The sequence below is a fragment of the Pteronotus mesoamericanus genome, unplaced genomic scaffold (genome assembly GCF_021234165.1).
Source record: "Pteronotus mesoamericanus isolate MK-2021 breed Mesoamerican mustached bat unplaced genomic scaffold, CSHL_Meso_final scaffold_99, whole genome shotgun sequence".
Classification (NCBI taxonomy): domain Eukaryota; kingdom Metazoa; phylum Chordata; class Mammalia; order Chiroptera; family Mormoopidae; genus Pteronotus; species Pteronotus mesoamericanus.
The window spans coordinates 7,514,790-7,652,723 of record NW_026555330.1 but is presented as its reverse complement, the minus strand read 5'-3'; the positions used below and the strand labels follow the sequence as shown (position 1 = coordinate 7,652,723).

Here is a 137,934-nt window from a genome sequence, read left to right as displayed (position 1 = left end):
CCGACGGGGGAGACTTTGGAGGCAGGGGGTCCCCTCCCCCAGTCTGACCCGGGCAGTTGACAGAACAAGTATCTCTCATGCAATTCATTTCACTTGGCATTTGCTGGAAGGGGCACCGACCTGGGATCGCGCTGGGTGCGGGGGCAGGGGGAAGGGCAGGAACGGAGGAGACGGATGTCTGCCCTGGGGCGCTGTTGGTGCAGACCATCTAACACAGACTCTAAGGGGCGCCTCGCTCAGGGCTGCCTGGCAGGGGAAGGGTGGCCAAGCGGGCGGCGCCAGCGAGCACCTCGCCGCCGCAGCCAGAGCAGCTGTGCTTTTTTTGTGCTAGGTTTCACGTGAAATTTCCTCTGGAAGAAAAGGGGTGGGGGTGGGCTCTGCTGCTGAAGGAGCCAGGGAGCGAGGAAGGGAGGGAGGAAGAAAAAAAGGAAGAAAGCCTCCAGTTCATAGGTGCTTGTGCACCATGAAAAATGGTTACATGAAAAATGGACTGGAAGCATGAGAAGGTGTCAGGAACTAAAGCATATGATTAGATTGGTTCCTAACCGAACTCTGAGCACAGACTTTGGATTTGAAAAGATCCCAAGGCCCCTCCTGTGCCTCCCAGCTGGTGGCCGTGGACAGAGCACTGGGTCCCAGGCTGTCTTCCCATGTCCTGCTCTCCTCTCCCCCTCCCCCGCTGGTCAGGAGCGACTGGGTTTCAGCTGTTCCCACAACACTCAGGACCCCCATCCTAATGATACCCTAAGACCCGGTTCCAAATGTGTGGTGTCCGATGGCCTGAGCTCAGCCACAGTTAGAACCGCCCCCCACGCCCGCCCTCTTTTGCTGTCCTGTGAGTTGCAATACGGCTTACTGCCACCAGGGGGCAGGACAAACGTGGGGCTCTGCTCTCTGAGGGCCAAGCTTGAAGCTGGTGGTGTCCGTGAAAAGTGGGGAGCTCACTCTAAGGACTGCCCTGCCTGCTAGAGTGAGGATGAGGGCACACGGTCCCTGCCTGCAATGAGCTTACAGTCAGTCTCCTGGTGACTTAGACGATTCAGCTCCTTACTCCGTAAGCAGGCAGCGGAGTCTGCTGGCGTTGTACTGGAAGGAACCCCAGCATCTTCCAGCAACTTCCCCTCCCCTCCCAGCTGTCCCTGCTGTGCCCCAGCTGCCTGGCTTCCCTGTAGGGTCCCCACTGGCTTCTCCAGCTGCATCCTACCCTCAGTACCTCAGCTCCTCCATCACAGCATGTGAGCTCCTGCCCAGCTCCGGGGGCCTGTGCTGGGCTCAGTGGGAAGCAGAGCCAGCGGTAGACACAGGCCCCACCTTAGGGAACTGGAGGGACAGACAAAAAAGAGCTTTCCAGAAACGTGCCCGGCGGCCCTGAGCAGCGGGCTGGTCTGGCGGGCGCAGGGCAGCGAGGACCCCGGCGGCTTTGGAGGATGCAGTCTGCCCGCTGGCTGCCGAGCCCCCAGCGCCTGGCACCGAGCGGGCGTTTCGTTGCAGCGTGCTGAATAAAGGCGGTGGGAGCAGCCAGGAGGTTTCTGCACACGGAGCGGGGACCGTGGGGGACCGTGTCTGACAGTCCCTCAGCAAAGGCCACTTCTAGGCCCCGCCACCCTGGGTTTAAACCTGAAGTCCTGCCTCCTGCAAAGCCCTTCAGCCCCAGGCCCACCTGGCGGCTGGTGACCCTCTCTGCTGCTCTCCTGGGGAAGGGTCCTGCAGCTGGCTCGTCCTGGCCCTCCCTCCATCCTACCCTCCTTCTTCCCCCGCCCAGCAGGGTCTCCGCTCAGGTCCCCTGGGCCGAGCCCTGTCCCCGCCGTGACCCCCCAGCCTGACCTCCAGGGCTGCCCACTTCCCTTTCACTCGGCTGTCCCTGATAAGGAGACTGGAAACAGGTTTGCCCTTTCACCTCCGCATATCTAGAGCCCGCAGGTCCCCACATCCTGGGTCACATCCTGCCAGTCCCTGTGCCGCCCCCTAGGCTGCAGGCCACCAGCCCAAGGCCTGTGGGGATGAGGGGGCTGCAGAGGCCACAGGCCTTGGGAGACAGGCCTCCCCTGTCCTGGCCGAGGATGGTCCAAGTGCCTGCCCTCAGGACACAAGAGTGGCCGGATGGAATGGTTGGGCTGACCAAGTCCTCCCCTGCGTTTTGACTGACATTCTTGATGGAATTGGCCGGATGTTTCTCCTTCACAAGAGACACAGCCCTGGGCAAGACAGCTGTGCCTGGCTCAGCCGCGCAGCTGGAGGGGCTGGGAGCCGGACTGCCGGACGGACAGCGCTTCCTACTTTGGGGATGACATCGCTGGGGCAGAAGGTCTCCAGGGGAGGGTGCGGTCGCTTCTCTGAAGGCCCCAGGAGGTCGGAAGGACTGGCATTGGAACACCTTCTGTCCTCTTGCCCCTCCAGCTCCGTTCTGTGCCTGGGCCTGTGGACCCGCACAGCCGCTGTCGTCTGCCTCTGGCAGGCAGTGCTGGTTGAGGCCTGGTCGAGGTCAGGTGGTGCTCAGCGTCCTGAGTCATGCCCATGTCCAGCCTTTGGGGACATTATTGCCCAAAACTTTGAAAGTGTGATCGGACGCAGCTTTATAGGGCACGTTGTAATCTGTGCTGATTCGGATGACATTTCTTGAATTTGCAGCGTTTGGGGGGATATCCTTGGTAACAACATCCATTTGGGGACCTAGTGATGGTGAGGATTGTATGTTCAGAGGGTTTCCCCTGTTAGTGAAATCCAGTCGTGACAAATACCAAAGGTTAGCCACCTGCAGCCTGCAGGGGCCGCACAGGGAAAAGGAAGTGTTCCTGCCCTTGATCTTGGGGTGGTTTGGGTGATTATGAGCTTTGGGTATGAATATGAGGCTCAAGGCTCCTATTTTCATCCCTGCGTCTTTTATAGCCAAGGTTTTTTGTTGTGTTTTTTTCCCCCTCTGGATTTTAGTCACGTGAATAGCACCTTCACGATTTCGGCCACATCTGAGTGCCACTTGTACTATTAACATTTTTCTTTAAATTAACTCAGCACACACACACATATATCTTTTAAGAGGAAATTTTACATCCTTACCATAAATGGAAGACTAGTAGCACTTGTCATAAACAGAGTAGCTGTAAAAACAAATAAAATGAAATCATAGCGGCGTGATTACATTGTAGCTAGAGCAGCTCAGGGAAGGCTCCTAGGCGAAGGTTTGCTCTCTTTCCTTAAACGGGAACGTTAGCAAGTATTAGAGGGTGTGAAAGCCCCACTGGCCATGTTTTTAGTGACCAGGTGCAGCTGTTATTAAAAGGGCACATCGTAATCACATATGAAAGAGAATTGGAGAGGAACTGTTTTCTCACACTTCAGGGCGCTGCCTAAGACTGTCCAGGTCCGCCCAGGGGCACCGCGGGGCTGCCTAGGAGGAGCCCCTCCCGGGCCACTGGCCGGCAGCAGCCCCTCAGCTAATTCCAGGCCAACCGCACCCTCCCAGGACACTCTGCCCTCAGACCTGCCCCCGCCCCCGCCTGTTCTTCTGCCCCCAGGGAGAGAACTGACCTGGTGGAGTTGCTGGAGACAAGGTTGGGGAGGGCGGGGAGCAGTCTAGCTTTCTGGGCTGTTGCTCAGAATACTCCTTGATAAGACAGCCCTAGAAAGACCGTTCCCACTTTCCTGAGCCGAGCTATGAGGGATTCTCCATCCTGGTTACAAGAAAAGCCCCATCTCGGGAGCAAGCAGGGCATTCGAGCAACATCTCCTGCTGCGGACGACCGTCGGGGGACATTTTTAGCTCTGCCCACATCCCTGAGTTCTGGACGTGTCTGTCCAGCTGTCCATTTGTCCTTCCCACGTGCCGGCCTATCAGGCCTCACAAACCGAGCATGTCCAAACCAAGCAGAACTTTTGATCCCCCCCCCAAACCTGCTTCTCTCCCTGGGCCCCCTCACAGCTAAAGGCAGTCACATTCCCATGGCTCAAGCCAGAGCACCCACTTGGCCACTCTGTTGTCCTTACACCCAGATCCAACCCATCCATCATCCTCTTGGCTCCGCCTCCCCAAAGCCTCCCAAACTCAGTGACTTCCCTGAGCCTCCACCCCCCGTCCTGGTCTAGGCCCCACTGTCTCCTGGTCTAGGCCCCAGCCGGCCGCCTGGGACAATGTGTCTCCCCGCCCGGCCCTGCTCTCCGCGTGGGAGCCAGCAGAGCTCTGAAGGCATCATCAGATTGTACCGCCCCTCAGTTCCGATTCCTCCGGGGGCTTCCCACGGCTGCCAGAACAAAGTCCCAGCTCCCTCCAGGACTCGGGCCACGTGTGCCTTTCCTTCCTCACCTCACACCCCCTGCCCTGGCTCACTGTGCCCCGACACTCCACCCTACCCCGGGGCCTTTGCCCCCCCGCTGTCCCTCTGCCGGGGGCTCTCTCTGCCTAATCCCCGTGTGCCACGTTCAGGTCTTTGGTGCAATGGCCCCTCCTCCGCGAGGGGTCCCGAGCTTGCTGAGTGAGCACCTTCCCTGCTGTTCTCCAACTCCTCGACCTGCTATTTTTTCTGAGAACGACTTTATTTCTCTCTCACTTTTGAAAGACTGTTTCACTGGATACACAAATCTAGGTTGGGTTTTTTTTTTTTCTTCAATACTTTAAATGTTTCGTTCCACTTTCATCTTGCTAGTGTGGTGTCTGAAAAGCAGTCCCATGTGATTCTTATCCTTGTTCCTCTATGGGTGAAGCCTTTTTTTTCTTCTGCTGTCTTTCAAGGTTTGCTGTTCGTCTGGATTTTCTGCGGTTTGAAAGGGGTATGCCTAGGTGTAGATTTTGGGGTGCTCATCCTGCTTGGTGTTCTGTTGGCATTGGACTGCATACCTGTTGGCTCATTTCTGTGCACACCACGCCCGTGTAACCACCTCCCAGGTCTGGAACTAGACCTTCGCCAGTGCCACCGCCCCCTGGTGCCCCGGTCACGCAGTTCCCCGCGAGTAACCCCAAGTTTAACCTACTTTATCACTCATTGATATGAATAAGGATTATCTTTTATTTTATCCTCTTTATTTAAAAAAAAAAGTTAAAATAATTTTTGTCAGTTCTTTAATGTCCTTACTTGGTTAAATGAAAAATAACATTAAATTATAATCTCACAGTCTGTTAATAACAAATTTGGGGACCGGTAAGTTTGACTCCCCCTTGACCCATCCTACTCTGCAGCACCTCCCTGGGTCTCCTCAACTGAGGGAGAGGTGGGCTTTTAGGGAACAATTCTTTCTTTTTTCTTTTTTTGGTCAACATAGCTCTTAGATCTGCTTTAATTCATAAGAGTTCTTCCTCCTCCTCACAGCCCAATTTTTTTTGTTGTTGACACTATTATAGATATCCTCCTGCCTTGGCTGGTGTGGCTCAGTGGATTGAACGCCAGCCTGGGAACCAAAGGGTCGCCAGTTTGATTCCCAGTCAGGGCACAGGCCTGGCTTGCGGGCCATGTCCCCAGTAGGGGGCACGTGAGAGGCAACCACACATTGATGTTCCTCTCCCTCTCTTTCTCCCTCCTTTCCCCTCTGTCTAAAATAAATAAATAAACTCTAATAAAAAAGATATCCTTCTTCCCCCACTTTGCCTCCGTCTACCTAGCCCCCGCCCCACCCCCAGCCTCCGCCACACTGGGGTCTGCGTCTGTGGGCTGTGCATACATGCGTATATGTCCTTTGGCTGATCTCTTCCAGTCCCCCCACTCCGCTCCCCTCTGAGACCTGTCAGTCTGTCGCATGTACCCATGCCCCTGATTTATTGTGTTTGTCAGTTTATTTTGTTCATTGGATTCCCCATATGAGTGAGATCATAGGGTACTTGTCTGTCTCTGACTGGCTTATTTTGCTCAGCATAGTAATCTCCAGGTCCACCCATGCTGTCACAAAGGCTAAGAGCTCCTCCTTTTTTACAGCTACGTAGTATTCCATTGTGCAAAGGTACCACAGCTTCTTTATCCACTCATCCACGGATGGGCACGTGGGCTGTCTCCAGGTCTTGGCATTTGTAAATAACACTGCTATGAACATAGGGGTGCATATATTCTTTCTGATTGGTGTTTCGAGATTCTTAGACTATATCCCCAGAAGTGCAATCGCTGGATCAAAAAGCAGTTCCCTTTTAGTTTCTTTTAGGACCGTCCATACTGCTTTTCATGGTGGCTGCACCAGTCTGCATTCCCACCAGCAGGGCACCAGGGTTCCCTCTACTCCACGTCCTCGCCAGCACTTGTTTGTTGGTTTGTTGAGGGTGGCCATTCTGACAGGCGTGAGGTGACTGAGGGACAATTCTGAATGTCTGTCACAGCGCTGGGCTGGCAGCAGGTATTTAAAACGCCTGCTGACAGGTGGCCGGATGGATTGCTCTGCCGTGTAGATGATCATTCCTGCTTGAAGGGGCCTGCTTTTGTCTGGGCTGGAGGCTCCAAGGTGCTGGCCGGTGAGGCCAAAAGCCCAGGAAGCCAGCCTGGTGCCATGAATGACAGTCCCCATCACCTCCTGGGGACCCTGGCTGGACTCTGGGGACCCCACCCCATATCCACGCCCTCCACGGCCCCTCCCCATCATCACCTCCACCCTGCAGCTGGGCGCCGCTGCCCCGCCGCTTCCTCCCAGCAGGCCCCGCCCCTTCCTGCCCTTCCACTGGGCCTGCTCCCACCTCTGGCCTTCCATCCTTTTACACCTGCCTGGCATTGGGGGTGCAGTCCAGGATCAAAGCTGTGGGTGACGTCAGAGTCCTGGATGGAGAGCTCTCACTTCGGGGCGCCCTTCTGGATGGAAGCTCAGGGGCATATTTGATATTTGTATAACCTTGGGGGTAGAGTATGTGGTGGGGGGGGTCCTGGGACGCTCAGATACCGCTGCCCCTTCCCCTCCTGCTCCCCCCACGAGGCCAGGCTGACCACAGGCTCCAACCTTGCCTGGCCCCCTGGGGAAGCCGGAGGGGCAGGACCAGGACAGAGGCTCAGGGCTGCGCCCAGCATCTCCCTCGACCCACAGCTGCCTCCCGGGCTCCAGCCTGGGCTCAGAGCGCACCGACCTCACAGTCCCAGCCTCCCCACTCCCGGGGCCCGTCCCCGAGTGTCAGCCGCAATTTCCTGGCAGGCTGGGTGACAGTAGCCTGAGTCAGCTCAGGGGAAACCCAATGCGATGGTGTCAGCAGCGGGTGTCCCTCGGTATCTGGGGGATGGGGCTGAGACTGTACAGAGCTGGGCTGCCCCAGGGGGTGGGGGGCTGCCCCTGCCCCCCGCAGCTGCCCCAGCCCTTCCGCACTGAGCGGAGACATTCGCGCCTGCTCCCCCGGTATCCAACGACCCTGGCAGGGATACCTCCTTGCTGCTTCCAGGAAAGGCTGGAACACATCACCCACACCTGGAGACAGTGCCTGGGATGCCAGCGCCCTGCTGGACAGGCACAAGCCCCCGCCCCGCCGGGGTGTGGAGTCCCTGCCTCAGGGAGGGGCAGGGTGGCCGCTGCCGCTCCCTCTGCATTCTCAACCTCCTCCGCAGTCGTATTCCGAGAGGTGTCTCAGCGTGGGAGGGCCGGCCGCAGGCCACACCTTGCCTCTCGCTTGACCTTGTTGCAGGGTCCGTGCGTGACACCCACTTCTCTATTGGCCGAATGCTGCCCGGAGAGGACCGCGTCTCCCCTCTCCGCTGTGTCCCCTTCAGGTCAGTAGGGCTGTTTTCCAAGGATGGGTCCTTGAGGGCAGAGACTGGCCATATTTTATGTAGTCTAATTGCTTCTTACCAAGCTGGGACGCAGTAGATCCATGTGAATACATACATCCTAAACTTAAATGACTCTGCACTACCCCGTGGCCTGTCTTCCTGGATAATGTGTTGTGTCCCCACCCCCCTTTGGCACAGACAAGGCCCAAGTCACGTTTGCTGCATTGGATCAGGCCATCCTGACCTGCAGGCGGTGGGTGGCGGGACTCACGGTGGAAGGGAGGCTCGGAGTCTGGTCCCAGCCTGCGGGGACCAGGAGATACCTCCAGAGGCTTGGGACAGCGGGCAAGTGGCCGTTTGTTTGGTCTGGGCTTAAGTCCTGGCCGATGTCCAGAGAAGCTCTTTTCTCTTGGCCGGAGGACTTTTTGTTGTTGTTACCAGAACTTCTATCACGAGGGCCAGCTGAGCACGTGTCCCCAGCCTCCCCTCCTTAAGCCTTTTGCCGGAGGGCACAGCTGCCTGCTCAGAGCCTAAGATGGGCCAGGCTCCGCTCCCCGGGGACTCAGAGTCACCCCCCGTGAGCTGTGGACTGTGGCTGCGAGGGTCCCCTTAGAGGGTGCCTGAACGTCCTGTCCCCTCCTCTCTGCAGAAGAGGGAACTGAGGCTAACCGTGTAGTCCTGTGCTCAGGTTCTAGAACCCAGAGCCCGGCCCAGCCCCCACTAACCAGGCTGTCGCCTCAGGCCCCGCCCGAATGTCTCCAGATAAAACCACACGGCCGCTCCCAGCCTTGGGGGTTGTATGGACCCATTAAAAGTCGTTTTTCATGGAAGGAATGGACATAGATTTGACCATTTTAATTTGGCCAAGAATACTTTCTAGAAGCCCTGCTTGCAGTGCAGTTTGTGACAAGGAGGGTAGAGCATTTGAAATCAGAAAAGGGGTGAGTGACACTTCCAATTTACAAGCTGACTAAGTGTAACCACGTAAAGAATCCACTACTGAGTTTTCTCCTTCCCCTCAGGCTGGGAAAAGCGATGCCAACCCCTCTGGGGACCTGAATGAGGAGACCCCCGTGTGTCCTGAGGGGCCACGCCCCGCTCTCAGGGGGAGCGGGGACTGGCCCCGGCCTCCACCTTCGCCTCAGAGCCCCTCCGGCCGAGGGGGGGCCCAGAGTGTGGGAGTGTGGTTGGCGTGTGCCTGCCGGCGCCTGCTGGCAGGGGAGCAGGAGGCTTGTGGGACGGGAACGGCGCCTCTACCTGGGTGCTTTGGCCTGAGAACTAGCCCAGGGTTTGGCCCGAGAGGGTGGCGCGCAGACCCGATGGCCTGAGCGTAGGATACCAGCCTCTTCTCTGGTTGGCTGGCCTGTCCAGGCCCCTCTTGGGCCCCTTTCGCTGACTCACAGGCCTCATGCGAGTAGAACCGCTTACAGCCAGGGCACAGTTGTCTGGCAACAGGGGCTTCTTTTAAGTTGTCGCTGAATGTCCCGGGACCCCACAGCCCCCAGGTCTTCACTGAACTTGAAATCTGCACAGGGATGTCTGTCTTTCTCCCAGCCTCTTGCTCCATCAGGCCTTTGTTCCCTCAGCCGGACCCTTGCGCCTCCCATTTTCCACCGGGCTCGGCATGTCTGACTTAACGGGAGCACCTGTCCCTTCCGGTGCTGGCACAACTGGGCACACAGCTCGAGTCCGGACACTTTTGCGGAGGCTCTTCCTGGGGTGGGATGGTGGCGCCCATCACTGACCCTCCCTCACCTTCCCATCATCCCTCAACCCAAAGGCTGGGAGGAAGCCCCTCCTCTGGAAAAAATTACTCCCTGCTGGCGCCCCTAGGCCCGGGTCGGGGGGTGGGGGGCTCCCTCAGCCTCCCCGCCCTTCCCCCCGCCCCCCCCCGCTGCTCTCAGGGACAGCCTGTGTCTCTGCCCTCCTTGCCATCCTTTCCGCCCCCAGCCCTCGGCCCCCCGGCCCTCCCCCTGGCAGCCCTATCTGCCCGAGGATCTGACCTGCGGATGCACTCCCCGCTCTGCGTGCTGCTGACCCCGGGGTGGCACTGCTGCCCGGCCGCCTGCCCTGGGGCCAGCTCCGGCCTGCTCGCCTTCCCTTGAAAAGCCCCCGTGTCTTGAAGCTGATTAAAACAAACACAGCTCATATTTTTGTTCTTAATCCAATTCTGCGCTGGGCTGGGGTCGGGGAGGGAGGATAGGATGACAGGAGCGCATTCCTGGCTGTGCCCGCGGGGAGAGCCGGCCCAGGTAGGGGCCAGGAGCCCCCGGGGCTGCGGAGCCCCTGGGACCACGCGGGGTGCTGCCTGACCGTGGCGGCGGGCCCCTCCCTGAGACGCCTCGGCTGCTGCTCCAGCGGGGGGGAGGGCTCGCTCCCAGGGCCTCCTGGCTGGGGGCTCCCAATAAAGGCCTTTATCCTCTAGTCTGGAAGCGAGACAGGATCCCCTTGTCTCAGCTGACCCCTTCCTGTGACTTCTGTCCCCAGCGCTTGGCCTTGGAGTCCCTCAGGATACAGACCCAGATGCGCACCGTGGGTACCTCTCCTGTTGTGGGCGAGGCTCATGGGCCCAGGGAGCCCTGCCACTGTCTGAACCAGCAGCGGGATTTCCTGAGGGAGGGGCCTCCCGTCCCAGGGCTCAGAGGACAGGGAGGGTCCAGCGGTGGGGGTGCCCAGTCCGCGTGGGGGCCACGCGCTTGGATTTGCATCTTGTTCTGCTGCTCGTGAGTTATGAGCAAGTTACTTAATCTCTGTGTGCCCCAGTTTCAGCATCTGCACCATGGGGGCAGCAGGAGTTCCTACCCTGGGGTGGTTGGGGAGACGTGTGTGCTCAGGACACTCCGAGAACAGTGTCAGGCACCGTACGGGTGCTGCGCTGAGTACTCTGTGTGGGGCCCGCTGTATCCTATCCTGGCCCTACACTGAATACTGCGACCGGAGAAAGTCTTGATTATTCTTGTTTTCACTGAAGGCAGGTGGAGGTGATCCTGGACCGCCACCTAGTAGCTGTGTGGCTCTAAGCCAATGACGCCCGCTCGCTAGGCCTCAGTTTAGTGCCTGTGAAATGGGAGCAAACTCAGCCTCAGAGGGTGGGGCTGAGCTTTACCTGTTGGAACAAACACTGAAGGGCCCAATGCTGTGCGTGGCACGTGTCTATTGAATCTTAAATATTTGGCGATTTCATTGTTGAGTGAGCCCTTAGGTGACAGTCTGGTCCAGGAGAGGAGGGAGGGAGAGAAGTCCAGTAAAAAGACAGGAAGGGAAAGAGGAGAAGGCAAAAACAAAGTGGCGTGGCTCTGGTAATGGCTGCAGGAACGAGGCTGGAGGGTCTGAGGAGGAAAGTAGAGGAGGGAGAGGAAACACCGCCAAAAACAAAACCAAAAACAGGAGAAAGAGATAGACGGAAAAGAGTCACAATGGGAGGGGCCATGGAGAAGGGTGGGGAGGGGCCCAGAGAGAGGGGACAGCTGGGCAGCCCCAGGGAGGGGTCTTGGGGCTTCGGCCTCGGCAGCCCGTTGGGCGGGGGTTTCTCGCTGGCTGAGGTCTCTGGGCAGGAGAGGGCAGCAGCAGGCTGAGTCCCAGGCTGCTCCGTCCCCACCCCGACTAGCTTCGGGCAGCTCCCCGGCTGGGAGGCCGCCCCCCAACCCCCCTCACTTAGAGCCAGCGGGGGCCCTGGACCAGCTGGGGTCAGAGTCCTTCTGCGAGGCTATTGGCCTGGGGAAGCTCTAGCTCTGCACTGGAGAGATGCTTCATAATTCTTTCCCCCAAAACCTTAGAAGTCTTTGGGGCTAAACCAGGTCGTAAAGACCCGTTGTTTGAATCCCAGCCTGGACAGCTGGGCCACCCGAAGAATGACTTGGGCTGGGCTGGCCGGGCCCCTCCTAGGGCAGATCCCTCACTACGACTGGAGGTGTTTGCTGGGCCCGTCCCAGGGCTGATCTGCAGTTATTGTGGTGGAAAGTCAGTCAGTTGATAAATAACCACTTATGCTGTGCCCGCTCTGAAGGACAAGGGCCGGTCGGGGGACCGTAGAGGCTGGGTGGACGGCCTGCCCGGCCGCGGCGAGGCAGCCTTGCCCCCCAGGTTCAGGGGTCTCTCATCCCTCCCCCTGCCCCCCAGCCGCTGGGCTTGGGCTGTGCCAGTCCCCCACACCCCTCCTAGAAACCAAGTCGCATCAGCAGGTCACAGGGAAGGGGACTGGAAATGGCCCATAAAAGCCTCAGGCTCCCGTAAATGCAGAGTGGGCCTTTGAAAGGCCAAAGCACTTTTATGTGCTAGTTAAAGGGCCTTCCTGTTGTGTCGCCAGGATTTACAGGGAGGTGGGGGGCGGGACGGGGTGAGGTGAGGCCAAGTGCAGCCTCCACCCACCAGCCTCCACCCACCGACGCTCCTCCTCCGGGGCTTTTTGAAACATGGGGGGCTTAGCAGCCTCGGGCCGTCACACTTGGCTGCCCACGCAGGGACCGTGGGGCTCCGCCTTGGTCCTTTGAGATCCCGAACCAGCTCCCTGGGGCAGTGGTGGCGAGGCAGTGACATATTCCAGCAGCGCCCACAGCCGGGGCGGAACAGGGAAGGCACCCCCAGACAGAGGCGGAGCTCCCGGGAGGCGGAGGCCAGGCCCGGCGGTTTTTAGGCAGTTTTTAGGCGGTTTTTAAGCGGTTTTTAGGCGGTTTTTAAGCGTGAAGGGACTGGGCCGACCCCAGCCCCCAGCGGCTTCCTCTGGAGAGACTGCCCCGCGGCCAGCCTTGCCCACGCCCTGGTTCCTGTCCCAGCACCAGGGGGTCACAGGAGAGCCAGCATCTGTCCCATCTCAGCTCCCCAAGTTAGGAAAGCCCATCGGGGAACCTGCTTCGTATGGGGGCACCCGTGGGAATGAGATGTCCATGAATTGAGACGCCAAAAAATCCCCCCCAAATCAGTGCATTGTTGAGTTTCGTTTTCTCTCTGGGAGCGCTGAGAAGGACCCTCTCTGACCCCTGTGTGTGTGTGTGCCTGGGCGGGGGTGTGTGGCCCTCCCTGGTCTTCCACAGGATGCTGAGCCTCCCCACCCCGGCCTGCCACAGGGCCTGTCTGCACCCTTCAAAGGCCCGCTGGCGTCCCTGTCCCTCTGACCAGCCAGCTCGGTGCCTGCTGATCAGACTGAAGGAAAGAACCAGGGTCACTGGCCAGCCCTGAAGGCGGGCATTGTGTCCAGTGTGCACATGGGGAGGCTGAGGCCTACAGAACTGGTGCCTTGGAGGAGGTCCGGAGGGGCAGTGCCCACACCAGGGCAGAGCCACTTCCCTGTCCCTTGGGCCTCTGAGCTGCCGGCCTCCTGACCTCCTCGTGCCGGGACACTCGGCTGGAGCCCTGCTCCTCCGTGGCGTGGTTTCCTCTGGGCCTTCGGCTTCATCTTCCCGACTGTCCACCCCCGGACTGCTTGCTCTAGTGTCCTCTCCTCCATCCCTCCCTCCTGGGGGACGCAGGCCGAGTGCATTCAGGCTCCCAGGGCGGGGCCCTGGGTCCTGTACCCAGGCTGGGGGCCTGCTGCCTCGACCCCGCCATGACCCCGTCCCTGGGCTGCTGGCCCCAGGTGCCCGCCGCGCCTCGGGCCTCTGGCATTCTTCCCTGACGCCGCAACTCCCCTCTGCTCCTCTGTGACCCTATTGAGTTTCCCCAGGTCTGGTCAGCCAAACACTGCCATATGGGGGAGAGTTACACTTCCTGTACGTGTGTCAAAATATCGGAGCGGATGTGAAATAGATCAGACATGAATAAAAATAAACTTTTACAGAGTGACTGACTGGTCCCCTCCAGGGGGAACCAGTGATTCACTCTTCATCTGGGGCCCAGAAACTTGGCTGGGGCTTTGGGGGCCACTCCCCACACCCTGCTCCCCACGGCTGCCTTGGCTCACGGCCCCGGGCTTGGTGCCAGCCTCTCTCCTGGAAGGCATTGTCCCCAGGGCTCCGTGGGCATGGCAACCCCTCCCAAGAGGGCTGAAGTGAGCAAGTTCCCTCTCTGGGCCCCAGTTCCTTGATGGGATAGAGGACTTGCTGTTTCAGCCCCCTGTCCCCTCTGACAAGCTGCGATTCTGCAACCTGGGGTCCCCAGGCTAGGCTGCAGCAGGGCCATTTGGTCACCCTTTCTCTTGGGCAAAACATGGTGATGACATCTCTGCGGGCCTTCTCTCATTGCGCCAGTGGGAGGCCTGGTGGCCCAGAGTGCAGGGCTCTTCCGGTCCCGGCATGCCTGCCTGGGTTCCCCATGAAGGCTTGTCACGGTCACCTGCTGGTCAAGGTCGTCTTGCCCCTACCCCTGCTTCTGGCCAACGGGTTCACTGAGTCAGGGCTTGTTGTCTTTATTGCTAAAAGTTTACAGGAAGCAGCATCCCAGCCTCTCATCAGAAACGTCTCCCTACAGACGATCCTAAATCCTTCTGCAATGTATCTCCTCTCACCCGTCTGCCCAGCCTAGTCCTTACAGGGAGGGGGGCGGGGATCAGACATCCGTGGGAGCTCGGGAGGGTGGACTGTGGTTTGGACCCCAAGCATTCTGTGGCCCCGGAGGCATCGTGGAGAGAGAAGCTGGTCTACCAACCCATGGAATGCCCACCGGCCCCCATTTTGGGTCCATTGGTCCCTGTCTAGCGAAGAACCCAGCCTAGTCTCATCCAAGGACGGGGTCAGCACCCTCACACCAACAGCCAGACAGAAGGGATGGCACCAGCTGCCTTGTTGAAGGACCAGCCCTGGCCTTTCTCCAGGAGCAGCAAGGAGCTCCTCTGGAATCAGCGTGGCCACACCTTTCCAGTGGCCATGAGCTTCTCCACGCAGACCTGGCTGTGGACTTGCAGGACCAGCGAGAGCAGGAGGTGCTCAGGGCGGGGCTCTGCGGGCACCTCCTCTGTCCTCACGTTTCATGCATCATGTTTGATCTCTGCTGCGTGGTGGAGGGTTCCTGCCACTCTGATTGATGACTCAGATCTTCAAAGCAGCAGTCACCCCTGGAGGGAGGGGAGCATTCATCAAAGCCGTTCCGGAGGGGGGTACCCGTCAATGTCAGGCCTCCAGGATCCCCCTGGTCCTCAGCTGGGTCTCTGTAGCCGCCAGCGTTCCGTGTGACCCGGGAACCCCTTTGCTCCTCCACTGAATCTGGCCTAGATGTGAATAAATCTATTTTTCTTATTGTTGTGACTAAGACGAGACAATAGATTTTTTTAGGACGCGCTCTCTAAGGGGAAAAGAGCAGCCAGGACCTGGGGGACACAGGGTGAGCCAGAATCTCCCTCGTGAGGCCCTTCTGGTTGGCATGGCGGCCCCGCCTCAGCTCCCCCACCCCCCAGCCCCCAGGGCGGAAGGCACTTTCTGACATGGCGCCAAAGATCCCTCCCCCAGGTCGCTGTCACTGTCTGAGGGGGTGCTGCCTCGGCCTCCTGGGAACGGTCTCCTGCTGGCCTGGGAGGAGGCTGGAGGCTCTTCATAATGAGTCGCCCTGTCCTGCCCTGAGGGGCACCGATGGGCTGGGGAAGGCTGGCTCCGCCTCGGCTTCGCCCAGCCCTTCTCAGGCCTGTGCCTTTTCCCAGGACCAAAGAAACCTGCTTCTCCCCCTCTCACCGCCTCCCCTGCCAAGTTCAAGTCCAGCTGAGCCTCTTGCTCCTGCTTGATTTGCAGAGCAGAGACTGCGCCCCACACTGCAGTGGGAACACCTGGAGCACACTTAGCGAGCACACACTTAGCGAGAGCAGCGCTCTGTGAATCGCCGTTGGAGCAGGCGAGTGCAGCCCTGTGCCCACGCGGCAGAGCCTTCCCCTGCTTCCCAGCGCTCGCTGGTGGCCCTTCTCTGAGGACTCAAGGGAGGAGTCGTCTTGCTGAGTCCCAGCCCAGAGGTCCAGGGGACACGTAGTTTGTTAAGTGACTGTCACAGTACCTCAGCGACAGCCTGGAGCAGAGTTTTATTTTTATCAGCTGCAATCACACAGCCTGGGATGCAGATGGGCCGAGGGGATGCCCCTTGCGGGTCCTGGCCAAAGTGTCCCTCAACGAGGTGATGGGCCAGCAGCCACACCTGGGCAGCACGAGGGAGGAGGGAGGGCACGTTTGGCAGCGCAGTGCTGGGCGGGGTGCAGGAGGGGGAGCCTGGTGTCCCTAGAGCCCTGGCAGAGCTCAGAAGGAGGGCAGAAGGGAGCTCCTGCACTGGTCCCTGCTTAGGTGGGCAGTGTGTGCGCGCATGTGCGTGCATGGGTGTGTGTGTGTGTGTGTGCAGAAGAGGGAGGGAGCTGCAGTCGCGGGCTGCTCCTTTGGGACTCCTGTGTGCACTGCAAGGATTTAGGGTGTGACCTGTTTAACTCAGAGAAGTTTGGGCCCCCTAGTGCTGAACGCTTCTGTGGAGGTGGCCTGCCCTGCCTGGTCCCTTGTCCCCTGCCCATCCTGCCCGCCACCGATCCCCTGCGCGCCGATGTTGCCTTGCGTGTGCCAGGCCCTTGGCCAGGCCGCCCTTCTCGCCTTCTTCCCTGGGACAGCTCCTCTTGGAACTGCTCCGGGTCCCTTGTTGCTCCCTCCCTCCTCCTGGATCAGGAGCTCCTTCTCTGCATCGCCAAGTGTATGCCTAGGCTAAAATGAGGTGTATGTGTCCCCGACACAGGAGCATGTCCTGCTATTCTCTCTCCCTCTACGCCTGGCCTGGCGCCTAGCTCAGGGGGCACTGACGTCGGTGCCCGGAGCGAGACTGTGAGGGTGGGCAGGGGAGGGTGGGCCTTGCGCTGGAGGAGGGAGCTCATCTCTGAATGAGGCCCTGGCCCCGTTCCAGTCCTGGGTGCCCAGGCCTCAAGGGGTGGGAGCCCCAGGCACTCAATTGGCCTCAGACCCTGGAGCTGGCCTGGGAGGTCGCCAGTGACATCTAGTGGTCACAGCAGGATGCAGCCCCATGAGGTTTTCCAGAAGGTGAGCCTGAGTCCCGCGTGGTTCCTGGGCTGGCTTCCGAGCTGCACCAGCCTGCGTGTGGCGCCTCAGTTGTCTCGGGGCTGCAGGGCTGAGAGAGCCGGTGCAGCCAGTGGATGAGTGGCAGGCAGCGGGCCTCACTTGTCTACAGAGCACCTACTGTGTGCCAGGCACCATGCAGGGCAGCCTGGGTTGGGGTGCCTGAGGGGCTGCCTGTCCTCTCCTGGGCCAGGTCTGACAGGGTCCAGGGCAGCCCTGAGACCCCCCTCCAAGGGGCAGGGGTCCCTCGTGACAGCTATCGGAGGCGGCACAGGCTGAATGGGGTCTTGAGAAACAGGTGGGAGGCCTGAGGGCAGCCCTGGCCATGGGCTCTGTCTGGGGACCTGCTGGCGTCGCCCTGCCTCGGGGCGACATGGGTGCTCAGGAGGCGCTGGTGAGTGGTGGGCTCGGCATGGGTGGAAGAGGCCGGGGTGCTGGACCCACACGTCTGGCTTGCAACCCATCTATGGAAGAGCCGCTGCCTGGACCCCACTTTTTCTGCCAGTTTTTTCCCATGAACCATTTCCGAACAATCAGAGGGGGGACGAGGGACACTGTTCTCAGCGGAGGCCTGCAGAGATGTGGCACTGTTTTTTTTCCCCCAGGAATGATTCCTTTCTGCCCCTTCTTCCCTCCACCACCGCCCCGTCTTTTCTTTCCTGGCACGAGTGTCCTTTAGGCCTTCCTGCCCTGTCCCGTGCGCCGCTTCCGCCCTGTCCCTCTCTCCGCTCTCCTCCCCCTGCACTCATTCCCTGTCAAGCATCTCCTGGCCCATCTCCTCCCTGTTCTCCCCACCCCACCCCGTCCACTGCTCTTTCAGTGGAAGACCAGCCGGTGGTCGTTATTAAAGTGCAGTAACTTGGTAGCCAGCTCGGGGAGGGAGGTGGGAAGGGGTGTAACGGATCTTTCGGAGGAGCCTTTCATGCAGCCCCAAGGAGCTGTTGGAGACTCCTCCAAACCCAAGCTCCCCGTCGCCTCCTTGTGGCTGCCTGCGCTGCACAGGCTGCTCTGCCTGCTGACCTGGGCCCACCGATCTCACCCTGGCCTGGGGGCGTCACACCTTGGCCCGCGCGGGTCTCCCCGGACAGCTGGGAGTGACAGAGCTCACATTTACACGTCTGTACAAGTACACACCGAAGGTCTTTATGGGTCAGACGCTCTGCTGGGTCCTGGGGCCGTGACCTGCTCCTTTTGGCCCTCATAGTCGCCCTGCTGGGGGCACTGGGCAGTGGCCACACTCCCGTTAGACAGAGGCAGCCGGTGAGGCTCGAGGAGCAGGCTTGCTCAAGGCGGGCCCCAGGCTGGCAGCTGGACACCCGGCTTTGATCCGCTGAAATTCGTGCCCTCAGTGCGCCGATGTCCAGTCAGCGCCAGGAACACAGCCAAGGGTGGCCGGCAGCTGCGAGTTCACAGACCTGTCCCAAAGCACCCTCCCCTCCCCGCTCCCTCTCCCCACGGACATTGTATGTGATTCTGTGACACAATTGCACGTGCAGCTGTGGGTGGGGGGTCGGAGCCCGACACCTCCCAGCGTCCTCTCTGCGACATTTGTTGCCTTCCCTGAAGTCACAAAGGCCCCTCATTCCCGCTAATCTTCCCCCTAATTACGGCAATCATCGCCTGATTGCGTGGGCTGATTACACAATTACGTTTTCTCATGCTAATTCTATAATTAAGACAAGCAATAGTAACATGGGGAAAATTATGACATTTCGAGCTCCAAATAGGATCTGAGGTGCCCCCACTGTCCCCCTTGGGGAGGGCATGTGAGCTCCAGGCACAGAGGAGGGGCTGGGCGGGGACCACCTCTCCCCGCTTCCCTGGGCCCCCCACATGCTGGAGCTTCTGTCCCCCTGGCCCACTTGCACACTGGGGCTCTGCGGCCCGGGGCGCCTGACTTGTAAGACTCAGCAGCTGTGGCCCTCACAGCCCCGGTCACGGGGCAACCTGCCTGGAGATTCAGAACCCGAGTTGTGCTTCTCGAAGCCCAGGCCTGACGCATCGTCCCCATGGGCCGCCAGTGTCCTGGGCCCATGAGTCTGAGGAGGAGGGGCCGGGTCTCAGCTCCCCCCACACCCAGAGCTCTGGCTCCTGTTCCTTCCTGTTACTCCCATTTCGCCTTCCCTTTGTCTCTTTCAGATTACTCAAAACTCCCTCCTCCGGGAAGCCTTCCTGGATTAGCTCTGCTCTGGGTTCGCCCATGGCATGTCCCCAACATGTCCCTCCCGAGGTTTGTCTGCCACACGTCCTCTCCTCCAGAGGCTGGGAGCTCCCAGGTGGAAGCAGGGAAACCTCGTCCCGCTCCGCTCCTGCCATTGCAGAGTCTCAGGGCCCTACACACTGTACGCACATTTGCAAATTCTATCTCATTTCACATGCACCAAGGGAGTTGGCTATTTAAAGAATGCTATAGAAGATCCTTTGGTAAAGACTGGGATCACTTTGATTTATTTCTAATGTAATTTTGGATTTTCATCTCTAGGGGAGGAGGGGGGTTGGTGAGGGCGAGACGCAGGCAGCTCTGTATCTTTCCACAGCTGCCTTCTCCTGCAAGGCTCAGCATGTCTAAATTTCAATCTTTTTCACTCAACAGGCATGTTTTCGGGGCCCTCTGTGGGCCAGGCTCTGTGGGCTGGAGGTGGGGATACAAAGGCAGCTGAGACCCATTCCCTGAGTGCATCCACTTGTGCAGGGATGCGCAAGGGGACCTACGGTGGTACAGGGGGCTGGGGAAAGCAAGGAAGGCTTCTTGGAGGAAGCAGTTTTTAACGGGCGTTTTGCAGGATGAGTTGGAAGAGTTCAAATGGGACAAGAAGGCAGAGGAAATGGCGGGTGGGTGTGGCCGGAGTGGAGGCTGGGGAAGCGGGGCCAGGCCAGGGTGCCTTTGGAGGCCAGACTGAGAAGCTGGTTCAGACTCCAAAAGTGAAGAGGGTTTGAGTAGATGGTGCGCTCTTGGACGAGTGACTCGGCCTCCCGTTGGCTTAGGAAGCCCCTTTTGCTGTTGTAGGAATGGCCCCGGGGGGGTGGGGCTGGACGGAGGAGGGGATTAGTAGATGCTGACCCACAGGGCACAGTCTGGGATCGTGGGTTTTGGAGACGTTTGGAGGAAGAACGGAAATTAGAAGAGGACTTGCTGGTGGGGAGAGGGGAGCAGGGAGGTGAGAGGGGGGGCTGGGTTGGGCAGCTCACGGTTAGGGGAGGGGAAGGGCAGGGTGTCAGGGAATTCCTGGCGGGAGAGAGTATAGTTCTCTGGACTAGGCGTTGGGTCACCCGCTTAGAGTGAGGCTCTGTGGCAGGGGAGGGGGAGGACCAGCTGACTTCCTGGTGTCCCTGGTGTTCCCCCCCTAAATGCCATCCCCCGCCCCCCCGCCCCCCCACCCCCGCTATCCCAGGAGCCTGCCCGGGACGGAAGGGAGGGATGGAGGTTGGAACAACTCTGGCAGGGGGCAGGGAGGGGTCAGGGTGGGTGCTGTGGGCAGGCAAGATCTGGGAAGTCCCAGGTTGTTGGCAACAGGGTCATTCAAGAGTGGTTCAAGAGGGAGGGGAAAGAAGGAACGCAGGAGGGGAAGGGGGATGAGAGGAGAGGTGGGTGCTGGCCAAGGGGATCCCTGGCAAAATCGCCCCAGCCACTGTGGGACATCCGCAAGGTCTTCTCCACGCTCACTCCTTTCTAAAATGAGATAAAAACATCCTCCTCACAAACTTACCTGTGTCAGACTATATGAGGACCTGACCCAGGAGACCATCAACAGGTCGAACTGAAAACTGCCGATGCAGCAGAAGTTGCTGACGCAGAGTCCCCAGCAGCGTTCCTTCCCTCATTCACTGTGGACTGCTGGTGCCTGCTTAGTGCCTGGCGCCCCAAGGACACTGAGCAGCTGTTTCAGGGGGCAACGTGCGGCCGGGGGTCAGGGGGTAGGGGGCGGGGGGAGGCCAGCGCTGTGTTGCTTGCTTGCCTGATGGTTTGGCTGAGCCCCATCGTCTCGCTAGCAACTGGAGGTAGTGACTGTACCTGCCTCAGAGTCTGCAAGGATTAAATACAGCAAGGGACACGAAGCAGACACTGTTGGTAGCCCACCGTGTCCCCTTGGTGCCTGCGTTCTGGAAGACCTGATGGCCTCTAATGCCAGCCTCTGCATACCTCTGCCCCAGGGTTTCCCCTGGGCACAGGAGCGTGTCCTGCACATGTGCCGACCCCAGGCCGAGGAGCCAGTACCCCACCAACCACAGGCAGGACTTGGTGCCTGCAGGCCCAGCCTCCTTGCCCCCTGCCGCCACCCAGAGCGCCCAGCGGGACTGAAGGCTCCCAGTGCCCACAAAGGCAACCTGCTCATCAGTACGCTTGGGGGTTCGCCCTTCCTGGGCTCACTTCCACAACCCCTACTGGTGCTTCCTGGGGTCACCTCCCAACGAAATCCATGCCCTGGAATCTCTGTCGCAGGGTCGGCTTCTGGAAAAGTCCAAAAGAGCATGCAGAGCGCATGACAGAAAGAACAACACTTGAGTGCTAGGCAGCAGGCTTACAGGCAGAAAACCCCTGAGGACAGGAGTGTCTGCTGTGATAGGACCTCTCCGCAGGGCCGGCCCTGGCCGAGCAGACACGCGACGCAACGCGCTGAGCCAGTCCACGGGGCCGCGTTCCCTTCCGCCGCCCTGTGTCCTTTGGGCCCTCCCGTACCTGATCCTGCCTTTCTTTCTCCCTGTCCTCTACTTCCTTTCCTGAACCCCCTTTGTCCCTCTTCTCTCCTCCTTTCCCTTCTCACGGAGAAAGGACACTATGCCCCGAATGCTCCTCTAACGTCCCTGAAGTGAGAGCTCTGCTGTGGCATTGTGACATCGCTGTGCATTAGCCAATGGCTGCCCTCCTGGGCCGGGTTCTTGGCCTTCTGAGGCCACCGCCCTCCATTGACAGGGAGCAGCAGCCACCTCCTGCTGGCCCCTCCACCCTCAGGGCAGCCGCTGGAGCATGGGTCCCTCCTGATCCTGCTCCTCGCCCGATGTTCCTCACAGTCAAGCTCCTCCTGGGCCGGAGATGCAGCGTGAAGGTGTCGGGGCAGGAGAGCGTGGCCACGCTGAAGAAGCTGGTGTCGGAGAGGCTGCAGGTGCCGGAGGAGCAGCAGCACCTGCTCTTCCGTGGCCAGCTGCTGGCCGATGACAAGCGTCTCTCCGACTACTGCATCGGGCCCAATGCCTCCATCAACGTCATCATGCGGCCCCCGGAGAAGACCGCGCCTGCGGAGGCCCTGCAGCCCCAGCCGCTGTGGCACCAGCTGCGCCAGGTCCTGGCCAAACACTTCAGGCCCCAGGACGCCAAGGCAGTGCTGCAGCTGCTGAGGCAGGAGCACGAGGAGCGGCTGCGGAGGATAAGCCTGGGGCACCTGGAGCGCTTGGCACGGGACCTCCTGACTGAGGAGCCGCTGGCGGAGCCTGCAGGGGAGGAGGAGTCTGAGGCTGCAGCCTCTGCGCCGCCCAGAGACGAGGAGGATGAGGAGGAAGATGAGGAGGGGGAGGGGGAAAGGGAGGCTGATCAGTAAACCCACCGTCCTACTCATTTGCACGCTCACATCTGTCCAGCCTCGTCCTTGTGTTCCTTGGCGACTCCCCACTAGTCCCTCCAGGTGCCGATGCCTCCTTGCCCCTTTTTGAAACTTCGCAGCACCTGGGGGGCTCTCGGACCCCTCTGTCTTTCGTCGGGCCTGAGGTTCCTACTCTGAACCATGGAACAATTCCACCCATCGCCATCCCCTGGAAGGGGTTCTGCTGACCCTGGGGGCGGGCCGAGGGGGTGGTCAAAGGCTGCCTCCTTCTGTAGGCTGGGCGCCACCTCCCCAGCTAGGCGGTTTGTCAGGCGTGTACAGCACCCTCTTAGCAGCCTGTTAGCAAAGCTCTAGGGATCCAGACAGACCCTCCCTCTCCTTTGGAACAGATAGGTCATGGGAGTTCGCTCTCCGCCGTCCTTGGGCCATGGAGCCGACCCCCAGCCCCCCGTGGCCAAGAGAAGGGGAATGGCTGGAAGCTGCCCCATGCCCTCTGGGTCAGGCCGCCCCTGCTGCCCTCCTGCTTGTGCCTGCACAGCTTCAGGGACAGCCGAGGTAGGAGTGGAAGGACAGCACCTACTGTGTGCCAGACCTGGAGGTCCCAGGGAGACGCATACAGACCAGGAAGGGCAGGAAACTGAGACTCGGGCAGAAAGGGCGGTTGGCATAGCCCCCCACTCCCACGTCCAGCGTGAACAGAGCCATGTCCCACCTCTGTCCTGGGTCGCCCATCCACAGCTACCACAGAGCCCCCGGTGCCTGCCCAGCGCTGCCCAGGCTCCCGGGGGCCACATGGTAGCAGCCGGGGTCATTGCCCTCCCAGAGCGTGCAGCCCAGATGGAGGGGCAGGGCATCGATGACAAGTAAAGCAGCAGCGCGGAAGTAGAGGACGGCCTGTGTGGCTCAAGGCCCAGGCGCCGGCCACCACCTTGCCGGACCCTGGCCTCCGCAGGGAGGGGCCCGTCCTGCCGGCGACCGGAAGCTGGGCGCTTTTCTCTGTTCTTGGCGTGGGACAGTGGCCCTCGCCGAGGCTAAGGCGCCTCCCACCCTCTGTATGGGTGGGGTGGGGGCGGTTCGCTGAGAGCCCAGACCCCCTGTAAGTTTCCCCCAAGTGCTTTGACCGCGGTCACTCCACCCCGGGTGACGGGGACAGAGGGAAGGGGATGAAGATGCAGTATGGGAAGAAACGAGCGAGGCTCAGGGTCCCAGGAAGCATCCCGTGCAGGACGTGCAGGACGGGTGTTGGATCCCAGTCCTTGCTCCGCCCTTACTCTGCTGCGGGGCCTTTGTTCCCCGGTCTGAGGCTCACATCGCCCACCTGTTCATTCCATTCGGGCTCACTGTTAGAGGGCCTGCTCACCCCTAGGTGTTGGTGATGGTTAGATGAGACCACTGTACAACTGAATGGTGTCTTCCACGGGTGAGGTCAGCAACAGAGGCAGGGAGGGATCCCGGAAACCCTCCTCTGACTCTGCAGTCTCCCCCCGCCCAGAGCAAGAGACACCTTCATGCACCTAAGGACTATCTCCTGTTCCCATAAGCCAAAAGGAGAGGACAGTCGGGGCCTTCGGGGACAGAAATGGCCTTTCCTGGGGCACAAAGGCCTTGGTCCTGGGTGGCTGCCGCCAGCGCGTGCAGGTTGGGGCTTTGGAAGCCCCAGCCTGCCCCTGGGCTCCCCCACAGGCCCTGGTCCCGCGCCTGCTCCCGGGCCCTGTGTCCTGGGCAGACGAGGCCCCCTGCTGGCTCCGCGTGCCTGGCGCTGGGGCTGCGCTGTTTGCGAGGGGCATGAGCTCATTATCTCCATGTTAGGGGAACTAATGGCCCATTTCCCAGGGAATCTGTGAGCGATAAAAGTAAGTGGGCCGTTTCGTTTCTTTTGCTGAGAGGAGCTGGTCGGAAGGATGGAGGAACCTTTGTTTTCTCTCTAGTTAGCGGGAGTGTTGGTACTAGCTGAGAGCAGCCACGACCTCTGCTTCTGTCCCCAACGCTGCAGGGGAGGAGGCCTCCAGTCCCAAGCCAGGAGGCAGGAAAGTTGTCCTGTCCTTCTGTGTCTTGGCTGCCTCCCACCACTGACCCCTCCCTCCCAAGTCTCTTTCCCACCCCAGGTCCTGGCCCTTCCAGAAAAGCCGAGACAGGGGAGGACACTCTAGCCCTTGGAACTTAGCGAGACCTTGTCTCCTCTCCCAAGGATAGGCTTCTTCAATGCTGCGTTTCCCACTATGGGGTGACAGGCTTTGTCCCCTACTGGGTGGACTCGGAGGCCGGGGCGACGGGGAGGCTGCAGGCAGGGCCGCCCCTCACGCTCCAGGAACGGGTTCGAATCCCATTCTGTGTGGAGAACCCGGCTCCTGGGCTGCCTGCCACAGAGAACCTGCTCCGCGCTAGGTTCACCTTGTTCCAAAGGTGATTTCTAACCTGTGCCAACACACCAGCTGAAGGCTCCCTGTGCAGGACGGCAACCACATCCTGGGTTCCCAAGTTGTGCTCCTATCCACAGAGCAGCCTGGCTGCTTCTAGCTCCGTCCTGTGTCACCTGAAGGCCAACACCCTCAGTCCCCTGGTTCCCGGAAAAACTCTTTCTGGTTTGTGTGTTATTTCATCAGTGTTTTATTTTTATTTTTATTTTATTTTACTTTACTTTATATTTTATTTTATTTTATTTTATTTCTCACCCGAGGATATTTTTTAAAATTGATTTTAGGGAGAGAGGAAGGAAGAAAGAGAAACATTGATGCAAGAGAGAAGCATCAATCAGTTACCTTCCCCGACTCGGGATCGAACCCGCAACCTAAGTATGTGCCCTGAGTGGGACTCAAACCTGCAACCTTTTGGTTGTGGGACAACACTCCACCAACTGAGGCACACCGGCCAGGGCATCAGTCCTTTATTCGTTCACCAATGTACATGGATGGTTGTCCTAACGTGCTAGGGATTGAGGTTGGTAGGCCAGGCCAGAGCTTGTCTCCAGAGAACGCTGGTTTGGGAGAAGTGCGCCCCCTGCTGTCCCTGGCTGTGTGGTGCGCGGAGGGGCTGGGGAAGCCCTTGCCTTCCGCCTGCCACTCCCCAGGCTTCACACGCGATGATGATGTGCTGTTACCTAGCGATGTCCCTTTTGCCCATAGCCCCGAGTGATGGGGCTGGGAATTGTTCATCAGGATGAAAATTCTCGCAGATTTTGGAGAAGGAGGGGGTTTAAAATGCTCCAAGAGCTCCAGAGAGTCATAGGCCCTTCCCACACTCAGAGTGAGGGGCTCTTGCAAAGGCCCGGACGTCGATCGGGAGGTCTGTCTGCCGCAGTGGGTGGCGATTGTGTCATCTGTGTTGCGTGTATGAGTGAAATCATTGGTAAGAAGCCAACTGAAGTGTTAGGTTCAGTCCAGGAGCTGCGGGACCGCAGCTGTCTCAGGGAGGCTTCAAGGAGGAGGTGGCATTTGAGCCGGTGAAGGATGGGAAGGGCCCCTGAAGGACTTTTCTTGACACCCGAGGCTCCCATGTCATACCTGGAGTCCTGTCACTTGGCTCAGCACACCTGGCCTCTGAACTTGCTGGGTGCCTGCTGACACTAGAGACGCACAGATGGGAGACACTCCTTAGGTGCACAGCCACAGACACAGAGGCGCCCTGCCCCTCACCCCCGCCGAGCGGGGCGACCGTGGCAGGGCCGGGCGTGCAGAGAGGAGCGGGAGGCGCCGTTCCACTCCAGTGCCTGGGTCAGGCCTTGCCTTTCAGGGTTCTGGTAGCTGGCACCGAGCTGACCCACTTGGCCCGGGCAGCTCGGCCAGAAGATCCCACACAGCACGTTCAGGGGCAGAAAGGGCAGCTGCAGAGCGAAGCCCGGGAACCTTGAGAGCTGCTGCGACTTCGAGAGCCTGGACTGGCCTTGCTGTGTTCAAGTGGCGCCTCCTGTCTTCAGGACGGGGGTGTCTATAGGATACACAGGGACATGGGAAGGGACACATGGTAGGCGTATTTGTGTACTGGGTGGCTGCTGGGCTTTACAAGGGTGCCTGCCCCTGTAGTCAGCCCGTGTCTGTCTGAGGACAGAGATCCCTTCTCTGCGCATGCTGGCCTTCCGGTCCCTGTCTCAGACTGGTCCTTGTCTCACTCTACATGTGGCCTGAGCTGGGCCTGGGTGGCTGCCAGCCTGTGGCAGAGGGTGACCGGAGGGCCGGCCGCCCTGGGGGAGGGTCCTGCCCCACCAGCTGTCGCTCACGGACATGGCTGAGGTGAGAGCAACTGCAGAGCCCGGGCCCGGTGCCCTCGGGAGCAGATGGTGCTCCCTCCACTGCCTTGTCCCCTCCTTCCTTCTTGGGTCACCTTTCTCCTCTTCCAGTCTTCTCTGCTTTCCTTCCTGCACCTCTTCCTTACCCTTTCCCTCCCGTTCTCTCTGGCCTCGTTTGGGCCGAGCTGGCTGCATCGCGTGGACATCCGGGTGCTTCCTCTCAGTTCTTTCCCTGTCCCTACATCCCCTTCCGCCCAACCCCGCCCCCTCTCCTTCCTCCAGTTCCTTTCATTGGTAGTTGCCCTGGTATTTACACCACCAGCTTTTCTCCGGTCTTCTTGCATCTTTTTCTCTTGTTTTGACCCCGATTCACATGGTGGGCAGGCATGGGCAGGAGGGACCCAGATCCCACTACCTTTGGGTATGTCCCTGCCTCCACCTCCGAGCTCCCGGCCACACGGGAAGTACAGAGCCTTGAATGCCTTCACCCAGCCCAGGGCTCAGGTACCACGCACCATGTCCTCATTGCACACATGCACTTTTCTGCTGGTGTAAAACCTCAGAACAGACCGCACCCAGAGAAAAGGCCCAGACACCTGCCTGCGTGGGGTTGCTCACAGATGGATGTGGCTCCGGGAAGGTGGGACTGGCCAGGCACGGCTGGCCGTGGCCACAAGCTGCCTCGCACAGCCGCAGCAGCCAGCACTTCGGGTGCTGCGTCCCTGTCCTTCCCGGCGCGGCTCTGCCTGGGCCAGCCTAGCCGGCACCGGGCACCCTCATCCTCCTGGCTCTGCTCTTGCCGCCGTCCTGGCTCCTCCTGAGCAGCCACCAGGGAGCTACTCAGCTCGGGGCTATAAATCCCCTTCTGGAAAGGACTGTGACCCGAGGAGCTGCAGGAAGCCTCAGCCTCCAGCGTGGCTCCTGCCTCCCTGCCCCACGCCGCCTCCGACAGCGTTTCCCATGCCGTGATTTAAGGGCTCCCTGGCAGACTTTAGCGGCTCCCTCTGCCCTCGCGGACGGTGATAAATCTGAGGCAACTGCTGTCTGCTGACCGGCCTTAAACCTGTCACAGCCCACTGCGGGGAGACCTGGCCTGCCCGACGAGACGGCCTTGTCAGCCAGCTGCCCCCGGAGAAGTCCCAGCACCCCCACGCCGGGACATCATTTCTGAGCCACAGACCCCAGGATCAAAGCCCCTGTCCATCAGAGAGGGCAGGGGGAGGCCCCCGCAGACGCCCGCCGCCCGCCCGCGGGCCCCTCCTGTGGTGCAGACAACCTCAGGGCACTGCTGCTGCTTAAACTCGAGTGATGCTCCCTAACCCCCTCTGACTTTTCTTTCCCTGACCAAGTGCACCCCCCCTGCACACATGTGCACACATGCACACACATACACTTGAGGGGGGCTTTGGTGACAGAGTAGGGGCTGCAGAGAGGGCTCCAGCACCCGTGTGTCAGGTGCCTCCTCTGGGCGGGGCACCAGTGCCAGAGTTGGGGACCTAAGAGAGGGCAGTCAGACCCTCCCCTGCCCCCGTCGAGCTCAAGTCCACGGCTGGGGTGTCGGGCAGGGGGAGGGCTGATGCTGGAGCTCAGGGAGCTGCGGGCTCGAGCTGGCTTTCCTGGCTGGGCGTGGCTGCCCTGCGCAACACCCAGGCTTGCCAGCGTCAGGGAAGAAGTGGTGGCTCGGCCAGGTACCCGGGCCTGGGGGGAGAGTGGAGTGCTCTTGGCACCGGCAGGAGCCCCGGCGGCCGTCCCCAGGGAACCCCGTCTGCCTGCCAAGGTTCCATAACCATGACCCAAGCCCTGCTGCGGCCTGGGCTGGGCTGGACCCTGCCCGTTGTGGAGATGACCAAGGAGCCTATCTGTCTGGGGAGAGCCCTGCAGTAGGAGACAGACACGTGTGTGCCACCCTAAGGGGTGGTGGGAGGGGCCTGTCTGTGGAGGAGAAGCTGGGAGGAGAGAGCAGTGAATGGAGGAGAGCGGTCCTGCTGGGGCTGGGGAGTGAGGTGGGAGGAGCGGACCGTGGACAACGCCGTCTTTGGAGAAGGGTTAGAGGGGAGGCGGGGCCAGAGCAGGAAAGGCGCAGGGACAGGAAAGCGTCGTGCAGGAGGCACGCGTCTCGATCTTCAGCTCAGGGGTGAGCGAAGGCACATTTTCTTTATTTTTTTTTTTAAAGCAGCTTAGATGCTCTCTTGTCTTTATTGCAATGGAGTGGTAAAAAAAAACTTGGGAGGAATTTTCCAAAATTTCATTTTCCCTGGAACTGTTTCTCTTCTGAGGGGCTTACGGAGAGCCAGGAAGTGGAGAGGGGAGGGGAGGGCCGGGAGAGGCAGGGTGTGGGGTGGGTGGGGTTGGTAGGGACAGGGGTCCACGTGGCGCTATCCGCTGTTGACATCGCTGGCCCGAGGGCCCGCTGGTCGTCAGGAAGCCCCAGTCCCAGGGCTGGCCCTCACCACCTGGGGGTCCTCTGCTCCTTCCACACCCATCCAAGGTGGGGCACCTGGATGTCTGAGAGTAGCAAGAAGTCCCTCTCTGAGACCCACACGCCTCAGAAGATTCCGGGGCCCTGGTGACAGGGGCTGCCTGTAGGCACCAGGCCACTCAACAGCTTGAGACCTCAGCCTCTCCTGCAGGAAAGGGGCAACTCCTAAATACTTGTGGGGGTGAGCAGGTGGGGAAAGTGACATAGGAAGGCAGGCTCCCCGGGAGGCAAGGATGTCACAGCCTAGTGCCAGCAGGGACCTGGACCCCACACGGAGGCATTGGGCCTGGCTCTCTGGGCCCTCTGGGTGTGATTTAGGGTCATCTTCCCACCGTGCTGAGGCTGCCCAAGTCACCCTGGGAAGGAGTCAGGGTGGGGGAGGGGTGCCAGCCCACCCCCTAGACCTTTGTGCCTCACTGGCTGCTTTCTGGGGTGTGGGGTGTTGCGGATGCCCTGGCCCATGAAGGGGGCGTTGATGACCCGAGACTTCTCAGCAGGCATCCTAGGGGGTCACAGGGGCCAGCCCTGCCCTGGGCATTCGAAGGAGGCTGGCGGTTTGTGTCTCTTCCCCACTCTCCGCGCCTCTGGCGGGAGAGCGTCTCCTTTTTCATCAGGCCACGTGACTTTCTGGACTATATTTTCAGCCTCAGTTTGACGTCAGTCCCTTGCTTGGTCCCCAGGGACCGGCTTTGTGCATTGTGCGGCCTCTCCTGTTGTCCCTCCTGCCACCTCTGGCGGTTCCCTGGGCAACAGTGGGCGGGGCAGGGGGACCCCCCCTGGTTGGGAGGTGGGGGGCGGATGTGGAGGGAGGGGTGTCGACGGGGCGGGTCACCTGGAGAGAGGGCGGGCCGGCAGTCCGAGGTAGGGGCCGCCCTGTGTGTGAGACGGTGGAGAGGGGGCGGGGAGTGACGACAGATACCCCCGGGTCAGGCTCTGCCTAGGGCCTCCCGCGCGGGGCGAGGGGCGGAGGACGAGGCCACGGGAGGCCTAGTGGGGGAGGGGAGGTTGGAGCAGGGTGCGAGAGGTGATGGTTGGTGGCAGAGGCAGGAGAACCGGCTAATAGCACAGTCACAAATTACACGTACCCGGGGCATCGCCTTCCCATTTACTTCGCTCCTTTAATCCTCGGGAGAACATCGCTGTGGATGTCGCTCCCTCTTTTACAGGTGGACGAAAACCACTGCAGGCAGACTCTTGGCTTGCAGCGCCCAGCACGCAGCCCGCTCGACCCGTGCTTTTGCCGCGGGGTTTCGAGCTGAAGGGCAGGATCTGCTCCCGGAGCTCAGCGCGCAGCCTTGCCCGACCCTGCCGCAGACAGGGGCCCCGAATACGGACGGCCACCTGTGCTGGGGGGTGTCTCCATCCTCAGCCCACTTTTGAACCGAGACCAGGGTGCTGTCTGTCCCGGATACAGTTGAGAGACTTTAGTTCCAGTTCCTGCCATAACGTCTACCTTCTGTGCGACTCCAGGACAGTCACTTAACCTCTCTAGGCCTGATGGCCTCAGATGGCCTCACTGCCTTGGTCGAGATAAGTTTAGCATGACCTGGACTGAACCCGTGTCCTCCCCGACCCCGCACGGGGGGCGCAGGCCGCCAGCCATGCTGCTCATCCTCCCAAAGTCCCTCTGGTTAACGTGGCCCCCAGCCCCCTCCCCCTCCAACCAGAGCCCCGAGCCCTCCTTCACGCCACTCGCCCCGTTGATGGTGTCCCCTGGCGTTTGGTCGATGCTGAGATTGTTGGTTCTCTTCCTCACCAGCCCCTCTTCCTGCTCTGAAAGTCACCTGAACGCAGTGATTGCGTACAGCCGGATTCCCAAGCCTCCTGCTGCTGCTCTTTACTAGTCGCCGTATCCCAACCCCCACCCCCAGGACCAGGCCTTCAGAGCTGCTTCTTACTATCACCCAGCTCCCACTGCATGGTCTGGGGTCAGGTTCTCATGGCGCCTAGGGGTGGCACTATGTCTCAGTGGTGAAGCATGTGGGCTTGGGACTTCCATGTCAGTGCTGCTACGAACTAGCTGTGTGACCCAGGCGAGTTTCTTACCCTCTCTGTGCTGCATTCTCTTCGCCCATACAATGGGACTGATACCAGATACTACACCTTGTTATGAAACTTTGATGAATTTATATACGTGAAATGCTTAGCACAGTGCCTGGCAATAACCAGGCATTCAACAAATACCGACCTCTGTGACTATTGCCTGGAATCTGATAATAACCTCCCAAATGGCCTCTCGGCTCCCGGTTGTGTCCCCTCCAATACATTCTCAACTCAGTGGCCAAATGCTTTCTCTGCTGTTCCCATGCATGCACAGCTGCCAGATAAAATACTGACTGCCCAGCTCAAATTTGGCTCGATGTCTGATATTTTTTATTTGCTAAATCTGGCAACTCTATTCCCATGCTTAAAAATATTCCCCGGCTCTCTGTTAGCTTTAAAATAAAACCGAAGCTTTTAAGCATGACATTCAAGTTCTCCGTGATTCAGACCCCTGCCCTCTCCATTTAATCTCCGCCCCCTCCCCCATTTCCTTCCACCTCCAGCCCCCTCAGCTTATGTGCCAGCCACCTACAGTTGCCGTCTTGGAAACCCAGAGAATGAATCTTAGCATTTTTCGGAGCGAGGAAGAACAACTGGTTACATTTTTTCCGGTGAGGAAATTGGGGCCCAGAAAGGTAAACGATCTGCCCAAAGTCACACAGCAGTGAGCGAAGCTCCGGTCTCCCAGGCCCAGCATCCTTGCTAGGCCTCAAGCCTGGGTCCGGAAACAGCGCCACCATCAGGCCAGAGGAAGACCCTTTCGGAGCAACAAACACAATAGGTTTAACATTTCTGGCCTCAGAGGACCAGCGTGAGCTTTGTTTGGGGTTTGGGTGGGTGAGGGAGGCTGGATGTGCTGGCCCGAAGCAGTCCCCAGGGTCTGTCTCAGAAAGCTGCCATGCTTGAGAGGCTTTGGGGGGCGGGGGTGGGGTGGGGGACAGAGTGTTCACGTGGCAGGGATCAGGGCTCAGATAAGGAGCGCCTCAGGGTATAGGGAAGTGCTTTTGAGCACTTGTTTGCAGCTTTGTCCTTAGGAATGGTACTCATTTCCCCAAACCCAGGCGGCTGAGAGTGAGGACACGTGAGGCTGGTGATTCTAACATGGACAGACTAATCCTGGCTGGCCCAGCAGCCTCTGGTCACTCTGGGGACAAACACAGAGTGGAAGACTTCATGACGGGAGCGGGGGACACCTTCCCCGAGGGGCTCCTCGGCAGGTCTCACCACCGTGCAGTCACCCCCAGCCAGCTTGCCGTGGACCCGCGTCCCTACCGGATCCCTGGGAAGTTCTGGCTCCGTGACAGGCACTCGATGAAAACATCTCTGCTCAGTGCTGGGAACTGGGTCCCAGTAATTGACTTGTATCACGTCCAAAGACTGTGCACATAACCAGCCCGGAGCAGTGCAGCGTCTTTAGCAAAAAGATTTATCATGGAACGTGTGGCAGCTTCCCATTAGTCTGGCGCAGAAATAGGCATGACTCTCCTTGCCAGGAGTCAGTCAGCCTTGGTCTTCAAAGCAAATTCCTCCATGGTTGGAGGCCTCCTGGCCCAGGTCCCAGAGTCTCTACGACTCCTTCTTGAGACGCAGCGTGAGCAGCGGGGAGCGAGGGAGGAAGCAGAGTGCCGGGCTTCGGAGCCCTGAGTTCTAGACCTGACTTCACCACTAGCTGGCCCGCCGCTGTTTGTCACAGCATCCGGCCAAGCTGCCCACAACTCTGGGTGAAGAAAAAAATTCGCAGAGGTTGAGGACTTATACAACGGCACCCATTCACCGTGCCAGTGCCAAAGGTGAGCCTGGGACGCGTTTCTAGCTGACTCGAGGATCTGTGGTTTTCCTGCCACGTCACACTGGCTTATAAACTCATTGGACAGAGGGAAGATGGTCAAGTAAGGGAATAAGTAACACCGAGGACGCAGATGCTGGGGAACCAGGTGGGCTTGGGCTGTGTCGCCCTCGCCACCTTTTAGTGGTGAAGCCACAGACGAGTCCCTCACCCTCTCAGTCTCCTGCGTGGTAGGCTCCTGGCGCAGGAAATGGCGTTCCAGGATGAGAGTTCTTGTCATCACCGTGATGAAAGGCAGGGCACGCTCCATGCTGAAGGAAGACACCACGGCCAGTAGTGAGTGCTGGCAGAGTCGCCCCAGGACCTCCTGAGGGCTGGAGGGGACCAGGCAAGACAGCAGTGGCATTGAAAGGGGGCTTTGGAGGACAGAAAGCCTTCTGAGGAGTGGAGCCAAGTGGGAGGAGCTTCTAAGCGGCCTGGATGGGGCCCAGGAGGGTGCCAGGTGGGAAGACCCAGGAGAATTCTGGGACGAGTGGCCATGAGCTGGGAAGCGACCCACGAGGACGTGCACTCCGTCACCCACCCGCTGAAACAGACGCCATTGATTTTAAAATCACTTTCCGTGTTCCAGCCACTTCATAACCACTGTCTCTAATGTTCACAACCGCCCATCAGGGTAGGTAACGTTATCCCCTTTCACAGATGAGCAGCGGAGGCCCAGAGGGTCTCTACGAGCTCCCCAAGGCCACACGAGGGGACAGAGCCAGGACTGAGTCAGATCTGTCTCCAACGCAGCGCTCTGTCTGCGCCCCCGAGCTAGCACCAGCCAGCCACCAATGAGTCCGTGCCTCTGCTCCATGGCCCTGCTCTGAGCCAGGGTGGGGGGCGGTAGCCATAGGTCGGTGCTGCCTCTTGTCTTGGTGAGCTCGCCGGGGCTCAGCGCGGGCTGGCTCGGCCTCCCTCCTCAGACTACTGCTCTCACCTTCGAGGTGGGGACAGTCCACTGTTCAGCAGGCTAATCCTCAGTGGGACAGGGGCAGGTGGGCTGTGTCTCCAGCTCCATGGAGATGGCGCAGGTGACAAATAAGGGAGACTGAGCCTTGCCCTGGGCCACTCCGGCTGCCACCAGCCTCCAGTGGGTTTCAGTCTCTGTGGAGCCTGCTCGACGACTTTCCCAAGGCCAGCTGGTGACAGAGTCCGTGGCTGATGCCTGCATTGGTTCTCTTTCTCCTTCAGGTATATTCCAAGGCGAGTGTTTCTCTGTCTAATCTGAATCTGTCCCCTCCTGGACCCTTCACTGCTGGCTGCTTGAGCGCATGTGATGGGGTCATGTGAGTCCGCTCCCAGGGTGGCAGCATCCTCCCCCAAGACTTGGCCAGCACTTCCCCTTGTCCCGCCTCAGCCAGAGCGCTGTCCCTCTGCCCCAACCCCAGTCCTGTGCCTCCACCAGGCATCTCTGAGAAGGCTCCCCATCCGCCTGCCAGGCGGGCCCCTCCTTCCCACCTCCTACTGGAAGCCTTCCCCGACTTCCGTGACCCGCCTTATTTCCAAACCTGCCCATCCCTGGAGCACAGCTGGTGGCCGACTGGATGCTCTTCTGCTTGCTCCCCCGTATGTACCTAAGCAGGCACCTCCACGTGGCCAGGGAGGGCCCTTTCCTGCCCTCTCATCCCGTCCCCGGCACCGAGCAAGGCAGGACAAAGATCAGGATGGTGTTTGAAGGATTTAGATAGACGGGGCAGATCCGGGGTGTTCTGATAAAAAAAAAAAAAAAGGTTTCCATAGATTACCGAGGATGACACCTGCCTTTGTTCAACACTGTGGGGCTTCTCAGTGACTTGTCATCCCTTCTCTCCTCATTTGTCAGCTGAGGTGGGGTTGGGGGCGGGGTGAATTTTGCTGCAGACTAACCAGCTGTTCTCACCTGCCCAGGAGGCCCCAGGACTCCAGCCAGGGGGGATAACCTGGGAGCAAAGGTATCTAAAGTTCCAGTCCCCAGAGCCACACCCAGCCCAGAACGCAGTCTGAATTAGGTGCAGAGGAGCCTGTTAATGCCGCCCCCCCCACCTTCTTGCCCTAGTTTAGCAACTGATTTGCTGTGTGACCTTGGACAAGCCAGTCCATCTTGCTGGGACTGATTTTCTTCGCCTGACAGCAAGAGCAGTGGCCCAGAGGATTGTTAAGGTGCCCTCCAGCCCTGAACCTTTGCTTCTCTGACTCAAACACAAGATGTCTATAGCAGCACAAATAAAATGTCCCTCCCCTGACAGGCAGCTTGGGGAGATCAATAATTCTGTCAGAGCGTCCTTGCAGTCAAGCTAGAATTCTGCAGCCTCCCCCCAGGACCGATGACACTTGATCTTTATTCACTGTTCACCTCCTCCTCCTTCTCCTGGCCCTCCCTCCAGCCCCCCTTCACCACCCCACCCCCACCCCGGGATGCGGCAGCTTGCCATGAATGAAGAGTGGCTGGTCACATGGCCTGGTCACCATGGCGACGGATCCCCGCAGCCGAGGTAGGCATCAAAGTCACATGAGAGCCCCGGAAAACTGGCTGAGGTATTTATAGAAGCAGTCTGGTGCTTTTATGGAAATGGGTCTATATTTGACTCAGGTAGGAAAGCTCCATGCTGGCCCCGAGGGCGGGCAGGTTTTACATCGGGGCGGGGGCGCACAGCCCCGTCCCTTCCTCTTGTGTCCTCGCATGTTCCCTTCCCCTTCCCCTTCCCAGCTGTTGTTGCTCCTACGACTGCAGACCCCTGTTTACAAACAGGGCTTCCTCTCAGGTTGAGAGTTTGGGGTCCTAGGGTGCTGGGTCCGTGGGCAGCTGGAGACCACCTCCTTCAGCACTGCCCCCAAGTACCAACAAGAGGGATGTGCCTGCAGCTCCCGGGAAATATTAGAAGAGAGCGACTGTGGTTACTCAAAGCCTTTGCCACTTCTTTCTCCCCTCCGAGTTTGGAGGAAGCTGGTAAAGGGAGGAAGTTACATTCTAGAGCAAGACTTGAAGGGTTCAGCCACCGGGCCTTCCAGGGTTACAGCCACATTCCAGAAAAGCAAGGTAATGCTGTAGGTGACTGTTGGTTACTGAGCACTCACGAGTGTCTGTTGTCTCATTCAGCGATAGAGATACTGCTGTTATTCCCGTTTTACAGATGAGGACAGGGAGCTCCGAACCGGAAGGAGAGCCCTGCTCTGTCTGACTCCGCAGTCCCTGCTGAGTGTGCCTGAACGGAGGGGACAGGGGGACCCAGGAGAGAGTGGATAGAGGGGCAGCCTAGAGGGGCAAGGAGAAATGCATTTTACCCTTTTAATGAACAGGTAATAAACGCACAAGGTCAAAAAAAGAAAAAAGCTAAGGCAAGTCCAATGCCATGTTTCCCTTCCCAGGGCCCTCCACTCTCAGTCCTCTCTGCAGAAGGAGCCCCCTGGGGCCAGTTTCAGGCTTCCCTGTGTAGAGATCTCGTATTCGCATAGGAGCAGATCGGGATATGTGGGCTATATTGTACATGGGACAGAATGCGGTATAAAATTCCAAAGATATAGGATGAAAAGTCAATCTCTCTCCCAAGTCTGCCCTGGCCACACAGTTTCTCACCCCGGAAGCAGGCACTGTACCAGTTTCTTATGTACCATTCCAGAAATATTGTATATATTTGTCTGCAAGTACGTGCAGCATACACAAACGGTCACAGCCTCTCCCACCATTTTGCATTCTTATTTAATGTAACAGTGCATTTGGAGACGTTTCCAAATCAGAACATACAGAGCAGTCTTGTTCATTTTAACGACTGCAAAGAATTTCAGTGCATGGAGGTACCATAAATTATTTAAATAGTTCCTTGTTCATAGGCATCTAAATTGTTTCCATTTTTTTAAATTTCAAACGCTGCGGCTACGTGGAGTATCTTTAAATGAATGTCTTGAAACAACACACGTGCAAAAAGACGTAAAACTGCGCTTTCAAAACACTGATACGTACACGCCAGCAATTTTCAACAGTTTTTAGAACATGCAGCACCTGGCTATTTAGTCAGGGGCACTGACCTCTTTTCCCTTACATTGTCAAATAAAAAGATGACAACAGCCAACACAACAATAGCCCTCCAGTGTGAATTCCACGTCTTGAACCATAAATATGTAGGTCATATCATAGAGTTGCATCTTATTGGTCACGTCGCATAATAAGGTTGCTTCTGATTGGTTAATTCTTGGTACCAGAAATCTTTATATACCGTATAGGCACCTGATTTTTTAAAAACTCACTTTGACACAAAAAGAATAGGTAATTACTATTATTATTTTTTATAAATCAATCAAAATTTTACCTATTTTTTGTCAGATTGGCAAAAATATGGTGGGTTTCTTTTTTTTTTTTTTGGTGTGCTGCCGAATTTAGTCATTAGTTTATGGGTGCCATGCGATGAAAGAGATTGAAAATCACTGGTGTACACTAATGAATCGTGGGTATGTGCCTTTGTAATCTTGATAAATATGGTTTAATTATCTTCCACAGAGATTGTGCAATTAAACTCTTCCATGAGCACATACGTGTTATCGACCTTTTAAAAAATTATTTGCCAACATGATAGGTTAAAAAATGGTATCTCATTCTTCATTTTGCATTTCTCCATTGTGAATCAAATTGCACATCTTTCTCTGTGGGTAAGAGCCACTTGTATTTTATTTTCTATGAACTTTCTATTATATCCTTCTCTCTTCTTAGTGATTTTCAGGAACTCTTTCACCTCCCCCGCTTTTTAAGCCACCACTCGACTGACGTCTTTAAACCCATGGCGTAAGAGGGACTGTTCTCGGTGTTGGTGGTACGGCTTTGGTCTAGCTGGGGAGCCAACAACAAGCAAATAAACGGGACAGTGAATTGAGTGCAAATGTGATCAGCGATTTGAACACCAAAGCAGAAGGAAAAACGAGAGCCAGTGACCCCGCCACACCTAGAGACTATCCTGCTCAACATTGTCAGTCTTTCCCACGTTTTCTTTTAGCCTTTTATGGTTTCATTTAAAAATAATTAGACTTTTCAAAGGCCAAGTTTCCGACTTTGACAGTCCTCTCTAGTGTATGTTTGGTTTCCTATTTTACTAATTTCTGCGTTGATTTTATCATTGCCTTCCTCTGTTCCCTTTTCCTAAGTTGTTGAGATGGTGGCTTGGTTCATTGGTTTGCAATGTTTTTGTTTTTAATATAGCCATTTAAGGCGATAAATATCCCTCTAAATACTGCTTTTGATGCATTCCTATGGCTTATTTTTGTACATTTATTAATTTTGATACATCTACAATTTATATTGGTAGAAGGAATATGGAAAGGATTCAAATTGACTTGATTTTGGATGGTCAGACCAATACCATGTATTAAAAATCAGTCTTTCCACCTGGCTGGTGTGGCTCAGTAGACTGAGTGCTGGCCTGCGAACCAAAGGATCACCAGTTCGATTCCCAGTCAGGGCACATGCCTGGGTTGTAGGCCAGGTTCCCAGTAGGGGGTGCATGAGAGGCAACCACACATTGATGTTTCTCTCTCTATCTCCTTTCCTCTCTAAAAATAAATTGAAAAAATCTTTTTTAAAAAATTGGTCTTTCCCCCACTCACTTGAAATGTAATCTTTACCATATACTAAATGATTGGATCTGGGTTCACTTCTGGACTTCGGGTTCTGCCTCATGTATTTCTCACGACTTAAATGTGTGGCTTTGTAAGGTGCTTTACCGGCTGTGGGCGATTCCCACCGCAGCCGTCACACCCCCTGATAATTTCCCTGGCTAATTGCTTCTTTTTCCACGCAAACCTTAGAATCAGCTAGTCTGTTTAAAAAGAAAAAACTACTCACCCTTTTGTTATTTTCAGCAAGTCATTTTAGAACTACAGATTTAGAGCGAATTAACCTGTTTCTTATGTTTTCTCTTCCAATCTCAGAACACGTCTTTCTTATGTTCAAATGTCCTTCGTAGCATATCTCTCCGTAGCATTGAGATGCTTTCTTGTTTTTAATGGTTGACACTATTACAGAAGTCCCCCATTTCCCCCCTTGCCCTGCTCACCAAGCGCCCAGGCTCCCCTCCCCTCCCCCACCTTCGCCACGCTGCTGTCTGTGTTCTCAGGCTGTGCATATATGCATGTATGTTCGTTCGCTAATCTATTCCAGTCCCTCTGCCCCTCCCCCCCCGCCCCGAGATCTGTCAGTCTGTTCCATTTATCCACGCCTCTGGTTTATTGTGTTTGTCAGTTTATTTTGTTCACTAGATTCCACATATGAGTGAGATCATGTAAGATTTCCTACACATCTTTTAAAGTTTATTTCCAGTATTTTTCCCTTTTGGTTGTTGCTCTTGTAGCTGAAGCATTTCTTATATCTTCTCAGACGTTGGTATGTTTGAAGGTTATGATATTTTACGTGCTAATTTTGCGTCCAATCACATTACTGAATTATATTCTTTTTTTAACGTTTTTTTAGATGTGAGTTATTTTTTTACGTGAAGCTCTCAGCTTTTAAGGGGAGAATGCACATTATATTTGAATGCTCCCCCCCCGAGGTAAATGGCTATTTCATAATTCAACATGATCATAAGTGCAGGATGTTTAAAGGAGTGTCCGGCCCATCTCATGAGCTAATAGTAAGAGCAATAGTCACAAAGCAGCCTTGACCTTACACACAGGGTCTTGTCTCATTTAATCTTCCCAACGACCCCATGACGTTAGAGAACAGATTACTCCTTCCATTTTCCAGATAAAGAATCTGAAGGGCAGAGATATGAAGTGGTTCATCAAAGGTCACTGGGTAAGGTAGTGCTGGATCAGGACCCGCGTTTGATTGCACATCACGCCGCCTCAGAAAAAGAGACGAGGCCAGTCCTCTCGTGAAGGGGAGGGTCCCTGGGAATCACTCCTTTGGATGTGTATTCAGGAGGTTCCCGCAGGCGTGTGATTGGCTGGTGCTCTTCAGATCCGGAATCTGGGTTCAGAGTCGCTGAGCAGCTCTCTAGACCACTGAGTCCCAGTGGGAGTCAAAGGTTGGGTCTGGCTGGCGTCTGTGCGGCTCCCTTATCACCTCCCACGGAAGCGGAGGCCTTCCAGCCTCACACGCCAGGCTCCCGCTCCGGGACTTCCACTCACCCTTTGGCCTTCTCCCCCATGGGTCCCCTGAGCCCTCTGCGCCTCAACAGCCTGGCTGGATCCAGGTCGGTGAGGCCCCGGACGTGGTGAATCCCAGCGCGAGCTTGCCCCTGCTGGCTCTCTATTTCCTTACAGTAGCCCTCCAGCTCCTACGGGGAGCGAGGAGGACTTGTCATACCCAGCCCTGCACCTGCCGGCTACGATTCCGTGAACGCAGCTCGAGCTTCAGTTGCTTCTGCAATGTGTTATTTCTGTTTGAGCAGCCATTGCACATTGTTGCTTCATCTTTTAGCTTGAAATAAAGTAAACTCCAGTAATTTTTTGTATAAGCTCCGATGAAACTGAGGATAATGGATTTTGAGAAGCAAGAGCAATGTAAGAGGTAATGAACTCATCTGTGCTGTTTCTACAGAGATTCTTTCTTGAATGTTTGCGGGGAGTGGAGGGGAGAGAGAGAGAGTCCTATTCCCTCTTCCAAGCAACATAATACTCAGAGGAAAAATTGACTGAACACAACCTGAAAGTGCTAACAAGGTCCCCTTCTCCTTTGCTGTCTGGATGAAGGTCATGGTCGTCTTCTTACCTCGGGGGCTGCTTCAGGGCTTTTGTTAGGCTCTGGGTCTGCAGAGGAAAGTTGTTCAGCGCCTCACCACCTTGCTGGCTGTCCTCCGACTCACACACCTCTGCCTCTGGATTCAGCCCTGAGCTGACTTGGAACGAAGCGCAGCGCCTGGCCCGCAGGAGCTTCCCCCAAGTGTGATCTCGTTGGAGCTGAAAGCCCGGCCCCTGCGTGTCGGCCGGAGTGGGCCGGCTCTGAGCCTCGGACGGGCCGCCATCGCCCGAGGTCGGCAGCAGGTGAGGCAGGTGAGGAGGGCCAGCTGCCTGTGGTGTCCTGCGTCTCCCCAGTTCAGTTCTCACTATGCCCTGCTCACCACACGGCTCAAGTCTGGACAGGTGACCTTCTGGACAGTCTGGCTTGCAAGGCCAAGCTTCCTCCTCGGGCTCCAAGTTCTGCTCTTTCTGTAGACGACCCCAGGACAAAGAGCGCGAGCCCGAAGCAGCCGCTTCCAAGCTCCTGGCCCAGCTCCTCACTATGTCGCCGTCACCACCACCACCACCATCACCACAGCAGCAAGAGCGCACATGTGTCCAGTCCTCACTATGGGCCAGGTTGGCTGTTATAAATGTGTTACTTGGAAAAATCCATTTAACATTCAACACTCTGTGAGAGAGGCACTATTATCATTCCTGTTTCACAGGCGGGGACGCTCCAGCCCTGAGGGGTCCCACCAAGCCGGTCCCAAGGGGGTGAGACTATGGACCGAGACTGCAGGGACCATATTTTGAACTGCACACGCACTGTGCCACCTGCCGCGTGGTGCCGACAGCGACAGGGACCGCGCTGCTCCGTCCTCCAGCCTCGTGGGGCCGAGACCCCCCTTTCTCGCTGTCTCCCTAACTCTGACCCGCGACTGTGGCCCATGTCTTCAGCTGACTCCAGCAGATTGGCCAGACGAGATAGCCAAGTGGGGTCTCGATGGAAAAGCAAACCACCTTTTCTAGGGACGGTGGCCGTGGGCCAGGGAAGGGAAGTGAGGAGTCAGAAGTGCCAGGGATGTGGGCCAGCCCTGGGGATGTTCACAGCTCAAGTTCTCGCTTCTGGTTGCCATTTGCCCCAGGGAGTTGCCCTGGTACCTGCCCCTTCCTGCAGGTAAAATTCCACCGCACCAGGGACTGGCTTGGTTCTCAGACGTCACGGGGGCGCGGGTGTGTGTGTGTGTGTGTGTGTGTGGTAACCTCCCTCAGGGAACCACAGCGAGCCTGGCGCGTCTTCCCCAGGTGCACTGTGCGGGGGGTGGGGGCGGGGTGGGGACCTGTCAGGTAGGCTTTAGAGTTTGTGCTCCGAGTGGGCGAGGTTGGCTCTCGCTCTCTGCTGATCTACCACGATTGGCCTGGAGGATGGGGTCCCTACGGCTGTGGGAAGAGGCCCCTTTAGTGCCTCTAAGTCGGGCGGGGGGTCTCAAAGGTGTAGGAGTGGCTCATGGCCCAGACCTGCTTGCTATTCCCGTAACTACTCAGCAGTATAGGGCTGTTCTGGTGACTTAGCGCTGTGTCACAAAACACCCTAAAGCGTAGTGGCTGAAAACTGTAATTGTTTCCCTCTCTCTCCTGGTGTCTGTGGGTCAGGCATTCGGGAAGTTTGTCTCTGCGCCGCACAGTGCCAGCTGGGGAGGCCTGCTCCTTTTTGGACGTCTCTGGTTCTTCCATTGTCTTCTCACCCTCGACTCTTCCTCTCTGTCTCACATTTCCAGACCCTCTGCCCGCCCTTCTGTCCTCTTGCCTGTCCTCTCCCCGCCTCCCTGGAGGGTTCTCTCTCCCTCTGCTTCGCCACCTCCTTTATGTTTACAATCCCACGGTCTGTCTCCGCTCCTCTTTCCTGGACTTGACCTCCCTGTTTCTCATGGCTCTTTATTCTTTCAGAAAATCTTTTGTCTCTTTTCTACAATTACATGTTATTGTTTATGCTGTGGCAGTTGTCCCCATTCCCCCCTTGGCTCCCCTTCGCCAGCACCCACCCCCCACTCCCTCAGGCACTCTCCCTCCTCCGTGTCAGCGAGAGGCCAGTCTGTGTTGACGCAGGGTCTCTGCTCTGTGGGCTGAGAGGGCTGTCTGTCGCTCCTCAGCCTGTCACACTGTTAAGTCCTTAACTACAGTTGTGACAAAGGCTACTAAGAGGAAGAAATGTCCACTTGGGAGGCTGACCGAATTCTTACCCATGGGCAGGAGATGCCTGAAGAGTTAGGGTCCAAGGTGAGTGGTCAGGGAGTGAGGGGAGAGGAGGAGGGGGGCTAGAGGCTTCTGGACAGAGGGTGCACCTGGGCAGAAGGCTGAGAGGGGAAGGAGTGGGTGAGCCGGCTGCCTGGTGGTGGCGGCCGGTGTCAGCGGGCCGTGGGCTGCAGGAAGGGCAGAGGGCAGAGGGCTGTGACATGAGGCTGGCGGGGGGCGGGGAGGGGGGCCCTGCAGGACCTTTTAAAGACGGGGTGAAACTGCAAGCTTGAGAAGGCTGCGCTCGTATTGGTGCTTCTAAAAGAAGAGGCACGGATGGCTTTTGTTCCAGAACTACCTCTTCAGGCTGTTTGCATAGCAAACAGCTTTGGAAGTTGGAGATGGTGTCCCAGGGGAGGACAGGTTTGTCTGCCGTCCAGTATGATGATGACGGTAAGTGTAGCAACATTTGGGGCGAAGGTCGGGCAGGGTTGCTCGCACCCCCTTGTGGAAGAGCCTTCCTAGGCTCCGAGTTCCCCAGCGCTGCAGACTCACCCGGGCGCCGGCCCACGTCCCTCCCTGGGAACTGGGGTTGAGGTAGACTGATTTGACCAGGAAGCTCAGGCTGCCCGCTGTGTCCTGAGTAGTAGAGTCCTTTGTCTCTGGCCCCGGAGTCTCATGTCTCCTGCCAGCACCCATGCAGCTGTGGCAGGCTAACTTGCCAGAACGAAGGGTAAAATCTCTGAGCCCTCAGAGTGCGTGACAACGGTCCTACGGAATGCCTTTCGGGAGGACCACTGAGACACCCTGCACTGCCCATCCTTCCCAAACACCTGTCTCTCATGCCAGGGTCCCCTTAATGTCCTCGAGAGCAGAGCTAATTCATTCCAGACGCCCCAAACGGCCCTCCGAGGCCCCGCAGCGTGGCTCCCACCCCCCTCCCTCCACCCGCACTCCGGCTCCTGCAGCCTTTCCCCTGCAGGCAGCCGCTCTCTCATTGCTTTGCGCTTCTCACGCTGTGCCCTCCGCAAAGGGTCGCCCTCCTCTCCTTCTGCCTTTTGAGTCCGGGATCCTGCCGCACCTCCTCCATAAGGTCTTCCCAGAGCCCAGGCTCCCTTCACTGTCCCCCACTTCCCTTATGTTCTAGAGGCTTCTGTCCTTCTGCCTTGTACTGTGGCTGCCCAGGTGAACCCCACTCTGCCTCTCCCGGAAGTTTCCCACCATCATCTCCGTGATTTCAGCCCCTACAGCACATGCATGCAAAAGGAGCGCAATAGATGAGCGATGCACCGAGGAGCTGAAGTGCACAGCGAGTGGTCCTGCTGGAGGTGGGATGGAAGGGTCCTGCGGAAGAAAAGGCATTCCCAGCGAGAAGGGAGGAAACACTGGAGGCGCGGGGCACCTTGCCAAGGCAGGGGGAACCAGCACTTTGCGTGCCACTGAGATCCGGAAAGGGGGGACTAAAGGGATGGGCCTGAAAAGGTGAAGAAATGAGGCCCCGGACTCCGGAAGGCCTTGGCCATTGTGGTCCCACTCCTCTCTGAGGGCAGAAGCTGTGGCGACCCCTCTCCTGGGCCTGGGTTCCTTGGCCAGGGGCCTCAAGGGGTTGATACCAGGCAGCCCCCGTCCCTCCTCCTGCCCACCCCCCTCCGCCTGCGTCGGCCATCAGAGCCTCGCTCGCAGCCCCGAAGCCTCGCATTGACGCGGGCCCGCGCGTGAGTCAAGCCTGCGTCACGGCGCCCCGCCGCCAGGGTGGCCTTTCGGAAAGCGAGGGAACAGTGCGCGCTCCGCTCCGCCCAGCTTCGTTCCGCTCCGCAGAGCCCGGCGTGACCAGGGCGCAGGGAGGGTGGCACTAGGCTCTGGCTTCTGCAGCCCCACGCGCTCCCTTCGCCGCGGGACCTGGGTCCCCGGACCGCTCGCCAGAGCACCGAGCGAGCCGGGGGCGGGAGCTGGGCCGGGACTGGCGGCGAGGGAGAGAGCGAGAAGCGAGCAGAGTCGCAGGCGCGCGGCTCCGGGTCCCCTCCCAGCCCCGGCCCCTGCCCGTCGCCGCCAGACTTCGGCTGACCGCGGGAGGGGCTGTGTGCCCGCCACCCGTCGGGGACCGCAGCTGCTCCGCGGGAGTGCAGGGGCCGAGTCCGCGCGACGGTCCACGCGGGACAGGTAAGTCGCGGGCCGCGTCCTGCCTGGCTTTGCCGGGTCAGCCACCGCAACTTTAGCTGTTCCGGCCCCGCCCCAGCCAGGAAGGCCTAAGAACCTGGGTACGAGGCGGCGCTGCGTGTGTATCCACCCGGCTCTGCGCGGGCCCGGGCTCCTCCCGCCTCTCCAGCCTCCGTTGCCTGGCGACGGAGCCCCGGGGCCGCGCTCCTCCGGCGTTTCGGGGGTGCCTAGCGCCGTGCTCACGAGTTGGACACCTGACGCCAGCTTCCGGGGCTCCGATGGGCCCAAGAACTCCGGAGGAAATGGGGCAGACTTGCAGAGAAAAGCGCCCGGGGCTAACCGGGAGGAGGCCCGGCAGGTCTCCCCGCCGGGAGCTGCGCGCCCAGGGCGCAGTTCCCGTGGGGAGGCTCGGGAGCGGCTGGAGACCCCAGCAGAACCGCTAAGGCTTCAGGCCCGTGACCTTGACAGTCTCATTGGCAGGAGAAGCAGAGCGCTCACGCCCGAGATGAATATTTAATCCCCAGTTCTGGGGCTGGTCCTCGCTGAATTCGGAGCTAGCGGGAAGCCTGTCCTCCCTCGAGGGAAGCGCATCCGGGAGCGGGATGGCGGAGACGGGGAACATGCGCGGGGTACAGGTCTGGAGGGGGCGCCGTCTCGGGAGAGAGGCCTCCGCCACGTTTACACCTGTGCGCCCGGGGCTCGGCTCCGTAGCGATGCTCGCAGTTCTCCAGGGGCGATGCCGCGGCGTAGCAGGAAGCCTGCGTTTCCTTTTAAAGCCCAAACAGCCCTCTCAAGGCTCCAGGTGTCAGAAATCCCGGGGCCCAGTCGCTGTCAAGAGGAATTTTTTTTTTTTTAACCCATTTGGTCCCACTCCTCTTTCCTTTGGTAAATATTTTAACGAATTCTTTGGATTAGGAGCTTTCTAACCAGAGTTGTATTTGGGGCAATTCAGCTGTGAACAGGAGGCAGGTGGGGTTGTGGAGACGGGAAGATTCGTTTGAGGGCACTAGCCATTGTCAACTGAAACTTCTAGAAACTAAGGAGATCTTGTGATGGTTCAAAAAAAAAAAAATATCAATCAAAACTTTAGCTAGAGCCTGTTAGGCTGTGCAGGACTTACTAACATCCGAGGGCAAGGTCGGAGTGTGTAGAGGTTAACAACGGGGCTTCCTGTGTCTCACGCTGTGCTTGCGTTTTCGGTGGGCTGGTGAGGTGGACCATCACCTGAGCAGAAAGCGCTTTGAGGTCACGCCTGATTGTCCTTGGCCGTGGCCCATCCACGGGGACCATCAGGGGCTCCAGATCCTCTGCTGGCTTTTTCTCGAATGGAGCAGCTGTGCCTAAGTAGGTGGTGCGTGCCAGCGAGTCCCTACCGCTCAGCCTGGAGGTGACTCAGTGCAGGAGGCAAATCGTGCCCACCCGCTCCCATCGGAGGGAGCTTGTTTGGCCTGAGTCACACGCAGAATTGTCTCACCTGCTTGTGAGCTGAGTGGAGTTCGGTGCCAGGACTTGTGAGTGGGAATGGCCAGGGTTTGGGGGCCACTGGTCAAGGTGGGCAAGTCCTCGGAGGGGGCTGAGCAGACCCCATGCTGCCTGGGGCCTGGGGCCTGGGGCCTGGAGCTCTGGTCCCTGGGAAAGGCAAGCAGGCCAGGCTGGGGGTGGGAAGCAGCCTCAGGGAGCCTCTGTGATTGCGGCCAGACAGGCCAAGGCAGGACGACCTTGGTCGAGCCACTTCACCCCTGGAGCCTTGGCTTCCTCAGTCGAAATCCAGGAATGCCTACGGTGCCTTTGCTGCAGGTCAATTCTGAACCCAGTGCAGACAGGTAGCAGGTGCACGTTAAATGTGCGTTCCCCACCTCTTTCTTTATGGGCCTTAACCCGGAGCGGTTCTTTCTCTCCCTGCCCTTGCTCCTTGGTGTGAGGGGGCGCTGGAGACATGAGGGAGTGACAGGGCTTCCCATGTGGCTGAGAAAGACCCTGTAACTCACTGCAGACTGACCTACTTCCAACCCTCAGTGCTCCCCAGGAGACCCTGAAGGGGGAAGCCTGAGGAAGGGCAGGGCTCTGGGGGAGGGCGGGCAACCCGCTTGGGTCTGCCGGGGGCCCTGGGCTGTCTGCCGTGGCTCCGGGGCAAGGCTCCAGCGGAGACCTTGACTCCTCAGGATTGTTCATGACTGTGGCCTGGTCCCAACTTATGGCACCCGCTGGGTGGACTTCAGGGGTCCCTGCCCTTTGATCAGGCCTTGCCATCCTGCTCCCCGCCTGTCCGATCTGTAGTGGAGTTAGAAGCTGCAAGACCGCTGTCCAGGAGAGGTGAGGCCAGGCTTCCCTGGAGGCTCCCGGGCCCCCAGCTCCCTCCTCTGTCATGTGCCTAGACTTGGTGCTGAACTGCCCCAAGGTGTTTGCCTCAAGAGTAGAGGAAGTAAGGAGGTCCCCAGGGCAGCAAGAAAGGCCCTGCTGACCCAGGGGACTCCAGTTTGCTCCTGGACAATTGGGCATGTGTTTGCATGCATGTCTGTGTGGTCACGTGCACCCTGGAAATCAACGCCCTTCCCATGAGATCTGGCAAACTCCAAGGGTGCTAGGGACAGCGATGAGAAGATTCCTGAGAAGCAGGCTCCTCGGCCTGGGTGTCTTCCCTTCCCTCAGGCCCCTTTCCCCGTCTGGCTGTGCTGCAGGACAATTCGTCACTAATCCCTTTAAAGCTGCTAAGATAAGCAGCAAAATACTTTAAAGGGAAGATGAATTTGGGCTCCCTCCTCCCCCCAGAACCAGGTCTGAGTTATCACTTGCTCCCAGGCTGGGCTGCAAGAAGTCCTTCACAGCCCCATATCTGGAGCGCTGGGATAGGGGAAAAAATTGTCACTCAGCCCCTGCAAAATAGTCTCACACCAGCCTCCCCTGGCTGGTGTCCCCGGCCTTGTGAGGGCAAAAGCACCGTTCCACGGGTAGCTCTGCGTTAGTGCCCTTGCCCGCACTCAGGCGGGACAGACAGAGACTGTGGGGAAATGTCCGCTTGGTGAGCTCTTAGGAGGGGCGGGTGCAGTTCTGGAGTCTAACAGCTCACGCGACGCTTGTACCCAGAGACAATATCCAGATTTTCACAGAGGCTTCCACGCTGTGCTAAGTGCTTTATTCATTCACCATCTTGTTTAATCTTCACCACCATCCCAGGAGACAGAGGCTGTGTTTGGCAGTTTTGCAGATGTGGGACTTGAGGTTCAGAGAGGTTAAATAACTTGGTCAAGGTCGCCCAAGCGGCGAGTGGCAACCTGGGAGTTTGAACTGGGGTCTGTCAGGTTCCCAACTTCATGCTCGTGACCATGACGTGCTACGTCTCCATCCTAATGTTTTTATCTTAGGTGGCCGAGGTGGCTACGGAAGGACCTGGAGCCAGAAAAGTCCAGTTAAGGGCTTTTCTTTGAGGCGGGACACTGCGAGCAGGCAGGCTTGGTCCGAAAGGAAGGCAGCCCCGAGGGAGGGGGTGGAAGGGCTTTTGGGGTGTGTAGCGGACCCCCCGGAGAGGGCGAGTCACCCTGCTGATCTGCTCCAGGTGTCCTGGGTATCTGATCAGGGAGGGCTGATTCTGTAGAAAGTTCGAGGGGGAGTGGAGGGGACAGCAAGGATTCAGCCGGTTTCCAGCAGGTTGCCGGCGGCTGTGCCTCAGTTGCTTCTGATGTGGGGAATCTCGTGGTCAGGTATTTGGCCGGTGACATAGACCATCTTTGTTCCAGCAGAGGCGGTGGCTTAGGTCCCTGTCCCAGTACCTTCTAACACTCTATACCTGTTCACTGGCCCTGTAGGCATTTACTCAAATGAGGTTGTCTGAGCCTGCGGGTCCAGTTCTAGGCGCTCGTGCCCTGAGAAAGGAGGTGGTGAGCCTCTGCCAGAGGTAGGGAATGAACAGACCTCCACTTGCAAGGTTTGGAGAATGCAGTACATGGTTCCACATGGGTTGGAACCCAGAAGATGGTTCCAGGCTGCATCTTGGTGCTTTGTTGTCACGCCTGCGTTTCCCTCCCCGACTTCTAACCGCGCCCACCCCATGCCCTCACAGTTTGTCCAGGTCCGGGGCTGGGGCTGGGGCAGCGAGGGGAAGAGGCAGAGCAGCCTGGATGTGGCCGGGAGGAGTTTCGCATCTGCAGAGTCAGGTGGGAACTCTAGTGTGTCAGGTTTCCCTGCTGGAGAGCACAGGCCAGCGACGAGCCCGGGGCCTGCAGTGGCTCCTGATGAGATCCCCGAGCAGAGCTGCGAACGCTCCGGGGCCATTTGCCGCCGCTGCCTGCACCAGCCACTCAGAGGGGCGCTGCTTGTTTCCCGGGCTCGTCCCCTGGAGGGCCTACCCTCCTCGCCTTTGGGACTCTGCCACTTGCGTCCTCGGCGGATCTGGGAAACTTGGCACGTGCTTCTCTCCATCTCCCCTCTGTCTGAGAAGTCACCGTCCCCGGGGAACGGGCCCACACGGCCCTGGCCTGCCCGGCACCTGCAAACCACGCGTGACCTCGGCGGGAAGTTCCTGCAAGTGAGGTGGGTAGCTGGGCGGGGAGCACTAATGCTCCCCCAGCCCCCGACGGCACACGGCGCCCTTCCCAGACACCCCTGCCCCACAGGCAGCCATTTTGTGGGTGCGCAGTCCTTGTATAATCCCGCCCCCAACCCCAGCATGAGTAATTTTAAAAATTAAAACACTGTTCATCTATGAATAAATTCAGGTATTAAAAAACACAATTAATATTCACCGTGTACAGGAAGCTCATGAGAACAGAAGCTCAGGCGCAAGATGGATTACGGGACTACATCATTCTCACGTTCAGAACCAGGCATACTCCTTAGAGAATAATTCTGGGTCACCTGAGTCCCGGGTAGCCTGCGTCCCCAACTTGGGAGGTGAGACTAGGGCCTGTTTGCTCTGTGGCCTCCCTGGGCAAGCGCAGGGCCAGAGGACATCACAGCCCCGCTCCTAGGCCAGGGGTCACCTCACCAGCTGCACTGACCCCACCGAGCTGCTGCTCTGCTCTCCAGGGCCCACTTGGGGCCACTTGAAGAAAACAAGTGGCCTCTTGCTGTGGTCCATCATTTCTAATTGCTGGTTCAATGAGAATTTCTGCTGGGTTCTGTGCACCGCTAATTTGCCACCTATTTCAGTTGCAAACAGGATTCATTGGTCCACACCCCAAATTCCTGCTGGTCGCACCCTCTCTTTAATTACAAGATGCTTAGGCACCTGTGGTTTTAAATCTCACTCTAGGCGGGGAGTGCTGTTTGCTAAAGCTCTTTCAAGAGATGTGAAGTCATCTGGTAGAGTGGCTTCCTCAGATGTTCCCAGGTGAATCTTGAGTGAGGACACGGGCCTCCTCCTTCCCGTGTGTCTAGAGGACAGAGGTGGGTTCTCCTGTGCTGGGCAGCTGGCTCCCAGAGTGGCCTGGCGGGCGCTGTCCACGGTCCTGGTACGCCGCCGAGACACTCTGCCTGCTGGGAATTTGGGGGCTTCTTTAGAAGAGCTGGAAGAAATCCCCTAGACCATTTCCCCAAATTGCATTATGTCATTGGCTTTGGGAAAGGATCTGGCCAGGTGAGGAGGCTCCTGACCTCAGGGAAGAATGGTGGTAGCCAGACTTGTCCCACTGTTGGCTTGCTGGGTAAGGCTCGGGTGAATCGCTTTGCAACGCAGCACGGTGCCTTGGGGAACTTCCGCTAGTGCCAAAGGTGGGTGGCATGTGGCCCAACAATCAGGATGCCTGCATCCTGTGGAGTGGCCTGGAGCAGCCTAGGGTGGTGGAGCCCTCCTTGTGCCCCCATGAGCCATGCCGGTGGGTCAGGCATGCAAAGAACTGGAAAGCACTAGTGTATTGGAAAGAACATGGGCTGCAGAGTGTGGAAGACCATGGTTCAAATCCCCATTCTCCTATTTCATGGAGCATAATCTTTTTTATGTTTTCAATCCTCACCTGAGGATATGTTTATTGATTTTAGAGAGAGGCGGGTAGGGGGAGAGAGAGGAGAAAGAAAGAAACACTGATCAGTTGCCCCTGCATCCTGGCCAGGGGTTGAACCTGCACACTTTTGATGCATGGGGCAATGCTTCAGCCAACTGAGCCACCGGCCAGGGCATGGCTGGGTAATCTTGTACCTGATATTTATCTTGCCTGTGCTTCTTTGTGAAATGAGGACCACAGTTTATCCCAAATTGTTGGGGAATAAATAACATATGCAAGCACAGTAGGTCTTCAGGGATGCTTGCTCCCTTTGCTGTGTCCTGTGGCCTGTTCCCGAGAGGAGTGCTTTTCTGCCCAGCCCCTCGCAGAGCTGCTCCAAAGGCCAGCGAGGAAACAGACTAATGATTCTGGTTCTCGGGAAAGGGACATCATGTTGGGTCTGTAATTAGGGGTTCCTCATCACTGTTCCTTCAAGTGCTCTTCAGCAGCCTGGTGGGTAACTCGGGTAATTGGGCCTCCTTGGTTCCTGCGCGCGCGCTCTCTCTCTCTCTCTCTCTCTCTCTCTGAGACAACAAGAAAGAAGTGGCTTTAAGAAAATCCAGGTCAGAGAAGCTGGGCAGATGCCGTGAGGACCCATCTGTCACCATCCAGGGCCTGCCGCGAATGAGGGGAGGAGAGTGAGACCTTCACTCGTCGCTCCTGGACTTTTTATTTTCACACCTGATTTTGAAAAATATTTTGATTTCCAAATGGGGACAGTCCACCTGCCCGCACCCTAGCGTGCCCTTCAGCGCCCTAGAGCCAGCCGTTTACTTCTCTCTTTGGGCCTGAAGCTCACCTATAGCCTAGCCCAGCTCACCGCCATCTCTTACCCACCCTCCCTGTTTCTTCACTGTATGAGAGCGATTCCTTTTCACACGGGTGGGTCACCTTCGTCGCCTGCCCAAGGGTCTGTCAACAGCTTCCTGTTCACCTTGAAAGCAAACCCCAAGTGCTTTCCCTGGACCTCGAGTCCTGCCTGCTCGGGGTTCCAGCTCACCCCGTCTCAGCCCCTCCCACCTGTCCCTTGCCCGGGATGCTCTAGGCATGGGACCCCTTCTTCTTGTCCTTTGCTCATCTAGTGGGCCTGGTCCTGCCTCAGGGCCTTTGCACGTCCTGTTAGTGCTGCCCTGGGTGCTTGCCCAGGGTGTCCACGTGGCTCTGTCAGGCCGTCTGCAGAGCTGCTTGCCTAACCTTCCTATACGTTGTAGCGTCCCTGCCTCACTCCAGCCCCTCTCACTCTGTATTATATGTTTAGCTGATATCTTTATGTATATTATAGATACAGTATATTCCGGTACACTATTAATTGTATCTTTGTCTGGCTTATCTGTCACCCTGCACTGGAATATAAATCCCACAGGGCAGGAACATTATTTGCTCGGTTCTCTGCTGTGCTAGGGCCTGGTCCATACTTCGTGTTCAGTAAATACTTGTCAAAGGAAGAAAAGGAAGGAGGGGGAGTGTGGAGAGGGATTTTTAGAGTCCCATATTTACATTTCAGCAGAACCCCTAGTTTGCAGGAGTCTCTGGGCCCTGCCCTCCTTCAGCTCAGGAGGGAAGAGGGGTCAGTTGGAGCCCCGAGCTCCTGCATCCCGCCACCGGCCCCGGCATCCTCAGGCACCGCTGTTGTGCCCTGTCGGTTCCAGGACGCTGCGTGAGGGTGGGTGGGCGTGCTTCTGTCCCTGGTTTAGCCCGCTGTCCCCACTTCCTCACACGGACCCAGCTCTGGTTCGCGGCGTGTCGCCTGCGTGATACCATTCTATCCTTGTGCCACGCTGTGAGGTCAGAGCCTCATCCCCGTCATTTCAGGGCCAGAAGCTGACACCAAGAGAGGCCGTGTGCTTCCCAAAGACTCACAGCGAGTCCGAGGCCCAGGGCTCAGATCCGGGGTCCTCCGGGTCCAACACCCGAGGCCTTCCTGTGACAGTGATGTGGTGCGGGAGTCAGACAGCTGGTGGGCGGCCAGGGCCCCCGCGTTGCGACCCTGTGCCTCATTTCCTTAAGCCCAGGGCGCACATTTGCGCACATCATCCCACCTTAAAATCAGGACATGATACACGCGATCAACGGCGTCTCAAATCGTCTGTTGGTCAGGAGGCCGTGGTGACTTAGTTGGGTAAAAACCTTCCATTGACCCTTTCTGGTAAGTTCAAGAAAGTGCCAGCACTGAAGGGCCTGAAGTTCAATGAAATATAGGTCGTTAATCCCTCTAAGTCTCTACTTCATCATTTGTCAGTGGGTACGATAGTGGCACAACCTCATACAGCTACTGGGGGGTTAAAGGGGACCGTGGCCACGCCAAACAAGGGCTGCTATAGCGTCAGCCTTCAGGAAGTGTCGCCTGTAGGCTGCTGTGGTCACGGTTGCTGTCACCGCACCCACTGTGCCGTCGGAAGTCCCCTCAGCACCTAAACTCTGGTACAAGGTCGGCGCGTCCATGGGGCGGCCGTGGTGCTGGTCTGGGGCACCCACGGGGCATGTGTTTCCCCCACGTGAAGTGGTGAAACTGCACAAAACCTTGGGTCTACACTGGCCCGCCCACATTTTCCGGTGCCAGTTCCTGCCCCCCGCCCCTCCTGACCATCTGCCCATTTTCTTGCTTCCCTTCCTCTCTACTGAAAAAACAAAATACCGACTGCCGAGAAGGCGCTGCAACATGGCATGGGAAGGCGAGGCGGGCTGCAGGAGCCTCCGCGGGCTCCTTTGCCTGAGCTGTTGTTTGGAATGGTCCCCCACCGGCCCCAGGAACGGTCCCCCCCTCCACCCCCGGCCCCGGGGACACGCGGTGCTAAGACCGGTGCCATCCGGGGTTTGTTTCTTGGCAGTGAGGACAGGTGCTGTCTACAAAGTGGAGAAAGTGGGGCACAGAATAGTGGCTGCTTTATAACAAGCCAAAAGCGAATGAGCAAACAGCCAGACCTTAGCTTTGAACTGCCGCTGGGGCATCCGCAGGCATCTGATGTTCCTGAGATCAGAATATCGCAGCAGAAAATGGGGGAAAAAGCTGAAGCTGCGAATTCCATCAGACTCTGGAAAAGTTGGGGAGCGCAAACATCAGGTCATTGATTCGCTCATTGGTCATTCGCATCATTTGCTGAGAATGTGTCATAGCAAGACATCGGCACTTGCCCTGCAGAAGCAAGGATGGCGTCTGAGCCCACCAATCTGTGAGCGGAGTGAGAGAGGACCGTCCCGCTTATTTGGCTTCTCAGTCAGCTTTTCGTCCTCTTTCCCCTTCCATCCATGTGGTAACCATATACAGTTGGTAGGTGAGCCCTGTTCCCTATTTTGCAGATGAGTAAGGAATGGAAAGCTGGTTTTCAAGTCCAGGGGTCCTCCCCACATGTGCTTCGGGACTACACTCCATCAAGCCCCCGCCCCCAGCTGGGTGCGCAGCCTTCCCGGGAGGTGCAACCGGCTGCCTCGTCGGACCTGCTAGCTTTCCAGGCCTGCCTCTCCGTTCCAAAGGTGAAGGCAGGGGGTCGATCGCGCCCTCGGCAGCAGGTTGTCTTGGGAAGGCATGGATCCTGGGACGTTCGTTAAGCGCCGCGTTCCGTCCTGTGTGGGCCGGGCATGGCACTTGGAAAAAGCATCAGCCCTGGAAACAACCAGATGTACTAGAAGGCCAGATGGTAAAAGTGTAGCAGAGTATTCCAAGGAGCGGGCTGAGAAGGGGAAAGAAAGGACATTCATTCTCATTTACACAATTGCAGACGGTGTCATGGAGGCCAGACGGTGGACCTTGAGCCGCACCGCCAAAGACTGGAGGCTTCAGGAGGCAGAGGAAGGGGTGGGATTCATGCAGAGGGAGCGGAGGCAGCGGAGGGGGGTGGGAGGTTGAGGGGGGCCCAGGGGAGGAGCTGTGAATGCCACAGTAAGTCGGAGCCCAGCAACGCGGCATTTCAGGGAGCTGCCTCAGAAGGGAGGCCAGGTCTCGAGGAGAAGGGAGCTGGGAGCTTCCTGCAGGCGTTCAACAGAGGGAGGGTCTGGGCCAGGGCAGGGGTGGGAAAGTGGACAGATCCGAACACACTGGCAGAACTGGGGGACTTTTAGAGGGAGGGCGCAAGAGGGAGAGGTCAAGAGGGCGCTGGGGTCCCCGCCCGGGCGTCCTGGGCGAGGCAGCCCAAGGAGAGCAGCTGCCCTATCGAGGCCCCGACACGTCAGGAGCACTTTGCTCCAGGTGGCTGCCAGAGGTGTCAGTAAAACAATTAAAAATAATTTGGAGGACAATTTGTGTCTCTGATCACAGTGACCTGTTTTGGGCTCCGTGGAAGCCCAGAGGCTCGGAGGTAATTAGGAAAGTTGTTGGGGCCAAAATGGCTTGTCACGCGGAAATCAGGAAGCTGTCAAGTTCTCGGAGACAGGGGGCCCCAACCTTGCTTCCTTCTCACCCTGTGTTGGTCTTGGATCGGACCTTGTCTTGAGGGCCTGGCTGTCTGGGGGGGTCTTCGCTGGTTCTGCTTCCCCGATGTAGAGGTTCGCACTTAAGAACGCATAGCATTCTTTCCACAGCCCAGAGACCCAAGGGCAGCAAGCCAGGCTCAGCCCCTGGGGCTCAGAGACGCAGGGCACAGCGGGGTCTGTGGCCACCTTGGTTGTCTGCTTTCCCGAAGACGGTGGCCTCTCCACTCAGCTCCCCAGGGGTCTGACTGGAAAGATAAGTGACTCCCTTGAGTTACATGGTGCAACCTTCCCAAGGGAGAGACACCCGACCCCAGGACGCGGGCGCTCAGAGGCCCGATCTCAGCATTCAGAAGGGCCCTGGCTGCCGGGACAGAGGGGCTCCGGCTCGGCCCTGGTGGGCGGCGAGCAGCCACCTCGCACCCCTTGAGGTAATGGCTGAGAGTCGTGCTTGAGAAGCTGCCGTGAAGCCCTCAGCCCAGGACAGGAGATATTTTTACCTGTCTGCCACCTATTTTTTTCTCTTTTTAGGAAGATGCACAGTTCAGTGGCTCAGTCCTGCCTCCCTCACGTGTGCTGTCTGAGCTGAACGGCGCTGCACGGTTGCTAGGTGACCGATGGCACAGGGCTGCCTGGGCCCTCCAGCCCCTCTGCATTGTGCTTTGACAGAGGTGTCCCTTTCAGAGAATGCTGTGGAACTGCACCTCAGGTGCTGCTCACGAAAGCCACCTCCCAGCCCACCCAGCTACTCCCGGGGGAGAATTCCAGTGCAGCCGGGCTGGCTGTCAGAGTGTCCCCACGCCACCCAGAGAGCTCTTAGCAGCAGAGGGTGGTGTGACAGACAGGCCCAAGGACCTGCAGCGTCTGGCGCCTGGGGCATGTCGGGCCTCGCTCTCACCTGCGTGCACGGGGCCCTCCCGGGTATACGCAGAGCTGAAGGGGCCTCGGGTCATCCCGGACGACCCACTTCACACACAGGGAAACCAGGACCCTGCGAGGACAGGGCCGCCGTGCCCGTTGGCGTGGTTGGTTGGTGGTGGGTCAGGCGCCGGCCTCCTGATGCCTAGATCATGGCTGGCTCCCCTCCTGGGTCCTTCGCTGACCCTGGTGCTTGTCCCAGGTCGTGCTTTGGGGTCGTGGGCTGGGGACACATTGGATCTCCGTGTGCTAGTCTGAAAGCTGACCTTCGCCAGCCCAGGAGCTCCAGGCGGAGGGTGGGGTGGGGAGGCAGGGTTGTTCCCAGTCGCTGCGGGTGCCACCTCCCCTTTCCAAATGCGGAGGGAGCACGGGGCGAGGAGACCCGGGTGCTGACGGGCGTGCGGCGTGAGCTGGGCCCGTCTTCCCTCCGCTCGGGGTGTACGGGATGCAGCAGCGAAGGAAGTAAGCCGAGTGTTTCCTCTTGTGGAATTTATACTTCTTGTAGAAGGGCCAGGCGCTAAGGAAAAAGACGCGTAAGGGCCAGTGGTGATGCTTTTGCTAGAGAGAGAAAGCGCACGGGCGGGCTGCGGGGGTTGCAGCTGGCAGGCTGCTATTGTATGGTCCGCAAAGGCGTCCCTGAGGAGGGGACATTTGAGCAGAGGCCCTCAGGAAATGAGTGACGGGGCGAATGAGGGAACAAACGCATAAGTTGGAATGAATGAATGAAGTGGGAGCACTCAAACCCGGGCCCGTCTGGCTGCAAAGCCCTTGTTCTTCGCTGCCACTGCCCTCTTCCTGTGCTCATCCCCGGGGGTCTGACCCGGTGGCTCTGGGCTGTTCGCAGGCTCCCTCTGGGCCTCCGTTTCCTCACGTCTAAAATGAGAATGCGTTTGGGTCTCTCAAGCTTTCACATTTTAAGCGTTGGACTCAGGGGTTTGTCACTTGAGTACATTTGCTGTGCACAGAAGGTTCTAGTCACAGCTGCGGCCCAGTGCAGCCCAGCCCGAGGCCTCAGTGTGCACGTTTAAGCCAGCACCTCGTGGCCCTGGGCCCCGCCCTGCAATGCAGGGTGCTCTGCACGTCGGTGATGGCAGGGACGCCTTGGGGAGAAGGAAGCAGCTCAATGTGAGCTGCTTCCTGTGATGCTGCTGTGGTACCGCTGGCCTTACCACAGTGTGCTAATTTTGTCCTTGAGTCCTCCTAGTTGAGAGTGATGCTGCCCCATCCCCCAGCCCTCGCTCATGTTGGTGACCAGAGCTGCCACTCAGTAGGCTATTTATGGGGTCAGCATCGAGATAAATTCTGCAGACTTGCGGAATCCCCCTTGCTTTTCTCCGGTTGTGGCAGGATGCGCAGTAAATCAAACCTAATGCATTGCAGGTTGCTCTGATCAGATCCTGCTGCAGGCAGAAAGCTGGAGACAGGCTCGGAGCTCCGGCACCCTGCCCGTGCAGCCTCCAGCGGGACCCCGACCCTCCTCCCCAGCTCCAGTGTTAATAGAAATGCTCTGGCAACTGTAGAAGAGGTGGGGAAGCTGGACGAGCAGCCATTGCCTGCCCCCGAGGTGCGCTCCTTTTCAGTGCCCTGGGGACAAGGACCTGCTGCTGCTGCGGAGGGGAGAAGTGGGGGGAGGGGTTGGGGGGCAGGGGAGGGGTTTATCCTGGAAGCCCAGCAAGGCCTCCCCAGTGCATAATGCCCTGGGGCACCGTTTGTTTGTAGCAGCCCTGGGACACTGAGGGCTGAAGGGCCCACAGACACACAGTCCCACGTTGGGGCACCTCCAGGACACAATGGGATGTTCAGCTCACCCACTGTGGAGTCCCAACAGAGAGCTGCAATTCTTCTAGGGAATTCTGGGGTCTTCTAAGCAGGCTGGCTCTGTCCCAGTCACTCCAAAGCCCAAGACCCTGACTATCTTTGGGTGGCAGAGGGTAGGCACTAAAGACTCACTGTCCCCCTTGGATGAAGAGGACAGGGAAGTGTCACCTGCTGATGTGGTCCAAGGCCTGGCCTGGGAGGGTTGGCTAACCCCACAGACCCGCGTGGACAGTTGTCCCCATCTGCCAGGCCCCGCAGCTTCATGAGCAGGATCCGGCTGGCCAGGTCCCCTTGGAGGTCGGTCTTTGCTGGAGTCTGCCAGGAGGTCTGGGCCGAGCCCAGCGGGCCGGGCAGCCGGGCACGCTTCTGCAGCGCAGCGCCCTGGCCCGTGCCGTTCAGGTGGCCCATCCGAGGAGAGCAGACAGGAGCCCGCTTCCAGAGGCAGCGCGTCCCTTAGCGAAATAATTACAGAGCTGGGTAATTTACATCCCTAGAAAGACGCAGGGCGGCTGCAGGCCAGGTGTATGTGTGTTTAATTTAAAATTCTCTGACCTCCCCCTAATGAGGAGGTGCTTTGAAATACAGCAGAATGCTGGATCCTTCAAAGGGCTCGCTTCCTGGGGGCTTTATTTCTTTAAGGGGGAGCATGAAAGATGGATGAGGAACAGCAGGGGAAGGTGCCGCCTCCCCCGCCCCGGTTGAGCAGACACTATCTGCTATAAAACTGTCGCTGAAGGATGGAGAACTGGCTCTTGGCTGCGGTGGCCCTCAGATAATGTCACTGGTGAGCGATGGCCCAGGATTTGTTGGCACTGAGCAAACACCTCCAGGGCTCTGGTGCCAGAATCCTTAGCTGAGCCCAGTCAGCGAGTGCTCCTGCCTGGGAAGCGAAGAGGCCACTGGGGCTGGCATCCGGGGGGGGGGCCTCGTGGTGAGATGGGCCCCTTCCCCCACTCCCATGTTAATATCCCTTTGGGTCACCTGGAGGTCCTGTAAAAATACAGAGAAAGACCGAGTAGGGCTGGAGCGAGGCTGACGCTCTGCATGTCCAACCAGCCCCTGCGATGCCGTGGGCCCATGGCTACGTTTTGAGCAGAAGGACCCTGCAGACGGCAGCCGCTGGCTTCCCTGAGTCCCGCCAGGTGGTGTGGGCTCATTAGGACAAGAGAGCTTTGCCTCAGCGCAAGCTGCTCAGCCCTGGGAGCTGACGGCGGTGGGCCCTCCGCTTGGTCGGTATGAGCCCTTGGATCTGCTTCGATGAGAGAGCGATGCTGCCGTGGACAACCCTGGGTTTGGGCTTGGTATCTGCTCTGGCCTCTTCTGCCTCATTAGGTTTGCCCTTCTAATGATGCTCGAATAAGGCCTGTGGGAAACTGAGTCTGCAGACCTTGGGCTCCTCAGGGGGCACCCCTGACGGGGGCGGGACGGCCAGCTCAGTGTTCATGCCACCGCCCGGCTCTGTGTGTGTGACAAGGCATTGCTTTGGTTGTGTCCACCTGAGCGGCTTGCCTCTCTGGTCCAGCTGGCTAACCCTCTCCCGCCCGCTGGCTTCCCAGGTCCCGGATGAGAAGGAGCTGACGGCAGCCGAGTCCCACCTTCTCTGCGTGCCGGGGAGCAGGGCCGCCTGGCCCCAGTGGCACCGATGCCGAAGAACAGCAAGGTGACTCAGCGCGAGCACAGCAGCGAGCATGTCACGGAGTCGGTGGCCGACCTGCTGGCTCTCGAGGAGCCTGTGGACTACAAGCAGAGCGTCCTGAATGTGGCGGGCGGGGCAGGTGGCAAGCAGGCGGCGGCGGAGGAGGAGCTGGACGCCGAGGACCGGCCCGCCTGGAACAGCAAGCTGCAGTACATCCTGGCACAGATCGGCTTCTCCGTGGGCCTCGGCAACATCTGGAGGTTCCCCTACCTGTGCCAGAAGAACGGAGGCGGTAAGAGGCGGGCCTGCTGGCCGCGGGGCGCCCTGCACATCGGCTGGGCTGAGGGGTGAAAGGGGGCACCCCCTGTTCTAGGCAGAAGTGGAGCCTTTACAGGTCAGAGCTCAGGGTTACGGAGTGAGACTCCCCAGGAATTGCTAAGCGCTAAGACCTATTGAGCTCCTGGCCAGCCTGGGTTCAAGTCCCTGCCCAGCCAGTCAGCTCTGTGCGTGCAGCTGCTTCTCTCTGTGCCTCTCTGCTCATCATCTGTAAAGTGGGAATGATAGTAATTCCTGCCTCACAGGATAGGTGGGAGGGCGGAAAAAGCTTTGCATGTAGAATGCTTAACAGGGGATCTTACACGTTGTAAAGAGCAACTTCTGGCCACTGTTATTAAATGCTCGCTGGGTGCCAGGCACTGTCCTAGGTACTTCCTAGATATTAGGCTGATGTTGATGACGCCGCCTGGGTTTGAGCATCTTGAAACAATCGAAGCGCCGGTTTCATATGGTTCAACCATCGAATCCTCCCAACAACCCCATGGGGTTACCATTCCCATGTCAGAGACTGCAAAGCTAAGGCATGGAGAGGTTAGATAACTTGCTCAAGGTCACACAGCTGGTGGTAAAGTCAGGATTCAAACCTGGACAGTGTGGCCCCAGGCCTGAGCATGCGATCACCGCCTACTGCCTCCCAAGTAGGAGGGGCCCTCATGCTGCCCCCTGAGTTTGAGTTCCCCTAGAGGGTCTCACTCCAGTATCGTGCCCCTGCGGCTCCCCAGAGTCTGGCTCTCCCCGCGACGCAGTGTGCAGCTCAGCTGGCCGAGACCAAGGCGGTCTTTCAGGCCCCAGGAGTAACCTCAGGGTTAGCCGGAAACGAGACCCAAAGTGTAGGCCGAGGCATAGACGGTCAGCGATCCAGGAGACCTCTGCGGGCGGTCCCTACGGCCATCACCTCCTCAATTTCCTAACCATGAGCTGTGCTCCTGCTGGACAGATGGATGGCCTGAGGCCCCTGAAGGCCCCAGAACATCAAACGAACTCCCGCTCTGTCCCTAAGTCGTGTCTCCTGAGGTAGAAGAGGGTGCATTTCCAAATGATTTCAACAAAGGTTGATATGAAAAGTACCTCTGCTTACCCAGAAATTCTGCCCACGCAGCCTACATCCCCCGAGCCCTGCGGTGCGCGAGGTCTCGGCCTGGTGCGGAAACCAATACTCAGGGCAGCGTCCCGGGGTCTGGCTGAGGCGGACAGCCTGAGTGAAGGGTGGCGAGTGACAGGTGGCCGGTCTTTGCTGGGGCCCCTGTTGGACAGCACTCCCCTGAAGGCTTTCCCTGGTTCTCTGGGGAGAGGAGAGGCACATCCAGAGGGAGTGCGAGCCTCTTTCTCCACCACCCTGAAACCCGTCTCCCTGAACGTTCAGCCTTGCCCACCCAAGGACGCGGGGACGAAATATGGAGCCAGCATGGCTGTGTCCCTTTGCTGACCTGTAGATCGCTGCTCGCCTCTTCCGTTTCCCCGGGCCCAAGACCAAGAGACAGAACTAGGTGCAGAGAGGGATTGTCCGTCCTTTTAGTGTCACAGTGGGGCTTCTTGTTTGGGACGAGTTGAATTTGCGTGTGCTTGTGACTGTGCACGTGTGTGCTAGTGAGCAGGAGGCTGCTGTGTGAGGCTCGGGGGGCTGCCTCCCCTGGAAACCCTCCCCAGCTGGCTCCGTGGGACCCCTCAGCATGTGCGTGCTCAGGTGGTTCTGTGTGAGTGTGTGTGCGCACGCGCACGCGGTGTGTACATGTGCTGCCGTTGCTCGTGTGAGCCTGGAGGTCCTGCCAGCCTGCCCAGGATGGCACCTGAGCCCTCTGCTGTCCCGGTGTTCCCTCACCGCATAGGCCTGGTGCTGACACCTAACAGTCGCCAAGTGCCAGGTCTTGGGCCTGGACGATGCCGATCGCCTGGGGCGGTTGGCAGATCGAGCACGTATTGGGGAGCATGCGAAGTGTCCTGTCGTGGGGGGCAGAGCGGTGTGGCGGGAGGGTCTTCTGGAGCTCGCAGGGCGTGGTCTGGGGCACCCACCAGGGCACTGGTGACTGGAGCTGGTCTGACGCTGTTTGACGGACAGGCCGGGCTGTGCCAGCGGCATCGCTAACAGGCCTGGGCCATTGGCACAGCTCTCAACGGGATCGCTCGCCTGTGTCCAGACGAGGCTTTAATTCTCCTGCTAAATGCCCTGTCACTGGAAAACGAGATTGTGTGCAGCAAGGCCTGGGACAGCGAGCTTAATTTATCTTTTGGAATCTTGAGCAATATCCATTCTATCCTTTATGATCCTCCCAGCTATACTTTCCTAAATTGCTCATTTCTGTCCCGTTCCTCCCAGTTAGCTGTGCATTAATTAATGGCCATGCTGGTCAGACCCCTCTCCCTGGAGAGCTTCCAAGCCCCACCCCCCTGGAGCTGTGTTGGCATCTGGCAAAGACGCAGGGAAGGCTGTGCCTGGGATCTGTGCTGCCAGGGGGCCCACTCCATCTGGGCTGCTGCTCTGTGGGTGGGAGGGGCTGTGAACAGGTGTCCACAGCATAGGTCACGAGGTGAGTGTGTCTGTCGGCCTGTGACTCGACATGTGGGTTCCAGGAGGCAGGACAGTGTCTGTCTGCCTGCCTGCCTGTCTGTCTTTGGGTCTGGCCTTGTAAGCGGGAGGCGTTGATGTATGCCTGGATCCTCCCTTAGAGCCTCAGGTCAGGGGAGTCAAGGGGAAGAAGGAGGGTCTAGGTGGCCAGTGCATGGTAGGTCACCTGTGTGAGCCAGACCATTCCTGGGGAGCCCGAGGGCCAGTGACAGTTCGAGATGGTCAGAGAGGGGGCAGGACCGCAGGACCTGGCTGCCTGCCCTCCCTCCCCTGGGCGCTGTGCTCCAGCCACCCCGTGATGCCCCTCCCTCCTCCGCAGGTGCCTACCTGGTGCCCTACCTGGTACTGCTGATCATCATCGGGATCCCGCTCTTCTTCCTGGAGCTGGCGGTGGGCCAGAGGATCCGCCGGGGCAGCATCGGCGTGTGGCACTACGTGTGTCCCCGCCTGGGGGGCATCGGCTTCTCCAGCTGCATTGTGAGTCGGGGGCTGGCCCCAGGCACCTACTGGGAAGCAGAGGGGTCGCTCTTGGGTACAGGGTTTCCAGATCAGAGTCCTAGGCCAGGTCGAGGGTGGGGAAGGAGACCCTCCATGTGCGAGCCACTTCCAGCTGGCGTCTCAGGCAGGACCGTGTGATTTCCTCAGCTGAAAGTCGGCCCCACCGCCTGAAGCAGGATCGAATTGGGGGTTGTTACTGAGGAGGAAAGGCGGGGACATCTCTGCTGGGCTTCTCTGGGACACGTAGACCACTCTGGGTACCCCTCTCTGCTCACCAGCCTATCAGTCCCCCAACGAGGGAGGCCCTTTTTCTTTCCTGGGTCAAAGAGCATTTTAATTGGGCAAGTGTGGGGCACGGGGTCTCCTTGCCTATTTGCTGTGCTCACGAGCAGAGCTGGAGGGCGACTCAGACAAGACCAACCCAGGGGGGTGGGGCTTTGGAACAGCCTGGGCAGGGAGACCCCTGGGTGGGAATGTTGGGAGGGCTCTCAGCTTATCCACAGGGCCTGGCATCGCGCTCTATGGGAGGACCCCCAGCCTCCCTTAGGGACAAAGCCTGCAGGTGCCCATGCTCACACCTGGGCTAAAAACTGGAACCTGCTTCTGGAAGGGAGCGAGGATTCTGTCAGGCATGACAGCAGGGCCAGCCGACTGCGGCTCCGGCGGAGACCGAGGAGGGTCTGTGCAGCTGCCCCTCGTGCCAGCGTCGCCTGTGCACAGGCGGGCACGGCTGGAAATGGCCCCTGCTGGGGCTGGCCCTGAGTGTGAGCGGGGTCCCCGTTGGACTGAAAGCGCCCAGTAGAGGTAGTGAGTGTCCCTCGCCCTTTATACCCCTGATAAGGGTGCTGTAGGGTGTCTGGCCCCACATGCCAGGGCGCAGGGGAAATCGAGAAAGCAAGGGGCCCTTAGCTGTCACATCGACCAGCAGCGTCACCGATGCGTAAGGTAGCCGGGCCCCAGAAGACAGGAGGGGCTTGTCAGCATCCATGCAGCAGATCCGTGCGTGAGAAAGCATTGCTTTCAAAAAGTGCCGTGGACCCTCAGTCAGTTCTACCCAAGTTGGCTACCATTGGGTGGAAATGAGGACTGACATCTGTCGAGAGACGAGCTGCAGATGTACCAAGGGAAAGTAGTGTCCTGGGACAAGAGTGGACACAGGAAACCAATAAGAAGCATCCAGAAAATCTCCAAACGCGCCGCAGTCTGGGCATAGTTGACTACCGAGGCTAAAGACATGCATGTCCCCATGTCCCGGGGCAGCTCTGGATCTGGGATACTGAGGCATCAGGAAAGGATGGGGAAGTGCCCCTAAGCATCTTAGAAGAATTTCAAACTGGAAAAGATTAACATGTTAAGAGTTATTGCTTAAAGGAGCGAACTTTAATATTGGAAACATTTCTCTACGGATTCTTTGAATACCAGGGGAAGGGGGGGTGGTTAGGAGGGGCCTTCGGCTGCCCCGTCTCATCCCTCCTCCTCCCCCAAGGCTGTGCCGTGTGCTGTGTGCAGTCCACCCGGGGCTGAGCCTTGGGTGGGCGGGGGAAGCGTGCGGGAGGGCCCTGCCGCCCCCGTGACCCCTGCCACGGCCCTCGTCCTCAGGTCTGCCTCTTTGTTGGGCTGTATTATAACGTGATTATCGGGTGGAGCATCTTCTACTTCTTCAAGTCCTTCCAGTACCCACTGCCCTGGAGTGAATGTCCTGTCGTCAGGAATGGGACCGTGGCAGGCAAGTACGGGGCCCCCTGAGTGTGACCAGCTGGGGACCCCAGCCAGCCCTGTCCCGGGAAGGAGTGAAGTGAGCCTGAGAGGCTTAGGCACAGATTTGGGGTCACACTGACTCCCTGTGCCAGCTCGAGTGATGCACCTGCCCTCCCTGATGCCGCTGCCCCTTCGGATGCCTGTTCCCCAGCCTGCCCCTCAGAGCCCGACGGGGAGCAAATGAACTAGTGAACTAGTGAGTGCCCGTGAAACTCTGGAAACGGTGACTTTCCTCTAGTTGTTACCAACTGCTCTGCGCTCCTCAAACACCGTCCTCTTGGGGGAAAAAGCCGTAATTTGCATACCGTTTCTATAAAAGGCTAGTGATTTATCCCACTTCACAGGAGGGTAAACTGAGGCCCAGAAACAACATTCCCATGGTCACCCCACTGATTTAACCAAGGAATCCGGGTCTTCAGCTCCCAGTTCAGGACCTTCCCGAGGAACTAGGGGCCAGCTCTGCCTCACCCTTCCTGCCCTGCGCGTGGGCGGGGGTGGGAGCCCGGGAGCCCCGAGGGTCTGCTGGGTCCTGGCTAACCCAGAGCAGGACCAGCGCCTCGCTGCTGCGCCCTTGCCCGCTGCTGCCCTGGGCGGGGGTCCAGCCGGGGAGGCGGCCCGCTGCCCGCCACTGAGGCCGTGGCTGCCGTTGCAGTGGTGGAGGCCGAGTGCGAGAAGAGCTCCGCCACTACCTACTTCTGGTACCGAGAGGCCCTGGACATCTCCAACTCCATCTCGGAGAGCGGCGGCCTCAACTGGAAGATGACCCTGTGCCTGCTCGTGGCCTGGACCATTGTGGGCCTGGCTGTCGTCAAGGGCATCCAGTCCTCGGGGAAGGTGAGTCGGGAGGCGGCACTCAGACCCATGCTGTCTGAGGGAAGGAGGGGGGCAGGGGCTGAGAAAGCTGGGTCGCCCCGTGCAGGGTCCTGTGGGTGGACCTGGCCTCGGGATGACTCAGGCTGAGGACACAGGCCCCCCGAGGGGGCGATGGAGTGTCACTGCTGCAGTATTGCAGCCCCTCTGAGGGGCTCCACGTGTCTCTGCGGGTGCAGACCAGCCAAGCCTCCCCACTGCGGTGGGGAGGAAGCCCACTGCAGTTCAGATATCCTTCAAATGAGGGCTCGTTCTTCTGCGTGTCAGTTTATGGACTGCTGGGGCTGGAATGGATCCTGTCGCCCAGTCTGCTCGTTTTTCAGATGAGGAAACCGAGGCTGAGAGCAGGGAAAGCCGCTTGCCTGAGATCATGCAGCCAGTCTGTCCATCCAGGGTTGGAATTGGAGCCCTGGCTGCCTGTCTGGGACCCCAGCCTCTTCACCAGACTTGATGAGCAAGGAAGCTCAGCCTTGGAGCACAAGCGTGGTCTCAGCCACCTCCCCTTCCCTCTCTAAAGGCAGAAATTGTAGCTGACATGCTGTGGCCCTTATCAGTGTAGAAATGCACTTGATCCACAGCGACCTGAGTTAGGAGTCATCGTGCCCATTTCATGGAGAAGAGAGGAAGGCATGCTGACTGCTAAGTAAACAGTCCAAGGTCACGTGCTTCGAAAGTGGTGGAGCCAGGATGAAAACACGGGCGGTCTAGCTGCGGACATGCATGCCCCAACCTTCACCCCGCCCTGCCCAAGCAGCCCCCGGATCTATTTCTGCGCCGCAGACACCGGGTGCAGGCCACCCTGCCTGAGGCTCTGTGCCGGGCAATGAGGATGCGGAAAGGTGCAAGAAACACACATGCTAAGAAATAGCGCACGATTTATAATCACAAGAGGCAGGACCTCCGACCTCCCTCTGATGTTTTTGCTTGGGAGCCCTGGCTGTAACCTCCTGGCTGCCTTCTGTCAAAGGACAGGGGAGATCCTCAGGGGGCCCACTGGAGCCAGCGAGAGAGAAACAGGCTTGAGATGAGAAAAAAACGAGGCAGGGAGGGCAAAGGGTTCCTCACCCCCTTGGCGGCCCTCGGGCCCAGCCCTGCCAGCCCTTGGAAGGAGAAAGGCAGCCTGGCCCAGCCCCACTGACTCTAGCTCTTCTGTGCTCCTGTTTCTGCCTTGGCTCCAGGCCAGACATGCGGCGGGGTTGGCCCCGTGCCCGGGGGTCCCAGGGCTCTGCCTTCTGCAGCTATCAGAGGAGGCCCCTGGGCCCCAGCTGTGAGCAGGGAGGGGGTGGTGGCTGAGGAGGGGCCCTGCCCCATGGTGGGTCCCTGTCTTCTCTGCAGGTGATGTATTTCAGCTCCCTCTTCCCCTACGTGGTGCTGGCCTGTTTCCTGGTCCGGGGGCTGCTGCTGCGAGGTGCCATCGACGGCATTCTGCACATGTTCACTCCCAAGGTAGGCGACTGGGGGCACCCCCGGGCCTGCGGCCCTCAGCCTCAGGCAGTGCCACACCCACGGAGGAGGACCTGCTCTGGGTGTCCGGCCCTGGCGAGAGGCACTGCGGGCGGAGCCTCGGCCCTGCCCTTGGGGCTCCAAGGAGAAGGACATCACATTAATTTGGGTGAAATCAGAAGAAGCTTCAGGGAGGAGGTGACCTGTGAACTGAGCCTCCGGGAGCAGATAGGATTTCAGTGAGTGGCGGGCATTGCCGTCAAAGGAATCACCTGAGCGAGAGGGTGGGCGAGCCCTGAGTGTGCCTGCGGCAATGGCGGGAAGGCCGGTGCGGCGGGGGGCGCGGGGCAGGAGTGGTGGGGGCTGCAGGGGTGCGCCGGCGGCCGCGGAAACCCAGACGACGCGTGAGAGAGGAGGAAGCTGCCGGGGGCATCCCAGCCCGCACCCAGACCGGGGGAACAGTGTCACTGTGAAGGTAACCGCTCACAGGGATAGCGGTTCTACCCTCGCCGCACCCCCCTTCCTCTCATTGCGTCCTCGCTGGAAGTCTGTCTCACAGGCCTGCAGTGCAGGCTCCCGGAAGGTGGTCGCCCGGGTTTCTTCCCGGAGGTCTCTGCCCGCCGTGTGTCCCTGCCAGTCTGTTCCCCTTCAGACCACTGGGCACGGCTGGCAGGAGCCAGTCCATGGAGAGAAGAGCATTTCAGCGCACGCTGGGAGGTCCTTGAAGGTGCCGCACGCCATGCCGGTGGTAACCGCGCTGGGCAGGCAGGGCGGTCCGCCTCCAGATGCCGGCTGGCACATCAGCGGCCAGCAGGGCCTGGTGAGACTCCAGTCCTCGGCACGGGCAGAGCCCCGCCAGCTTGAGGCTCTCCACACTGGCCCTCAGCAGTGCTGTGTCACACGTGTCCACACGCGCACATGCACATATTCTCACGCCTACACAGAAAGTGCGTACCGATGACACAGGGTGAGGAGTGACCGTGCTCTCCTGGCTCCCCCCGGGGGGTGGCGATGTGCAGGACACGCTTGGCTCCCTGTGCACCAGACGCCGGAAACCGGCCCTCGGCTTGCGGGGAAGCCCTTCTGAGGTTTCTGTGGGAACAGCCATGGAGGTCCACTGCATAGTGAGTCTCCAGAGGCATGCGTGTGACTCGGGGGCCATGTGGCTGGCACAGGGTGGCTGTGAACGTGTGGTATCTGACAAAGGAAGAAAATGCAAACCTGGTTTCTTTGAGGGATACCGGCCATGAGAAGAAAGCAACTGTTTTACGAATTACTTCAACTGTATTACTAGAATCCGTCTAAGGCGTACACTTGAGTGTTTCCGTTATACTTGACTGAACTTTACGAGGAAATGATGCACTTTGGAGATGGTCGTAAATGCGGCCGTGCACACAGGCCTCCAGATGGGCCCCCTGCTGGTGTTAGCAAAGCCTGGTGTTTAATTCCAGGAGCAAGGGAAGCAGAGTCGTGACTTCGGCTGCCAGTCCCCGCTCACACAACACTGCTCCTTGTTTGAATCAGACACCCTTGAAGACATCCTTTTATTTATGAAATATCTCAGGCATATAAACCACATACACACCAATATAATAAACATTCTTAAGGAATAAAATGTTACAGATGCCACATCTTTATAGCTTGCCCTGATCCCTTCTCCCCTAAAGATGACCACGATCCTGAATTTGGGATTCATCCTGGTAATATATTTAAAAATTTTTTTGTAATACACGTATGTGTAACTACAAACAGCATAAAGCCATTTGTGCATACTTATACTTTCCAACTTTACATAAATAGCATCCATAGTATGCAACCTCCGGTGACTTGCTTTTATTTTTGCCCAACACGGACTGTTTTATGAGATTTAGCTATGCAGATATATGTAGCTCTAGTGTATCCATTGTTGCTGCTAGGCAGTATTCCACTGCAGCACCAAACTAAAACTGATTTTTTTCATTCTGAAGACTTTTCCAGTGTTCACCATGGCTAACAATGTTATGATAAACATCATTACACAGGTCTTCATGTGCACAAATCTCTCCACGGTATATGTGTTGAGGAGTGGAATCGCTATCCCAAAGGGTATGCATAGCTTCGGCTTTACAAGATGTGGGCCAAATGGCTCTCCAAAGTGGTTGCCTCTGTTGACACCCCCACCAGGTGTACATGAGAATCCCAGTTGCTCCACTTTTGTTAGTTCAGTTTTTGTCAGTCAGACGGGTGCACGTGGTTGATGTGCACTGGGAACAGGAAGGCCACGCCTTTTCACAACCGTCTCCTGGAGGTTCAGGAGGCCATGTAATTCCACCTTCACATCAGCAGAGGCCAGAATCTTTAGGAGGTGAAGGATAAGGAAATAAATCCAGAAGGCCCTAGAGGAGCCAGCCACCAAGAGCCAGCAGGTGTGGCCCCTGGCCCACTTAGCTCTTGTGACTTTCTGTCTGGAGGGGACCTGTGGGGCCCACCTGGAGGCCCTGCCCACTGAGCAGTTCTGCGGGGCAGCACCCGCCCTTGACCCTGGAGGGATGTGTTCATCAGGGGAAGGGGGCCTGCGGGCCTCTGAGGACATCCTCCGTCAAGGGTCGCGGCCTGTGCCACTGTGTGAGGCGGGCGAGGCCAGCAGTGACCGCTGGGGTGAGGTTCCCGTGGACAGATCCTTCCAGGTCACCTGCAGAAAGGCCCACTCCCAGAAGCAGCTGCCTGGCCCCCCAGACGCGGCAGACGACTTCCGCAGAGCTGCACCTGTCCCGGGACAGGCGAGCGAGCTGGGAGGACCCCGGGGCCGTTACCAGCTCTCGCCCTGGAATGGTGCCACAGAGCGCCAGGGTGGGGGTCGCACACAGCTGCCCAGGCTGTGCACTGCCCGTTCACACTGGCTACAATGCAAACGACAGGGGTCGAGCCTTTGGGCAGCCACGGCAGAGGCCACAGAAATTTGTGGCCAGGGCATCGCAGCGCCCTGGGGGAAGCGTTGGCTCTCCATGGATGTGCTGTGTGCCTGGACCAGAGGTGCCTCCTCCCGTAGAGTCTTCCAACAGCAGAGGTAGTCCAAGACGTAGGACCTGGACTTTCAGTCCACGACTCCAAGCAGTTACTGAGTATGACAGATGCCATGTGGTCAGGATACCATGATGACCAGTAGCATTTTTGATGTGACATCAACTCATGTTAATGGCTAATGAACTTCTTTTTTTTTTTTTTTTTTTAAGATTTTATTTATTTATTTATTTTTAGAGAGGAAGGGAGGGAGAAAGAGAGGACGAGAAACATCAATGTGTGGTTGCCTCTCGTGCGTCCTCTGCTGGGGGCCTGGCCCGCAACCCAGGCATGTGCCCTGATTGGGAATCAAACCAGCAACCCTTTGGTTCACTGGCCGGAGCTCAATGCACTGAGCCACACCCGCCAGGGCGCTAATGAGCTTCTTGAATTCCGCAAGCCACTTCCCTCCTGATTACTTTTTTCCCATCCTGGTGAAAGACCAAGTCAGTGTGGGGTACCACGCCATTTAATCATATGATGTGCTCAACATAATGTGGTGGGTGGTGGTATATTTTTTAACCCTCAAAAATCTGAGAGAATGTTCATCAAAATTTTAAGTGTTCATGCCCTTCGGCCCAGCGATTCCACTTCCAGGTATTTGTCCTGCAGACGCACCTAACCCACAAGCACAATGATCTGTGCATGATATTGGCCATCACACGTTTTGTTTTAGCAGCAAAAGACTGAAAACAGCCCAGGTGGCTATCGTTCATTTATCCCCTCACTCCGCAAAGGGTCACTGGACGCCTGTTACGTTCTGGGCACTGTTGTGGGCCCTGGGATCCGGCGTTGAGCCCGGCAGACGGACTTCCTGGCCCCTTGGAACTTGGGTTTTAGTGGTGGAGACAGACAATATCAGATAAAGGAGATGGTGGATGATGTTGGGAAGGAGAAAAATAAAGCAGAGGAAGAAAGGTTGGGGGAAGGTGCTGCAGACAGCATGCTCAGGGAGGCCTTGCTGAGAGGGCGACGTTTGCGTGGAGACCGGAGGAGGTGAGGGAGCAGGCTGTGCGGCTGTTTGGAGGTAGCACATTTCATTGCAAACAGGGAGAACAAACGAAAGGCCTTGAGCTGGGATGTGTCTGGTGTGTTCCGCATGGAACGGGAGAGGAGAGAAGCCAGGCATGTAGTCACAGGGCAGCGGGAGGCAGATCTTGGGGGTCCTGCAGGCTGGGTGAGGACCTTGGAGTTTATTCTGGGTAAAATGGAAGCCATTGGAGCCATCTAAGTAGAGGAGCGTCATGATGTGGCTTCATCTTCGAAATTGCTCTGGTTGCCATGGAGAATCTGAGGGGTCAAGGGCGGAACAGGGAGACCTGCCAGAAGGCTGCCTCCAGGCAAATTCATCCCGGTGGGAGCGTTCTTTCCGGGCGAGAGGGGCCTGTGGTTGTAGCCCAGGTGTGGCAATGATATGATGAGAAGTGGTCAGGGGGCGGGAACTGAGGAAGTAGAGTCAACTGGATTTGCTGTCGGATTGGATGTGAGGTGTAAGAGAAAGAAGGGGGTCAAGGATGACGCCAAGGCCTCTTGCCTGAGCCTCCAGGAGGGTGGAGTTGGCATTGACGGAGACGCGGGAGGGCGGTGGGGGGAGCAGGTTGGGTGGGGAAGGCCAAGAACACTGTTTTGGACGTGGCAGGTCGAAAACGTCTAATAGACATCCGGGTGGAGATGCTGAGGGGGTGGTTAGGAAGGTGAGTGTGGAGGTTGGTGGAAGTGTAAATTTGGGAGTCCAGCAAGAATTTAAAGTCATGGACTAGTTACAGCCACTCTGTGAGTGAAAGAGGACAGAGAGGAGGTCTGAACACTGAGCACAGGGTCCCCGGGTTTAGAGGTTGGGGGAGAGATAGCCAGTGAGGAAGGAGGAGGACAAGGAGGAGAAGCTGTCCACGCCAGAGACAAAGAGGCGAAGGTGCGTTGGGAAGGAGGGCCAGCCGCGCCCAAAGCTGCGGAGAGATCAGGTAGCGGGGACTGAGAAGTGGCCGGCGCGCTTCGCGATGGAGGGGACACCGGTGATCCTGACAAGAGCCGGTTTGGTGGAGGGCCGGGGACAGTCTCGTAGCCATGGCCCCAGGGAGAGTTGGAGGTGAGAAATTGGAAATAAGTAACAGAGACCACTTATGTTCCGTTGTGCAGTAAAGGGGCACGGAGACATGAGAAATGAGGTGTTAGCTGGACAGGGCCACAGGATCAAAGGTGTTACTTCAGAATTTCATATGATAAAAATAATCCCTCATACACGGCTGGTGGGGATGTGAAATGGTGCAGCTGCTTTGGAAGAGCAATCTGGCAGTTCCTCAAAAGGGTAGGCAGAATTAACATACGACCCAGCAACCCCACTCCTGGGCACATATCCAACAGAACTGGAAACACATGTCCACACAAAAACTTGTACACAAATGTTCACGGCAGCCTTGTTGGCAATAGTCAAAAAGTAGAAGCAACTTAAGTGTCCATCAACAGATGAACGGCAAAGTCAAGGGTAGGATATCCATACAATGGAATGATTACCCAGCCATAAAAAGGAGCGAGGTACAGATTCACGCTCCAACATGGGTGAACCTTGAGAACGTTATGCTAAATGAAAGAAGCTAGTCACAAAAGACCATGTGTTGTATGATTCCAGAAGAGGTGAATCTGGAGAAACAATCTGTAGTGGTCGCTCCGAGCTGGGTTTGTGGGGAGGCTGAGACAGAAGCGGGGAGCAACTGACTGTTAGTGGCTATGAGCTTGCTTTTTGGGGTGATGGAGATGCTCTAAAATTGACTGTGGTAATGGCTGCTAGATGTTCTAAGATCGATCGTGGTAATGGCTGTTAAGTTGTGTTCTGAGACTCAATTTCCAATATGGCAGGAGGTGTCCTGCACACCTCCAACAAGCAATTCTCAGAACACCAGCTGAGTGGCCAAGAATTCAGTTCAATTTAACTCAGTTCTGAAACTACTCAGAGAGAGCATCAAATTTCACAGGTCAGGGGTTCGGTCCTACAAGACTGTCGCCCACCCCCAGACGCCAGTTAACAGCCTAGGCTGTTACCTGTACTTCTGACCACCTGGCTATCGAAAAGGGGTTCCCACAACCCCTTGGGTTTGATGAATTTTCTAGAATGGCTCAAAGAACTCAGAGAGACACGTTACTTAGTAGATCACTGGTTTATTATAAAAGGGTATAACTCAGGAACAGCAAGAGCTACATGGGGCCAGCTGGAGGAAAAGGTGCGGAGCTTCCGTGCCCTGCAGGTGAGCTATGCTCGCCGCATCTCCACATGTTTGCCAGCCTGGAAGCTCTTGGCACCTGTCCTCTTTGGCTTTTATGGAGGCTTCATTATACAACCACGAATCCTTGGCCATAGGCGATGGATTCAATCTCTAGCCCCTCACCCCTCCTCTAATCACATAGTTGGTTCTCCTGGCAGCCAGCCCCCGTCCTTAGCTGCTTCCAAAAGTCGCTTCTCTCACACAAGACACCTTTTTCTCACTCTCCACACTTAGGAAATTCCCGGAGTTTCAGGAGCTGTGACTGGGACTGTGGGTGAAGACCGAATAGGTTATCGATCACGAGACCGCAGCTGTACAACTCTGGTCTACTGACAGCCATTGAATTACACACTTAAAAAACCCAACAAGGGGGGAATTGATGCTGTGAGAGGGAAGGCAACCAATGTCCTTGAATGAGCAGGAGAGACGGGACCCGGGGCCCAAGCGGAGGAGTTAATCTAAGCGGCAGGGAGCACACGCTGTCCCCACAGGAACAGGAGGGACGGGCCAGCCCGTGGGCACAGATGCTGGCAGCTGCTCATCGCGGGCCTTCTCTTCCGCCTGTGCCCTTTCTCTCTGAGGAGTAGGAGGCAGGGTCACTCTTCCTGAGAGGAAGAATGGTGGAGGAGGGGCTGGAGGCCTAAGGAGGAGAGAGAGTGGCATGGGCTCCAGAGGTTAGGGGTCAGAGGTTAGGGGTCGGGGAGTGTGCGGTGAAGTGGACCAGCCTGGGACTTGCACGACCATGTGTTGTCCAGTCGGCGGTGCCCACTGCCTGCGGGGCACTGTCCCGTATGCCTTCCGTGTGTCAGCTCACTCAAACGTGTCCCAGCCCCAGACGTAGGTGTTGCTGTCGGCGCCGTTCTGACGTGGGCAACAGAAGGACAGAGCAGTTCGGTAACCTGTCCAAGGTCCCACCTGTCCAGGGCGCCAGGTGTGTGCTATGTGAGTTCCCCGGCTGTTTCGCTGCCGAGGGGCCAAGCCCCGAGGAGATGGAGGTTTGGATGTCCCCAGGGTGGGGAGTTTATCAAGTGGTGACAATGGAGAGATGGCAGGGGAGCTGAGAACGGAAGCAAGGACGGACCGTCAGCTAAGGGGTGAGGAAGGGGGGTTAGGGGGCACACAGGGGGAGTGGCAGGGAAGTGGAGCTGGGCCCCGGTGGGACTGAGGACTTTTGGGGTCCCCATACTTGAGCGAGTGAGCTGGCAAGACAGGGTGTTCGGAGTGCGGGATCCTTAACTCTGAGCTTATGTTGTAGTACAGATGTTACGACAAAGGCCGCGGCATGACCGCAGGGGTGGGGGAAGGACAAGAGCCCTGGGAGGGAGGCAGCAAAGGGACTGCGGGGCAGACTGTTGAAAGGGACACCGACGTAGATACTGAGGTCGCCCAGGATGGTGGCAGACGTTGTACTGGAGCGAGGAGGCAGCGCACAGTGGAACGCGGGGCAGTGACCTGGAGCGTCCCGGCGGCGTGCCTTCGCCTGAGAGGCCTACAGGGAAAGCCCGGGCGCTGGGCGTGGAGCCAGGCTTGCCTAGCCCTTCCCTGCCCGGCAGGCTCACCTGGGAGCTGTAGCAACAGGGCAAACGTGCCAGTCCTCAGGCCCACCCCTGCCTGTCACAATCATACGAGTGGACTAATGAATCTGATCGCTGGGTGTGGCGTCCAGTCTCTTCCAGGCTGGCCAGGTGCTCCTCAGGGGCAGCTGGGCTGGGGAACCCCGGAGTCAGAACAAAGAGGTGCGGGAACTGCCAGAGACGGGGGAGAGACAGGCGATTTTGCCGCTGCCAGGCCGAGTGCCTGGGTGGAGCAGGGTGCCAGCAGTAGGGAGGGGTGGAGGCTGGCGTTGGAGCCGGGGACAGGCCCCGTTGTCCCAGGTACAGTCCAGATGAAGAAGGACGGCCCCGGACGTGGACATCTTGCAGCAGCCGAGGTACATGGGGCTCAGGGGCTGAGGGGCCAGGCCTGGCGGTCCCTTAGGCAGACTGTGGGGATGAGGCAGAGAGGGGGCAGCTTGCCGGGAGCCCTGGAACACTGTGGGTTCCCAGACTGAGGAAGCATTGAGGCTGGGGACGAGGGCGGTGGCCCAGGAAGATGGAGAGCTCCGCTGACATCTCTGGTGAAAAGTAGGGGGAAAGGGGGAGGAATACACACACGCACACAGGCGTGTGCACAGATGTGTGTGTGTGTGTATAAATATACCACATTAATATCACCGGCAGGGTATGCAAGAAGCTGATGTCATGGCTGTGTCTAGGGAAGAGGAATGGGGCGTCTGGGATACAGAGGTGATGAAAAGGAGACATTTCTGGGGACCCTTTTTTTGCCTTTTGAGCTCTTGAAACCACGTGACTGCGGTACTCATGAGCAGCCACGATGGAAGGGGCCACGCCAGTCTCTGGGCTGGGCCCAGCGCACGCTGTGCTGTGGGCGCTGCCGCCTCCAGGGCCCCGACAAGCGAGCAGCCCTGACCAGTGAGCCAGGCAGGCGCTGGGCCAGGGGTGTGCGTGAGCCCGTAGAGAAGAGGAGGGCGCCCCGGCGAGTCCTGGAGGCCCGGGCAGGGAGGTCTGGGGTGGGGCTCCTTGGGGCCACCGCAGGAGCGAGGCTCCCGAGCAGGATGACGGGGCAGCCCAGCCCTGGAGCCAGAGGACTGGGTCCAGGTCCCAGCTCACGGCTCGGTGGGGCGGTCGGAGGGCAAGTTCCTCAGCCTGTCTGCTTCCTCAGCGGCAAGATGCGGTGGACCACCCGGGCTCCGTCCCAGTTGTCAGGGACGGCGCTGGGCTGGGGAGCGCCATGGGAGCAGCGGTATCAGCGCTCTCGTCCCTCCTGAAGGCAACCCTGCTCTTGGGCAGGGGGAACCCGGAGACCCAGAGCCACCTGGTGTCTCGCGGTCCCATCTGGCTGTGGCACGGGCAGGTGCCGGGCAGTACTGGGGGACAAGGGCGTGTGTTTCCGTCACAAACCCGCTCGGGCTGGGCGCTCAGCAGCAGCTCGTGGGGTCAAAAACCATCTTCGTGACACCCAGTCAAATGCCATGAAACCCCTTGTTCCCTGTGGGAGGGAGTGACTCGGCCATAGCGCCGAGGCCATGACAGGAAGCCGTTGCTCTGTTGCCGGGGAGCGCCCCGAGCAGGGTGTGAGCCTTGTCTCTGGGGGCACAGCCCGTTTCCACTTCTTGCAGTCACATTCTGATGTCCAGAAAGGACACTGAGCTTCCTAAGGTCTGGCCGCGGGTTCGTTCTCTGTTGCCACTATGGTCGGGACCTTGTTGAAATCATGCACCGTCACTCCTGGAATCCTGAAAGGTCCTCTTGAAGCTCAAGGAACAGCAGGCATTCAGTACTGAAGGTGCCTGACTCAGCTCATCTTAGGACACAGGCCAGCCTTTGTCTGCCTGTCTCTCTCTCGTCTTCCCGTCCTCACTCCCCGATTCTTTCCTTCTCTTCCATGGGTCAGGCATTGCTCCCACAAAGATGACAGCAGGTGGGCTTCATCCCCAAGAAGCACAAAGTGTTGAAAGGAAGACAGGCACATTCACCTGTAATTCAGGTATTGATGAGAGCTGTGAGAGCCCAGGACCTCCACTAGTTCTGCCAGAGGCAGTCAGGAAAAGCTTCAAAGAGGAGGTGATGTTTGCACTGGGTTTTGAGGTATACACAGGAGTTCATCAGAAAATGAGCAGGAGGGAGGAAATTCCCGGGCAAACACCACGGGCCGGAGGAGATCATGGTGCTTTTGAAGAGTAGCAAGTTCGCTGCAGTTGGAGTGTTCAGAACAGCATGGGAAAAGATTTTCCAGCCAATGGTAGGAAACCAACAAAGATATTTCAACACGCAAATGACAACCAGAGCTATGTCCCTCTCAGCCTGCCTCCGTTTCAGAACCATTTGCTTCTTTCTAGTTGGAACTCAACAAACTACCCAGGGCCCTCCCACCAGGACCAGGTTTCTAGCCTGAGAGCAGTGCCCAGGTTCAGGATTGGTAGAACTGTCATGATTGACATCTGTTACGTCAATGAACGCCAGCATAAGTAATCCTTCCACTCCTTTCTGGAATCTTCTGGGAGGATCTTTAAAAAAAACCAAACAAAACCCACCCAGGAGGGGGGAGGTGCAGAAGTTCTGTACCAGCAGGACTATGGTTACAGTAGTCCCCCCATATCTGCAGAGGATATGTTCCAAGACCCCGCAGTGGGTACCTAAAACTGTGCATAGAACTGGACCTTATGCACACCATGGTGTTTTCCTGTATATGCACACGTTTTCACTTAGAACAACCACTGTACAGCTCTCTTTGGCACATCTGAATTGCCAGCACCGCTACTCTCGCACTCTGGGGCCACCCTTAAGTAAAATAAGGGTGATGTGAACGCAGGCATGTGCTGCTTCAACAGTCGAGCTGATAGCCGAGGGGGCTACAAGTGACAGACCGTCCGGTAGCACGGACAGTGGATCGCTGGACAGAGGGATGAGTCATCCCAGGCCGGACGGTGTGACATTTCATCACACTACCCAGCATGGCGCACGACTTAAAACTTATGAATCATTTATTTCTGGAATTTTCCATTTAATATTTTTGGACTGCTGTTGACCATAGGTCCCTGAAACTGTGGAAAGCAAAACCGCCAATCAGGGAGGACTACTGTGTTTTTCTCTTTTTTATCCTCTTCAAAGTCCTGTTAGAGCAAGTTGAAACCTCTACTTTCTTAATCACAATGCCTGAATCCAAATAGCCCTGAAAAACAAAGGTGTTTTGTTTTCTTGCTCCGGGAACTCATTTTGTGGCAAAATGACCTGAACAGATATGAGGCTATTTATAGTCTTTATTGATTCACTTGGTGTGAATATTCATAGTGTGCGGCAGGAACCCGAATGGGTTTGATTACGGGTTTGTCCCAGACCCCGCTTGGGGCACTGTGTAATTAGGTGGCATATGCACTGTATTACCTGGCCACAGGACAATGAGAAACACAAGCCTGATTTCAAAACCAGCCTGGCCCCAGGGCAGCTGGGTAAGGAAGGGTGGGCTTGTGTTACTGTGCTTTCGGAATGAACAGGACCCGCTCCACTTCGGCCGTCTCGTTCTCCGTGCGTGCTCCGCTGTGACCGTTTTAAACCGCTTTGCCTGTCAGAACATTCAGCCTGCCTCTCCGGCCCCCCAGGCCCCCAGCAGGTGATCCTCGTCCTGCGTTACGGGCCAGCTGCGTCCGGAGACGGCATTCGGACGGCACCACGGCCTCCTGTGAGACGGTCTACGGTTTAGAAACTCCTCTGCCCCAGCCGGTGAGCTCAGTGGCTTTGAGCAAGCATTCCACCTTTGGGCCTGAGTCTACTCTTTCAAAATGTGAATAACGACCCCTGCCCCAACCCAGAATCCTCTGTCCTGCGAGGTCAGAGGCATTCTGTAGGACGAAGCGCTGCGAGGGGCCAGGTGTGAGCGGTGGCTGTGCGTTTGGTTCTCACAGTCGCTCGGGGAGGGAGACTCTGTTCTCGTTCCCACTTTTCCGTTGAGAAAACTGAGGCTCATAGAACAGGCGCAGCCACTTGCCTCAGCCTTCTCAGCTGATTAAAGCTGGGAGTCCGATGTAGAGAGATGGGGCGGCCTGACTCTAAAGCCCTGGGCTGGGCCCACGCCGTGGTCCCTGCTCTAACAAACAGTAAAAGGAGAACAGACGTGAAAACGCTTTGGAAATTGCTCCCTGCCTTCTAGAGGCTGTTGTGGTTCAGGTTCCTGCCAGGTCTGGGAGCAGATGGGGAACTGGGCAGGGGCTGGTCCTCTCCAGGAAGGATGAGTGGGGCGAGGTGGGGTTCCTCTGTGACGTGGAGCACGTAGGTGTGTGAATGAACATTGGGTCTTTTATTTCTGGGCAAGGGAACGTGAGTAGGCAGGAGGAAGACGTTGGTGTCTTTTTTTGTGGTCTGAGGTGGAGGGAGGCCTTGATGCTCTTAGTTCTCTTGTGCTGTTGTGCAGGCTGCACACTGAGTAACTCCAGGAGGGTGCCATTCACACTCTAGTCTAAGAGACTGGCCCTCCCTGGGGTCGTGCACCACCCGTTATACCTGATGGCCCCGGCGATGTTCCTTCCTGTGTTGGCCCTGTGGTAAGCAATGACAGCAGTTAAAATGAACGGACTCTGCGAGCACCCAGTGTTTATTTTCTCTTACCTAAGCCTGACGATGATGCTGTGAAGTTGATGCTCTTGGGATCTGTGTTTTACAGGCGGGGAAAGGGTTACAGAGGGATTAGGGGAAATGCCCTGGGGCACACGGCTTGTTCCCCTTGTGCCAAGGAGCCTCCGAACTCCACTTAGGCTGAGGGAAGGCAGGCCGTGGGGATGCCATGGCGCTTCACTGCAACCATCACTGTGTGTCTGTTTTCCTCCCCTGGCCACGGTCCCCTCCCACACAGCTGGACAAGATGCTGGACCCGCAGGTGTGGCGGGAGGCGGCCACGCAGGTCTTCTTCGCCCTGGGGCTGGGTTTCGGGGGCGTCATCGCCTTCTCCAGCTACAACAAGCAGGACAACAACTGCCACTTCGACGCCGCCCTCGTGTCCTTCATCAACTTCTTCACCTCGGTGCTGGCCACCCTCGTGGTGTTTGCTGTGCTGGGCTTCAAGGCCAACATCATGAATGAGAAATGCGTGGTCGAGTAGGTGGCACCTCTCCCTGGCCCCTCCTCCTCCCTGTCCACGCCACCCAGGGGAGCAGGCGGGCTGTGGATACGGAGGCCCTGTCTCCCCAGGCTGGAGGATGGAGCTCGGAGGAGCTCTCTATCTCTGGACCACAGGGACAGATCGACAGATGTCACTGTTGATGGCCGGGGGTGGGGATCCTGCCTGGGTGCCGGGGAGGTGCCCCCAGGATCGGGCTCACCTGCCTTTTTGCTGGGTCCCCGCCCCTTCCCGCTGCAGGAACGCCGAGAAAATCCTGGGGTACCTCCACAGCAACGTCCTGAGCCGGGACCTCATCCCTCCCCACGTCAATTTCTCCCACCTGACCACCAAGGACTACTCGGAGATGTACAAGGTCATCATGACCGTCAAGGAGGACCGTTTCTCAGCCCTGGGCCTCGATCCCTGCCTGCTGGAGGATGAGCTGAACAAGGTGTGGGACAGGCTGCCGTCCCCGGGACGGGCTGGGCGGCAGACAGGCCGCGGGGCTCATTCGTGCACTTGGTGAGCGAGGGCCTACTGTGTGTCCCGAGGGGGAGAGAGGAAAGGTATCAGCTCAGTCCCCTGCCCTGAGGTAGGGTGAGCCTTGGTGAGGGGACGAGGCTGACACATGCATCCCAGAAATTGCAGGGAGAGTGTGGGCGACTTTCATGTTTATTGCGTGGGTTTCCTGTGCACCGGTCACTGCCACATGTCACACACTCAGAACAGTGCCCTGTGCACGGCAAACAGAAAATAACTGTTTATATCAGCATCTGCCCTTTGCGCTCTGTCCCCTTTGGCCCTTGTGACAAAGTCCTGAGTTAATATTGTCTCAGTTTTACAGGTGAGCAGCTCCTAAGTGGCAGCTGGGTCAGAGTCTCACACCTAGTCAGTAGAGAAGCCGGGGTTCAAGCCCCCCCGGCTCTGAGTCACCCCTTGCTGCTTCTGCCACCTCCCCCGGCTGTCCCCACTGCCCACTCTGACTCCCGTGGCCACAAGGCCCCTCAGACCCTAGGGTAGGACAGGGGATGCCTCTCCCTCATTAACGCTCAGGCCCAAGTTCAGACACCTTGCCCTGTCCCTATTTGTACAACCAGAAGCTTTCGATGTGACTGTTCTGTGAGGAGGGCAACAGGAGAGAGATGTGCCCACAGGGTTTTGGGACCTGGCTGGTGGGGCCCACGGGGCCCGCGGGGACAGGGCCAGCTCCCTTCGCCCTTGTCCAGGAGGCAGGGAAGGTGACACTCTCTGTGAGACATCTGAGCTCCCTGTTAAGCTGGCTGCCGTCTCTGGGCGCCACCCTCACGCCGAGGGAGCTGTGTCCTGTGCCCCTGACCTGTTCCCATGTGAGCAAGGGCAAAGGGGCTCCTCCCGGGGACCCTGCCCCCTTCCCTCCCCAGGCGTCGGGCAGCATCTGGGACGTCCCCCTTCCCCGACACCCTGCCTGCTCTCACGGGTGTGGCTTGGGTCTCTGAATAAAACCAGGATTGTAGCGGTGTTCTCTCTGCTACCACCTTGATAACATCCACATGACAGGAATTGCACGCTCACACAATTGGGGAGCTGCCCCTGCAGCCTCCGGATGTTACACGACAGCGGACGAGTGATGTCAGTGGGCAGCGTGTGGCCGTCGCCCCATGAGCGGGGGCCCAAGCATCACAGCGCTGGTTCTCTACCTTGGCTGCCCACCGGAGTCAGCTGGGGGCTCTGTAACACCCTGGTGCCCAGCTTTACCTCCAGACCAGTCCAGTCATTGTCCCTGGGGTGAGACCCAGGCACGGGTGTTTCTAAAGGCTCCTCTGCGATCCCGTGGGGCAGCCGTGGCTGAGATCACGCTGTTGAGGACTGGAGATGAGAAGCAATCAGGGAAGACTTCCTAGAGGAGGAGTGTTTTGCACTGAGTGTGTTTCTAAAAGGGCATCTTCCTCTGAATTCCCTGGGGCCCTGGTACAGCTTGAGGATTCTAGGCCTCACAGCTGAACTCCTGAACCACTTGTTGTTTTACTCCCTTTGGGGGGATGGATTCTGATGCCCACTCAAATGTGAGCGCCATTGGCCAAAGAAGCTGGATGTAGGTGGGGGTGAGAACCCCTGGGAAAGAGGGAGGAGTCGGTCCTGAAGCCCTGAGGGCAGGGAGAGCAAAGCCAGCGGCTCCCAGGGTGGGCGTGGGCCCTCACGGAGCCCTCGCCCCGCCCCCTCCCCGCAGTCCGTGCAGGGCACCGGCCTGGCCTTCATCGCCTTCACTGAGGCCATGACGCACTTCCCCGCCTCCCCGTTCTGGTCCGTCATGTTCTTCCTGATGCTCATCAACCTGGGCCTGGGCAGCATGATCGGGACCATGGCCGGCATTACCACGCCCATCATCGACACCTTCAAGGTGCCCAAGGAGATGTTCACAGGTAACTCCTCCTGGCCTGTGGGCTGTCCTTGGGGACAATGACGGGGTTGTGGCTCGTAGAAACACTGGGCTCTGACCCAGTCGCTCCGGACCCACAGGGCTGGGCCTGCTGGAGGGAGGGGTGGGACGGGAGGGGCCTGGGTGCCCCCAAGACCCCCGGGCCCCGCCCACCCGCACCTCTGCCCCCACACCGGCCTCCCGGCTCTCTGTAGTGGGCTGCTGTGTCTTTGCATTCCTCGTGGGGCTGTTGTTCGTCCAGCGCTCCGGAAACTACTTTGTCACCATGTTTGATGACTACTCGGCCACCCTGCCGCTCACCCTCATTGTCATCCTTGAGAACATCGCTGTGGCCTGGATCTATGGAACCAAGAAGTAAGGGGGCCGTAGGGGAGAAGTGTGGACAGGGGGCGGGGTCTGTCCCACCTGCCCCCTCCCCGAGGGCACCGTATTCCCACAGCTGCTGTGAGGGGGCAGAGGATCACAGAGTCGGAATGTCAGAGCCGGAAGTTCAGGTCGTTTGGAGAACCCAGGGCTCAGAGGGAGGCATCATGGCGGGTGAGAGGCAGAGCCAGGCCGAGGACGGGAGCCTCCTGGGTCCAGGTCCTGACATCGCCCTACACTACCTGAAATCGCTGCACCTGTCCTGGGTACTGACTCCTCAGACTTCTTGAAGCTTAAGCACCCAGTGGGTGCACAAGGAGCCCCTGCCCCCCAAGTGCTCACAGGCTTCCACAGCCTAACCCGCGGCTTTGAGGCTATTTACAAAGGGGTGTGAGGCGGGGTGTGGTTGGGGCCTGAAGCTGCGGGTTGATGGGTAAGAGAATTCAGCTGTAAGAAAGGATGGGCTCTCGGGGCCTGAGCCGGGGGCAGACCTCTGCTCACCGTCAGCCCCGGCCTCGTTGCTCATTTAAGAACCAGCCTGTATCCCCAGAAAGCCCCAGGACCAGGTCCCGCCCCCTTGCTCAAGGCCCGGGCTCCGCCGACCCACTCAGCCTGACCCTCCCCTGACGTCGGACCTGGCCTCTGAATCAGGCTCGCTCCCTGTCCCGGATACAGCACCCACTTCCCGGGAGGGTGCAGGAGGGGCAGGGATGACATAGGGAGCCGTGCCGTGAGCCCAGGCTGGGACGCGCTGCTAGAAGGTTCTGACTCTTTAGCCCTTTCTCAGAATATTATTTTTAAATGCTTATGATAAAATATATAGTATCGTGTGGGCAACTCAATTTATTGAAAATTAGCCAAATGTTTTAAATCTGAGATGTTGTAGTATCTGTGTACTTTATTTTTACTGCATGACGTTGCAAGACCTAGCTATGGGTCTAATAACAATGGTAACTTTAAATTAGCAGTGAGAATCAATGGTATTTGTAGGTATCTTCGGCTGTAATGTGACAGGAAAGTGTCTGAGATTTAATCCATTGCTGGCGGAGTCCCAGGTAGTTAATACGACTCTGGTTGCTTGCATGTATAATAGAAAGAAGTGCAATATTTCAGTTAGGTATTATCGAGGTTAGGTATTAAAGATGATGTTTTAAATGCCACATCATGGACATGGCCTGCTAGCCCCCCAGAATTCCACCCACTGGTGGGGTAGTTAGAAACCCCTGAGTTAGGGCAGACTTCTGGACCCTAGGGAAGGTGCACTTCCACCCCTTTTCCAGCAGGGGGAGTCTAGAGCCAAGCCATGGAGGCGGGTGGCGCCCAGAACACAGAGCCCTCCGGTGTGCCCCTTGCGGTGTATCACATCCTTGGGTGGGGTGTGGCTTGCTGTAGTCAGAGCAGGTTAGAGGAAGGCAGCAGAACCTTCCCAGAGGCCAGCGGGGCCACAGATAATATACCAGGAGCCTTGAGTGTGAAGAATGGGAGAGCCTGGGAGGAATGGAGTGGTCAGGGAAGGCTTCCTGGAGGAGGAGGCTTTGGGGGACTGCACAGGTGCAGTGGGGGTACCAACTTCTGGGCCCTTCACTGCACCTGGCAGGTTCATGCAGGAGCTGACAGAGATGCTGGGCTTCCGGCCCTACCGCTTCTATTTCTACATGTGGAAGTTCGTGTCTCCGCTGTGCATGGCTGTGCTCACCACGGCCAGCATCATCCAGCTGGGAGTCACACCCCCAGGCTACAGCGCCTGGATCCGAGAGGAGGTGAGGGATGGCAGCCAGGGGCCTCAGGACCGAGGGTCCGGGAGGCCGACGCACCTGTCCGGTCTTCCTAACCCGTGTTTTGTTTCCATGTGGGGGAGTGGCATAATGCCTCCTTTTTCCAAGTGTAGGAACTGGGACGCAGGGGGCCAGCTAGCTCAAGCGGGGACCCCTGCTGGGGCCAGGGCAGCGGGGGGGGGGGGAAGGGCGGGAGGAGGGGGTCCAGGCAGGTGAGGCCGTGGCAGTGTTGGGCAGCAGCTCCCCGCCCCGTCTGCCCTAGGCTGCCGAGCGCTACCTGTACTTCCCTAACTGGGCCATGGCCCTCCTGATCACCCTCATCGTCGTGGCGACCCTGCCCATCCCTGTGGTCTTCATCCTGAGACACTTCCACCTGCTCTCCGATGGCTCCAACACGCTCTCCGTGTCCTACAAGAAGGGCCGCATGATGAAGGACATCTCCAACCTGGAGGAGAACGATGAGACCCGCTTCATCCTCAACAAGGTGCCCAGCGAGGCGCCCTCGCCCATGCCCACGCACCGCTCCTACCTGGGGCCTGGGAGCACGTCGCCCCTGGAGCCCAGCGGGGACCCCAATGGACGCTACGGGAGCGGCTACCTCCTGGCCAGCACCCCGGAGTCAGAGCTGTGACCCCCGGCGCCCCCTCCGCCCACCTCCCTCTGCACCCAGCCAGCCCCAGCCCCAGCCTGGCCGCCCCTCCCAAGAGAGGGGTCTGCCCTGACTCACCCCCCACCCCATCCGGTCCCAGCCAACTCTGCTCCCCAGGCCTGGGTGGGGGCCGCGCCATCCTACTCTCGGACATCTCCCCAGATGGTGGCCAAACAATTGGAATAATCCCGAAGTTCTGATTCTTGGCACCAGGGGAGACCCCAAGGGGCCCCTTTCGGGGTCCCTCCACCCTCGTTCTCTCCCCTTAACTTGCTACCCGCAGTTCTTAGGTCTCAGAGTCCCTCTGTGCTGCCAGGTGGTGGTGGCGGCAGCAGGCACTGGGGCGGGGTGGGGGGCACCTCAGAGGCTGCTGGTCGAAGGATGGGGACGGGACAGGTGCGCCAGCCGCTGGGGCTCAGGCTTGGGGTTGTATGAGGTGCAGTGCCCTGGCAGCAGGGGGCTAGGGGCTCCCCCACCCCCAGCTCGAGGGGCGCCCTCCGCTGTCCTAGGTTCTGCCTGGGAGGGTGATGACTCGGCTTGAACCGTCCTACCTCCATTAGGGCTTAGGCGTCTCCTGTCCGCTCCCACCCCTGGCCCCATCCTGAGCCCGGGGTGGCGGCCTCTGCTTTTCCTTGAGGTTCCCAGAGCACACTTGCCCACAGCACAGTTCGGATGGTTCGGAGCACAACTGCAAAGCACATCTGCCTCATCTCACTCGGGCCCCTGCTTTCTCTCTAGTGGCAGCTTCTCCCCTGGAACGAGGTCCCTGGACTTCAGGGGCCTACACCCGGGAAGCTCGGCACCTGGGCAAAGAGATAAGCCCACTGTCCCCTGGGGCTGCCCCTCACCCTCTGCCGTGGAGGCACAGCTCCCTGGGCTTGCATCAGGGACAGACCCCTCAGGAGCCTTTCCCAAGGCACCTGGCCCATATCCACCAGGGCCACAGGCAGCGCTGTGGACCCTGGGGGTTGCCAAGGAGAGGGGCTGGGTCTCCGTCCTGGGGCCAGCGCCCCCGGCATCCCCCAACCCCAACTCCGACCTTCTGGCTGACCCTGGAGTAGGGCTGGGAGGGTTAGAACCTCACTGGAGAGCGAGTGTCTGCAGAGGGGTGGATGGACCAATGGAAGGATGGGTGGATGGATGGGCGGATGGATGGATGGATGGATGGAGGGTAGGCAGGAAGGCAGACGGGCCGGGACAGCAGGCCTCTGAGAGCTGTGGTGGGGAGGGAAGGAACAGGCCACAGTGCCAGGCCTGGGCACCTTGACAGAGGGTCCTGAGTCACTTGGGGTGGGATCAGACTAGGCCCAGGGTTCCCTCTGTCCTCCCTTAGTCCCTTGCCCTTCGCTGGGGGTCCATCCCCCATCCCGCCATCTTTCTGACTCGCCCGTCCTCCCTCCTCCCATTTCTGGCCCTCTCAGCCCCACCCGCCCTTCCGGAGCATGACGGGACCGGGCCTCCCTGGAGAAGGAGCCTTTGGAGCACAACACCCCGCCTCAGGCGCCCTCACCCAACACCACCTCCTAGTGGCCCCAAGCCTAGTCCCAGCCAATTTAGCACCAGGAAAAGCAAGGCCCCAGGAGGGACACTCTGCTATATATACTCCTCTGTGTATCCTATTTCTCTTGTATAGTCAATCTGTATATGTGGGTGTAAATGCTGTTAAATGACAAACCCAATATTATCCTGTGGCTGGTGGACTATTTCCATCCTCAGTGCTGTACAGATCTATTTTCATTGTATATTTGATATATTTTTAATTTTGTAGCTTGTGGCTGGGCCAGGCCCCAGCCCACCAGCCCACCAGCCCGCGACCGGGACTCGGGGGCACCTGCTTGGTCGCTGCGGGCTGGGGAGCACTCCGAGCCTCTCGCCGTCGGCTGTCCCGGCTGTCTGTGGTGTTGGTAGCGGTAGGGCCCAGAGCTTGATGCGCGTGTGTGTGTGTACGTGTGTGGTGTGTGCACATATGTGGGTGTGGCTGTGTGTAGGGTGTGGCTTGCGAACCCCAGTGTTCACCACGTTCCAGCAGACCCCGCTGCCCTCCCTGCCACCCCCTCCCCCTCTCAGCCAGGCCTCGGGGCCAGGCCTGCCGGAAGGTGGGCTTTTCTGGCCGGTGACTCATTGCCTTCACACCACTGGCTTGCCGAGGCTGGGAAGGAGGGACCTTGTGGGGGCGGGAAAGCCCCACGTTGATTTTTCCAGTCAACTTCTTGCTGTCTCCCCTGGAACCCCAAACTCTTCGTCCTGAGGAAAGCCCCGGGCTTCTGAAGGTGGTGAGGCCCAGGAAGCCACTTCACAGAGCCTGTGTCCGGCATTTGCTTTGTGACAGTCCCAACAGTGTTCAGGAGGGAACAGCTGACTGTCCCCCATGCGACCGGCATGCACACCTTTGCTCCCTCCTCAGGGGGGCTGCAAGTGGGGCAAGGCCAGGGCAGGTGGGGCCTCTGAGGAGGTAAGATCCAGCCCCAGGCTTCCTGGGGGAGCAGGAGGTGGCCCCACCTCCCTGCACGGGGTCCCCACCCCCCGGCTTTGGTGCTGTCCTGCAACGTCCGCAGGAGACAGAGCGGACTGCAGGGCAGGGCGTGCCCGAAGCGTCCCCGGAAGCGTCCCCTGCTCCCTGCCCTCCTGCCCAATCACCAGCTTCTCGCTCAGGGAGCTTTGTCGCTGAGGCAGCTTGAAGCCCGAGCCCCAGCCGGGGCTGGACAGGCGGGGCACTCAATTGATGCCAGTGAGGGTGGCTTTGCCCTCCAGCAATAAATCTGCAGGGACTGCTGCTGCCCTAGCGCCGGGAGAAGCCGCGAGGCTGGGGCGGGAGGCCGTGTGGGCCCAGCCCCGGGCAGGCCCGCAGTATCTCGGGCAGCGGGGAGGGGCGGCCCTTCCACCTGCCTCACGACTGCACCCCCGCCACTGCCCCCAGAGGCGGCCTCACGGCGGAGGAGAGGAGAGGCTGGCAGGTTGGAAGGCACCTGGCCACCTGAGCGTCCACTAGGCCCTGAAACTGGGGCCCGCTGCCCTTTCTGCGGGGCCGACGACTGGGGCTGGGGACCAGGCCCGGGCCCCTCCTCATCCCACGCACTGCTTCGTACAGACCCAAGGACACACAGCAAAAGCATCGCTAAGTTCCGGCGCAGGCTCAGAACAGCTCAAGTCCATGTGCCCATGGCTGGCCAGAGCCCCGAGTAGGGCAAGACCACTCAGCCCAGGGGAGGGGACGAGGTGTTGTCACCCTGGAGCCCTTCCTTCCTCTCTACTCCCCCCATGGTGTACAATAAAGTGTCTGTTCTTACCAACCACCTCTTGCCTTTCTGACCTGCCTGGGATCGGTGGCAGGGGGCGGGAGGGGGGAGGGGATGGAGGGAATGTTGGGATAAAAGCTTAGATGGGATGCGGTGGGACCTGTGGGTGTAGCTGGCCGGCTGCGGACTTACGGAGGATGAGGAGGGACATGTACTTATTCTCCTAGGGACTGTCCTTGCAGCAGGACTTCCTGGGCTCTGAGTGCCCAACACTTCCCATCACGTGTGACCTTCGCCACAGCAGCTCTCGGGGGAATATACAGCTGACCCTTGGGCAACACGAGCTTGCACTGCATGGCAGCACTGACACGTGGGGTTTTTTTCAATAAATATACAGCTGGCCGGCCATATCCACGGTTTTCACATCTATATGTTCAACCAACTCTGGGTGGAAGACAGAATTTCCAATCTGCAGCCGGGAAGCCTGACTCTCTGCTCTTCTATGGCATCTGACATACGGAACCTGATTGTATATAGGTTTTTGACTGCGTTGTTCAAGGGTCAGCTTGCTGTCAGGTTTTTGGGATTCAACGTAAGGACGGTGTTTGGTGTCCACTTGCGGGGCCTTGAGGGGGACGCTCCTGCCCTGCCTTACTGCCAGGAAGAGCTACACCTGTCAGCTCTGCAAGGTTGGTGTGTGGAGGCCCACCGCAGGGAAGGACGGGGGCGGGGCGGGGGGCGGGGGCACGGCGCTCGGAGGCCTGGGAGCCAGGCAGGGGCCAGCGGGGGACTGGCGAGTTTGTGGGAGCAAGCCGCATTCTAAGCTGTAAGGGAGCGGCCCCTCTCGTCAAGTACAAGGTGAAGATGAAATACGGGATTTGTCATTACCCACTTTTCTCAAATTTCAATCCCGAGCAGTGAGCACCCAAGGAGTTGGTTGGAGGGGGAGGTGCTTCTTCTTGCTGCGCCCTCAAGGATCCCCGACAGGACAGCGGCTGAAGCAGGAGGTTTGACGCTCGGGGGAGGGGGAGGGGAAGGGCCGGCTCCCACCGCGCCCCTCTCAGGCCTGGAATGAAGCTGTCTGAGCACGACACACACAGCCCAGTCCCCCATGGAACTTCCTCTTCCTTCTCTGGCCAGAGAAGACAGTGCTGTTCCAGGAATCGCCAGCAGATGGCAGGAAAACCTTTCTATCCAGACCTTGGTCCACTCCCCCTCCATCACTAACTGCCTTTGTGGATTAATTTATTCGTTGCACAAATATTTATTAAGCATCCACTGTGACAGGCTCTGTGCCAGCTAAGGACACTCAAATATAAACAAATCACCCCCCACTGTTCTGAGTGGGGAAGGCAGGGAAGGGAACCCCTCCACCTTCGCTCCCGACTCGAAGTCTCCCCATAAACCTCCTGAACACGGAATGTCTTGGTCCTGGAAATCTCACGCCTCGAAAATTTATCCAACCCTTTGGTCTAAGGTAATGTTTTTGGTTGAAGTGTTAACCCTCCTGTCAGAGGACACACACACATGCCTTAAGAAGCAGTAAAACAAGGGCTCGGTTTTGAGGGAGCCAGGAAGCCAGACTTTCCAAGTTCAAGTTCAAATGCCAGCCCGGCCTATTGCTTCCTGGGAGCTCTAGAGCAAGTTATTTAATGCCTCTGTGCTTACATTTCCTAGTCTGTAAAATAGATACAATGAAAGGATTGAAACTAGACGATGCATATTGTGAGGTATCAAGTTACCCCAAACCTTAGTGGCTTAACACAGCCGTTTTATTATGTCTCATGGTGTCTTGAGGGAGGGAGTCAGGCAGAGCTTGTGAGTGACTCTCCTGGTGGCAACTGAGGTCACTCAGGGTGTTCGACTGGCAGGGGAGCTGGTCGGATGGATCCAAGGCAGCCTCGTCATGTTCATCCAAACGGCCGGCACGTCAGCAGAACGGCTGCAAGGCTGGGCTCAGCGGGTCTCCAGGGGAGCGTCTACTGCTGACCACTCTAGCGTCACTCATCTCTGGGTGGCGGTACTTCTTCCATGGTGGCTCAGAGAGACCATTTCAAGGGACAGGAGGTGGAAGCTGCCACTTCTTGAGACCTGGGCCTCAAAAAAGGCTGTGCCACTTCTGCTGTATTCTAGGGGTCACGGCATCTGCCTAAGGTTAATGAGAAGGACTTGTTGGTGGGAAGGAAGGGGCCGAAGAACTGGCGGCTGCCCGTGTAATGGGTCTATTCCAGGGGCTGAGGGACCTCCAGTCATCTGCCGCTGTGAGGGTACTTTCTCCTCAGGGGGTGTCAGCTTAGAGGCATAGGACAGGGCTGAGTTTGGGTCCTGGGTGGAGGGAACAGACAGGGAGGAAGTGAAGGACAAGGGGCGGACAGGAGAGACAGCTTCCTCTGCCCCATGTGTGCCAGAAGTGGGTGGCGTGAAGTAGGTTTGAACCATAGCTTTGTCCCCAACCGCACGACTTTTGCTAAGCCACTTATCTCTCTGACCCTGTTTTCTAATGTAAAAGGAGAATGACAAAAAATCTCTTTCTTGCACAGATGGTGTGAGGAAAATTAAAAAAAAAAAACCCTCCTGGAATACCTACTGGAATACAGTATAGATTTTTTTCCAGATGGAACAGAATAGGTGCTTATTAAATATTAGCTTCCTTCTTGTGACCAACTGTAAGTCCTTGGCCTGCTTCATTCTGGAGGCCCCATGGCCCACACAATGAGACTTGTCCCAGAGCTATTCAGGAAGGACAGTGTCAGCCGAAAACCCAAGGAAGCCCCGGAAGGAGGCAAGAGAAGGCACGTTTCCAGGAAAGGAAGTATCAGATCGTGGGGGTCTTGCTGTTACTGCATGTCCTCCTTGAATCAGGGAGGAAAAATGCCTGCTTTGACCAGCACGTATGACAGAAGTGGTACTCTGTGACTTTCGAGTTGTTCTGTGGTCCTGACCCAGCTGCTATGTAAAAAGCCCAGCTGCCCTGAGACTTCCCGTGTCTGCGGGTGACAATTTCAACCCAAGCCAACCTCCAGCATCAACGGCCAGCCCGGTGACCGTGCCCTGGCGGACGAGCCCTGGTGAGCGGGCAGCCCGGCTGGCCTTCGGGCGTTCCCACGCCCCGCTGCGGGGCCCTAAACAAGAACTGTCCAACTCAGCCCTTTCTAACTCCCTGACCCATAGAATCATGAACCAAATAAAACGCCTGTGGGGTTTATACCACTAAATTGCAGAACTCATTGGCCTCAGAGCAGTAGTAACCACAGGAAACTTAGTGATTATATGGCCCAACATCCTCGTAGGACTGTTGGGGACACTGAGGCCCAGAGGAGGGAAGGGTTCTACCCAGAATTCCCACAATCAAGCAGGGGGGAAAACGGTCCAAGCTTGGGTTTCTTGACTCTCAGGCCAGTGCACCCTCTGGGACAGCAAGCTGCCAACAGGATGGGTTCCCCCCTTCTTTCCCAGACCCTCCCCCACCACGTCCAATTATCGGGCATGAACTGAGTGTTCTGAGGGCCCAGGATTGCGCTCATCACTGAGGATACACAAAGAAGGATCGGGCAGGGCCCCTGCCTCACGGAGGACCTGACTCGGAACGTCCCGCCGCCCCCACGGCAGCTGGTGCCAGGCGCGCCATTGTGTTCTTTACTTACATTTTCTTACGTAGGAAGAAGCCCGGGGAGTGAGGAGATTACGTCTGTCCCTCAACAACAAACAAACTATTGTTAGGGTTATGCCGTGCCAGGCAAGGAGCCGCGGAGCAGGGAGCCAGTCTGATCCCCCTGTGGCTCCCTGGGTCGCAGCGGGCTGGGTGCTGGGTCTCCGATCTTCCCAGGCGGACCCAAGCAGGGAGGGTCCCTGGGCTTCATGAGCACCTAAGAGGAGCCCAAGTGTGGTCTGCCTCTCCAGACAACTGCTTCCCCTCCCCCAGGACACTGCTGGAGGGGACCGGGTCCATCAGGACTAATTAACTACACTGATGAAATGAGCCAGTTTTGCTGGAATTTAGCCCAGGTGGGAGGAATCTGTACTTTTCAAGATGGAGACATGCCGAGTGCCAGGGCGTCTTGCCAGCCGGGCCCTGCGCTGACGGACTCAACGCGGGTGTTCTCTGGGCGTAGGCCGGGTGTCTACCGCAGCCGCCTTGAGCGAAGAGGGTTCTGGGGGTCCACTCAGCTGGCCCTGGCCTAGTGATTCCCGTGAACCCTGTCCTCCCTGCAGAGGCCAGGTGGCTCCTGGGTCGTTCTCTGCCCTCGACCCAGGCCCAGCTCAGTCTCCCAGAACTCACTGCTTGCTGCTCCTTAGGCCTGAAATCTCTCGAGGAGAGCGTGCCTGTGAGCTGGCACTCCGGTCCCTCCCGGCCCTTTGATTCCAAGTCCACGGTTCACCAGCTCTGAGTCCTGGCCAGGCCAGAGCTTGTGGCCCACACCCTTCGGGTCCTTTCCCTCTTGGAGCTGCGCCATCCAAGGCCATACTAGGAGTTCCCCAGAGCCCAGAATACACCTTCACGAAAATTTTCACAGCAACCCAAACCCCGCAGAGCCGTTCTAGCTGGCCTCCATGCTGGGTCCCCTCAGGCCCCTCTTGGGAAGGCTCTCAGCTTTGACCTGGAGCCTGCAAGTCTCTGCACGCACCGGTGGGGGGTGGGGGATGGAGGTGGGAGGCAGGGTTAAATGAACTGATAAGCAGCCCAGGGGCTTGCAGCTGCCTCTCACCCTCCCTTCCCTTCTCCTTCCTTGAGGGGAAGAGCCCTATCACCTTCCCCTCAGTGTTGATGGCTGATAAAGCAATTCAATTAACTGGGCGGGGAACAAGGCCGGCTGGGAAAGGGTGCTGGCTCCTGGACCCGAACCCGAGGGAGAAGTGGGTGGCCCCTGGCCGGAGCGAGAACGCCGAAACAGGGAGGCGTGGGTAGCAAAGGCTGGGGCCTAAGCTTGGCAGCCAAGGGGCCTGCTACCAGGCCTGGAGCGCCCCCGCACAAGCAGAGTCCAAAGGAGAGATCGGATGGCTCCTGTCACCCCGGAGTGGCCGAGCCCCATCCCAGGCTCCCATGGGGAGAGGAAAAGGGGGAATGGCTTCGATGTCAGGCTCTCAAGCTTCCGCCTGGCAGGACCTGCCACAGCTCTGAGAACAAAGACCCTATCTGCGGGGCTGTAGAAAAGCTGCAGCTGCTCGGGAGGCCCCGTGTGTCACTCTGGACTCTACTGTGCTCCTCCGAGTCTCTTGCCGTCCTTGGATTCCCGGTGAGGGACGCTGGCGGTGGCTGACACTTCAGCCTGAACTGGCGCCTAGACAGACGTTCACTCCTGATAGCCAGAAGATACCACAGCACCAAGGGGACGAAGGTGGAGAAGTGACAGCGGAAGGAAAGAAACCTGTAGAATTAGGGACTTCCAACTGGGAGTGCTTCACAGTTCTGCTTAAGCCTGCCGGTTATCAAGGTCTTGGGGGAATGGAAAAGGGAAGGAGCAGGCGGAGTCCCAGATGGTAGGGTTATGCTCGCAGCGATACCCGAGGTCCTGGAACTGACAGGAAGTCCAGAATCAGTTGCCACCTCACCGGTTGGCCCTCTTTTCTCTTGATCACCACAGCCCGGAGCTGAAGCAAAGTGTTACACAGGGTCTCCCAGAACCACCAGGGGGCAGCACCCACCTGTCTACAATAGACTCACTGCGGGTTAGGCAGGGGGCTCTCCTCCACTTCTGGGTTCTGCGCTTTGGGGAAACAGCATGACCTCATACGCACAGAACGGATGGGAGACGAGCCCTATGATGCCATCTGCGGCATACTGAATGCCCCCGAAAATCCCTAAAGAAAGGAATTAGCCCAGGGCTCAGAATAAAACCTTCATGCTGCGCTGAGGGCTTCTCTGGAGGCCAGTGGCCTGAGGCTGAGCTCCCCGGTTCAGGGGCTTGTCAGTGTCCTGAGTCCGGGGCCCTACCGCCCCGGGGCACCTTTATCCCGCTGTGCCTCCCAGGCTGGGCCCTCCGATTCCCTTGGCTCTTCCTGGGTTCCCGTACCCTCAACCCCAGCTTTCTGACCTGCTCTCCAGGCCTCCTTTACTCTGGGCAGCTTTCTTCCTCCACCCATCTCCCCACTTGCGTATCACCACCCACAAATGCCGCAGAATGGAAGCACCAAGAGGGCAGAGGGTCACTAGGGTGAGGATGGGGTGGGCTGTGTTACTGATTGCGGTCCAGTGCCCGGAACAGCTTCTGGCACATAGTAGGAGTCAAGAAATACTAACCGGATGGACAAATGACTCAGAAGCAGGGTGGGTTTTCACCTCTCCCACCAGCCTCTCCCTTTCTTGGCACGGCTGAGGTCAAGCAGCCCGAAGAACAGAAAGGCAGGTGGGGACGGGCCGCGGGGGAGTCTGCCGGTGCACAGCCACATGGGACTTTCCAGCTCTTCCTGACGGCGGGTTCATTAATATTCTCGCTATGGTTCTTCCTTCCTCACTCCAGCTTATGGCCGGGCCTGGGTCTTCTCTTCCCAGTCACTTTCGGGATTTTTCTTTTTTCCCTCAGCAAACTCAAAGCCAACTAAACTCTCAAGTACAGATGTCGGGCCCGAGGGGAGTGAGGCGCCAGGAAACCTGTCTCTGACTGCAATCCAGATGTACCCCCTCCTCTGCATATGAGCACAGATCACCAAAGATCGTCGTGATTTTGGTTTTCTGACTTCATCATTAATGTGACTTTTAAGAATCCCTTGAATCTGCACGGGGCTTTTCGTCTTTCCCCGGAACGCCCCCCGGCCCTTGTCTCGTTTGTCCGGTACTGTCACGTACGCCTGGTCTGGGAACCGGGTGGTGCACAGGTGTCCGGGGCCGGCGTGTCAGTCACTTTGCACTTCTGCCTTAAGGTCCTCCTTACATCATCCAGATGGGCACGGAGGCTGCCTGCGACTATAAAATAATAAAATAAAATAAAGCTAAAAATGAGGCTTAATTGAAAGATGTAGAAGAGGCTCTGGCCTTAAAAACAAATGAAACTGGAAACTGCTTTTGGGATGAGGCCAGTGGAGCCCGCCGGTGCCTAATGCTTTGGGCATGGCAGCCTCTCAGTCACTTAGCAAACAAGTTCTCAGAGGCAGGCCCGCGCTGTGGAGACAGCAAGATGAAGAAGCAGTGCCCGGAAGGGCGCGGGGTCAGAGAGGCAGAGGGGGCTTAACAACGACAGCAACGTCAAATCGCAATGAGTGAAACAACAGTGAAACCAGGACGGGGTCCCAAGGCAGGACAGGCAACAATGAGCCTTGGCTTAATTTAATGATCCTTCAGGCCCACCCACCTGACACCCATAACAGCGCCAGGACTCCAGTTCCCTTCCACCCACACCAGGAGCCCAGCGTGTTCCCCATTCCACCGCCGGGGCTTCGGTGAGCGCGGCAGAGGCAGTAAGCATCAAGACCAGGGCATACTGGGCCTGGTTGGGCCTGGTAGGAGCAGGATGGGGGCGGGGTGGTCAGGAGGCCCAACACGGTGTCTGGGGCAGGAGGGGACACCATCTCTCCACTGGCTTTCTTATCCCGCCTCCAGTGCGCTGCAATGAAACCGCAACCATGAGACCAGCTTGGCGGGGAGGGGGAGACCAAAGCTGCCAGAAGGGGAGAGTGGAGGTTAGAGGTCAGGGGTGGAGAGAGCTTAGCTGTCACCGGGGCTGCAGTGGGAGGAGCTGCGGGCTCCGGGGAGGCGGGGAGTCGGGCGGAGTTGGGGCGAGCGGGGAAGGTGGCGGAGGCGCGCAGGGGTGGCGCGCTGGGCTGGGCGCTGGCGGCGAGAGGGTTACGCGCCTCTGCTGGGCTCGGCCTGGCCGAGGAAAGCTGGGATCGAAGCCGCCGGAGCCCTGCAGAGAGCCCTGTCGGCCCCGCGCCGCGCCCCGCCCACCCCGCCCCGCAGAGGGCGCGCCCGGGCGAGGCGGGGCCGAGAGGAAAAGGCGCCACCGGAGAATGATGTCCGCGAGCATCGCCGGAGGGAGGCAGAGAACCTTTTGAGTCTCAGCCCACCGGCGCCGAGGCGCTCCCCTCCCACCCGCTAGGCCACCTCTCGCCCGCCCCCTGCCGCAAGCCGAGGCCAGCACCCCGCTCGGAGATGGGCAGACGCGTGGATGGCATGGCTCCCAGCGCCGCCAGATCACAGGAGCCCGGTGCCGGGGCGCTGCGCTGAGGCTCCCACTCGGCGCAGCCCGAGAAGCCTGCAGGTGTCCTTGGCCGCTCGGCCGCCTCCAGGGAGACTCCTTCGCGGGTGCCCAGACCCCATCTCCCCGGAGCAGCCCCGCCCCCCGGGCTCGGCGCAGCCAGGACGCCCCGTCTGAGGCCCCCCTCCTCCCCCAGCGCGGCCCCCGCCGCGCAGCACCCAGCCCAGCGCCTCTCCCAGCCTCTGCCGAGCCGCGGACGCAGGACCCGAGGCTCGCTCCTGCGGGCGCGCTTGTTTTCCTGTCGCCGCCTCGCCCTGCGCAGCCCCCACCCGCCTGATCGCCGCGCTCCGCTCAGCCCCGCCCGCCTTCGGTACCCTGCGCTGGATTTATGAATGAGCGAAAGAGGCCACATGCCGCCGCCGCCGCCTTGTGTTGACCGCACGGAGCCCGGGCCCGCGGAGCTCCGGCTGCCGTGAGAGCGTCGGCCCGGCCCCGGCAGCCGGTCGGAAGACTTGTTGCTGCTGCGCTGCCGCCGCCACCGCGGGGAAGCCGGCCGCTCCCGGGGCTCGGCGCGGTCGGGGAGCCGGAGGGCGGCCCGTGTGAGTGTGAGCGCGCGCGCGCCCCGGAGCCTCGCGGTGCGCCGAGACTGCTCCTCCTCGCCTTTTGGGGGGTAAAGTGGGGGCGTGTCCCGGGCGCCGAGCGTCTGAGTGTCCAGTCCTAGCGGGGGAGCGTGTGTGTGCTTGCCCCTGCTCCACCTCCCGCTTCGGCCCCTCGCTGGGGTTCTCGGCTGTCCTTTACCCCTTCTGCCTCCCTCCCTGGGCTGCCTGCCCAAACCCCAACCACCTGTGCACCCAACTCCTCCCGCTCCGCGCCCCGGGGGGGAGGCAGGGGCAGGGCCACGCCGCAGAGGGGGCTGCCGCCGCCTCCTGCCTCCTAGTCGTCTCCTCCCCCTCCCCCGTCTGACGCTGCCGCCTCGGGAAGGGTGTTTGGAGGGCAGCGGCCGCCCCAAGCCGAAGCCCCGCAGCGCTTTCTTATGATCAGCTCGGTGTGTGTCTCCTCCTACCGCGGGCGCAAGTCGGGGAACAAGCCTCCGTCCAAAACATGTCTGAAGGAGGAGATGGCCAAGGGCGAGGCGTCGGAGAAGATCATCATCAACGTGGGCGGCACGCGACATGAGACCTACCGCAGCACCCTGCGCACCCTACCGGGCACCCGCCTCGCCTGGCTGGCTGATCCGGACGGCGGGGGCCGGCCCGAGTCCGATGGCGGCGGCGCGGGCAGCAGCGGCAGCAGCGGCGGCGGGGGCTGCGAGTTCTTCTTTGACCGGCACCCGGGCGTCTTTGCGTACGTGCTCAACTACTACCGCACGGGCAAGCTGCACTGCCCCGCCGACGTGTGCGGGCCGCTCTTCGAGGAGGAGCTCACCTTCTGGGGCATCGACGAAACCGACGTGGAGCCCTGCTGCTGGATGACCTACCGGCAGCACCGCGACGCCGAGGAGGCGCTGGACATCTTCGAGAGCCCAGACGGAGGCGGCGGTGGCGCGGGACAGGGTGACGAGGTCTGCGACGAGGAGCGGGAGCTGGCCTTGCAACACCTGGGGCCCCACGAGGGAGGCGCGGGCCCCGGCGCCGGGTCCGGGGGCTGCCGTGGCTGGCAGCCCCGCATGTGGGCCCTCTTCGAGGATCCCTACTCCTCCAGGGCGGCCAGGGTGAGTGGCAGGAGCCTGGGCCATCTCTCAGGTCTGCCAGGGGGCCGGGCCGGGGTAGATAGAGGCAGGGAGGATCCTGACCCAAACGGACTGACATTTCCACCACTTCCCTCCCCATTTCCCCTGTTTTCCGTGGGCCCCGGGGGAGCGTCACACCCCCGCCCTCTCCCCTGCACATGCATCAGGAGATGGCACACACTTGACTTACTACTCAGGCCAGCCTGCTTTGCTTTACCCCTTCCCAGCAAGTGGGGGTACCCTGCCTTGGGCTCTTCCCCACCTGCTCTCTGCAAAGGCCCCTGTCTTCTTTCACCCCAGCTCCTCCACGGGGTCAAGCCCTGGAGGAGAGCTGCAGTTAGGCCTTTTGCCCAGGTCAGGCAGGGTTGAGGGGAAGAAAACTAGTGTTCAGCGCCTGCTCTGTGGCGTGTGCGCCCTTGGTTAGCTGCCTCCAGGGGGGCCACCTCATTTAAACCCTCCTGCAGCTCAGAGCTCTAGGAGTGAGGAGTCAGAGAGGGGGACCCGGGCTTCGGCCTCTTCTGCTCATTAAAGGCAGAGCTGGGACCAGTCCCCAGGCCTGTGATCCCAGTTTGGGAGAGGCCTCTTTTCAGGGTGACGAGATGCCTGCCCCTGTGGCTTCCAGGACACCCTGGATGTCCCAGCCTCTGCTGGGGTGAGGGGAGAGTTAGACAGGAAGGGCCTGGTGTCTCTGGGCCCTGCAGGCTCCCACGGCCACTCGCCGGCCACAGGCCGCCTGGTGACGAGCCCAGATTTGTTGCCGCTTCCTCCTGCTGCAGCACTGCTTGGCTTCCCAGAAAGTCCTGGTTCAGGGTTCTGCAGAAATGGGTGTAAGGGGTGGGCGGGGGGGGGGGGGGGGGGGAAACTTAGTCCCTTCCCACCGCTCCCTCCCTGAGTCAAGTCGGTTTCCCTAAATGCCCTCCCTGCGGGGGAAGGGGGTGGTGGGGGAGATATGCTTGGACAGCTGAGAAGCAGCCCTGAAGGATGGCTTTGGACTCTGAAAAAGAGAGCCCTGAGGCTGGTGTCTGATCTGGCAGCCCGAAGCTGGGGTCTGTCTGGGATGCCCTGTGTTGAGCCTAGGGAGGGCCTCCTGCTGTGGAAGCTGGTTCTGTCACCTCTGGCCTCCCCAGTTGTCATGCTAATGAGTCTCAGAGCCCTGCTGCCTGCCCCAGCTGGGCCTCACGCTGGCTGGCCAGGGAAGGAAGAATTTCCCTGCGCACCCCCTCCAGGGGAGGGCGGGAGATGCAGAAACGGGGTGCAGGGCGGGGCCAGGCTGGCCTGCTAAACCAGGGCAGGTAGATCTTCCTCCTGGAAGGCAAGGGAGGAGCAGAGGTCTCAGTGGCCGTGGCAGGCCAGGCTGGGGCTGCAGGTGTCCCAGGGCTGCCCCTGGAAGGCTGGGACCTTCTCCAGGGCTGAGAGTGAAGCTAAGGTCAACTGTCCTTGTTCCGTCCCCTGCAGCTGCCACGCCAGCGCCGAAGGTGAGGGCATGGTCATGCCCCGGCCTGGGTCTGCTGTGAGCTCCCTGAGCCTCTGGTGTCACCCCTTGTCTGTGTGCGCTGGGGGGCAGAGACAATACAGATCATTCAGGCTCTTCCACAGTCGGGGTGGGAGGGGAGGCAGATTTAGCTTGATGGAGATGGGACAAGCCAGGGAGGCCGGGGTGAGATGAGGGGTCAGGGGAGCTAGGCCCTCTTCCTGAGCTCTCCGGGCTCTCGGGGGACTTTGCACCTTCTCAGGTTCTTCCCTCTTGGATTCTAAGGGTCCGTACTATCAGTGAGTTTATTTACTCTTCAACTCACCAGAGACTGGCCCAGCCAGGGGGCTCTGAGTAAGCTCAGAGCCCGGTCAGCCCCTCGAAGTCCTCCAGGAGCCCAGCGTCCTTTGCCCTTCTGGTGTAGAGTCACATCAGCCAGGGCATTCTGGTTAATTTAAGGTGGGAAGTTCGGGGCCGGCCAGGGGTCCCTCTCCCCACTGAAGCGATGCAGAGACCAGGGTAGAGCCGTTCAGTGTCGTGTCAAAGACACCGAACTAAGCAGAGCTGACAACGTGCCGTGGGTTTCCGGCCTTCTGGTCGTTGAGACCGGTGTACGCAGTTGTCTGGGACTTTGGGGGCGCCCCTGCCAAAGAGCCCTGGCCTCTGCGAAGGGGCCCAGGCAAAGGCGGGCCTTCAGCTGTTCCTGGGACTCAAATGAAGATACAGAATTTCTTCTTAATTACCTAATAACTGCTATTTATTGAGCACTCCATGCGTATACTTTTGCACTAATCTCTAATCCTCCCAATACATTTACAGTGGAGGTATTATCCTCGTTTAGTAGATGGAGGCTGTGAGAAGGCAAACAACCTGCCTGAGATCACACAGTGGCGGGCTGTGGCTCAAAGCCAGGGCTCCCGACCCCGAAGCCACCGCCCCTCCCGTTACAACACGTATTTCCCACTAACTGGAGCGGCGGCTCATTTCTCATTCTGCCGTGGGAGGCGTTCTTGAGGGTCTATACCTCCCATGGACGACGTCCGAAAGCCTGGGGCAGATGGTGACATCTTAAAGGCACTTATTCTCTTATGCCTCCAGGCCTGAGGGTCTGAGGAGCAGGGCTCTGGGGCTGGGCCCGCCCCACTCTGTCATCTGGGTCTGTGTGCTGCCTTCCCTGGCAGGGGCCTGGGGCCTGAGGCCGTGCCCGGGGCCGCGGGGTCTCACGGAGGGCCGGCAGGGCTCTGCCTCGGGCACCTCTTCGCCCACAGTGTCTGGTGTGAGTAGTGCACTGTGGCGTGAGAGAACCAGATACCAGCGGGAGGCAAAGCGAGCTGATTGCGGGAGCCTGTTGCCTAGCTACCAGCCCGGCCCAGGCCAGGCAGGGCGTGTGCATCCGTTCCCTGCACTGAGGCTGGGCCCATGGGCAGCGGTGCTGTGCTTCCGTTTCTCTGGTCTGACCTGGGAGCAGGCCCGCGGGGCATGCTGGTCCTGTCCCCACCTGCCCACTGTCCTCAGTGCCAGGCAGAGAGGGGCTCAGCAACAGCCAGGTGGCTTTCCAGTCCCAGAGAGACAGACCAGGGGTGGTTTCGGCAGCATCCAGAGCAGCAGAATCGGGTCTTCGCTCTTTTCTGAGGGTGGACAGGAGGCCTGAAGCCTGGGACCCGGGGCACTTCCCACCTCACGCCCAGTCTGCGGAGGTCCCAGGGGCTGGGCTGGCCTCACTCACTCTTAAGGATGATAGTCCTTCGGCTAAATCAGCACCTGGACTGAGTTTCCCCAGGAGGCTTCCCTTCTACGTCGAGGGCCTGGAGCGCAGGATCCCGCCGCCCCACCGGCAGCTGGAGCCGGGTTTGCACGTTGGTGAAGCGTTTGTTGTGTTGTGTGTTGGGTGTTGTCACCTCTACTTTCTTCGAGTGTCTCACCTGGACTGTGTCAGGCAGGGATTATTAACCTCAGTTTACGGAGAAGGAAACCGAGGCCCAGAGGGGCTCGTTCAAGGTCACCACTCAGTGGTCAGCTAGACCCTAAGCCGGATCTTGAGAATCCACGCCTGCTTTCGCTGCTGCCCAGCGCCTCCTGGGGCTGCTGCCTTGGACGTGCGAGGGCGCCGAGGGGCCCCTCCACTGTGCTGCTGCGCCTTCCCTCACTTCGCCCTCCACGCTAAAGCTCCCGTCTCCTCCACCCCCAGAACTGCCATGTCTGAGCTTGCTCTGTTGTTTCTCACTGTAGGACTTGCACAGGACAAGAAGCAAGGAGACTAGGCATCCCGGGCCCAGGCTGAGGACGGAAACCAAGGCCTCCTAGAAAGACAGTGCAGGGCCCAGTGCTTTCGCCCCTGCTGAAGGCCCTCGGGCCGGGCCTCGCCTGGGACCAGCTGGCTGGTAGGATAACAGGCTTCGGACTGAGGACAGGAGTCACTGGTCCCTCCCCCAGGCTATGGAGAGCCAGCAGGCCGAGCCCAGTGCCGGCCGCCCGGCCTTCTGCAATCCCCCGGGAGGGCAGTGCCGGCAGGCCCTGGGGCAGCTGCTGCGCCCGCTGCGGGGTAGGAGGGGCGCCAGGCCAAGGGCCACAGCCCCCCGCCCCCCCTCGCCTGCCAGGAGGCAGCCTCCATATTCTCCTGGGTTGATTTTGTGTTTTTCTCTCTGGCCCAACATTTGCCTATTGAACATCTTGTCTCCGGATGATGAGGTGTTTCTGTCACTGGTTGGGTTGGGTGTGAAGTGGGGGAGGGGATAACATAAACGTGGGCTATTTTGGAGAGTCAGGGGAGGAGCAGGCAAGGCTGGGCCTTGGGGACAGGCAGCCAGCAGACCCCTCCCTGGCTCCGCAGAGAGCGCTGGCCTGGGATGTTGGGTGCCAGCGCACTCAGGTCGTTCTTGTGCCTGCATGGCCCGCCAGCCACGACCTCTGCCCAGCTCCCTGCGGGGGTTTTTTCCAGGCTGGGTGACAGTTACTGGGCCTCTGGCAAGGGTCCCGTCAGGCAGGAGATGTGGCCACAGAGCCTGAGAGCCCAGGTGCTCAGCGGCATTCCTGGAGGTGCTCCTTCGTCACCTCTGGCCCCAGGAAGAGGGGCTGGCCCGCTCTCCTCATTACAGGCTCCCCGGGCCAGGGGAAGGAGCAGGCAGCTTTCATGGCTCCTCTCTTTCAGAAAACGTTTATTGAGCACTTACTACACCTGACACCAAGCAGGGCTCTGTAAATATGAAGAGTCGGAGACGGGGCTTGTGTCTGAAAAGAGCCAGGTTGGGGTCAGCTGGTGGCAGTTGGGGGAAATTAGGTGACAAGATAGAGCAATGATGAGACAAGATAGATCAGGGGTGGTGTTCCCGTACTCTTCAAAAGTGAAGTTCAGTTGGAGGCAAGAGGAGGAAGTGACGGGGCTGGGGGTGGTGTGCGAGGAAGCTTCCATGAGGAAGTGGAAGGTAAACCGGGGAGGCCCCGCGGGATAATGACTTAGCTCCCTTAGAGAATTTTTAGAAGGAGGCAGGTTATAAATAAATAAGTTTTCAATGTAGGTGGTGTTTACCCATGCAGAGTGAGGGAAGAGGGGGGCTTCTGGCCAGGGGACGAGCTTGAGCAGAGGGAGGACGGCTTGGGACACGGATGGGCACCATTTGCGCCATTTGGCTGGAGAAGCTCTAGGCCAGCTGTCTGGGCCGGGCTGGATTCCTCCCGGGGGGACACTCATTGGCTGTAGGTGGCAGCTCGGTGGCCCTGAGAGGCCCCAAGCGCTGGCTTGACAGGCGGTGGGTCTAGGTAGGGGCTGGCTCTGGACCCTGGAACCCGTGTGGGTCCTGGCTCTGGGTGGGGGGCCCAGGGCCAGATCCTGCCCAGGGGCATGGGGGTCTCTGGGCTGGAACCTGGGCCTCCTAGGGCAGGCCCACCCCCCGGGAGCCCGGGGCAGCTCGGAGGTGCCCTGCCTTGCGGACGCCCGCTCCCTTCCTTCCTCCCCTCAGCCCTCAGGCTGCCCACTTCCTTCCTAGCCCGCCCTGGGCTCTGGGATCTTGCTTCCCCAGAAGGCTCAGCTCGTCCCCACAGAGCTCTCTCTGCAAGTGTCTTTGGCTGTGTTCTCAAATTTCTTTTCTCCTACACTTCATCCTTAATATAGGCTCCCGGGCATGCGTCTCCTTATGTTTATCTGTCCATCTGTCTCCTTGGGCTCCCCCCCGCCCTCACCGGTGTATTCAGTTTCCAGTGACGGGTGTCTGTCACCTCCTCGCCATCCTCTGGCCTGGGCCAGGTTCCTGAGACACTCTAGGTTCTGTGCTGAGTTTTACAAATACTGTTTCTTTTCGTCCTCAAAACAGCCCTCTAAGCTAAGTGCCACCCTCGTCCTCTCAACGCATCACACATCCCGAAGCTCCAGGGCCTTTGCCCTGCCTGCTCCCTGTGCCTCTCCGTGCCTTTGGACCCTCTCATAACTCCCTCAGTCTCTGCTTGGGTGTCACCTCGGCATTGAGGCCTGGCCGGACCACCCAATTTGAAGACGCTCCTCCGCCCTCATACTCCTTACCCCTGTTGTCTTCACTTTCCTCCCTGATGCTCACACCATCCATCTGACATGCTGTGTATTTTCCTTTTTTATTTGTGGACAGTCTCCCTCCACTAGAATGTAAGGTCTAAGGACAGGGACGTCTTGTTTTGTGTCCTGTCGTTCCTCAGCCCCAGAACAGTGTCAGGCGCCTAGTAGGAAACGCCTGCTTCCCATTTTATGAACAAAGATCAGAGAGGCAAAGAAACTTGCCCAGGGCCCCCCAGGAGAGGAGGTAAGTCGTGGAGCCCAACTGGCACCCAAAAGTGTGTGACTTTCCCCTTTCATCCAGGACAGTCCCAGGATGAGCTCAGTGGAGGAGGCCATTCACAGCGCTGGCCCAGTAGCTGAAATACCTGGGGTTCTGGGGACAGGAGGGTGCCCAGGCCGCCAACGGGAGGGGCCCGCGGGGAGCAGGAAGCTTGGAGGAGCAGGGGCTCCTGCCCAGAGCCGAGGCCCCCCCTGTCCCGGGGGGGTGGTGAGGTGCTGCCCCTGCCCAGCGGGAAGGAGAGGAGCTGACCCCGCCCGGCCAGGTCGCACGGGCAGTGTCCTCGGCCTCCCGCCGGGGCAGCTCCGAGCTCCCGCGCAGCCGTGCCCCGAGTCCTCAGGTGGTGGAAAGAGCCACGGCTCCGGCCACGGGAACCAGGGTGAGTCCCTTCTCCCCAGGCCTCAGTGTCTTCACCTGTAAAACAGCAGGAAGGGATGTGAACTGGGTGGCCTTCGGAATCCCTTTCGCTTCTAAAAGGCCAGGACCTGGTGATGCTTTTGGTGTCAGCTCCAACTCGCCCTCAGAAGGCGCACGTGGGGCCCAGGGGGCCCCCACACCTCAGCTCAGGCACCGTTTATTTACCGAGCACTTCTGTGCGCCAGGCGCTCGCCATGCAGACGCTCACTTAGCCCCACGGTGGCAGACTAGGTGGGTGCTAGCACTATGCCCGCTGTGTCGGGAGGAGACAGGCACAACGGACGCCATTTACCTGGTCGACTGGCAGGGCCAGGATGAGGAACTCAGGTGGTGTGAGTCCAGGGCTCCTGAGCCTTCGTTTGCCTTCTGTCATGGGTCCCCCGAGGCCCGCCGTCCCCTCGGGTAGGGGCCGAGGGGGAAGGAAGCTGTCACGCACGCTGCCAGTGAGCACGATGTCCCGGTGGGGGCTGACGGGAGGCCTGAGGCCCTGACCTCCCACCAGGGCGCTGCTGCCTCCTTCCCGGGCCCTTCTCTGCCCCGGGAAGCCCCTGATCAGGAGAGCAGGAGAGGAAGACACTGCGCCTGGCACCGGAGAGGAGGGCCTGGCGAAAGCCCCTATGGCTGGCGGGGCCCCCACTTACCAAATGATTCTTTTCCAACAGTGACGTAGGGGAGAAAAGAGTAATTGGGGCCCTGAAGGGCGACGTGCCGGCGTCCACATCCCTGCCCCGTCATAGCTCAGCCTCAGGTCTGCCCGTCTCCGCAGGGGCGAAGGCTCCCTGGGCCTGCCTGGCACCTGCCGCCAGGCCTGGAGTGGAGGCAGGGGAGACGGAGGCCCCGCTAGTGGTCTCCCAGGAGGAGTGGACTGTCCCCTCGTGCTTGGTCAGGGGGCCGAACTGGAGAGAGCTTGGAGCTGAGAGGCAGGAGGCCTGAGCGAGCCCTTTGCCCTCCCTGGTGCCTCTGTTGCCCCTGAGAAATGGGCACACGTGGCTACCCTTCATCTGCTCTCATCTTCTGAGAGGTGGCGGTGAGGGGAAGGGGTGACGAGATGGGACAGTTCAGTTTTAAAAAAGAAACAGCCCAAGTGAGTGAACACTGTGGGGATTCGGGGGTGAACCCTAGTGCCGGAGGGGCGCTTTGCACTCACCGGACCCGGCGCAGGAGGGCCCTGGGGGAGCAGCAGCGAGGCCCCGAGGCAGGCCCCTTGACCTTGCAGGTGGCAGCGGCCCAGGCCCATGGCCCTCGCTCCCTGCCCCCCTCTGCTCCACCCCTTGGCAGCTCTTCCTGAACTTGTTTTTCCAAATCACTAATTACCTTCACACTGCGCTCCCAGGTGGGCCAACTCTCCTGGCTGGCTCTCCCTTGGAGGGAGCAAGTGCGGCTTCCCACGCTCCTTGGCCGCTGGGACGTGCTGTCCCCACCCCTTACCCCAGCCCGCCTTTGCTTCTGCGGGGAGGGGCAGTGCCCGTCCTGTGGGTTCCCAGCAGCACTGGCCACTGGGCAGCATCTCGTGTTGGCACAAAGAGCCCAGAGGCCGCGGCTGTTTGCCACCTGCAGTGCCCGCACGGGCCTGCGTTGCCTTGACAGACCGTTTCTCTCAGGGGAGGGAGAGTGAGGCCAGGGAGAAAGCTTGATGTTTACCTTCACGGGGTAGGGAGTGGGGAGCGGGGTCGGGGAGGGGGCAGGAGAAGCTCCAGCAAAGTTGTCAAGTGGGGGAAGTACCCGCCCCACCCTGCTTCCGAGCTCTGTCCCATCAGCCCATCCGCGTTGGAGTGTAAATAAGTCCCAGTGAGCGGAGGGTGTCTGTCCGGAGCCCGAGGCCCACATTCCGAGGTGCGACGCTGTCATCAGGGAGCTGGCTGGGAGCAGCGTCGACATTGCAGAGGGAGGACATTGCAGAGGAGGCTCTCCCGGGCCGGAGATCAGCCCTGCCCTGGAGGACGTGCAGCTGGGTGTGAGGAGCAGGTCCGGCCTCCAAAGAGAAGCAGTGCTGAGTTCAAGTCGTTTCCACCCTTTCCGGGCTGTGGGATGTTAGGCAGGTGTATTACCTCTCTGATCCTCAGTGTCTCCTGTAAAGCGGAGTGATGGGCCTGCTTCACGGGGTCACTGGGAGGACGGGAGGCGACAACACACCCAGAGGCCCCACTGGGCTGGCACAGAATAGACAGCTGACCCGCGTGGGTTCCCAAAGTGCCCCTCAGGCTCGCCGCTGCTCCGGAGCCCCAGACGTGCTGCTGCTTGCTGCCTTGTCCCTGCCTCCCTGTGTCCCCCACTGGTGTTTTGTAGCAGTAAGAGCAAGGTGTGTGCCCCACACCGCCCCCTCCTGGTGCAGAGTCCCAGGAAGGAGAGCAGCTCTGAGAGGTGTCATTAGACAGTGCAACGCCGTGGCCGTGGCCGGGGGGCGGGGGGGGCGGGAAGCGGGCATCAGGGCAGACGTGGGGGTGCCTAGTGACCGTGGAATCGTGTCCTCTCTCACCCACCGACTTTGGTTCGGCCCTGGGCGCGGGGAGGAAGCCCACCCCCACCCACCAAGCAGAACGGGCTGCATCACGGGCCCCAGGCCCCCACTCCGGGTGCCCTGACAGTGGTGAATGGTATCCATGAATAACAGATGAGGGCCCTGTAATTGCGCTATTACGCACGCATTTCATCGCCACTCGTAGTGATTGGGCACTTAAACCCAGCCGCTCCTCTGCCCTGGGCCGCCGCTCTCGCTCCAGCTGAGACCCCGCCGCTGCTGCCGCGCTTTGCGCCTAGTAGGTGCAGTTTCTTTTCCTTCGAAGCTCAGGGTCCAGGGAATGTCAGCTCTTGGGAGGTGGGGATGGTTACTCTGGGCGGACCACCCCGTCTCCTGCCACGGAGCGTTATGTCTTCCTTCAGGCGCTTCTCACTGGCGGGGCGGTCAGCTGGGACGTCCCAAGGTGCGAGGCAAAAAGAGGGACTTGGACTTGGGGCTCCTGGAGGTGGGTCCTAGCCGGAGCTTAGCAGGCTCAGCTGGCAGAACAAGGCCCAGGGTCATTCCCTCCAGCCTCCTGCCTCGGGGCATTTCCCATGATGCAGCAGACCTCAAAATGTGTGTGCCTCAGAATTACCTGGAAGGAGTGTCACAACAGATGCTGGTCACCCCACTCCAGCATTTCTGTTCAGTAGGCTGGGGTCCGGGCTGCGAATTTGCATTTCTAACCAGTTCCCCGGTGATGCTAGGCTGCCGGTCCAGGGTCCCACTTGCAGGAACACTGCCTTAAAGCCCAGGGGCTCCAAAGCATAGTCTGTGGACCGAGAACTTGTTAGACGTGCAGAGTCACGGGTTCTGCCCTGACCTCCGGAAGCAGAATGGCATCTTAACGAGATCCCAGTGACTTACACACCCGTAGAGTTGGAGAGGCCTTAAAGCACACCTGGGTTAGAGGGGGCGGAGCTACGCAGTGAGCAGGGCCGGCAGCTTTAGGCAGTTGCTTCCAGCCAACGTCAGCCTGGAACTTCCAGGCATCGTGACAATGATTGGGAAATATTGCCTTAAAGCGCCCAAGGAGATGAATGCAATCCTGTGAGGGGGGATTGTAGCTCCTGACTGTGTACTTTAATCCCACCTCTCACCATCTGTCTAGTGGACTGCCTGGTGACCCATGTCCCCACCCTGTGCAAGCAGAGGTCCCTGTCTCCCCATCCCTGTCTGACAGTTGCCCCCACTCTCTACCTCACCCGCAGGTGGTGGCCTTTGCCTCTCTCTTCTTCATCCTGGTCTCCATCACCACCTTCTGCCTGGAGACCCACGAGGCCTTCAACATCGACCGCAACGTGACGGAGATCCACCGAGTGGGGAACACCACCAGCGTGCACTTCCGGCGCGAGGTGGAGACTGAGCCCATCCTGACCTACATCGAGGGTGTGTGCGTGCTGTGGTTCACGCTGGAGTTCCTGGTGCGCATCGTGTGCTGCCCGGACACGCTGGACTTCGTCAAGAACCTGCTGAACATCATCGACTTCGTGGCCATCCTGCCCTTCTACCTGGAGGTCGGGCTGAGCGGCCTGTCGTCAAAGGCGGCCCGCGACGTGCTGGGCTTCCTGCGGGTGGTGCGCTTCGTGCGCATCCTGCGCATCTTCAAGCTCACGCGCCACTTCGTGGGGCTGCGGGTGCTGGGCCACACCCTGCGCGCCAGCACCAACGAGTTCCTGCTGCTCATCATCTTCCTGGCGCTGGGCGTGCTCATCTTCGCCACCATGATCTACTACGCCGAGCGCATTGGCGCCCGGCCCTCCGACCCGCGGGGCAATGACCACACCGATTTCAAGAACATCCCCATCGGCTTCTGGTGGGCGGTGGTCACCATGACGACGCTGGGCTACGGGGACATGTACCCCAAGACGTGGTCGGGGATGCTGGTCGGGGCGCTGTGTGCGCTGGCCGGGGTGCTCACCATCGCCATGCCCGTGCCCGTCATTGTCAACAACTTCGGCATGTACTACTCCCTGGCCATGGCCAAGCAGAAGCTGCCCAAGAAACGGAAGAAGCACGTGCCACGGCCGCCCCAGCTCGAGTCTCCCATTTACTGCAAGTCCGAGGAGACCTCGCCCCGGGACAGCACCTACAGTGACACGAGCCCCCCTGCCCAGGAAGAGGGCGTGGTCGAGAGGAAGCGGGCAGGTGAGACCGGGGGGCCGGGAAGGAAGGCCGCCTCTCCCGCAGTGGCTGAGGGCGTCCCCAGACGATCCGCGCCCTAGGAGTTTGGGATTGTGCTTTAGTGCTCTGGGCTGCCCAAAGGGTAGCCTGTGCCTCTGAGGGGATGGCACAGAGGCCGACTCTTTCTATCCCTTGGTTCTCTGATTGCTCCCTGCGCGTCGGGGCCTGTGGAGTGAGTCTCCCACTGAACTTAGGCCGTGGTGGGCCGTGCATGGAGCTGTAAAGTAGGAGCCTAGGTTTCTAATCTCATCTTGCCCACTTTGCTGTGTGTCCTGAGGCCAGTCGCTTGCCCGCTCTGGGCATAGATTTCTCGCCTGTGAAATGGGAATGATATTAATGCCCTACCCCCAGGCCTTTGATGAGACCCAAATAAATGACAGAAACGAAAGTCCGTTGAGACATTAAAACCACTTCACAAATATCAGACACTGCCATTATTAGCCGGAGAGGTGCCCAGCTGTTCTTCTGAGGTGCAGGAGCACATGAATCACGTCTCCCCACCTGGCCGAGTCTGCTGTCTCTTGGCTTAACACGCGTGACAGCCTAACAGCAGTGGGAAGCCACCTCTGTGCCGCACAATCTAGACTGAGTCCTGGGCTCAGGGATTCATGTGGGATGGGAGGGACCCCAGAGGCGGCGGCCCAGGCAGTGCTAGTGACCTGTGGCCGTCAGCCATGCCTTGGCCTGACCCTCCCTGCGTGGCCACAGTAAGGCCACGGCTGGCCAGTGAGTGGTCCCCCTCCTCCAGACCCAAGGGCTCCGCTTCACCAGGGCCGCTGCCTGAGGGAGCAGGAGCCTGGGGTGAGGAGCCCACAGCTGTGGGGGCCGAACTGGAGCCTCTCCACCCCCGCGGGCCCTAGACCCGGGGGAGCTCCAAGCTCAGAGAGCCCTTCAGCTCGGACGCCTGGCGACCAAGGGCAGCTGCCTTCAGGTGGTCCCGCAGACAGCTGTGGAAGCCACTCTGCTGGTGTCACCTTCGCAGGGCCACCTGCCACCCCAGCAAGCCAGGCATTCTCTAAGGCTGTGCACTCATCAAGTGCCAGCCTGAGCTAGACCCAAGGAGGAAGCAGGGTCCGCCGCCTGCCTGGGGGCGAGCTCACGGGGCAGCACAGCCGACTTGGGGTGTCCCTGCTCAGGGCCTCTCTCTCCCCGACAGACGCTCGACCAAGGCTGGGGAGGAGGCCAGCATCCTGCCCCCAAGGGCCAGGCCCACTCCCTGGGCCCCCTCCTCAGGTTGGAGAAGCGACACCCTCCTCTGGGATCTAAGCCACCCCAAGTGGCCCCGCGAGGAAGGCCGGCAGCCCTCACACGGAGGCGCCCTTTCTGTCTGACCCCTTAGATTCCAAGCAGAACGGCGAAGCCAACGCGGTGCTGTCCGACGAGGAGGGAGCCGGCCTCACCCAGCCCCTGGCCTCCGCCCCTAGCCCCGAGGAGCGCCGGGCCCTGCGCCGCTCCGGCACCCGGGACAGAAACAAGAAGGCGCCTGCCTGCTTCCTGCTCAGCGCGGGGGACTATGCCTGTGCTGATGGTCGTGTCCGGAAAGGTACGGCTCCCCAGGCAGGGCAGGGGGGGAGCCCCCACGGAGCTGGGGCTCCTCAGTGTCCCCCACAAAGCTTGAGGTCCCCTCCCCCGCTGACGCCGTGGCCACCATCTCCTCTGCCTTGGACGCGCCCCCACTTTTAGGATGATCTCCCCGATCTCCCAGTCCCTGATTTCCTTAGAAGGGCCTGTCGCATTCTCAGAAGGGGCACACGGCCCGCTCCCCAGGTGCCCACAGGAAAGACAAGCACTGACCATGAGGGGACTTGGGATCAGGGTCCCTGCCCGCCCCTCCATGTGGCTACCTTCTCCTCCTCTGGTTCCTGCTGAGACCATCAGGCCTGGCTTCCCGGGCCCTGGCCCGTCTTCCCTTCAGCCGGCCTTACACACAGCTAAGGTTTCCCCCAGGAAGTACTCCCAGCCACACTCGGGAGGTCCTCCTCCTCCTCCTCCTCCATCCTGATGCAGGGGCCTGGAGCCCAGGAGGGGCCGACCCAGCTCTGCCAGCCCCTGGATGTGACTTGAGCAGGGTGACCAGGGGTGGGGTGGGCAGGGAGTGGGTCCCCTCAGCGGTGTGTTTTGAAGAGCTTAGAGGGCGCAGGGGGACACCCACAGCCTCCTGTCATGGAGGCTGCCATGCCCTCACAGACCCCAGGCCTGCACAGGCCCGGGCGCCGGTGCCAGGGCTCCTGGCCTGCGAGGGGCACAGGAGTGATCACGGGCGGCTGGGGGCCAGTCGTGGCTGGAGACCAGATGCTCCTCTGCACAGTCCCTCATCACTTTTTCTATCTTTCTTGCCCTGTTGTGTGACCTCGCCTCCCTAAACACCCTGTGTGGTTTCAGGATCAATTCTGACTCCCGTGAAACAAAGCCTTGCCCTGGTTCTTGATCCACTTCTTAACGATTCCTCCCTCGGCCCAATCCCCCTGCCACTTTCCGCTGTCCCCAAACCCCAGACCAAGTCAGGGTCGAATGAGGCAGGGGCAGTGGCTGCTGCAAAAATACCCTGTGATGTCCCAGTACCCCCAAGGATGTCCCCTGGCCTGTCTAGCCATGCATCCTCCAGAGTCACCTTCCCAGGCCCCTGTCCCTGGTTGTCTCTGGGCCACTGTTCCCACAGGATCCCCAGGGTGCCCCGACCCTCACCAGGCCTGAGAGGCATAAGGCAGCATCAGTCCTGTGGGTGTCGGAAGCAGGAGCTGCGATCTGGCAGCTGGAAGGAGACGGCCCGGGGGGCCCAGGTGAAGGCCAGGTGGTGGCTGTGTTCAGACCGCTACACCCTCTCCTGCGTCCCTCTGGCCACCCCTGGCCTCTGCGTGCCCCAGTCCTCTGGCTCAGGAAGTATCTCTCTCTCCTGCTCCCCGCCCCAAATACACAGCGGTCCCACTGCCTCCTGGTCAGACCCGGACCCTGCTCTGGCTGGCGCGTACTAAGTGGCCAGCCCAGAATATGAGGAGGGAACCCTGCCCTCGTGTAGGACTTGGGCGGCCCTGCTTTCCTCCCGGCCTTGTGAGGGGCTCAGTGGAAGTAACGCAGTGGAAGAGGCTGTGAGGGTGCCCGTCGGGAGGGACCGTGAGGTGCGGGGAGCAGGTGGCCCTGGGGAAGGGGTCCCGCGTGGGCTTGCGTGGCGTCTGCGTCCCACCACCAGATCCTCTGGGTGTTTGTGGGGCCTGGCTGCTCTATTTTCAAGATGCCTCCACACCGCTTCTTGGCAACAACCGTGTTGTTCAGCCAATTAGCGTAACCTTCGAGAGGGAACAGGTGGGTTGCCGGGAAACAGGCCGTGCAGCGCGCGCTCGGCAACTTTTCCCTGTGCCAGACTCTGCCGCGCTCACTTCTCCGCGCTCAGGCTTCGTTTAGGACCAGGAGTGGGTGGGCGCAGGCCTCCTCCAGCCACCGGCGCAGACCCCCGTCAGCCTGTAGCCGCACACGCGTCAGTGGCCTCCCTGGGAAGGAGGAGGCAGGGGCTCCTTAAGGCTCCGTAGGGCTGAGACCGGAGGGTGCTGGGGTCTTCCTGCAGCTGGAGGGGAACTCAGCTGGGGACACAGCAGGGCAAAGGTCAGCTGGCCGTGTGGCCCTGGAGTCCGTCCTCAGGAGCCCAGGTGACCCAGAGACCAGGGAAAGTGAGGGAGACTTTCCCAGGTAGACCAGCCCCTCCCAGCCGCCAGCCCTGCAGGGCCCGTGGATGCGTGGATGCCCTGGAGCCGTGCAGGTGAGGAGCGTGCCCTCTGACCCCTGTGCCTTTTCTTCACCAAGGCTGTGAAAAGTCCAGGAGTCTAAACAACATAGCGGGAGCGGCTGGAACCAGTCTGGGGCTGTCTCCACTGGCGCCACGATACAGTTCGCCCTACCCTCCAAGAAAGCTCCTGTTCTCCCTCCCCCCTCACCCCCTCATCAGCCCGCCCCCCGGGCGCTTGGTCCCATAGCTGCGTCCTGGCCCTCCCACCTCTGGGCCTGCATTTACAAGCGGGCCCACCCCGGGAGGGAGGCAAGAGAATTGAGGCCCCTGAGCCTCTCCTGCACAGCACCCAGCTCCCCAAAGTGCTCAGGGAGCCCTGCCTCCCCCACACAGTCCCACCTCAGTCACAGCAAATACATTTCCATTCCCTGTGGCCTTCAACCAGTAACCAAACGGCCTGCAACCAACGTCTCTGTCTGTCTGTCTGTCCATCCCACACCCAGACCAGCAAGGAATGAGGCTGCCCCATGGGGCATCTCGGCTGGCGTCCAGGGGCCTTTTCTGCTGAGGGGAGCAGTGCCACCCCTGGAGAAGAGGCCGCTGTTCTCCAGCTCTGGCCTGGGGCGCAGGTGGGGTCCCCAGAGCCTGGGCACGCACGGGAAGGCCCTCCTTTCTGGCAACGCCCGCAGGCGGCGGGGCCCAGCATCCCATCTGCGCCCCGAGCCTCGGCCCCTCTCGCCACGCTGCTTCCTCCTCTGCTTCCGCGAGTTTCTTCTTCCCTCTCCACAGCCTCACACTCCCAGCCCAGCCTCCCCGTCGCCTGCCGCTCCCACCCAGCCTCTGCGCTCTGTATTGCTGCCAGAACCAGAGACTCATCTAATTTCTATAATTAAGTGTATTCATTTACCTAACGAGCCCAGGAGCACAACAGATTTGTGAGTCATTGTGAGAGCAGGGGTGCACCCTGAGCAGGGGCCGCTGAGGGGTGGTGTGGGGACAGCCATGCCGCCCCCGCCGCTCTGGCCCGGGTACCCTGCCGCTCCCGGGGAGGGCCAGCCCCAGCGGCCCCACCCTCAGTGGGGCCCAGAGCAGGGCCCTTCAGGCAGGCCCTCCGCAGCCCGGGGATGGAGGGGCGTCGCTTCCTCATCCACCTGATGGGAATGAGACTTGACAGCGGAGCCGTGCGCCTGGCCATTTTTAGAGTCAGATTATGCAACTTTGTTGAGGGAATGACTAAGTAAAGGCAGTAGCTGCTTCGTTCTGGGTGGGCAAAGAGAGGGATGGCGGGATAGTATTCGGGAGGATGTTGGGAAATCAGGGGGCTACCCGAAGGGCGAACTTGGCAGGAGGCCAGATCCCCCCCATGGAGAGCAGGGAGCACCCCTCTTCAGCCGGTGTCCTCTTCAGCCTTGGGCAGGCATGCAGTGTGCCTTCCAGAAAGGTCTGTTCAGGCGGGAGCTGGGATGGCCCAGCGCCGCTGTGGTCTCTGGGGCTTGTCTCCCTCTTTCTCTCAGAATGAAGCATCTTGCTAAGAGTTGAGAAGATACAGGGGTATCCATGCGACCTCTGTCAAGAAGGGACAGGTCCCTTTAAGGGACAGGGACAGGCAAGCCCTGTGGATCAGGATGGAGATGCCAGGAAGCTTCTCCCCTCACCCCCGAGTGCGAGGGCCCAGCTGCTCCTTGGTGAGGACAGCTTCAGTCCTGCCCCCGCGGGGCTCCCTGGCACCGGGGCCTGGCTCTGGCGGGGACGTGAGGAGCTAGGTGACTGGCTTAGCGCGAGCACCACAGCTATTTTCTCCCCTGACTTGCATTTCTGCTTCGGGGAACAGAGGCGGCTATTTTGGTGGCAGCCCTCACGTTGTTAGGAGCCCAGGTTTCCACGGCGCCCACCGCCTCCTTCCCTCCCACAGGGACGGGCATGCTCACGGCGCCCCCGGGGTGGGCACAGATGTCCCCGGGCGACATGATGCAGGAGTGCCAGGCTGGGGCCCCCAGTGCCTTGGGAGCAGGCTCCCGCACGTCCCTCCTGGCCCCCTGGCTTCCGTGGGAGAGACCCAGGACCTAGCTCATGGGGGAGCCGAGTAGGCTGTCCGCCCCTCTACTTCTCAGGACATCGGCCTTCCCGGGGCCCCGGGGAAGGTTCTGCAGCTCTGACTGGGGAGCCCGTGCCTGCAGGGCCTTGGGCTGGCCCAGGCCTTAAGCCTCTCACTTCCGGGAAGGCTCTCCCTTCCCCGACAACCTGAGAGCGCAATTTACTTCGCCTTGCGTCTTAACTTGGACCTGTACTGGCCTTCTAGAAGCCTTTCCTTTATAGCTGGGGCCCAGCGCCTCCTCGCAGAGCAGGGAAGCAGCCTGGTAGGAGTTGTTAACCTTACCTTCTGGCTTGTACCAGGGCTGCTGGTGACCCTACGGGGCCCCTTTTCACCCCCAGGGCTTCTGAGAGGAGTGGCTGTGAGCTGGAGCCAGAGGCGGAGGTGTCTGTTCAGCCCGGAGCCCCTGCTGCCGGGGGCGGGGTAGGGGGGGCAGTGTGGGGGTCGAGGGAGAGCCTCTGATCTTGGCAGAGAGCATCACCTTCCAAAGTCCCTGCACCCACAGCAGCCTCCCTGCCTGTCCTGCCTGTGCCCATGCTGGGAAGGTAGTGGATGGGAAGGCCCAGGCCACCGACATCGCAGGCTGAAGTGGAATGCCCAGAAGGGCTCATTCGGGGGGTTGCTTTCGGGCCTTCTCTCCTGACCCTGCCTGTCAGCATTTGCCCTCCAGCCAGACGGGCTCTGCCCCTGCCAGATTGAGGAAGGGGGGGCGGGGCAGGCCAGGGCAGCCCCGTGGAACAGCAGAAGGGCCCCAGGTGGTGGTGGCAGATGGAGCCATGTGGGGGGAGCCCAAGCGGGGCAGGCAGCAGCTGGGGTGAGGGCCTGTGGGTTACAGGCCAAGCAGGAACCTCCCCCACTGCCTCACGCCAGGCCGCACAGCGGGGGCCCCTCTCTCCACTGCGCTGGAGCTTTGAAGACCTGGGCTAGTGGTTCCTGGAGTCCATTCCCCGAGCAGGTATGGCGATGAGCTGTAACACCACCTGGGGGTCACCTCGGCCCAGAGCTGGGTGGGCAGAGGGGTGACAGAGGGGCTTACCCCATCCCCTGGCCCATCCCTGGCCTCTTTACCCTGGGTCCCCACGCTGCCCAGCTCCGCTCCTGGCCTACTCACTAGCCCTCGGCCTGTGGGTCGGCAGCCGCCTTCCTTCTAACATCTCATTCTCTGTCTCCCTTCTGCTGAACTCCTTGCCCTCCACCCCCAGAAGGCAATGTTGAGCCGAAAGCGTGCGTCCCGGTGTCTCACACCTGTGCTCTTTAAACAGAGACCTGCCAAGACGCCCTCTCGTCCAACTATGCCCAGGCTGAAGTCCTCACCCTCTCTTAAAGCGGCACCAACGTGAGAGAGACAGGCAGACAGACAGAAAGCCAGAGGCTTAGGGACACTCTGGAACCCAGGCAAGAATCTCTCGCTGGGGAAGACTCAGATATCCTTGTTTGCACAAGACTGATGGAAACCTCCCGTGTGACCCTCGGGGCCCGGAGCCATCCGGGTCTGATGTTTTGTTCTGTTGTACATTGAAGAGATATATATGCACATATAGTATCTATATTCATACATACTATACTCTTGTGTGTAGTGCACGTGCTATTATTGGTGGTCTGTCTTTGTTCGGCTGTCTCCCCAAGCCCTTGACCCTCCCCCGGACCCCCATCCCCTTCCCTTGACTGATTCCCTGTTTCTGCTGTACGTGTGTGGGGGGTGTCCTAGGAGAAGTGGGCCTGGGAACTGCCAGTCCAGCTGGGTGGTCCCAGGCTAGACTCTGTTGGGGGTATGTCCCCTGTGGGCCAGTGGCCTGTGGAAGGCCAGATCGCCCCCTTGGGTCACTGCCCCACTAGCCCCACCCCACCCCAGATTGGGGTTCTACCTCCCACCCCACGCCCCAGTTGTGGGGGGACTTCCAGGGGCTTCTCTGCAGCTTCTCCCCCTTCCCCCTCTTCCCTGTGTCCTTGACGGAGGGGGCATTTTGTCTTTTTTAAAATTTTTGATTTTTCTGTCTCCCTCGTCCATCTGTTTTTAAAGATGCTGCTGGGCAGACGGGCAGGGAAGGGGTCTGTCTGCCCATCGGGCTCAGGGGTCTGAGAAGGGGAAGCCTTGGGCGAGCGGAGACCAGTTGCAATACTGTACTTCCTGGCCGGTGGCCAGAGGACGCGTGCAATAGCAGAGGCCAGGTGACCCCTTCGACCTCGGCCTCTGCCCCTCCCTCGGCCCCCCCGCCCCGCTCCCAGCCTGCCCTGCCTCCCCGGTGTCGGTCCTTTTCTAAAGCTGTCCGCTCTCGCGTGTCTGAGGCAAGCCTCGGCCGGGGGCCCTGGCGCCCTGGCGCCCTGTCTGCATGCCTTCGACTGTCATGCTGTGCTCCATGCTCAATAAAGACACCCGGAGCGTCCCGCCGCTCCTGCTGTTCAGCGCCTGCCTCCGCCTCTCCTTTCGGGCTCTGGGTCTGCGGGGGCCCCACTGGGCTTCCTTCCGGACACCTGAGGCAGGCCACACCCTCCTGTGCCAGGCCCGCCCCCACCAGCATGCGTCCTTGTAAAGCGGGACATGCTGCTCAGGGAGGAAAAGTGAGCTCCCCAAGGTCACACGCTCAGCAGGGCCCCTGGCCTGTGGGCACCGTTCGGATCCCACCGCGGCCGTCGGACCTCCTGCCATCCCACGGAAGCCACGGCTGTGGTTTGTGTAGGGAAATCCACTGCACCCCTGCTCGCTGGTGAGGGGGCCTCCCCTCCTCTTCAGATCGCACCATTTCTATGTGGGCCAGGGCCCTGGAGATGCCGCAGCCGCTGAGATGCCTGGATGGCTGACGAAGCGAGGCCGGCAAGGGACTGGTGACACAACGGGGACCACTTAGGGCCGGGGAATGAACACGGCCAGAACCCAGAGAGGGGAGGGCGGGGTGGTGGGAAGGGACAGTCAGGGACCGAGTGTGGTCCCTCAGTGCCACACTCGGAGGGCCACACGCAGGGCTGGCTTCACGGACGTGGAGCCTGGGCAGCTGCTCACACGGGCCCCCACATTCTCCGCTGTCGCCGTCTTGAAAGGAGTGATAATTATTGAAGAAGGGGCCCTGGGTTTTCCGGTTGCACTGGGCCCTGTGATGTATCCAGGCCCGGGTGCACGTTTGTCCTCCTTGCTCTGGTCTTGCTTCTTCCTCCTACTCCAGGCACAACAGAGTCCTAAGGGCCTCAGGTTAAAGTCGTGACCTGCCACTTGCTGAGTGGGTCACCTGGGACAAGTCAAGGAACCTCAGTTTCCCTGTCTATAGAATGGGGATAATGGTAGCCTCTATTTCGGGGCCCTTCGCCTCTCTGCACTGTGCAGGGGATGCGAGGGCGTTAGTCCCTGCCCCAGCCCTGTCCTGGAGCTCTCAGGCGTCTGTCCCCAGGCTCCTGCCACCTCCACATCCAGCCACACCAGGAGAGGACAAGGGCGCACCGGAGAGCAAGGGGAGGATGGACAGCAGAGCCGACGGGAGGGAAGGTGCAAAGGGAAGCCTGTTCCTGAGGCGGAAGGGGAAATCGGCCGGAGCCTGGGCCCACAGAGGCGAGGCGTGGCAGGCAGCCAGTCGTCAATTAAAGATAAAATCTCTCCTCCGGCAGTGGAGGGCAAGTGGGGCTTCCACCCCCCCAAGACAGGAGAGAGCCATTTGCAGCCAGGCTTGCCTCGCAGAAGCTTGGCGGGCGATAATGGGGTGGGATACTCGGTTGGCTCCATAATGATATTACGCATCAGGGCCCACGTCCAAAATGGCTGGGTTTTTTTTTTTTTTTTTTTTGCCTTTTTTGTGTGTGTGTGTGGCTCATGTGCAACCATTGCATGATCAGGGGCCGAGAACCCAGCAAACAAGCAGCCCAGGGTACCAAATGCCAGGGTGGTCCTGCAGGGACCTAAGGAGATGCCCCTGGGGTCTCGGTGACACCGGAGGGGCCCTGTGCAGGAGGGCAGAGAGCCCAGTGAGAAGCAGGAGTGTCCCTCCTCCCACCTTCCAGAAACTTCAGGCCGCTGTCACGAAGGACCAGGTTTGGCTTCCTCTGGTCCCCGCAGCTGGAGGGAGCCCCAGCCAGGAAACTGGTAAAAAGGGCAGGAGCCCTGGTGGTTGAGACCAGCTTTGGTAGTCGGAGAGACTGGGGTTCGAGTCCTGGCTCCGTCACTCCCTAGTTGTGTGACCCTGGGCAAATGACTGCAGCTGTGTGGCCCTCTATTTCCGCATCTGTAAAATGGGAGCAATGATGCTGCGGACACCCTGGAGCCCTTGGGCGGGTTCGCTGAGGCGGGACCCGTCGAGCCCTGAGTGCACTGCCTGCTTCATCATTGCTGACAAATACGGGGTGGGGGGATTGTGGAACAACCCACCCCAATAACAGACGACCAGTTGGGTGGGGTGCCTCACCTTTTGAAGGGGTGCCATGAATTCACCTCATTTCGGGGATGCCCTCATTTCCCGGTGAAGGAGTAAGACCCAGGGTAATAATAGCAAAGAGTTGATATTTATGGTGCGCTGGGCCGTACCTCTAATGCTCCTGCAAATGCTTTCCTGGTGGGTGGTGTCGTCATCCTCATCTCACCGAGGAGAACACAGCCCAGCAATGTCAGGTCGCTTCTCCAAGGTCGCACAACCAACAGGTGGCAAAGCTGGGCCTGAGCCCGAGGACTCCGGCTCCACAGCCCGTCGCTTAGCTCTCTATCTGAGTGGAACGGGGCACCTAAGTCGTAGCCCCGACGGTGAGGACGTGTGCTTTCTGAGGTTTTTATGTTCTTACTGTCAGCCGGTCCTCAGGGCAAGGGTGGTGTTAACCCCTTTTATAGATAAGAAACAAAGGCTTGAGGAAGTGAGTGATCGGATCATGTTCCCCCACCCCCACCCCAGCCCAACACACACGTGCACCTAAAAGCAAGAAGTATGTCTCCTCAGGCTTCTTTAATTAATTAGCAGGAGGTTACACCCAACTCAGGGGGCAATGGGTTTCTTCCTTCTGCAACCTGCGTTTTATTGTCTCTGCTTGGAAGGGGATGACCGGTGGGGACCTGGCGGGAAACCAAGTTAGAACACTCGGTGGGAAGGAGAACAATCCGAAGGGAAGTGGGTTTAGGTTATTCTCTGGTCCCGGACAGCAGACCTGGCCCAGGAAGTGGAAATGTTAGGAAAGCAGACCAGGGTCAAATGAAGAACCTTACTTCTTGTTGTCCTTGCCATTGCCAACTTAACACCTGGTATCAAAAGCATCTCAGACCCAATGAACAGGGCAGCCCCTGCCACCCTCCCTCAGCCCCATTCTCCTCCCCAGAGGTGACCCTGTTGACATCTGTCAGGTCCTTCCAGGCCTTTTGAAAAAGAGATGCTTTCTAACAAAATGATCGAATGGGAATGGGCTGCCTTGCGGGCAGAGAAGTTCCGATCCTGACAGTTTGGAGAGATGCTGGATGACGCTGTGCCCGGGGTCTGTGGGGAGAACTGCTCAGCGCGGAAGGTGGAGTGAGAAGACCTCTTCCACTTCCATGCACGTGGGGCCGCCCAGCTTGTTACCGGTGGAGACAGGCCCAGAACCCAGTTCGGAACAGGGCTCTGGGGAGGTCTTTCCCAGCATGATTTTCCTCACAATCCTAAACTGCAGGTGGAAGTCCCTGCTAGACCTGCCTCGTTGTGGGCCAGGGCGGAGGCTGGCACTGCAGGTGCATCTAGTCCCGAGGGACCTGGGTACCCCGGGCCTGGGTGGACGACCTTTAGCAGCACACCTCCCCTACACGGAGCACCGCCTTCTTGCCCCAGCTCCAGGCCACCGTGTGTGCACACCCTGGTGCCCACACAGTAGGTGGCCCATGACCTGGCTGAGTCCCCTGGGCCTGTGGCAACCACCCCTGGGCCCCGGATGACACGTGTGGCTCCAGAGGCCAGGAAGGGCTGCAGGAGACCCCGGTGCCTGCTCCCACCTGGGCAGCCTCTGCTGGGCATCACAGTCCGAGGAGCTGGAGCCGGGGGAGGCCTGTGGCTCCCAGTCAGGAGGTCAGATGCCTTCTCTGTTGGCGCTGGAAGCTTCCCCTCCTTTCCCCTTCGGGCTGTGGAACCAGCCCCCACCCTCTGCCCTCTGCCGGGTTTGCCTGCTTCCAGGGCCACTCCGTCACTGCTGGGCTCTTCCTAAGTCAGCAACACCTGGCTTGGGGCCATGGGCTGGCCAGCAGGGCTCCCTTCCTTTCTCTCCACACTCCTTCCTAGGTGACCTCGTTCACTCCCGCGGCCTTAAACACCTTCCGGGCACTGGCGACAGCCACGTGCACAGTTCCAGCCCAAAACTCTCCTCTCAACTCCATCCATCCGTCTGTCCATCTGACAAATGTGTATTGAACCCCTTCTATATTCTGGTTCCTGTTTTCCATGCTGGGGGGATAACAGTGACCCAAGCAGCTTCCCCCTCCCCCGTCTGCTCTCTGTGCCACTCACTGGCCCCTCCCCCTCCTCCCTGCCCTGGGCTTTGATCTCGCCCTTTGGCCCCCTGTCGTCCCCGCTCATGTGCTACCCCCATCCTCCCTGTCATCCTTAAGCCTGCCTTCTCATTCATTAATTCGCTCACTCCCCATGTGCATGCGTTAAACCTTCATTAAATGCCTGTACTGTGTCCTGGGGAACCTAGAGTGAACAAGGCCAACAGGAACTCTGCCCTCAGGGAGCTTACAGTCCAATGGGGCAGATACGCCAAAACGATCAGTTGGTTTTTAAAAAAACACTGTAATATCTTCCACCCGCGTTCCAACCCATTAACAAAGCCCTGTGTCTCCTGGCCCTGAAATATATTCACATAATCTTCGCCCTCCGTTCTCCTCACTCCCACGCGGCAGTGGGGCTCCACCGTGACCTTTCACCTGGTCTCCCTGGGGCCCATCTGCCCTTCGGTCCCCTGGGCTCCACCCAGCAGCCAGGGAGAGAGCTTCTTAAAATGGAAGCCGGATCCTGTTACCCTGGCTGAAACCTTCAGTGGCTGGATTCCCACTGCATTTCGAATAAAAGCCCAGCAGGCTCATCAGGGCCCTCCTGCCCCTGCAAAGCATTCCGCCCACCCCCACACCCACCCCCATCCCCGCCCACCAGCCTTTTGAGCCTTTTTTCTCTTCCACCATTAGTGGCTCATACACACTGATCCCTCACACAGGCCAGCTGCCCCTGACTCCTTTACTGGGCTGCATCCTCACCCTTCCAGCCTGGCTTTAAATCTCGCTTCCTTGGCGAGGCTCCCTCCTCCCTGCCCTGTGTTTTTGTTTGTCGCTGCAGCTGGCTCATTTTCTCCGCAGCAGTGAGACCCCTTGGAAAGCACGTTTGCTTATTGCCTGCCTCCCTGTGAGAGCCTGGGCCTAGCTCGGTGCGGGGTGGGAAGGGGGGGGCTTGATCTTTCATGAATGAATGACTGGGTGGCGAGGGCCCTGCTGAACTCCAGCCTCCCTTCCTCTCCCCAGCTCAGGCTCCAGCTGGCTGTGCACTTCCCTTCTAGGGCATCCCTGAGAGCCAGAGGGGAGCACCGTGAGAGCTCTTCTCTTTACATTCTGCATTTCCTGCCTGAGAAACTGGCAGAATAATGAGGGTTGGGAGGGGGCAGGGAGGAGCGCTCCCAGGGCTCTTCCTTTCTCTTCCTTGGGAACTTAGCGTTTTTTTACCTGGTGGTTTAGGCTCCTGTGAGGCTCCCCGTCCCCCACAGCAAACTCCCCAGGGAGCTGATTTATCCTGGCTCCTCCCCCCATCCCCCGGGGCCCAGCAGCTCCAAGCACAGTAGGTGTTCAGGGAAACGTCCCACGGAGTGAAGAAAGTGATGGAAAAGGAAGAGATGAGGATGAAGGGGAGGAAAGAGAAGGAAGAGGGAGGGGCAGTGAAGGGGGCGATGGAGAGATGAACCAGAGGATGGAGGGAAGTGAGAGGCTGGGGTGTGGGACAGAGGGAAGGAAAACCTGGAGCCAGGACTTGCCTGACCCGCATGGCCCTCAAGCCAGGCCCACCCTCCCCCATGCAGTCCTTCCCGCACTCAGCCTCCCACCCTGCTCGGGCCTCCGGGCGGAGAGGTGGGCTTGTCCAGCAGCTCCCGAGCCCTGGCACACAGAGCCTGGGGCCCCCGGGGTGCATCTGCCTCCAAGGGGACCTCTGCAGGGACCGGAGCTGGGATTCCTTAACCCAGGCACGACTCCATTCCTAATGTCCCTAGCGAGTCCCCCTGTAGCACCTCCTTCCAATTCCTCATATTTGGGCCCAGGTCTAAGGCCAATTACTTCCAATTCAGGGTCAGTGATCAAACGTCCAGAGCAGACAAAGGGAACCACACAAAAATCCTCCGCCCCATCCTCAGGGCCTGGCCGCCAGATGCCCCTCGGGAAGAGCAGGAGTGAGCCCAGGAGGCTCCGAGGCCCAGAGGCCCAGAGGCCCAGAGACGGCTCCTGGACTAGCTAGAGCCGTGGTGGCCCGCCCTGGGGCAGGGGCTCCCATGTTGCCAAGAGAGCAGCATGGTGCCATTGCTGCCAACACCACCTGGAGAGGCTGCCCCGAGGTCCTGGAACCTTCTAGGCCTCTGATGATCAGCCCGGCAGCCAGCCCGTGACATCCTCTCAGCACACCAGGCGACTCACCGCAGGACCCAGGAACAGGAGTCAGAACCAGCCCCCTTCCCGACACCCCAGCGCACCCGCCTGGAGCCCAGACCGCCTCCTCCCCTGAGGGCCAACACTGTGCTCCAGGCCAGCTGATACCGATTAGGGACTTGGTCCTCTCAGGACCCCATGATGGGTGGCAACCAGCTCCCGGGAGCCCCAGTGTGTGGAATGCTGAGGTAAGAAGGTTCCAGCGGTACCGCTCTCCCTCAGGCCTCAGTGTGCTGGACTGTGACAAGCTGAGCTTCCCTGGACAGGACTGGAAAATTGGTCTCTAGTCCCCTTCAATTCTCCTGGGTTTTTCTCTCCCCTTGCCAGGGGCTCTCGCTAACTGCCACCATCTTACTGACCCTCAAACACACACACACACACACACACACACACACACACACACACACCGCCCCCCAAGTCCTGTTCTCTTCACCTTCTCTTCATTTTCTAATCCATGCAGAGAAAAGTATCTTGTATCAGTCAATCACACTCTAGTATAAATAAGGGCCCATGTGCATTTTATTTCCTAGGATGTGGGATTACTAGACCTCCTCTCAACTTATGGAATGAGAGCTTTGTTCTCTGTTATAGGAAATCCTAACACCAGAGAGCTCCAAACAGAGTAGGTACTTTTTTGTTCAGAAGAGAAAGAAAACGGGAGCTTCCTTGTATGAGTCACATTACAGGGCCCTATGAGGAATTCTGGCTTGGCCCTCAGTAACAAAAAAAGAAGATGGGGTGTGAAAGGAAATCAGAAATTATATACCATAGGAGTTGCCTCTAGACAGAAGATCCTCTCCTTTTTGTTCCCCTTTGACATTCTAGTATTGAGTTCCTTTGCCTGGCAAGCTCTTATTCACCCCTCAAAGCCCACTCACCTGTCCCCTCCTCTGAGAAGCCTTCCTGGACTCTTCCTTTAAGCTCTCACAGCACCTTGTATACCCCTCCATTATACTTACCACAGTGAGAGTGTGCTGCTGGTCTTCTCATTTATAGACGCTTCATGTAGTAACACTTCTATCTCCAGCCCCCGCTCAGTGTTCAGGATCTCAACAATGAATGGATGAATGAAGGAGTTAGCTGCTTGCTGCTGACTTCTGTCATTCATACCCGTCATTCCGGCCCATGTTTCAGTCTCATAATTTGTCCAAAACAACCCCCGGGCTGTGGGGCCCCTCCCTCTACCACCGGGCCGGCGTGTGCCGGCCAAGTCCGCCCCCGACGCCCCCCAGCGTCCCAGGCTCTGACAGGTTGGGTCTCTCTTTCCTGGTGTTAATGGCTTTGGATTGGCACTAGAGTCTACTTGGACCACCAGGGGCTCATGTCCTGGGTCCTTCTCCATCTTCCTCCTCCTCAGTCTTCATGAGGGTGTTCTTTTATGAGCCTGTGCGCTCCCCAGCTCTCCAGGCGCCAGTGTGGCTGCTCAGGTTTGCCCTCTTGGGCAAAATTCCTGTGCTTAAGTGGCCTGAGAGGCTGGAAGGGTCGCTCCCACAGGGGCCCGAGCCAGTCCGACGACGCTGCCGGACTAGAGGTTCCACCTCCGTCAAATGGGGGTTAAATCTCCCTGCTCTTATCCCAGGGCGGTGTGAAGGGGAAATGAGAAAGCAAGTGGATGGGTCTCCTGGGGGCTCTAATCCGGAGAGCGGGGACCTCAGGAAAGGGTTGTACCTAACACTGAGTGCTCCCGAGGGGCCGGGCACCATTCTGGGGCCTCTGCGCAGGTGAACCCCTCAGAACGCGCCCTGGAGGAGAGGGCCCTTGTCATCACTCCCATTCTACAGGTGAGGAAACCAGGCCCCGAGACAAACTTGACCGGGATCTCACAGGTGGCAGGCTTCATGGCCTGATTTTGACCTGAGCCCGTTCAGCCTGGCTCTGGCCCCCTGGGCTCCTGCTGCTGACTCCATGGCCACACACGGCCACACACGGGAGCTGGGCCTCGGCACCGCTCTTGTTGATTTACTGCCACTGGCTTTGCCGTGTATGAGCTGTGTGACATTGGGTGGATGGCTTAACCTCTCTGAGCATGGTCCTCCATCTGTGAAATGGCAACAAGTGGGCCTCTCCTGCGGACTTTGCCAGGAGCAGCGGGCGGAAGTGAGACAGCTCGCCAGACTCGGGCAGGTGAACGGCGCTCAGGGTGCGTCCTTCCCCGTTTCTACTTAGAGAAGCAGTCGGGGCTGGGGGCTGGCGGGCCTGACTTCTACAGCAGAAAGTACTGGAAGCTCTTTTCCAGAGTGCCCTTGCTAGGGCCACTCACTATGGGGACGGCAGGATGGTGGCTGTGTCCAGCCTGGCCGCCACCCTGCCATCCTTGTCCAGGTGGCTGAGGCAGGGCTGTGGGACACCCATGCTCGTGAGATGACTCACTGGCGGTGCCATTTCCCTCTTGGTGACTCAGAAGCAGTGACACCTGTGTACCTGCTTCCCAGAGCAGTGAGAAATCAGCGAGAAGTCCTCGAAGAAGCTGCCTGCTCCCAAGGCTGCTGCCTGTGCTCGGGGCGCCTCTGTCTCACCGCCTACCTCTCTCTCTCCCGGGCCTGGGGTCAGGAGCTGCCCCCGGGGCCTGTTCCACACACACCTGTGGGCCCCCGGGAGTGGCAAGCAAGGAGGGGGGAGGTAAGAGGAAGCACCAAGGGGGGCGGAGGGAGGCAGGGGGAGAGAAAGACAGAGGGAGACAGAGAGAGGGAGATCTCAGAAGAGGAGAAAGAGGAGGAGGAGGGGAGGGGAAGGGAAGAGAGGGGAGGGCAGGGAGAAAGGAGGAGTGGAAGATGGAGGTGTGGGAGGGGAAACCAGGCAGGAGGAGGGAAAAATCGGGAAGGGGCGGGCTGGGAGGGGAGGAGGGGGAAGGAAGAGGGAGTAGCCCTGGCAGCGGGACCTAAAATGAACCAAACAGGCTGGAAATAGCACAGCTGGGTGAACCCGAAACGCTCTGTTTGGGTGTCTGCTGAGCGAGCACGTGGATGAACAGACCTGGGGGCGCAATTCGAGGAAGGAATAGATGCTTTGGCTGCAGAGGTAGGTCAGAACGGGAGGCGTTCACTCCAGCCCAGCCCAGATTAGCTGGGGGTTTCTGTTTTCTGTTTTTCCTGAGGACGTTTTCTTTACGTAATCATTATTTTTAACAGGCTGGCTGGGTGGCTGCATTAGCCTGACGCCACCCCGCCCTCCGCCCTCAGCAGGTGGAAGCTTTGGGCGACTGAAACCAAGCCCGCTCAGGGCTTTTGTTCTAACTGTTGACGCTGCTGCCTTCAGGGGAAGGGATCTTAATCCACTTTCCAAAAGAAGGGTTAGGAATCTGAGGGGTGTCACGGGATACCACCTCCCTTATTAGAACCAAACCCAGTTCTCGGAAGGCTCAGGACCGTCCTGGAGGGGCATTGCCGCTCTCAGCCCCCCAGGGCTGCCAGGCCACTGGATGACCGCCCTTGGTGCCAGCCACCTTCACCCTGGCGGGTGCCCAGGCTGCCTCCGCCTGGACCACCAGCGGCACCGCCTCTGCTCCACAGGGCTCTGTCCCTCCCCTCTTCCCAGTGTTTTCTCTCTCCTTCCCCAACCAGGCCCCTTGGAGACTCCCGCTTTGCAAAGAGGATTCACTGACTCTTGGGCCCCTGAACCCTGTAAAATTTAAGCCGAAGTTGTGTGCATTTGATGTACGTGAATGTACACTTTCTAGAGATAGGGTCTAGCTCTCTCATCAGACTCTCAGAGGATTTCGTGCCCACCCCTACCCCCACCCCAAAATGAAGAACTAAGGTGTAGGTTGTAGATGTTGGCCCAGCACAGGCTGTGGGGACAGCGGGAGCTCGGCCCCTGGCGCTGCTTTTCGGTCTGGCCTAAGAGTCCTCCTCGCTTTGGAGCTTTTGCTTCATCACGGAATTCTCTAGAGTGCGAACCAGCCCTGACTTGGGACGGGAGGTGGACAGGAGTCAGGGGGCTGGAACTGCAGCCTTGCACCCACCCCTGGCCCTGCCGGCTTTGGCCACCTGCTTGACGTGGCTGGGCTGCAGCCCCCCCCCGTTTACGCAGGTGCAGACAGTCCGGCCCGCCTTCGCAGGTTCCCACAGGCTCAGGCCGCACGCAGCTCCCACTCCGTAGCTCAGCACCTGACCGTTCATAAAGCTTCGTTTCCTTCCCTCCTACCTCCCTTCTGTCCTGGAGGAACTCCGAGGCCCCATCCAGCTGTGATAGGTGGGCGGGGCAGGCAGAGGACGTGTGCAGAATCCTGAACCGGGGAGAGAAAGAGCCCAGGGCCTTCCGCAGCCTGTGCAGGAGGGGCTGGGGTGGAGGGTTAGATCTGGCAGAGGACGGGAGAGGGAGAGCTGAGCGAACAGGACTCCCGTGTGGCAGAGAGGCGACCAAAGTCACACTTGACGTTGGGAACCCAACTGGCTCTCAGAACGGATTTTGGCTTTCACCACCTCTGACAGTGTTGCAGAGCAACAGGTTGCCAGGGGCTGGCAGGCCAGGGCCCCTCCCCAAGCTCCAGCTCGGCTAGCTCTGCGGCTGGGCCTCAGTTTGCATCAGAAGATACTCAAACAAAGGCCCAGCTGGTGAGGGCTTTATCTCCAAGGAGATTAAATCAGAGTTTTTCCTGTTTCAACTGGATGGTTAGTCCTGAACATGGTGATTACATCACCCCAAGGGGCAAGAGGACCCCAGAGTCATCTGCCTTCCCAGACTGGCGGCTTCGCGATCCATCAGCCAGTAGGAAGCTGATTGAAGACCCTGAGCCCCCACCCCCTTTGCACATGCGCGCACCCATTACCCAGAGGGACACTGGGTTGAAATGCCATCCTGAAGACTCTCCTTCCCGCCACGGTCTCTCCCCTTCCTCTCAGCTTAGAGTAGCGTGTGTCAGGCGCATGTTGGGTAGGACTGACTGGAAGTAAAGCCAGTCAGGTTCCTCCTCTCTGACCGTGATGAGGTAGGGGACCGAGGGGGACGTTTCTGGAAATTCAGGAGCTCTTGGCTCTCTGTATTACGCGTGCCTCTCCGGGCTTTGGCTGCCCTTGTGTGACCCGCCGCCTGCAGCAGTGAGAGGCCGGGTCTCAGGCAATGCCCGGAGGTGCTCCAAGCTTCTCAGATGTGAAGGGCCAGAGAAAGCCTGGCCAGCTCCCGTCTCATCTGGTGACGGGATAGAGCGGCCCTAGCACGTGCTCTTTCTCGCCTCGCCTGGCCAGTGGCTGAGTTCACGCCAGGCAGGGCGTTCCCTGAGCGTGTACCAACCTGCCCCCAGGGCTGCCAGGCTGTCAGCTCCCGAACCACCAACCCATAAAAGTCACCTTCTCTTTGTCCTGACCTCAGAAGCCACCCCGTCCCCGTGTTTTCTTCGCTCTGGATCTGGACGTCATGTCTGTAACTCGATGCCTATGAAATATTTTTAGCTACCAGCCATGACACAAACTTCGCCCCCATTCACAACTGGGTGACAAGAGGGGAGGAAACAGGAAGGTTTCGCCAGCCCCAGGCCCAAACACTCCTTGAAGGGTCTTCCCAAAAGGCAAGTCTGATCACACCCCCCCACCCCCCTTTTCTGAAAACTCTTTATGTCTCCCTGTTGGGTAACAGTGAGATGCCTCCATGTAGCTTCTCAAGACTCTTGACCACCTGGTCCCAGCCAGTCTCTCAGGCCTCAGCCCCTGTCCCCTACTCCCCACACACCCCAGCACACCCTTCCCTTTGCTCGGAGTGCAGCCTGCTCATCCTTTGTGAAGTCTTTTCTGATCCACCCCATCCCACCAGGAGCATTTTGTGCCCTTGCTACACCTGTACAGGTTGTGCTAAGTGTTTACCTGACCGCCTTGCACAGACCTTGTTCCTTGGACCCAACCCCTACCAACTAGGTCACAGGGACCTCCATAGCTATGCCAGGAAAAATTATCTGCAATTCAAATAAGGCCAAGAGAGTGACTGTGTGTTTCTTCAGTGTCATACTGAAGCTTTGTTTAACAGACCTACACAAAGACTGGTTAATTCTCTAGAACTGTGCTATGACCATATGGCTATGGAGCACTTGAAGTGTGGCGAATGCCACATGTCAAAGTGACAATATTTGGACAGGTTGGGTTAAATAAAATATCCTATTAAAATAAATTTCGCCTGTTCATTTCTACTTTTTAATGAGGCTACTAGCAACAATTTAAATTATACATGCAGGCCATGTTATACATCTACTGAACAGCTCTAGAGGACGGTTTCATTGTTTGATGTTGTCTTTTGCTGTTATCAATGAAGGGCTCAGACTGTGAAGTGACCTGTGAACTTGCAGATTTTTGTCTGGTAGAGATTCAAATGGTTCCTGTCCAGTAGGAGAGATCACCCTAGTTTTACCGGACACTTACCAGATTTGTCTCTAACTTCAAAAAAAAATATTTTGCTGTGCCTTTCTTTTAAATCCTAGTTCCTTAAGTTAATGCTGAACCAGCTTTATCACCTGTTAATTAATGAGTTCAATAACGTTTTTGACATATGATCATTCTGTATTTGTATGAGACTCATGCTTTTAATTTTTTGGAAATTATACTTAGACAGGTTTCTGTCTCCTGTCCAGCTTAAGAACAGAGACTGAATTGTTAACATACCTGTATTAAACAGGGGTTCGATAAATGTTGAATGAATAGAAAGCGTTTGCTTGGTTTTGAGTCCTTATGTCCTTATGTTTAAACTGCCAACCACAGTTTGTAGTCGATACCTTTATGCCATATGCCTGGGGGTGGGGGAATGTACAGTAGGAAAGATGAGGGCGTCTTTCCAGGACCCCAAACTATTTGGGCGCTCTCCATGAAGATTCCCTGATTTGAGGTTGATCCTAAGGGGGTGGTGGCCAAGGCGAGCCCTTCAGTTAAGTTCAAGGGGAGGCCCTCCCAGCGTCCCCTAGGATGCTGGTGGAAGCAGGGCACGCAGTTAGGTGTCCCTTCCCTGGCTCAGCACCCGCCCCCCTGCCCGGGTTCAGCTCATGGTGGGGAGGGTGCTCAGCACTGTGACGGTCCCTCCAAACCACACCGACTGTTTCCCAAGGTCTGGACAGAGAAGCACCTTCGTGTTGGAGCCCAGAGGCAGTGCTGGCCTCGGGAGCCAGGTCCTCTGGGGAGTCTGGAAAATCTCAGGATCCTGAGCCCAGGCAGACAATTGCAAAGCAACATCTCTTCCCCTTGACCCTGCTTTCTGTTCCCACGATGGGGATGGCTGCTGCCTGGCAAGGGTAGAAGTCGACTGCGAATTCCCAGAGGGCTGAAATGTGCCCTTTGTTTGTCTGGCCCCTGCTGAGTGCTGTGCGGGTGCACAGTGGAAGCTCAGTGGAAGCTCATCCGCCCTCTGCCCAGCTCCAGCCCAAGCCAATTTCCTCAGTGAGCCTCATGTGCGGACTCCTCAGCCTCGCCTGGACGGGGGCTCGGCGACCCCGCTCCGGGGTCAGGGCCGGGCCTGCCGACAATTAGGCATCAAATGCAGGGTGGTGACCTTTTAGAAATGTCACCCCACGCCTGCCCTGTCCACTCTCCCTACAAAGAAAAGGAATGTTGGTAGGGACTCTGCTGCTGGAGAAGGAGAATAAAAGCAATATATTTTTATTGTGGTGAAATATACATAAAATGTACTATTTCAGTGGCACTAGGCACATTCACATTGTTGTATAACCATCCCCACCAGCTATCCTCGTAACTCTTTTCATCTTGTAAAAATGAAACACTGAGCCTATTAAACAACAGCTCCCTAGCCTCCCCTCCGCCCCCCGCCCCGGCAGCCACCTTCTACTTCCTGCCTCTATGAATTAGGCGCCTGTAGGTACCTCACGTCAGTGGACTCATGTAGCATTTGTCCTTTTGTGACCAGCTTAGCATAATATCCGCCAAGTTCCTTCCTATTGTAGCATGTGACAGAATTTCCTTCCTTCCTTCCTGAGGGTGGAAAACATTCCATTGTGTATGCGGGAGATATGGTCCAAGACCACCAGGGGACAGCTAAGACCAAGGGTAATGCCAAACCCTATGTATATGACGTTTTTTCCTATACGTGCATATTGAATACCTACCTTACCGTATAAATTAGACTCAGCAAGAGATAACAGTAACTAATAATTAAACAACAATTATAAGAATATACTGTAATAGAAGTTATGTGGATGCCATTGGGCCATTACAAAGTAAAATCGGGTCACTTGAACACAAGCACCGCGATACTTTGATGGTTCACTTGAAAAGCGAGAGGGCTGCTCCGTGATGAACGGGCGGCGAGCGTGTGCAACGTGGAGACGCTGCACAAGGGGCGGATTCGCATCTCTGGCAGGATGGCTCGAGATTTCATCACACTACTCAGAAAGGGGTGCAATTTAAAACTTATGAAGTATTCATTTCTGGAATCTTCCATTCAATATTTCCACTGGGCAGGGCATGACAGGTGTTTTTTACATAGTGCAATGGTTCTAGGTTGGGTGCTTAATCCCTCAGCCATTATTTGAGTGTTTTTTCTTGTGTTTCCAGAAGTGTGTAAACTTTTTATGATTGTTGTTTATTATTATTGCCGTTAATAACTAGAGTCTCTGCTTAGGGAATGACTTCCTGTGGTCACTAGAACAACAGAGGTTAGACTGCGGAGAAACTATTTAGGCTGAGGTTTCTTCACTCCTCGTGCTGGCCCTCCCTGGGGTCGTCGCTGCAGAGCAACGCAGGTAAATCCCGCCCGTATCCTTCCCCCGCCATCTTGCCGCTGCTTTATGATTGTGGCACCATGTCCCTTCCGTGATCCTAACTGGCAGATCACACCTCATTCTGTAAAGGTTTTTGTCTCCTAGTACTGAATCGGGGTGGTAGCTAGAAAAGCAGCCATTGTGGCATTATATTAATGCTGCCACCAAGCCCTCTACACAGAGCTCAGTGGCTCATTCTGCACTATCCCGGTCTGGAGTTGGTCCTTGTGTACACGCCAGTTTCTTGGCAGTTGTCCTCTTTGGTTCCTCCTGTGGCCTTTCTCTCATCATAGCACTGGACAATCTGGACCAACATAGCCTTTGTCTTCATAGGCTTCCTTCTCGTTCCTGTTACAAACAGTAGGCCAGTGTAATCAGCATGTTGAACATGTGAACTCTAGTAACGGCTAATGTTTCAAGCTCTTGATACAAAATTAATGCTTAGGTAATTCTAAGGTGTTTATTATTATAATACACATTCGAATTCAAAAAACAAAAGACAAATCATTACATTTAATATTTTCCAACCCCTGTTGACCATGCGTAACCGAAACGGGAAAAGCAAACTGGCAGATAAGAAGGGACATACAGACTTGGGTTACTTTCAACGCCGAGTTTTGGCTCCTGTGATTAACGGGCGTGTGAATATGCGGTGCTGGCTTTGAGCTGGGCTCTGTCCATGGGGCAACTCATTCAATCCACACAACAGCCCTATGAGGTGGAGACTAGTCTCCATTTTATAGAAAGTGAAGTTTCTAGAAACGAAATGACTTGTGCACGGTCCATAGGTAATGAGTGGCGGTCAAGTTTGGAACCCAGGTTCAGCTCGATTCCAAAGCCACACCCTTCCCAGGCAGCTGGGGAATAAAAACGCATACAGTCCTCAAGAAGAGGGGCCACACCGCAAAAGCTGTTAGCAGCTAACTCTTTTCCTTAATTAACAGTTAACACCTTAGAGAAGAATGGGTCATCACTCCCAGTTTTCTCGTAAAGTAACACTGTTTTCCAGCTGGTTTCGAGGCACAGGCCCACTCCACGCGGCTCTAGCCTCATCTCCACCCAGGAGTCTTTCTGGCCACACCCTGGGGAGGGGTCCCTCCCCCTTGCTTCCCTGGGCTGCCAGGCCTCCCTGCACTCTGCGTGCGACTGGCTTACCCACTTGCTCCCTCCTGGCCGCAAGGCCCTGGGGCACACTTCGCTTTGTCCCTTTACCAGGGCCCAGTGCTCTGTAGCTGTTGGAATCAATGAATGAGTGACTCATCCAATCAATGGCAGTAGGCAGGAGGAGGAAGACAAAGAAAGAGAAAACCAGGATCGTCCTCCTCTACTTCGCTATTTGTGTCAGACCAGGCTGTGAGTTTCTCAGAATAATCTCTGTACCACATTGGGCACCACTGCACCAGACTGAGCCATTCAGGGAGGAGGGTTGGTAACTCCCAGGAAAGTGATGGAATTATCCTCCTGGAGAACAATGCCCACAGCGTTGGCCCAAGGAAGGAGAGGAGGGGCCCTCCAGTTGGTAGATTCCATGTCTGGAGGACACCCGTATCCCCAGGGGACAAGCCATTTGTGAGCGCTTCAGCGCAGTGACTCATTCATTCCTCCATTCACATAGTCACCCCAATCATCAGACGACACTTGCTCTGAGTCAGATACCTGCTCAGCCCCCAGCTCACACCTGAGGGGAAAGAGGGAGGCGGGCCCACTCCTGAGACTCCGTGGGTGCAGATGCTGCGTAGGAGAGGCCCCGGGGCTTCTCCAGGACAAGGAGAGAGGCTGGGCAGGGGAGGTGCGGCCACGCCCACAGGCAGGAGGCAGGTGGCCACTTTGGAAGTGAGCTCCCGGATTTGGATTTCGGGATGCACTTGGCTGATGCTCCAGCCTTGGCTGACAGGGGATGAGACCACGCAGCAGGTGGGGGTGGGGGTCAAGGGATGGGCAGTAGGCAAACAGAGAGGCATAGCCAGGTATCTGGTGTGGGAACTGTTTACATCCAGGGAGTAAGGGAAGTGCCTGCCCGTTTAGAGGGCTTCAAGGTCCACAGGCTATGAACTTAAAAATGTGCAGCAGAAAGAGAGATGGGATTTGAATTTGGAGGGCAAGGACTGAGAGTATTTGCCCAAGAGCGGAGGCACTGAGGTGATGTGATTACCCCTGATTACCCGTAAGGTGTAAGGATGATGACATTAACCCACGGTCCTCACGTCAACCCTAACAGATGAGCAGGGCAGCGCGTCACCCCACTGTGCAGGCAAAGAAAACAGGCCATGGAAGGTAAGGCCCTCGCGGGTCGCTCAGTTCATCAGTAAAGGACAGTCGATGACAGTGTTGCTGTCCTTGGTCCAGGGTCCCTGCTCATGCCATGCTGCATCCTTGACAACATGGGTACAAAGGGAAGTCCCACATTAGGGGGTCCATGAGACCGAGCGCAGGGAGCTCTGTGAGCACTGGCCACAGGAAGGGGCCGGGGCGGGGCAGGCGCTGGGTCCCGTGGGGCCCGTGCAGCCCGCCACCGCCCACCCCTACTCTTCATCTGGGTGCCCAGGGCCCAGTGGCCCTGGCAGCTCGAGAGCATTTGTTTACCTTCCCAGGCGTTGGCAGCGGTGCCTTGGGGAACTCAGAGGCTTCATGGCTCGAGGAGGATGTCCAGGTTCTGTTACTCAGTGTGCCCACAAGAAAATAAATCCGCTGAAGTTGTTTCTTTTTCTTTCCAACAAAGAAATGAGATTGACCATCCACCCCTGGCTGCCAGGGGAGAGCTCCTTCCCTGCCTTAGTCACAGCCATCAAATTGGTCATTTGGGTTCAGAAATGAAAGTCCCCCCCTCGCTCCGCAGGGCTGCGGCTGGCCTGGCTAACTGGAGTTTGCCGGTTACCTTGTTGAGTGGGAGGCGGGTAGAGAGAGGCTTTGTTCCCCACGGGGCCCTCCCTCCCAGACGCCCGGAGCACTCAGAAACGCTGTTGCTTGGTCAGAGCCAGAGAGAGTGGAGGACTCAGCTCAGACCCTCTTTGCTCAGAAAACTTCCCGAAGCCCCACTTCCCTAGAGAGGACCTGCACGTCATACTCCCTGGCGTTTCCTCTGTACCCATATCCCGTGCGCACCGGCTCATCCAACCTTGACACCGCTCTTTGGGAGAGGTGCAACCCCCTCTTTGAAGATGAGAAGTCTGAAGTTCAGGGAGGTTATCCTGGTGGGCCAGGCAGCCAGTGAGTTGCAGAGAGAACCATGGCCTGGATCAGGTACGATCTTCACTCCGGTCGTTTCAGGCATTGCTGACAGCTTTTCACAAGGAGGGAACCGGGACTTTAGCTAATGGAGCTTACCCACGGCCAAGGGGGAGACCTAAAATCGGAGCCCGGGCCTGTGTTTATGGTCTGATCTCCCTGCTGCCCCAGGCAGACTACCTTTCCTTCTGCCACAGTGGGGCCTCCCGTACCTTGGCTCACTGGGTCCCTCCGCGCCCGCCTCCTGCCCCCACCCGGTCCGCCAGCTCTCTGGAGTGACTGACTATCTCCCCTGCCCACGTGTGCAGCTCATGCCAGACACGCTGGGCCCTTCCTCCCCTTCCCATTCTCCTGTGGCGTTTGCTAACCAGAAGGCACTTCAGCGTGATCTGCTGGTGTGTCCTCAGCCTGCTTCACAGAGTCCTGCACCCCTGGCCTTCCCTAAACAACAACAACCCACCATCTCAGACGTCATACTGCTTCCGTGAGACCTGAGATGTCAACTCCAGATGACACAAGCCTCCTGAGGGGGGAGGCCACCCCTCCCGTGTCTGTAATATCACCCAGCACTGTGCCAGCCACAGAGTCAGGGTCAAATAAGTCGCACACGTGTGTTTGTGTTGTTCAAAACATTTGAATGTCCATTTTCTTGATGATCCTTCTGGAGAACCTGATACAGGGGAGGGCGGCGCAGGTCCTGAGGGCCTGACCAGAGCTAAGGTGACCAGCTGGTTGGTGGGAGAGCAGGACCGCGACCTAGACATTGACCCGTGGGCAAGGCCCTTATCTCTGCCTGCCTGCAGACACGTGATCAACTGCTTCATGGAACCGTGTCCCCGATCAGCTGATTTACCCCCTGTTTCTTCCTCCACAGAGCCATGAGAAGGGTCTTGCGGGGACCCTGTCGTCAGACTGGCTCTGAGTGCAGCTCGCGTCAGAAGTGGGGGGTAAGAAGCATCTCAGGTGCAGCCTTGAATAAGTCCAGCACCTGGCAAGGTGAGGTCCTGCTTCAAAACAGGGGGCCTCCCAGGGCCCCCAAAGGGCTCATGCCAGGTCTTGGGTCTGCAGATTTCTGCCTCACCCCATGGCCCTGCAGGGAGCCACCAGCAAAGACCAGCGATCAGTTACAGATCCATCCTTGGGCAGCCTCAGCATCCTTCCTCCAGCAGCGGGGAAGAGGAAAACTTCAGAGACCTGCTCTTGCCTCACCCAAAAGAGGAAACAGGTGGGAAGGAGGCACTATTGTTTTGCCCACAGAGCTGCAGGAAGGAACCAGAAGCAGAAAAACGGGTGCCCCTTTGGGCAGTAGGCACCCCCACCAGACATATCTGTTCTACCAAAGAGGGAGATTAGGTTGCATGGAGCTGTTCCTGTCCTATCCAGGCAGCCTGAAAGGTTTGGGGTGCATCCAGGAGCCCAGCCTCTTCTCTCTGCTCCAAGCCAACCAGTCTGCTGCAGCACTGACCCCCTGAGGCTCAGGAGACTGGTCAAGGTCATGAAGGCACCCCTGAGTGACCTAGGGCATCATTTGTGGGATCCTTATGTGCCTGCACAGCACCTACTGTATCTCCCAGAACCGTCCCAAAGGGTCGCGGTCACGTTCCGTCTCTCCTGCCTGTGGACGAGGCCGGAGCTGGGACTGGGGCTGAGTGTGTGACGCCTGCTTGCTGAGAGCAGGCCTGGCAGGGACTGCTTGTTCCACACTCCGCACAGCTTCCTGCTCTGGGAAATGCAGAATTAATTGAATGACATGTGCAGGATTACGGGAAGGCGATGGGGTGGGGGAAGAGCTGTCTGTCGATCCTGCCAAGGAGACTAGGAATTCATTCAACCTGTCACTCTACACTGAGCTCCCTGAGCAGGTGTCAGAGAGCAGCCACCTCTTCTATCCTGAATACAGTACCTCACAGCCCAAGCATGCCCTGTGTGGGGCTGGCCAGAGCCTCTAGGAGGCCCAGGCAGAGGGCCGCGGTCCTGGGGTGGCACAGGCCACAGCTGCAACAGCCACGCCACTCAATTCCACCCCGTTCAGGTCCATTCCACG

The 137,934-nt window shown here is 58.6% G+C and overlaps 3 protein-coding genes across 8 annotated transcripts; all 3 read left to right on the top strand.

Moving 5' to 3' along the window:
• Nucleotides 1-21,606: 21,606 nt before the first annotated feature.
• Nucleotides 21,607-22,143, top strand: UBL4B (ubiquitin like 4B). The gene has a single exon (XM_054564793.1). It carries the CDS (start codon nucleotides 21,607-21,609, stop codon nucleotides 22,141-22,143), a length of 537 nt encoding a protein of 178 aa, XP_054420768.1.
• A 22,267-nt stretch (nucleotides 22,144-44,410) lies between these two features.
• On the top strand, nucleotides 44,411-88,364 carry SLC6A17 (solute carrier family 6 member 17). Of its 3 annotated transcripts, none has more exons than XM_054564776.1 (12): nucleotides 44,411-44,736; nucleotides 59,405-59,776; nucleotides 62,703-62,860; nucleotides 64,481-64,607; nucleotides 65,292-65,473; nucleotides 66,845-66,955; nucleotides 79,654-79,895; nucleotides 80,158-80,350; nucleotides 82,106-82,298; nucleotides 82,510-82,669; nucleotides 84,276-84,438; nucleotides 84,716-88,364. In XM_054564776.1, exons 2-12 carry the CDS (start codon nucleotides 59,491-59,493, stop codon nucleotides 85,082-85,084), a joined length of 2,184 nt encoding a protein of 727 aa, XP_054420751.1. In that variant the 5' UTR covers nucleotides 44,411-44,736; nucleotides 59,405-59,490; the 3' UTR covers nucleotides 85,085-88,364. The 3 variants fall into 3 exon arrangements, with proteins under 3 accessions (XP_054420751.1, XP_054420752.1, XP_054420753.1); XM_054564777.1 differs by lacking the exon at nucleotides 44,411-44,736 and adding an exon at nucleotides 55,738-55,821; XM_054564778.1 differs by lacking the exon at nucleotides 44,411-44,736 and adding an exon at nucleotides 59,086-59,180.
• An 8,635-nt stretch (nucleotides 88,365-96,999) lies between these two features.
• KCNC4 (potassium voltage-gated channel subfamily C member 4) lies at nucleotides 97,000-117,766 on the top strand. 4 transcript variants are annotated; one of them, XM_054564713.1, is made up of 5 exons: nucleotides 97,000-98,178; nucleotides 108,592-109,528; nucleotides 110,904-111,107; nucleotides 116,245-116,329; nucleotides 116,637-116,688. In XM_054564713.1, the coding sequence occupies exons 1-4, from the start codon at nucleotides 97,501-97,503 to the stop codon at nucleotides 116,286-116,288; spliced, it is 1,863 nt and encodes a 620-aa protein (XP_054420688.1). In that variant the 5' UTR covers nucleotides 97,000-97,500; the 3' UTR covers nucleotides 116,289-116,329; nucleotides 116,637-116,688. The 4 variants fall into 4 exon arrangements, with proteins under 4 accessions (XP_054420688.1, XP_054420686.1, XP_054420687.1 ...); XM_054564711.1 differs by lacking the exon at nucleotides 116,245-116,329 and having other exon boundaries at nucleotides 116,637-117,766; XM_054564712.1 differs by lacking the exon at nucleotides 116,245-116,329 and having other exon boundaries at nucleotides 116,577-116,717.
• The last annotated feature ends 20,168 nt before the right edge of the window (nucleotides 117,767-137,934 follow it).

Bases quoted from the DNA above. Each gene is read 5' to 3' on its own strand.
- UBL4B (XM_054564793.1), top strand. From the start codon at position 21,607: ATGTTCCTCACAGTCAAGCTCCTCCTGGGCCGGAGATGCAGCGTGAAG.
- SLC6A17 (XM_054564776.1), top strand. From the start codon at position 59,491: ATGCCGAAGAACAGCAAGGTGACTCAGCGCGAGCACAGCAGCGAGCAT. The intron at 62,861-64,480 runs GTGAGTCGGGGG...CCTCGTCCTCAG, and splicing joins TCGGCTTCTCCAGCTGCATT to GTCTGCCTCTTTGTTGGGCT. The intron at 82,670-84,275 runs GTAAGGGGGCCG...TGCACCTGGCAG, and splicing joins TGGATCTATGGAACCAAGAA to GTTCATGCAGGAGCTGACAG.
- KCNC4 (XM_054564714.1), top strand. From the start codon at position 97,501: ATGATCAGCTCGGTGTGTGTCTCCTCCTACCGCGGGCGCAAGTCGGGG. The intron at 98,179-108,591 runs GTGAGTGGCAGG...CCTCACCCGCAG, and splicing joins ACTCCTCCAGGGCGGCCAGG to GTGGTGGCCTTTGCCTCTCT. The intron at 109,529-110,903 runs GTGAGACCGGGG...CTGACCCCTTAG, and splicing joins GGTCGAGAGGAAGCGGGCAG to ATTCCAAGCAGAACGGCGAA.